We start from the raw sequence: 144,179 nt of genomic DNA, 5'->3' as shown, positions 1-144,179 counted from the left end.
TACAGCTGGTTTCTATTCATATGCGGAGTAACTGGTCTGGGGCTAAGCTCTGTGGAGTGTCCAGACATAGAATTTGCCACTGTCTTAGGTAAAACAAGTTAATTTTCAACTAGTTAACTGGCATTGACAGAACTATACATCATATATTACATGTGCAGCAAGAAATGAGAAAACACCTCAGCAGTACGCTAAAAGCTCTGATGGCTGTGGTGCCATGTGCAACCTCAGATGCTGTGGAATCAGCCTTACCCTATCAGAGGACAACTTTGCCTTCTCTGCCACCTCTGGCCACTGAGCCTGAGGGGTGAGGGCAAAGAATGTGGTCCAAAACACGCAGAATGTGGCTAGACCTCAGAGGCTTCCTTATTGCCCCACACACTTGCTATGCTAGACTGGGCTGGCCAGGGAACACGGCAGCAGCCTTTCCTGTGGCACATGGTGGGAACAGAGCAAAGATGGAGTCTAGGTGCCAAGGCTCAATGCAAGCAGTCACACATTCATACCCCTGAGCCACAACTGCTTCCTATGCTAAATATCAAATAATTAGGTGAAACAAAAATACAGGCAGCAGGAGAGACATTTCCAGCAGAAGATTTTAAAGAACCTGCAGTATGGTATCTCATAGGAACCTAATGCATTTACCTCATTTCTTTAAATAAAAACATTCCCACCTGGTGTATTTATATTTACAATCTCTTTGGGATTACCTAGTTAAGGACATGTTTCATAAAATACTAAGAGCTGTCATCAGAACCAATGAAATGTATTTTTAAGAAAGTTTTTTAATATGTTTGAAAAGACAAAAACAACTATGAAGAGATGTACAGAAACTGAATGATAATAGAACTTTTGAATCCAGGCAAGATTGAATAAACATTTTTATCTGTATTTTCTGAATTTTAAAGTCTTTTCCAGGCACAGGAAACAAAAATAAATCATTATAAGAGAATAATTAATTTTGCAGTTTATGCAAAATGGATAACAGATTCAGCAACATGATCTCATCTTGAATAGAAATAGGTCTCTATAAATTTAATCTCATTCTCCTCCTTTCTCTGTCCTGGTCATATTATTCTTCCCATTAATTTTAATCACTACATCTGAACTGACATTAGCCAAATCATCTTCTTTACTGATACTTCCTAATAACCACGCTCAACTTAATCATCACAACTTGCTTACCTCACTGGCACAGTTCTTCCAGTTCCAGATTACTGCAGAGAGCTTCTGCTTTTCTTCTGACATGTTGCTTTCTGAATCAAAAAGTAAAGCTCTTAATTCCCATGATACACCTTTCCTTTTCCTAGCCTGGTGGAATCCCTTTTCACACACTCCTCTCTTACTAATAGGGAATCCTTCTGTCTATGACAGCCTTCCTGGCTCAGGTTCCTTCACTGGCTCCATCCCATTTTGAAGCTTCAGATTAATATTATTTAACCCTTACCCATAGACTGTTGATTGTTAAATTAGAAAAGCAGATTAGGACTTACAAATTGTTCCTTCAGTAGACATCTAAGAGATGTCATTATTTAATCAAGCTGTAAGCATTTGGAGTAGCCAACAAGTTGCTTAAGCGGGAGTCAATTGATGTTCTCAAAAGAACATCCTTCCTCCAAAATCCAAATTAAAAATTATTTCTATTCAAAAACATTCTTTAAGTGCTTTTGGATAAAGGTGAGGTTACTAAAACACACAGCTCTTTTGAAAGCTGATTTGCATTTTACTTCCAGACCAGCTGGAAGAGGAAATCAGGGGAAGTCTGTATGACCAGCCTTCAGAAGCATTTAAATCCTAGAAGTGTAAGCTTATTTTATTAAATGGGACCAGCCATCAGGATTCACATTTATTTTTAACAACTATTTATCTATAGCTATGCTTTAATTGTGTCCAGGTATGAATAAAGGGCCATTTCCTAATGAATAAAGGGCCATTTCCTCCTATATCATGGTTTCAGAATACCGATATGGCTTGGTCCATTTGGCTACTGTGCAGGATGATGAGAGATTTCCTTCTCACTTGGCTTCCCAAGAAGCCAAGACCCACCATTTCATAACCCAGACCATTGTACTGTAGACTGTCCTTTGGCCTTGGCTTCAGGTATAAAATTTGCTAGTGAAACATTTCAGGGTGGCCCTTGCACACCCAGTTGCAAAGATCCTGCCTGCTAACACGTGCCCTCTCTCAGCACACAGCACAGCACCAGCTCCTTTCTGAGGATGCTATAAAAATGCTCAAAACCAAATTCCTGAACCTTCCCACTGTGGTAGCCATGATAGCCCATCTTCATCTAGCCTAATAGAGGGTCGGAAAGGCACTACCGCTAGTCTAGTGCCAGAAATATAGTGGATTAATGGCCATGAAAGACCAGATGGTCCCTCCCCACTGCCCTGCTACACATCTGCTCCTGCCTGGAGTGTGGGCTTAGAGATGAGGGCATGGGAAATCAGCCAGCATTAAATCCTTTCACCATGTCTTTTCCCTGCACCAGCCTTCTCCCTCCTTTGCTGTTGTTTTTCATAACAACCAGTATTTTCCATATATATTCCATTCCAGACACCTCTAACAGTTCTAGATAACTAACACCCCACCTCCCAAAGGATCAGCTTTCCACCTGACAGGTACTTACTTAACCTCAACGCCCACAATCAATCTTCTGTTTCTCACTCAGACACTTCATTAAAAAGTGCACTCAATAACCTGACATACAGCATTTGCTCTATCTTTAAAGATATTCTCAGGCAGTAAGAGTGCTGCATCCTATTCTCCAAGTTAACACTAAGTATGGTTTGCTAGCAGAGGTAACTCAACATTTTTGATGATCTAGTCAAAAGTAAAACATTTTCAAAGCCGCTAAAACCAGACTAGACATATAAAAGGATTCAGGATGTCTGAAGGACATTGCATTGTTTAAATCTCATACTCAGGTGACAGATAATGGAGTTTCCATTGCTGAAAAGGTGTCATGTCACTTGTCTTTGAAACAAATAGTATTTGATTGACAGTTTGCTAACAGACCTATTACTACAAAGGAAGAAGCAAATTCTGAGTATGCTATATTCACGTTCTGTCCATAACTCAAGCTATTCTGGTTACAATACTGGAGATCAGGAGGGTTGGGGTGAAGAGGTTTATTTCCCCTCCAGGAAGATAGCTTAAAGCACAGACAGGCTTTGAATTACAAACAGCTGATAATTGTTCAGACTGGCTACAGCACAGTCTGATAATTCAGCATGAGTTTTAAATCGGCAGTTATGACTAAGAAGAGACTGGGCTTATGGGTGGAAATAGTTCAACCGTCATCACACTGCGAACTGTCCAATTTTTGGAGCTAGCACAGCATGAACCACAGAGCACTCCTGCTGATCCCACATACTGGTTAGCCCCAGTCCAGCCTGCCCATCCCTTCAGTCCAGTTGGATCATCATTCCAATAATATACCTCTAGGCAATCCAGTCTGAATTTTCTGATGGTCTCTGTGTCCCCTGATGGCCTGGCTCAAAGAGTTTTTCAGAGATAAACACAATTATTTTTTCAGCTAGCAGGAGCAAGAAATACCTCTGTCTTCTGTTTATGCATCTCCTTCCTATCTGTGGGGCACATGGGGAAAATGCCCTCTTCTTCTCAGAGGAACAGGACTGAAATCTCTTTTTTATCGCTTTTCCAATGTAGAGGTCTAATGGGTAACCAGAAGAAAGGCAGAGTCCTGAAGGAGAAGCAAAGTTTATAGCTTTGCAATAGCTGGAGAACCTTTCCCATTAGAAGCAATCAGAAATAGTCATACACGTGTGTCACTGAAATGTCAGGCTGAAAAAACAGAAGTAAGCCTTTTGTCTCCTAAGAGTCATATGAGAGAGATGGCAGTGGTGGTGGCTGACATGGTGCTGCCCAACAGAAAGGAATGAGAATTGCAGAATACCTTGGCAGTTGTGATAAGGATTACGGAGGAAGGCAAGAAGGCTTCCCCATTTCAAAGTTTTTATGTCAACAACCTGGAACAAAACAACTTAGACCCATCTCTGTTTTATCTTGATTCATCTGCAAAACTTCCTCAGTCACAAATCACAGGCAAGTATGATTTCAGGGTACTTAGGCACACAAGCTGCCAAAAGATTACTTAGGCACACAAGCTGCCAAAAGATTATCAGTACTGTACCATGGGGGCCTCCAGACTTAAACACTCTGTTGCTCATCAGGACAAATGAGGCCAGGCAACAGAATCATGAATGCTACTATCTTTTATGCTCATATGTAAGTTAGTTCTTTTGGCAATCCATGAAAGTCACAACAGTGCATCACATAGACATACCCTCAGGGTATCATTGCCTCTCCCTTGCTCTGTGGAAGGGAGCCTTCTCTATTAGCGCTGCAGTAACAGGAACTGTGTCTCTCCATGTGAGGAGGAGACAAAAAGATGATGGGTAAGAAATAATTTCCTAGGGCCTTTGGAGCCACTTTATAGGCTTGCTTAGTAAGCACATATCGTCCTTGACAGATAGTCACCAGTACATGGAGCAACACGTGCAAGTTGACTTCCTCATTCAGCATTTGCTGAATATACTTTTACATGTTTTACAGTCCTTCCCACGAGCACACCCTCTGGCCAGCAGCCTACAGCAGGACCCTCCCTTTTCTGTAGTCAAATAAATAAGTAGCTTCGCTTAGAATTATTACATTTGAAGCATTTTTGCCACCAGTGACTAGAAAAGTGTTCCATGTGCCAATCGCTTCTCCATTGGGGGGTAGTGTTTCGATATTGTCTCTTCCCAGGGAGTGATAAGTCCAAGTGCCTTTTAACAGATAAATACAGATGCTTCAAAAAAATTCAAGTTTGCAAAGGCTTAAGCAATAAAGTTCCTGATGCTGTCGCATCTTTCATAGTCCTCCAAATCTGAAACACATCCACTGAACTGCCTGATAATCCATGTGTATGCTTTACTAATCCCAGTTTTCATCTTATCTCGCCAGCAAAATAACAGCGCTCTCAGAATGACAAATGATATCCCACTTCTAGAAGTTGGCATTCAAGGTGACTAAGTGAGGCACTAGGAGATTTTAATTTTCTCTAGTATTGTTACAGCTGATTTCTAACTCAGCAGTGACACACAGATACCCAAGACACATACATAAATGTTCAATAAATAAAATAAAATCCTCTTCTGAAAGAATATTTCTGAAGGTGGCAACAAGAGGCTGAGTGGAAGACATTCCTAGAAACATCTGAGCAAATTAAATAATTCACAGACAAAACAGCAAACTGGCTGATTGTCTTTACAGTAAGAATATGTGCACCATGCATCCTTTATATCTTTAGTTATTCTTAAATAGCATAACAATGGAATTGCTCTGGGTAACTTTGAAAATACCAGTTTATACACAAAATGTGCAATATTCTACAAATTAGATTGGCTTTTCTCTGGAATGCGCTCTGAGACTCCCATGTATTCAAGGATGCTCTAATGTTCATTTTCTAACATGGCTTGATGCTATAGTGTGACAGCCTTGAGTTTTATAAAAGATCAATATGGCAGTAATAAGTAAACAAACGTTTAAAAACAAACCTAAAATCTACAGCCAGCTCCTGTTCATGAAGTCAAATCAGCCTTTCTTGTAAACACACCTGCAGTTTCTGGGGCTACTAATCAATGTTTTCCCCTTATAGTTGTGAGTTGCTGACAGCTTAATGAACCAAAATTTCAAGTCAATCTGAACTGAAAGTATTCCTGGTAACATGGGCACACCTGACACTGTATTTTCACACAGCAAGTACTCTGTGGCATGTTATTAATTACCATACAATGAACACTTCATTACAGTCACAAAGCATGTTTCACCAATAGTTAACTGAATGTTTTTCAAAGCACCATTTCTAAATGGCACAGGGTGACACTGAAAAACATAGGTCAGACGCCAAGATGTTAAGCATCACTGCAACTAGTGTTTTACTAGCGTCAGCATGATTTCCAGTATGAAGATTGTTTGATTTGCTATTAGAGTTACAGCTCATTGGGCAAACCACATGGTGTCTTCTTCTGTAAGGGATCAGCATCTTCCAATAAAGACAGAAGGCACCAGCCTGAGTTTCAGACAAAAAAAAAGTCTGTGGAATGATCTGGGTAGCAATTAGCTATGTGTGGCTCTAAGCATTCCACCTCTGATACTGTGATCTAACAGCAAGCTAGCTGGGTCTTCCAGAGTTGCTTCAGCCCTATCTCCCCACTTGTGTTTTCTCCAGCTCTTTTCTCTAAGATAAGTTTAAAATAAAAGCCCAAACCTGATCGTAAGGGGTGAAAAGAAGATATCTCTGGCATTCATAAGTAATGCAAACTAGCGTATGATTGATACCATTAACTTGATAAATTCCTTTGTGCTGAGCTGTACTCCTTGTGTGACTGATACAGAGATGCTGGAGCGCCTAGAAGGAAGACAAGCGTTTGTGACAGATGGGTGGATGTTTGCAGTGTTGAAAAAGAAATGACATCTTTCTGAAAATGTCATTTTCCGTCTTGTGCTGGCATCCCCAGGCGTCGCGTAGCTGCCGGCAGAGCAGTCTCGACAATGAGTGACACCCTGACTGAAGGAAATTGCAGAATGTAAATAGGTGCTGCCAAATGTATGGCCAGTTAGGTCAGAGCTGATTGGGATGATGACAATTGCTGCCAATTACAGACGTGATTTTTTACTCCACTGCTGCTTCGTGATTCGGAAGGCACTTATAAACTTTCCTGTTTCTCAACAGAAGGTGACTTTGCCTCCCTGCAACTAGCACTGACCTGAGAAAATTTGCTGGGGTTCAAGTCACCACCTCTCTCTGCTCTGCTTTGCTGAAACTTGGGGCTGCACATAGAATCGTAGATTAGTTGGGGTTGGTAGGGACCTTCAGATGTCTTCTAGTCCAATCCCCTGCAGTGAGCAGGGCCGCCTTAGACCACATCAGGTTTCCCAGAACCATCCAGCCTGGTGTTGAATGTCTCCAGGGATGGGGTACCCACCACCTCTCTGAGCAACCTGTCCCAGTATTTTACTGCCTTCACTGTAAAGAATTTCTTCCTCACATCCAGCCTGTATCTCCCCTCTTTTAGTTTAAAACCATCACCCCTCATCCTATCGCAAGAGGCTGTGCTGGAAAGTCTCTCCCCTTCTTTCTTATGGGCCACTTTTAAGAACTTAAAGGCTGCAGCAAGGTTTCCCTGGAGTCTTCTCCAGGCTGAACAACCTCAGCTCTCTCGGTCTTTCCTCCTAGGAGACATGCTTCATCCCTCTGATCACTTCTGTGGTTCTCCTTATAAGGAGCTCAGCTGGCTACTCCCTCTGAAAGGCCAACTCCCCACCTCTGCAAAACTGTGCTGTTTTAGCCTTTTGACAAAGGAATGACATAAATCCCTCCTTGGTCTGGTGCTTGGTTTCACTTGAAAAAAGCAATTCAGGAAGCATCCAGGCCTGCAGGAAGGATCTGCAAGGCTTGCTAGCTAGCCAGTGGTGTCCCACCCCAGTGCAGCTGCCTTTTGTTGCAATATCCTATTTGTTTCCCTACATTTAGCACTTTAGATTAGTTATTTCAGGGAAAGATTGCCTAGCATAAGAAGACTGTGCACCCAGTTATCCACTGCTAATGAATAAATATGTAAATAATAAATAAAAGTAATAAAGCAGAACAGTCACTGACAACCCAGTCAACCCAACACTTCAGGACTGCAGAACACAAGCCTTCCCTGCTCAGGTTAAGGGATGCTGCCTTGCTCTCACACCCTAAGCCTCCGCCGCTGGCCAGTGTGTGGCTTTTACAACACAGTCCTGTTACCCAAGGCTGAAGGAAGCTGCATCTTCGTGGGCACCAGTGCGGCTGGCAGAGCAAGCGGAGCTGGTTCCCAGCAGAGGCAGCTGGCTGGCCTTCGATTGAATTATCCTGGAAACAGTTTGAACTAGGCGCGTCTTACGAGCCAAACCTCGGCTCTCCGAGCTCTGTTCGCCGCGGTACTGGAGCCGCCCGCGGCAGCGGCTGAGCACGGAACGCGACTCCCGGTGCCGCTGCCGTCTGAACGCAGCCGCGCCACCGGCAGTCCGACCGGCACCGCGCCGAGAGCCCGAGCAGCGCCGCAAGGGGGCGTCGCGGATCCCGTTCCCGTGGCAACGACGCAGTGTTCCCGTGGCAACGCGGCGCGCCGTTGCCGGCTAGCGGCGGGAGGTACCAGGATAGGCAGGTACCCCTTTCGGTGCCATCGACGGGCCCAAACCCTGAAACTCCTGGAGAAACAAATTGCACTGCAGGAGAACTCACTGCCTTGTGCCCGTTGAAGCCTACGAGATGCTTCATTACGGGTGCAAACACGCAGCATACTCCCCTCCCTCTCACACAGGCTCTGCTCACCGGCATCCTTATGGGGCCTCACTGAAGTGCAAACACCTGAGCAGCAAGTGCCCAAAGCAATCAGCAAAGAGGAGAAAAAGGTAATAACAAATGAGTCACAAAACAAGTTACATCTTCCAAGTAACATCTGCGGATTCTGTCAGTTATGGAAAGGGTTTTCCAGTTGCTTTCTGTTGCCCCTCTGACTAGATGAGAAGGAAATGGACAAAGCCATTACAAGAGCAAGCACTGGCCTTTACTGGGATAAAACAGTTAATTCTAGCCTTAAGTGACTGTCTTATCACAACTTTTCCTAAGAGCAGCTTTGCTGTACATCTTTAAGTACCTCATAAATTATATTTAGCATCTTCTCCCCTCCCAGTTAAGAACCTGAAGTAGTAATGCAGTATAGTTTAACAAAGCATCTAGGTTATTCTCTCTTCTGTGGGGAGTCAATAATGCTGAAAATAATTATGAGAGTATTTAATAAACCAAACTGACCTGTCTAAATTACACATGCATTCATTTCTACCACGGTTTGTTTTTTGTTAACCATTGAAAAGCCCATGCTGATCCAAAGAAGCAAACCACTGCCATGATGATATTCCACACAATGAGCCAGTGACAGCTTTTGGTGCAAGACACTTACTTCAGACAGTCTACCTCCTGCTCACATGAGATAACATTCAAAAGCAAAGCGGCCCCACCACATACTCTGGGAACAGAAATCCAAGGTAATTACTAACCCATGAAAAGACTTGGGAGCTGTTTGCCTCGCTGCTTAATACCACATTAGCGCAGCTAAGTGGCTTCCCTTAGAAAGCACAGTAAAAAAAAGCCACCACAGGTATCTAAGCTTTACCTCAGTCAGACACGTTAGCCCTGGAGAGACATTCTGATCTCCTGCCCCAAGAGACACAGTGTCACCCAGTAACTGCTGCACCAAACCCAATCATTTCTTGTTAAAATCAAATCTCTCTTTCAGAAAGACAGCCAAGTCTTGATCCTGGGCATGTAGTAACATGTGGGCCATTACACAATAGAAAATAATGTGCTGCTTCTTACAGCTAGGATGCTTCACTTTGATAGTGACATTAAAATTGCAACAATTAATGAAATTGACAATTATGTCTTAATGCAATAACGGGCTGTAACATAATTAAGTAGAAGTTATCTGAGTGCTTTCTCCTAACATGCGCATTCAGGCCTGTCTTTGATCTATAATTTGGCAAGAAAAAAACAAAAAATGCAAACGCAGTGACTTGGAACGAGTATCAGTAGCGCTACACACTCTTGTCCCTTCCTCCCTTCCTACCTTTGTTCACAGCCAATGCTCTCATGAGGCCAGTCTTTCTCTTTTGTACACAAGCTGTATTTCCATCTCTTTCATCAGGAGGAAAACACCCCCATACTAGGAATGTTTTCAGATACAAAGGCAGAGAGCTTAGCGCTACCTGGTTTACCAGGAGTCAGCAATAGGAATCTCAGACCAAGGTACAAGCAGCTGAGGCACAAAAGCACCTTCTGCTACCATGGTATGCAAAAACTTCATTGCCCATTAATGAAGCTTTGCTCAGGGCACCATTAGTGCATCGTCATTGTCCCCCAGTGAGACCAGCCCTAAGTGTTTAAAAGACTTCACCAAAGTGCCAGGGAAGTCTGAAACAGACAACAGGCTTAAGCCAAACCTCTGATCCTCAGTGCAGTCCCTTAAGATCCCACAGCCTTCGTGTTGATCTGGGGGACCAAGAACATGGAAAACCATCTAAGAGCAGAGTCAGCTTTAACTAGAGCAGAGTTGGTCTGATAGGTGAGGAGTATGTGTGGTTTCCTTTAAAAGGTAAAGAAAAAACTCATAGAAGTCACAAGCACGGACAACAACATTTTTATCCAGATTCTCAGAACACTTAACCTTTTTTCTTAAAGAACAGCTTCTGGTTAGAAAGATCCACTTTCCTATAAAGGCATTCTGCTGCCAGGTTTATGGAGGAAAGCTTGAAAACCATGACCTCTGAAACATTTAAAATTCTTGGAATAATATATTTAAACTCAGTTTTTTGAAAGATCCTTACTGTCAGTGTGTAAATTCTCAGACCCACCAACACTGCAGTTTAGCACTAAATCAAAGTATTTGCCATCTGGAGGGCACAGTCCAAGAACAGTTATGGGCTCACAATTCCACCTGTCACAAAAGAAAGCAAGATCATGGGAGTAACTAAAGGGCTATATCCATTTAGTTTATTTTCTTACAAATGATAAGAGGTTTCAGTTATTTCATTCCCACAAGCTAGTTCCGCTTCACTCTAATTTCTAGGACCAAAAGGAGGACTAGAAGGGAAAACCAAGTCCAGCCTGCACATGCATTGCTCTGCTCTTAGATGTGTATCTCCTAAGACAAATACTCATAGAGTCTTCCTTACAGCTAGGGTGACAAGCTCAAACAACGTAGTTCTCACTCAAAAGCAGCTCCATTCTGTTTTCAGGCATTCATATCATATACTTAGAAAAAATTAGAGCTCTGCTGTGGACCATAGCGTCCTGGTTTCAGCTGGGATAAAGTTAATTTTCTTCACAGTAACAGGTACAGTCCTGTGTTTTGGATTTAGGATGAGAACAATGCTGCTAATACACCCATGCTTTTGCTGTTCCTTAGCAGCACTTACCCTGATGAAAGACTTTTCAGCTTCTCATCTGCCCTGCCAGCAAGGAGGCTGGGGGCCACAAGAAGCTGGGAGAGGACATAGTCAGGGCAGGTGACCTGAACTAGCCAAAAGGGTATTGCATAACATATGGCATCATGCTGAACCATAAAACTGTGAGGAATCATCTGGGGAGTGGTGCCCACTGTTTGGGGTCTGGCTGGACATCGGTCAGCGGGAGGTGAGAAATTGCACTCTGCAACACTGGTTTTGTAAGTTCTTTTATCATTATTAGTATTTTCCCTTCCTTTTCTGCCCTATTTAGCTGTCTTTATTTTCACCCAGAGGTGAAAATTTTCACCCTGAGGGGGGAGCGAGCAGACGGCTGTGTGGTGTTCAGCTGCCTGCTGGAATAAACCACAGCATGCGGGCAATCCCCACTGCACCCAGAGCCACTTGGTGCCACAGTCCAGCCTGCACTGCTCTTTTTGTAGGATGGATGTTCACATTTAGGGTCACCTGCCATTCAGCACCTTTCTGGGGCCAGGGCTAGCGTATGAGCAATAATGGCAAAAGAAAGATATGCAAATGGTTTGCCTCTTTCTTGTGTTGGGCTTCATCTCATTTTAAAAGGTTACCACCTCCTTTCCTTGGCTTGTAATGGTTCCAGTAATGAGAATGCATATTTTGTACCTTCACTAGCATATCTGATAGTAGATTTTTGTGCTAATGCCTCCATCTAGTAACATTTGGTTTTCTTTGAATTACGTGCCAGAAGTAATTGTCTGGCATGTCTGAGTTATTTTTTTAACCCAACAAAAAAGTCTTGTGTAGGTGAATATAGATAAATACATTAATATGTCTGTGCTGCTCTTTAAAGTTAGACTTGATAATCTGAGTGGAAAAATGGGTGGTGAAATATCCTTGGCTGCTTCTCACACTGTTCCCTTTGCATCTTCTACTAGCTGCTGTCAGAAAAATTAGTGGATGAGTCAGGCCTCTACCCTGACCTATGAGTCAGGCCTCTACCCTGACCTAAAACAACCCTAAATCTTTAGAAATCCGGACCCCTGAAGCTTCTATTTTGAGCACTGTCTTTGCCCTCTTTCTGAAAGAAAAAATAACCAAACCAAAAAAAAAAAAAAAACCACCAAAAAACAAGCAAGCAAACAAAATAAATAGGATATTGAAAAAGTCCATGCCCCAATAAAAAATAAAATCACTATGGTTAACATGTACAAGACTGAGGGATGCAGAACAGAGGGAAGAAGAAAGCTGTTCCATTGTAAAATCTGCTATATTTTCTGTATTTCCACAAATTCTTTCCCACAGACTGTCTCAAAGCCAAGATACTATTTTTGTAGTTTAGCCCATAAAAACAGAAAACTGTAAACACAGAACAGTATGCACACAGCTGTAACTACAGAAATACAAAATAACTTCTAAAGTGAGATGATCCCATGATATAACTTAAGCAGTACTCAGTAGCACCACAGAGGTGGTTTTGAGAGGTGTGCAGCCGGCACTTACCCACATTGAGACCCGCAGTGAAGCCTCTCAGAGGACCAGCACTGAGCAATGCTAACACACCCTGCCTTCCCCAACAGTTCTGAGTGTCCTGCCAGTTACTGTTACTAGTATCTGCGCAGCAGAGCCATTTTCTGAGCTTATTCAGCATTAACTGTGAATCTCATTTATGCATTTCAGATATCAAATCATCTCTCTTATAGGCAAAACAGGTAGAACACAGGCACTCAGCAACAGGTTCTAAGTTAATGAGAAAGCCAGTGGCCAGGTCAAGAATGTAAGAGTTATAAAATTGCTCCCGGATGATCTTTTAGTTGTGTCTGGAAGCAAGCGCTAAAAGCTTACCTTTGAAGTATTGTGAAATTCTGTTGGACTTCAACCCTGCATACATTGTGCTAAAATTGTAAGCATTTTAAGGGCTAAAATTCAACATTTGTTTTCAACTCATCCACCTAGATCTTGGGTCATTTAATTTAATAACGTTAAGAATTAGGAATAGATTTTTATTTCAGATTCCATTCCTCTGTCCCCTCAGTTTAGGCCTTCAGAAAACAACCCCTATCTATATAACAGATCAGCATCAAGGTGATAAAAGTAGAACCTTAACAAGTTTTTTGTGTGTTTGGCTCTTGGCATAGTAGAATTTACACACAGTTACAATTCTCACAAAAGGATCAACTTGTGCAGTCAAAACACACAAAATGACATTGTAACAATTACTAAGAATCTGAATCTACTGTAGTGTTACACCTGTAAAAATGAATGCAGAATTTTTATATGAAGGCACAGGTGATAGTTTTGCTGTTTTAAAATTAAGAAATATGCTTCAAATATCACTTAGACCTTTTTTCCTTTTTTAACAAAAGAACAATTACAATTTCAATGGGATTCTGACAGCCTGACAAATGCTATTAATCAGTGCCTTTTTTCTTTAGAAGAAAAAGTTACAGCTAAAGAAAAATCAAGTTCTATCTATTGCAGTAACTTTATTTTTGTGTTCCATCAGAGCCTTCCGAGTAGATATTATGTTTTTTATTAGTTGTAGCTTAATACCTCTCTCATTTCCTTATCTTAGTCAACACGCAGAATGGTAGCCTCAAGATGGCGATATTTCTCCCCTTTTAGAAGCTGCTGTTACTAAAGCCTAGTCCTTCATTCTGAAGGCAATAAAGTAGAATTTCTTTATCTTTCAGCACATGAAAGTGTAGCTGCCCCGCAGGAATTCCTGCATATCCTCCGGTAAAGCTTCTTAACTGCCATTATAAAGTGTTTCACCTTACAGTAAAAGCGAACTTCAACTAAAGTCACACCATTTCCAGTTATTGAAAGCTTCCCAAAGTGTTTGTTTTCACAATCTGAAGTCCAAAACCCAATCTATATTTTTTTTCCTCAGTGTCATCCATAGGTCTTTATGATACTGAAAATGATTCACAGAACAAAACTAAGACCCAACTCAGATACTTTTCCTTACTTAGAAATATATTTAAAGTAAAATCACAAGAAACTGCAAATAGACCTTCTGTTCAAATTAAAAACAAACAAAAGCACACAAAAAACCAAACAGAAACCAGAGAAACAAACAACAAAAATTCCCCAAACTTAATGTATATCTGAATATTAAGTGACCATTTCAACCCACAGGACAACAACTATTCATCTCAGATTTGCTTTTTAATGCACACTGACTTCCGTGTCTTGGATTTTATAATTACACCTGGCATCAGGCTTCAAGTCTACCAAAATGCGCTTCTCTAAATTATTCTGCCAAAGCTAGAGATGAAAGCTGGAAAGTCTTTGCCTTTTACCATGCTTTCAGAGCACAACAAAGAAGCACACCTGTCAAACAAATACTATCTGTTTCTGAATTTGCATTAAATAATAGCACAGGGAAACAAATTCATGTATGCTCTAAAATATGATATGTCTCCAGCTTTTGCACAGCTTTTTCTGTCACCTTTGGCCCTTTGTACTGCCATGAAGGGTGGGAGCCCACAGTGACCTTTGGCTACATTACTAGTGAGCAACAAAGCACTTTATTTCAGCTTGTCTAGAAAAGAAGTGTTGATGGGAGTTTAGCATTTCTGTAACACACAGGGCTGAAAAAAGTATTGGATTCTCATGGAAACAGATGATTGTTAGATCTGGGGGAGGAGATAACTGTCCCTGTGAACCCCTCCAAGCCGCAGGGAAACCTGGCCTGAAAGACTTTACACCAAGGTTTTTCTTGTGCTGAAAAGTTTTGCACTGACAAAGGGTGACAACAGTGACACACTGTGGTCTGTAGTATCGTCGCGGTTTAAACCCAGATGGCAACTGCTACAAACCATAAGATTAGGCGTCAAATCTGTACAAAAGAGATGGAAAAAGTAGTTTTACTTCAGAGCCATAGTTTCAGGTACTTCCTCTTGTGATCAGTGAACACTACACAGCTAGGTTTGGGCATGTGAGACAGGATCTCATTTTCTCCAGGAGCCAATTCAGCTACAACTCAAGTGATGGAAACTTAATAGGTTTGAAGTTTCCAAGGTCTGTTTATGAACCTGGTGTCTGTCTGCAGGTTGTTCCTGTTCCCTGTACACAGGCTTACCCTCTCAAATATCCTCTAAAGGAATTGTGCCCCCTGCCCCTCTGGATATTCTTCTTGTTCTTCTGTTATCAGTTGTCTTGTTCATTCACTCTGAACTGCCTGTGTTAACCTTTATAACCATGAGAAGGCCATCTTTTGCATTACAAGCAAACAAAATTTACTCAAGCTGCCATCGAACCGTATGGCTTCATAGCAGTCATTTCCAGTTGCTCTTATGAGGCACACATTCAAGAAAGTCTATTGCCTGATTGTGACAGTTTCACAGCTTTTCTTAGCTCAAGTCTAGCATTGCCACAAGCCATCTTCCTTGTTTTAGAACAGTCTGTTATACTACACAGGCTTTCAGATGCTTTCATGTATGTGGTGTTATTCAAATCCTTTCTGGTATAAGGTGTTAGGCTCTCTGCCTTCACTTGAGTGCTCCTACCATGAATTAGTAAAATTGCGTTCAAGTCATGAAGAGACTTAAGAGCTTGCTTTAGCTGAAGAGGTTTTTGCTTAAGGTTTCAACACATTATTGCTCTTAATAACACGACTGTGACTTTTTGAAGAAAGCAAGGGGCTGAAATGTGCTTGTAATGTAGCAAACCCCTGTTGGAAAAGAACACTTGGCACTAGCACCATGTCAGGAACACTTAGATTGTTTAAGGACCTGATAAAATACTTGGGAGGATCAAGACAAAGACACTAAAAGACAGGAGCTTCAGTAATTCAGCTGTAACCCACTTGTGTCTTCAGAGCCACTGACAACCTCACTCAGGCAAGCTTCACTTAGGTCATGTTGCCATTGAGTTGGGCTATGGGCAAAACAAAGGGATAGCAGTAATCCCTACTTCACATAGTCGATGTTTTTATCATAGCAGTAGGAAAATAAAAAAAAGTATGTATGTCAATAAACACAACAGGTTGATTCAGAAAACTAAGTACAGTAAGGATCAAGGGCTGCTTTGTGATTATTAGCTACAACCTAGATTCATCCCACCTATGTTTATATGGCTTGAGGAATCTGAGTTGGCGAATAGTTCTTAGGTGAACTGAATTGGTCCTTGAGCTATACATCTGTCATAACTACACATGAAGCTGAAAGCAGCTGCATTTCTTACTGGCTGAGGACAGATCTGGGCCTGAGCATATGTATTTCTTAGTCTCCAAAGATTCTTAAGCCAAACTGCACTTGAAGTTACTGACTGCTCCAAAACTACTGTACAGAGTAGTCATGTTCTGGTGTATAAAGACACTGTATCACAGTTGGAGACCAGTGCAACAGCTGCTAAGCACCCCACACTCCTGGTGAAGTAGGATGCTTATCACCTCACCAGCATAAGCCCATTGAAAGTAAGAGACAAATGTCTTCGTGAGAAGGTAGACATCCCAGTGCTGAGCAGTCATTTAGTTTACAGGCACTCAGTACTACTATTTAGGTGTCCCACTACGGAACTGGTCATGGTACTGAAGGTAATTATATTACACTACAGTTAGACCTGAACTTTACCAAAAGAAAAGTAACTCCCTGGTTTCATTAGCTTTATACTCTTAGTGTAATTCTTGCTTCTGCCAGTTGAGACTCACAGGAAGTTTAAACCCAGTTTAATCAGCTTTAGATATTATATAAGCTGAAAATAACAACAACAAAACACCCACAACAAAATAAACAAACAAAAATAACAAAAAACCCCACCAAATCCCCAAAAACCAAGACGACAAAAACCAAAACAGAGCAACAAGAAAAGCATTGTGTACTGTGTTTCCATATTCAATAGAACGCACATCTAGAATAATGGGGAATGATGAAAAGGGGTGATGGTGTTCAGATATGGGTAGCAGATATTTATCATAGGTAGAGGATGTCTGGTTAGTAATGCTCAGCTCCCTGCGTCACCCAATGCTTCTCCCGCTCTCCTTTCTTGAGACCTTTCATTTAGGAACCTGTATCTCTCTTCCCTCCCATTTGCTGCTTCCCAAATATTTCTCCCTGTCCAGTGGCCCTATAAATTCCAGACACCTTAAGGTGGACTTGGTAATAGATGTCCTTCTGCGAGAACATGATAAAAACCTATTTCTAATTTAACATCTGCCAGCCACAAAATAACAATTCTTGAAAAACACAGGCAGAAAGAAGTCCTCTATTTGAGGAAATGCTGTGGAGAAAATATAACAAGAGTCAGTTACCTGAGAGTGCAATTTAGAGACATCACTGGAAGACTTGCTTTAATTAGCGTGTTTGTTGTATCTGTTGCCATGCTTACACTGCGGATGTGCCTCCTGCCACACGCTAACAGCAAGGGCTCCATACAGAGACTAGACCCAGGGAGTCCTTTTCGTTTTTAACAGGTGCAACAGTTTGCACCATCTGAGCTTGCACTTGAGCTCTGAGGTCTGACTGAAAGTCTTTGTGGAACACTTGGAAGGGAGACAGGTGAGGAATGAAGATCAGAAAACTACAGCTAGCGAGAAAACAGAGCCCTTTACGTAACCCGCAAAACAATCTCATGCTTCTCCAGCCCAGTGCAAGCAACAATAACCACTGCAAAGCATGTAAATACAGAAAGCCCGCAGTCACAGCTACAGCTAGCGAGGAGTCACCTGCCTTAGAGCTGGATCCAGCAGTCAGGGTGCTGTCTCACCAGAGGCAAGTAGGTTGGGATAAGCACCTCTCTGGTCTGCTTGGGTACATTCCTTGTAATGTAGCTCAGAACACAGTTTGCCTTACCTGCAGTGAGAGCAAACTGTTATCACAGCTTCTTTTCATCAGAGCTGATATCCAGCTTATGGAGACTGAGACAGCCCAGCCTTTCCTGAAAAACAGCCAAGGAGTAGGAGGGCATGGGATACAGCCTACTGTAAATGGTGCATGATTTGAATCCATTCCCCATTTAGCCAACCGCTAGCACCAGCTGGTGTCTGGCCCAGGAGCTGTACTGAGAATATTTAAAATGTCATATTCTTATGTAATTATAGTGCTATCTCATAGCTACTTTGTATGCTGAGGAAAAGCAGGCACTCAGCTGCCCAGAAAGCAAGACCAGACTTTAAGTTGCCCAGCTCCTATATGCCCTTGAAATACTGCCCTATGGTTAGTAGGCTTGTGCCAATAGGATCAAATCCTCTTTGATCTTTACTGTGGGGCATTTCCCACACTTCCTGGCTAAATACTCACTCTTCCACCTCCTTTGCTTCAGGCTCCAGCCAACTGTCACCCCTTGGGAGCCAAACATATACTGCATAAAAAGCACAACACATAACAACTAACCTCTCTCAGTGCTTCTGTCAAGGCAACTGCTGCCTTTCAAGCTGATTTCACTGACTAATTAAGCATGGAGATACACCAGACTGCCAACACTGAATGACAGCTGCAGTACCCATCACACCAGGAAGATTCAATCTAACGGGCTAAAAGCTACAGCTTGAGAGCCCAGAACAGCTTGTTCATCAGAATGGAAAAGTTGCTGTTTATTGTGCTCTAAAATTCCCTGAGTTATAAATAGAGAAAAAACAAAACCAAGCAAACCCAAATAAAACCAACCCTTACCTTCTTCAGCCTTGAAAACATTAATTATGAATTACCAAGAGAGAAAAAACACCTGCTCCTCTTTTATCATTAACATTTGATGTATTACACCTTTCAGTTTCCTGCCAGACATTAAAGCTCCCAAGGTCCTTCAGACGTGGTTAAAAAGTACACAGCCACCTTAAGTCCCATTTGTCTACAAAAACATTTCATTTGTTGTTTCCACCAGGGATAAAGTTTGTTTTTCTCCCAGATGTATGCTTCGCTTCCTTTGTGCACATGTTTGGTAGAGCATTCTCCTTCTGGTTGACTGAGTAGCTCACATGGAAACTTTATGCAGAAAATGACTGTGAACTGTAAGATGTTGTTTGTGTGGTTTCTTACCTTCAGCACTCTGAAGATACTGAGAAATAGGTCAGAATCTAAATGTCATTTAGTTATACAAAGTGTAAGGCAACTAGACCAAAAAGAAAAGGGAAGTAAGTCGGGACAAGGATGTTACATATCAAAACAACCTGTAGTGCCCCACATAGCTCTGTGCTCACATTCTCGCTCCAGCTGTACCTGAATTTGAAAAATATTTTCTCCATTTACAGGGGGAAAATAAAGCCTCCTAAACAGCCACACAGATAACATTACTTACATTTATTAAGGACACTAGGTTGTAAGATTAAGATTGTAATTGGTGATGCTTATCCTGGTCGAATCAATACCTCTGAACATTTGTGATAACAAAGATCTCAACAGAGCAGACATTTGTTTTAATGAAAATATGTTGACGCGGGAGTCACGGACAACGCAGAGACGATCAATGTGATCAAGCGATTGCCAAAATTATTACAAAGCCTTAACTCCTTATATACTATTTCTTACATGCAGTTACAGTGATTTGGCATATTATGATTGGATACATGTCTTGAAGACCCTTAGTGACTAATATATAATTGGTTAAGCACAGGTGTGAGAACTTGACCTCCAAAGCTTGCCAACACTCCACAGTTCTCATTAACTCAGTGAATTCCAGCTTCTTCTTATCTTGCTTGCTTAAGCTTCTTTGGGCCTCTCATGGCCTCGCTGTATCTTTCAGGATTATTCAGAGTTTATGTACCAATTATGCATTCTCCCGTGAGAACACTGTCTCCACAAAAATATTTTCAGACTGAAGAAGGAAGGAAAGATTTCAATTACCTTGTTTGGCATAAAGAACTAAAAGACAACTTCCTGTAAGTACATTTAAGTTGCAGCTCTCTCTAAGGAAAAGCACCTCTGATATTTATGAAATATCAAATGGAAGTTTCACTGAGTACTCAAATCTGACCTCAGTGTATAATTCCACATCCTTTCAGACAGGTACAATGTTATAAAAGCATGTTTTTGATTCACCAAAGCCAAAGATTTTACAATCTAAAAAAACCCCATACAACCTATTTTACATTTATATCCCAACAAAACAGCAAAGATAAAAAGAATAACTTCTTTCTTGAGCTAGTGATATTGGGTTAAGCTCCAACAGAGTCAGCCTCTAATGCTGTAATTTGGCTCTGATAGCTGAGGACACTGGTCAATTTGGAATTTTAAGAGAAGAAATCCAACAACGTCAGCAAAAATATGATGCTTAAATGGGTGTTCTAAAACAATAGCTAAAGGACGGTTTTAACTTTAAACTATTAAAAAAGTCTACCTAGAGAAGATGCACAGAGCTGAAGGCTGTTTTGAACATCTGCAATGGCTTACTTTGTTATGAGAATTTTAAGCAACCTTTAAATGTGTTAAGATGACAGACTCATATACCTTCCTTTTAGGTTTTGGTTGTTTTTTTTTTTTAAACTGCGGGGGACCCTAATCCCCAGTTAGAATTTTGCAGCCAGAAAACGTAACCAGTGATGTCACCACAATAGGCAGTTAAACAAGCGCTGCTACACTGAAGAAGGGGCACGACAGGGTCTGCACCTGGGGGTACATAGGAGAATGGACACCCTTGATCAGACAGGGAGCAAAGCTAACTCAGCTGCTGCAGAAAATAACATAAGCAGGAAGATATCAGAGAACACCTCTAAGAAAGTAGTTCTAACTGAACCTCTGCTGTTTTTTTCCAGCCTCTCTGTTTCATTCTCCCTTAGGTCATCCTTCTTGCCTGTCTGTATCTATTTATCATCGTCCTCTTCTTGTTCTCTTTACTGTCATTCTTACCGCATCCTTCTGCGTAGCCTGCTGTAATTCAAATACCAGAAAAATTCAAATAGATACAAAATACCCATTCTTATTTTCTCATCTGGTGGCTATACATTATCCTTCACCTTCTTGCCCTGCATTTATTCATCATCTATCATTTCTATTCTCCAGAAACCCATACAAGGCAGCAGCCACTTCCAGTCTTTCTTTCTGCACCACCAGATTCAGTGGGGTCAAATCTGTCTTAATTCCCCTGCAGTCACACTGTTGGGCAGGTAGCAGAAGGCTGAAACCTTCAAGAGGCTGACTGGAACAGCTTCCAAGCAAACTTCCAGAGTCGCTATCAGACCCCATAAAGTGCCACTTAATCACATCCACAGCTAGAAAATGACAATTCATTAAAAGACAGATATTTCTCTGATGAGAAGTTACAAAATCACATTGAAGTGTTGTATATATTCATAATTGGAGTTTTCTAAGTCATAAAATTTAATAAAGTATATTAAAAAAAAAAAAAGCCAAAACATGCCAACTTTTTCTGAAAATTTTTTCCTGCCTCAGGAATGCAAAGCACCACACTATAGGATGTATTCCCATTCTTCCACCCTGGTAAGGGATGTTTTCCCGGTCAATGTTAGACAAGAAAATGCTGATTGTTATGCTGACTTCTAACATCAGACCTCCACACTAAAGCATCTGCATGCAGCACTACTACACTTTTGTAATTTCATCTGCATTCCTGTTCAAGTTGCAAGAATCATTAAGAACAAATTCAGCTCTTGCAGACCTCACTTCAGGCAGGCTTTTTGCCCCATGACTTCAGAGCACAAAAATATACTGCTGATTTATAAGCATCAACATTGGAATAATCGACAGCTAGAGCATTTGTCTATACTTTGCACAGCTTCAAGAAATAGAAAGTACTGAAACACACACAGCAGGAATGACCAGATCTCTGATATAAGCTCCAAACACTTTTACAGCTGTGCCAACACCACATGTTATAAAGGTGTACATATTCACTGTCCGAAATAGGTCCCTCTTAGCAGTTTTTTTCCACCTCAGTTCATAAATTCTTCTTAGATAACCAGAAATAGAAAATAATTGGATGCTGTCTGTATTTGTTTACCAACTTCAGTCTTTGATAAAAATATAGAACTGAACCGAGTAAACTTATTTCACAGTGAAACAAGGATAGCTTCTCTAAGTTTATAGCATATAATCAAGTCAAGATAGAGGGAGGAAAGCTTTTTTAGATAAATCGGTTCCTAGAAGGCATAAGCAGTAAGTCTATGAAAACCTAAAACACTGAAGTGCAGAAATACCTGGTCTGGCAAAATCATCTGTTCTCTCCAACTTCTGCTGCTAAAATATTTTTCTAAAGAATGGTATGGTATAGGACATTATTTCTTGTGTTTGTATCCCCTAAGAGACTACACAAATTTTCTTAAGTAGGATACAGCCATTCTGAAAGCCTGAGCTTTTATATACAAGCCATTTATCCCTACAGCAAACCCCCTCATATTAGCCTAACAGTATGCAGAATGAAAAGATTACTTAGGTCCATTTTCTTGTAAAATTTTCCCATAATTTCCCATAAACATTTCTTACCTACTGAAATTGTACTTGTTAAGTACCCATGCCTATCTGATCAGTAATACAAAGTGTCTGTGTTCATGCCGTAAAACCAAACAGGAGAGTTATATCGCAAAACTCAAGCTCAAATAAATGCTTTCTTGCAGAGCAGATTTGTATTTTCTTCCTGCTTACCCTCTAAGAAACACTCAATCAGCCAGCTGCTTCCCAAGAAATAGTATAGGCTTTTACCAGTTCAGCTGTGACCAACTTAAGGAGCATGATAAAGCATGGGCAGCTCTAAAAACATTTGATTGCACAATACCCCTCCATAAACATTTGTGGTACTGCAAAATGATAGGAAGAGACAGATACTCAGCCACATATTGCCTTTTGTCTAGAAAACATTGAAATAAGGGCTGCAACATACTGAAAATCTAATTGTTGTTTGCTTAATCAAGATCAGCAACATTTGGGCATTCTGTGTCTTTCAATCCTAATTTAGGAACACCCCAAATTACATGCTTCAAGGTCTACCAGGTCAGAAACACGTTCAATTGCTGCGTTGAATGAGGCCCACATCTTTACTTGCTACAACATCAAATCCTATTTCAATCACCTGCCTGGTGACACCAGCTGTGTTTCAGAAACTGTTGTCTCTGTTTTGATGCCCTGGTTGAGCATGAACAGATATGCTTCAGCTCCTCATGCTTCTCTCTACTAGCAAATGCCTAAATGCATCTGTTTTATAACCAAGGTAAAAAAGCAGTGGGATCATTTTACCACTGAATTTGTAAAACTCTCATTACTATCAAATCAGAGCAGATGCTTTTTCTAGCTTAGGTTTATTGAACTTGACTAGCATGTCGTCCTTTTTCAATTAAAAAAGGTCATTCCCATGGTCGTCTCCCTTGCCTAATGCAAATGAAGTAGCTCACACAAGTTGCTATATAGAGAAAATGAGTTAAATTACACTGATGACACACAGTAATCAACAATCCACTGGTAAACAAAATCACTCCTCTGTCACTAACAGAACACAGCAGGGTATTGCTATAAACCTGAACACGTTAAGAGTGTTTATTTAAGTTTGCAGAGCTCATAAGGGAGTGCAGCCATACGAATCCTCATGCTTACAGGGGTAGTTATCGTAGCTAAACACTGAGAGATACAAAGGCACCCTATCATCAAACAGGAGCAGGGAAGGCTGTTCAGGAACCAGTCCTCTTTGCTCGCAACTGTGTCCATGCCCACAGGCATTCTTGGGACACACTGGTCCCAAGTACATCCCCTCTTTGCCATTATGGAAACACTGCATTTTATTACATCTTTTTTTGTCAGGATCCACATATTTCTCTGGTTCCCCATCATATGGAAAAGCCTTTCCAGTCTCCCCTGCCTGATCACTGCCAGGCCTAAGCAGGATTTAAAAACACATGAGAATAGGAGCTTTGCTCTAAGGTGACTGAGAACTGAGCCTAAATTTTACATTAAGATTCATTGCATGGCATCGAGACAGTGGAAAATTATTTCTGTAAGAGCAGACATACACACACATCTACATCACTTAGTTAAAAATGCAGAATTTTCGGTGTACCCTTTAAAATAACTCTCCGCTCTCCCTGCTGATGTAAGGAGGCCTGTCCAACATTTTATTTCAAAAGCAGTTTTGCATAACAAATACCCCTCCCCCAATCTTAATTAAAAGCCAATCAAGTCTCCAAGGACAGAATCAATAACAGCATTAACGGAGGACTGCCTGGTGAAATATGTAAAGAGAGTTTGGAAATTTTTTTTTTTTTTTTTTGATGTTGGGAGACTAGGCTATAACATAGGAGGTATTTGGTATCTTCCCAGCCATTATGAATGCACCAAATCGCAACACTAATATATCATGAATCTAACAAATGTTATGGTATTTTTCAAGTAAGTTACTCAAATCACTGATTCATTTGAAATATAGGTAGCTTTTGAAAACAGAAAATAAACCCTCACTAAAGAAAATTGTGTTGAAATATAAAAGCAAAACCAGGTGACTTTACATGACTCAGTGGCCTTTGCATTTAGTGAGCCTAACAGCAAGTAGGAAAATGCTCTCAGGTTCTTAAAAAGACAGGATTTCCTGATCCACAGTCTTGCTAGCTCCACAGCTTTCCATTTCTTATTATTCCTGAGAGAGGCATATGAACTAATTGCTGGCAGAGATTCTGCAACAACACAATACACTACTGTCCACATGTAGGAAGTCACCTCTCCTGCAACACCTTATGCAAGCACCAAAGACAATATTCACATCGTTGGATCAGGCTTTCTGTCTCCTTGCACTATAGACAAGATATGAAAGATGTATGGTCCAAGATGCAATAGTTCATTAGTTTGCTGGTCTCTGATTAAAGGGCTGTGCCATGCGCCTGACAAAAGAACTGAATGCAAATGTTTTTCTTGTATCCCCATAAAGCCATCAGAACATGCAAATAGGCAGTCTGTGCTCCTATGAGATTGCAATTCTAATTTTCTGTCCCTCTCTCCAGAGCATGGATCTGTTACAGAAATCTTTTTGCATGGCTGTTCTTACAGTGTGGAGGGCAACAGAATCCAATCCCATAGCTCAGATTTCTTGCACCTACAAGGATTAAGGTGTTAAATAACAAAAGCATAGATAAGAGCACTATTAAAACTAATGCATGTAAATCTAGTCTAGAAACAGTTTGGTATAGCAAACTTGTTAATCTTAGATGTTACCTGGCATTTTCCTGTCCATTAAACAAGAGAAGCATTTTGAAGAACTCCAATCCCAGCAGAACTGATGGGAAAATATTTTACTAACTTCCTCTTGGCATTTAAACACAAGACAACTCACCCTTTTGCTGTTTTGGGGCTTGGTTCCCACCCCTCCATCTGTTGTTAGAGCTCTCCTGTGATGGATTAAGGGAGGTGTTCCCCATGCATGAGTCTCCAGAAGTATTATTTCCTTTTTGAGCTTCTTCTAGCACTCAGTGCACTGTTTTAAATGTATCTCTATACTGCTTTCTTTTTTAATGCAGTATTCAGACTTCTAGCTGGTGATCAACATTGGAGAACCCAGTATTTCCTTAGGTTGCATCCTTCCATGATAGGGAAGCAACAGTGACAGGCCATAAATCCCATCTGCTCCTTTGAAGAGAGCAGTATTTGGTCCTGCTCCATGACCTTTCAGAGATAACATCTGATAAAAAGAAGTAACCCTCCTGCCTACCCAATCACACCACGATGTGTTCCTCTTTTTTTTTCTGTTATGCTCTGTGTGGCTTCCACTGGCAAGGGCAACATGGGCAACATAGCAGATATACTGCCTAATGGAAAAGCCATTTATGCAGAAAGTTTGCTAGTTCTTTGACAGGCAAACACACTCACTGATTAAATATCACTAAAAACTCAAGAGCAGATGGTGGCTAAAGGGGAGCCCAGGTACTTTCATATTTTTTGGCCACAAAGTACCCTTCAGATGATGGAACAACTGTTTCTTGTCTGTTTGCATTCATCCCTGTTTATATGCAAGCGACAGGCTACATGTAATCATTAACTCATTTTATCTATATATGGCACATGCAGTTAATCAAAGAGGTTTAAGACAAAGATACTTCTTCAACACCTACATGGATGAGTGGACTAATATAATAATTGTATTACATGTATGATAAAATGACCTTGGGTGGGAGCATAGTCTTGCAGACTTGGTCCTACAAGTTGGGCTATGCTGGTCCCACTGCTGGGCTACAAACAGTGCTATAATTCCTTTTCCCTCCAAATACAGGGCTATCAAGTTCCTCTGGAATTGCTCTGATCAACAGAGCAAGTACCTTCCTGGTCTGAAGCCAGGCTGCAAGTCAAAGGGGCAGAGAAGGAAATGCATCTTTCTTTTGCTGGGACACCAAGTTCTGCCTCCACCTTGTGACCATTATTTGCTGACACTGGAAGAATCATCTGGGAGTGAAGGAACACATGGAGGGGCTTAAAAAATTTGCAAGGAGCTAGAAAGGAGATGTTATTCAGCACCACAGGATCTCTCTCTGTCCATACCATTTGTGTTTCTTCCCCAAATCTGAGAGGTTCAGTGGCTCTTCGTTTATGTCTGGAGAACAGGCACATTTTATTGTCTATACAGAGATATCCAGGTAAAAGTCTTATCAGTTTCAACTGCAGTGTCATTGGGAATTTTATGAGCTATAGAGAGCAATGCTCGATTGCTTGAAGTGTGGATAGCTGCAAGAAGACTGCTAGCTGAGAGTTATTCACATTTATTGGTCACTAAATCATTCCACTCTCTCATCAAAAGTACTAGGTTAGAACATGATTTTGTATTTACTTATAGAGCTCCTTTCATCGCAAAGGGATTACATCAGCAAATGCTGACATGCAGCTACCTCTGGGCTGTTACTCTGCTTCCATAAAAGCCATGAAAACACTAAAAGTGCATAGTGTGAAATCCAGTGAGAACAGCAGAAGAGCTGTGCAGCTTCAGACCAAGGGGCTGCCTAGCTCAGAATCCTGTCTGCAGCAGAAGCAGTAATCTTGAATAAGGCAAGTACATGCTTTAAAAACAAAACCTTCTTTTTTAGGCCTTCAAGTATTTTCATTGAATCAACCTGAGCAAAATCTTCTCCTGAATACATATAAAAACTTTTGCATCCACAGCTTTCTTTGGCAAGCAGCTACATGTCTGTTGCCTGCTGTGCAAAAAAAACTACTTCCTTTTCCCTCTTTTGGTGGTGTCTCCCACTATCTTAATTTGCTGACTCCTAGTTCTTGTGCTAAAAAATAGTTTGAGGTTTAAAGACACACTAAAACTGTGAGGAAAGGGGAAAACTCATCACATGTGGAGTTCTTTTCTTTTCTTTTTTTTTTTTTTGTATTGGTTTAGTTTTGATTTTTTTTTTCACCAAATAAAAGAGGAAAACAGACCTTGGCAACCCCCCAGATCCTTTGACAGCAAGTACTTATATACATATATTACGCTTTCTTATGATACCAAGGGAAAAGAATGAGGGGGGAAATTCCCCTTCAATTACCTGAGCTGAAATTGGGACAAAATGTTGCTTTTAACAGCTGCAGACACAGAGGGGGTTTTTTAGCATTCAGAGTAATTACCCAGAATCCCAAACAAAAACAAGTAGCCCCTTACACACCCTTCCAGTGCCAGGATATGGATTCACTGTCACTAACAAGAATGCCACTTCTTGACCCTACAGCAGCTCTTCTGCTCTTCCTTCCTTCCTCCTCCCTCCCCGTCAGAAGTGTGGGCTCCAGTTCAATGGGCTTTACAGGTGGGTCTGACATAAGCATTGAGCTGCATGACTGTTTCTGTACTGGCTCCTTCAACTCCCTCTTGACTGTGCCATGAAACCAAAACTTGCTAGAAAGAGTGGCAAATACTCCAGTTAAAACCTTTCTGGCAGCACATTCTGTGTATAAGGACAAGTGCTTTTTATTTAAATTATAAAAATAAATGAGGTTTTCTGCTTTAAGCTGCAGCAGTACAGGAGGACTCAGACATCAGGAGATTCAAAAATATGGGTATTAGTTATTTGATGTATTTTAATATGGCACTTCGAGTCCTCAATCAGAAAACTGGCACCACATTTTCTCCCATATTAATAGAGTTGTTAACATGCTAATTTTGCAGGGAATGCAGATTACTTTCCACGTAGTTGCTAAAACACTGTCATTGAATTACATATGTGCAGATAACACAAATAGTAGTTGCCTAGAAGTGTAGACTAGCTTTTAAATAATTCCTCCTTCCATTCTACATACAGCAAATTCATTACATTTGTACCTTGTAACTTGACTTAGTTGATAGGCTACTACATCCAACAAATTATGTTTCTATACACAACTTCACATACAAAGTTTTCTGCTAGAGTAATTTAAGCTGACACTAACCAGAAAAACCATGATGCCCATTACTTCTGTAGAAAGAAACACAGAAAAGTAGAAAGTAAATAAAGCTGTAAAGCAATGAAGTGAAACAGGGAAAACTAATTACTGACTGTAAATAATAATGGCTTGGATTATTACAACAACTAGCTTTAGTAATCCTTAGTACAATGTGCAGTTTCAGTGTTAGTGGTCAAAAATAGCTCCCTCATCCATTTAATATCAGCAGGAAAGTGAGTTTGGATGCATTTGCCTATAATACTAAGTATTAGGAAACATGTCTGTAACATAACTATCCGGTCATGCTTGCAGATCTCCTGTATGAGCCACAGCAATATTTTGAATATATTTGAGCAGCCATTACCTTGGCTTCTTCAGCTGCCCTTATGAGAAGTCCTGAAGCACTATGTGACCCTCACAGTTCACAGAAACAGATTAAGATATTTACAGATGCAAAGATACCATAGAACCATAGAATCACAGATTGGTTTGGGTTGAAAAGGACCATCTAGTTCCACCCCGCTTCACACTAGACCATGTCACCCGAGACTCGATCCAACCTGGCCTTGAATGCTGCCAGGGACTGAGCATTTACCACTTCTTTGGGCAACCTGTTCCAGCACCTCACACCCTCACAGTAAAGAGCTGATTCCTTATGTCTAACCTGAACTTCCAAGTCTAAAAAAGGCAAATGGCTGTAAAGCTGCTGAATAAATCTTGTTTATAGTTACTATTAAATGCTGCCATAAATAATTTTTTTTCTCATGAAGATTAAAAATGAAATAAAACAAGCAAAAAAACCCTGAACATCCCAACCCCCCCCACAATAATAACCAAGCATTTCTGCAGTTTCTTTCATAAGCCTAATTCTGTTCATCACAAAATGCCTCATCTTCAACGCTGGGAAATAAACAACTTTATTCTATGGATTTTGGTTCAAATGAATGAGCCAAACCATTTGATTTTCATTTTATCTTTTTTAAAAGTTCAGTATTTGTTCGCATCTGCATAGCACATGCATTGTTGCAAAATGCAAAATATCTTTTATTGTTAAACGCAGGATATTCTGACAGATCCCTATATTACACTTCAGATCTTTACTGAAATCTGGCACTGAACGTGGCCACCCAAGCCAAGGGAATATTTGTCACACAGGTCCAACAGGAGAGGAAATTCCTAAAACAACAAAGAGAGACTGAACCAACATTCACCATCATTTCACTTTGGCCAAGCTTCTAAGAGCCAGAACTGCAAGCTAGTGCTGCCCAGACACTCCTACGCATCTTACTGCCAGTATTAGCCTGCAAAGTCCTGCACACAGCATGACTGTGGATAGAGGTCCTGAGCTACTTAGTTACACACACATTCCCACCCATTACTAGATTTTCTCTCTTCCTCTCCCAATATTAGTTGCACCACTCCTCTGCGTCTATTATGAAATAAACACGACACAGTGCAAAAGAGGAGACCCCATTTGTTTTGCTTTCAGATACCATAAATCCTCTTGCAATACAACAGGGAGCTACAGCTGTGCTGGGATCCTGTGCCACAACAGGTTACATTTTCCTGATAAAGTAGTGAGCAACATATCTGAGCAGGCCTTTAGCACCTTTTCCTAGAGAGAAATGGTGGGGTTAGAATTTGGTGTATCTGGTAAGCAGAATGAAAGTCTCCCTCAGCATCTCAGGCATAGCACATCCCTAGGTAGTGTCTCCAAAAGTACCAGTAGATGCAACCAAGAAAAGGATGAAGCTTTTTGTTCCCCCAAATCTAATAAATATATTGATCTTCAGCATCAATTAAAACACCCAATATATTTTAAGGCTTTAAATCTGGAGCCAATAGAGCATTCATATAGAGATTTTATAAACATCAATAATCATCATTTTAAGAATAAGTTTTCTTTTATACGTCTTGGATATACTTGGTTAAAATATAAGCTAAAGATGAAAGCAAACTATGAGCTGGAATCAACTGGGAACAGATTTCCATGTCAGAAATACCAAGTTTTTGCTAAGACCTCATTTTAATGAAGAATTGAGTACATTAAACTTAAAACTCTAGAGTATGTCGTTTCAAGCTCCAGTGATTCATTCTGACTTGTGTTCAATATTCCATATAAATCAAAACAAGATATTTAGACGCCATTCTGTCAAGATTATTAGCAGTAATTAATCTATTCCCATGAAATATTTCAATTTCAGCAGGAAACTAAAACTGTCAAGATTGTTGATGGCTCTGGTAGAAGCACTGCAACAAAAAGCTGTTCTGTTTCAGAGGTCCCAGGTGACCATTTCTACATGTTTATACAAAATATTGCTTCATCTGTCTGCTTTGACATATGTAATTTGTTACTGTGGTTAGCTGTCCATAGATGTTATATTATATACACCAGCCTGTAAAATTCACCACTGTAAGGGAAGATGCTTCAGATAATTTTCGTAGTAAGGTTAACAAACATTTGCAGCCCTCATATATCCAGGCCTCACAGACTTCCAAGGAAAACTAAACACAAGCAATGGTCTTCTCTCTACCAGAAAATAAAATCAAATCCATTTTGATTACATTCTAGTCCCAGAGACTGTCCTTTTCTAAATTTTTATTATTCTCTTTTCAGGCTTATGCTACAGTGTCAGGCTGGTCACATAGATTTTCAACATAAATGTAGAAGACAGACATTTGGCAGCTCTCAAATACAGACAGATGCTTCATACTTAGTGGGACAAAACGTAATGGAAGCTTTTAAATTCCATTCAATAGCCAGCTCACCTTCTTAACAAATGACATTTCCTTTATTTCCAGCCATGCTTACAAGGGGCAGAAGCGAATAGCTGAGTCCCTGGAGATGGACTGTTCACAGAGCTACCCCAGGGACAAAGCTGTTTTAAACCATTACCAGAGGATGCTGGATACAGGCTTTTTAGCGCTCACCTATCTTCCTGTATTTCAGTCTCTAGCCTACTGGCTTCATTTGTCTTTGTCTCATCACCTCTGTTTTACACCATCATCCCCTAAATCCCCCTGTACAGACCAGCTGCATCCCCCACAGTTGCATTCATGCAGTAAAGTGCAGGTCTAGAAACAGACACACCACAGCCATAGATACAGGAGAGGGAAGTTCTTCATCACTTACATGAAGTCCTGAAATGATTACTTTGTCAGTTCAGCACATTGGTATATAACTTAGAGACAACCAGGATTATCAAAGATCAGTACATACACATACGCACTCCCTGTAAACTTTCCAGATACGCTATTTAGCAGCTGCCCAGCTGTGCACTGAAAAGTGAGCATGATGAGGCTCTCGCATCAGACATGATTTCAGGCAATTCTGAATGAGCAATTTTGCCATCACTGTGTTAGAAGCAGCTAGGCTATTTGAAATGTTTGCAAATTGTGTATATCAAAGATAAATAAGGAAATCTGTTTGTGCCCTCTGTCATCTTCTCTTACACCAGGATAGCCCCAAGACTGGGACTGGAACCTGCCTTAAAGCACTGTATGTAAGTAGGGTGCTGCCTGCATCTACATTGAAGAGCCAGAAACAGCATTTTCTCTGTTTTCTTTTTGAGAAACACGCTGTCAGTCTTCAAGAGTAGGTGGCAGTACCACCAGCAGTCACCTCCATTAAGTTACTAAACACTCTCCATGCTGGACCTTACAAAAGGCTGCTCTGCTCAGCACAGAAAATTTAACAGTAGGGAAAGAGCTTGACATTTTGCATCATTCAATGAAATGCCAGGCACCTGTAGGGCATGAGAGGGCACTCAGTGTTCTCACTCCACCTCCTGCATCCTCCTGTGGGGATTTGGAGTCTGTGCCCAGGCATCAGATCCGCCCCTCCATCCCTGCTCTGTGGAGGAGGCAGCAGCTCCCCACTGCAGCAAATCATCTGTCATTTCTTGTTGATGTCATATCCCTCCTTTATGTCCTCGGACTGTGACTTTACAGCACATGCCTATAAAGATTAAGGTTTAGAAGATCTTTAATTGTGATGAGACCACCCTTGGAGGACTGGCAGTTTTAAGACTCTGGTCTTAACTCATTATTTTCCAGTTTTCCAGTTAGAGCTGAAGATAGTTGCCTAGACAACAAGTCTGATTCGTCAGCAGTGAATTGTCAGGGCAACCGTCTCTGGCCATACCTGGGATGTGCTGAACAGCCCTGTAATATAGCAGAATCAGCTGTCAGACATGGAAGGTCACCCCCAAAAAACCTGCAAGTTAAAAAGGTAAACGCTTCCACTGTGATATCTGTTTGTTAAGTAGAAAACATACTTTGCACTTGTTCACACTAAAAAGTAAGTACGGTTACTCCACGTTGCTGGGGCTGTCTGGCTCTTGCCAGCTCTGTGGGAAGGATATACTTCAGAGATGCTCCCTTGTTAGCAGGGACAGAGAGCAGATGTGACATTTCAAGCATGGCAGTGAAGCAGTGTTCCCTGCCTGTACATAATCCATTTTGCAATTTCTACAAGGCAGGCTTCTCTGGATTTCCAACGGTCCAGACCATTCAATGCAAACCAAATGCAGGTATCTGGCAAGCCCAGCTCTGAAAATGCTAGTCGCACTGCTGGCCACTCAATGGTCCCCCTTCTCTGCCAGCCTTTGCCAGTACTGCAAAACAGCTGCATAACAGGTAAATGTTTCATAATAAAAACATACCCCTCCAAGCCCCTTCGCACCTCTGAACCTCAGGCCAGCTCGGTGTGGCCACAGCTTTGCTTCTGGCAGTGGGACTGGCCTCCTTCCTGAGTGCTTCACACACTCCTGGCACCTGAGGACAACCTGAGAGTTTGGGATGTCCTGTTTCAAAAGCAGCAATTTGTCCCCCCTGCCAGAGCAGGAACACCTCGTTACACAGGAATGTGTCCAGGACAACCTGAGAGTTTGGGATGTCCTGTTTCAAAAGCAGCAATTTGTCCTCTAAAGCAAGAGTTCTGCCCGATATCATCTAACTTGAGTGTCTCAGAAAACCGCATGCTTACTTACAATGAATTGGAGGGTACCTATACAGTCATTTTCTAGTTGATGTCTTGTTGCCCAGTGGAGTACAAGAACCAGCTGTAGTAAGATACTTTACCAGCCAGCCTCAGGAGCCACAGACAACCAAGCACAGCATCAGCCACATCACTCTTCCTGCATGCCACATGTTACAGGAACCATTACACTTTCTCCATGAGGGCCTGTGGTTATTTTTATATTTCTCCTTCCTAGCATGTGTGCGCAAATATCAGGTTTATGTTTTCCTGATTAGAGGACCTGCAATGACACAGGAATGAAAAGCTGCATGCAGCATTTTAAGGAAGCCAAGGAATTGCAGCACTTTTCTAAACATATTGGGAATTTTTCTGCATTCAGACAGAATGTTTCTAATTCCCTACACTTCTAAAATGCTAGACTTACTATTCACCTTTTTTTTTAGTTCTCTTTTGTATCAAGGGTTCTGAAGACTGGTCAACTAAGCTCACTCCCAGTATGACAGGGATATCTTATGAAAAGTATACCTGGATTTGTTTAGCAGGCTGATGCTCTGCTTAAATCGCAGCTCAATCAGATCAAGACTGGAAATTTGTTATATGAAAAGGGGCTGATACTTGCAGACTTGTTGACTCAACCATGGCTAAAGAAAGTAAATTCAAGCTATCTGAGTTAAACTCAATTCATCTGAAAAATCAAGACAGAGAATATAAGCAACTTAATTAGTGACAGTAAAGTAACAAGCATCTAGTCTAGTTTGCTGTTTAAACAGCAAACATGGCATTATGGCGTATATCTGGCAAACAGGTCTCAGTGAGTTGAGAGATATATTTATGACAAAAAGTAACTGCTAATAACAGGAGCCATTACACATTCTACATGAGAGAATAAAAGCTGAAAAAAATATTTCAGAATCATCTCAATTATTTTGTGACAGCTAAACCGAGCCTTTTTTTTAATGTCATTGAGCTGTGAAGACAAAGGTATGCTTCTTCTGTCTGCTCCAAGATTTCTGCCTTCTGCATTTACAAAATTGCAAGGTATTTAGTGATAAACGTATGTGAGTTATCTCCAGTTTCTTCCTGATGACTTAGTAACAAATGACTCTTACACAGCCAGTGCACAACTGGAGTGAGAAGAGGGCTTCTTTGAAATCTAAAATACAATGAAACCTTGACCAAGGGAATGGGACTTTGTAAAATCTGCAGCTGGGGGCTTACAAAAAAAAACTGCTGGGCCATAAATACCAGAGTGGTAATAAAACCACAAAAAAACCTGCTGGTTCAACTATTTTATCTATCCTGTTCTTTTGTACAAGGTACAGAAAATGCATGGCACTTTATCATCATCAAAGTCAGCCAAATCAGATTCAGTTACCTAAAGCAACAAGCATATTAAACTGCTTATCAAAATCCCACATCCAGCTCATTGGATGCAAACCCACACTATGCAACAACATTTCTAAAATCACAGAGTTTGTGCTGGGGCCACTGTGCCACATGAAGATGGAGCATCAGCCACCTATCATGTGGCTGGTCTGGCATGCTTCAAAAAGGGCAAAACTCCGTCACCACAATGGACAACAGATGTGGCCCAAACTGAAGGAAGCAGCCCAGTCTCCACCATGCTTCCTCTGCCTTGTGGTTTAAGTGATGGAGATTTGCCTTGTTTTCATAGCAAAACATTGCTGACTGGAAAGGACTGGATAAGGTCACTAAAAATGTTGTCTGTTTCAGCAAAAGGGATGAGCAGTCTCAAAATTAGTTAAACTGAGAACACTTGTACGCTATTCTCATGTTTCAATGTGATGCTCTCAATTACAGCTGACAGTTTGCATTAACAGCAAAAATGCAGAGTGAAAGAATTTATTTCTGTATCTGGCAGGTCTGAGGAAGAAATCCCTGTTAGAGCCTCCTTGCTCTTGCTAGTGGAAAGCTGAACCTGCAGGGAGGGGGGAAAGCCTGCTATGTCATTAATCACTATCATTTTCAGATATCTTGTTCTCAGAGAAAAGCCATCTAGAAGTCTCTGAAAAACAGGAGTAGCACACCATCATGCTGTGGCATGACTGCATGAGTATGACACAGTTGGATAAAAAGGCCTCTTTTTTCCCCCTCCTACAAGAGCCTCAGGGAATTCAGCTTCCTCTCAGTACCTCATGCAATCTACATAAAGCTATTTTTGCCACAGGCACTCTTTGCTGTGTGACTGAGCACTTTGGAGTAACACTTCTCAACAACACTTACTCTTGGCAACCAAACAGCTGCTCAGGGGCTTGCTCACAAAACAGGCCCAAAACGGCAGGAAATGTGCAGGAAAACTGCCCAGGACTGGCTTCCCCAAAGCTTCACAATAGCTGGAGAGTAACGGATAGACATATTTATAGACATACTTCCTAACTTCCCAGGCAACTCTGCTATACAGAGTGCTGAGCAGTTTCAGTGATGGCTGTGATGTGTGTAGGAGAGCTGGGCCGCCTGTCTTCTAGTCCATGGGGACACTAAAGACACAGACTGTATTTTTCATGGCGCAAACTCCAGGGGATGAGGTTTAACTAATGGGAGTAATGTTTCTGATGAGTGTCTTCAGTCAGCGTGTGGGAATAAATGTACTTATTCAATTAAATAGAGCTTTGGAATTTACTTAATTAAAAAAATGTGAAGGAAAGGAAAAATGTGAAATGCCTTGGCATACCTAGCCAGGCAGGTAAATATGATCTATATATACAGGTAGAGGGAAAAAAGAGAATGCACATGCTGGACTTGAGGCAGGGGACCTATCTAAGCTTGTCACAACTGAATACACAAGTAGGATTTGGTGGCATGTTTGGAAGGAGAGTCCTCCATTTGATAACAGTCTACCCTTTGATAACAGACATTTTGAAAATGGGGGAAAGATAGGTGAATGCCATCACCACCTCTCCCCATCTGATTTCCTAAATGAGGAAGTGTTTTTTGCCTTGTATTTCCTTTGAAAGAAGCACTCAGAATGCAGCCAGCACTCCATCCAAACAGATTTCACAGCCAAGGACAATGCTCAAGAGCAGAGAGCAGTTTGCAGCTCTGCACATAATGGCAAGAGGCAATTTGGAAGGAGCTGAGCCTGTTTCAGCTTCTGGAACCAGGTCCTTAGGAGATGGCTTTGCTGGCAGCATCTACACTGCCTTCACATTTTCCTTCTCATGCTCTAGTTTAGATGGTGTGGTTTAAAGAAACAAAACAAACCAAAACAACAATAACAAAAGGAGACAAACTTGTCTTCTGCACATCTTACATCTCATACTTCTTCGATTAAACCCTTCAAACTGACAGAGTCCTGGGAACAGAGGAACTGTTCAAAGATTCATATGCAGAGAAAGAGTCCCAGTATGCACAGTGTCCTCCCAACCATTTGTGCATAAGAGTTCATTTTAAAACAAGCTTCTCCTGGGGCAACAGTTCATGCAGTGTAAGAAGGCAGCAAACAATGGGGCCAATACCTAAGAAGCATTTCCACCAGAAGCAGGCCTTCTTGGGAGATTCTGCAACATCAACACCACCATGTGCCATTAGCATCACATTGTCAGCTACTCACCACCAATTGTATTGTCTCAGATTGAAGTTAAAAAATTAGGCATGCCAGTCTGCCATTCCCATCAATGCCCAGTCCTGGGTATTTCAGAGACATCAAGGGATCCTCCCTCCCAGGCACAGCGCTACACAGTCTCTTATGCTGGGTAATGCTTTGTGGTGCTCACCTGGAGCAGCTCCTGGCACTCTGAGACCTTGGGCATTTCCAGTTACTGCTGCCTATGGAGCTGGGCTGCTGGCTCAGGGAGAACTCCTTCTCCTTGTTTTACCCAGGCTAAAGCATGTGAGGAAGTGTGGCTCTGCAAGCTGGGACACAAAGACATCTCTAGTCTTATGAACTAGGGTTTGTTTCTGAAATGAAATTAATTTGGTTTGCCCTTTGAAGAAAATAATCTTACTTGATACTTTAAATATGTTTAATTAAAGGGATCAAATGATTACTTTTTGTTACTAACTAATCAAGAAGTATTTCTAATTTAAAAACAAACCAAAACCAAACCTTAAAGATCAGTCATGATGTAAACCCCCTGCTACAGATGTACCTGGCTGCAACTCTACCATTGTATATGCAAGGATTTCAGCACTGCAAAGCAGTGCTCACTGCACAACCACCACAAGGTAATACTGTTTCAGAACACAATTAGTATCTTAAAACAAGAGCTCGTATGGCTCTGGCCAACTGTCAGATAATACACTAGTAAGACAGCAAGATGTAATTCAGAAAGCAATTGAATCCTCTGTGCGACAGCTCAGGCAAGAGCTAAACCAAGTGAACAAATGTGAATATCCACCCTTGCTTTCTTTAGCCTTGTCCACTGCTAAGGTGTAACAAAAATATTACCTGGCTTTTTTTGTGATGATCCATCACCAGGGATGTAACTGCAGTGAAACTGGAAAGAAACCACAAGGCAGTGAAGCAGCAGGAAAAAGGAATAAAAAAGAGAGGACTTACAAAAAGAAATGGGGGAAAACAAGCCATCTTCCTAATCTTCATGTATTTTTAAAAGGATATTTCCTGCACCAACACCTTTCCAGAATGAGGGATGAGAATATTGTTTTGTCTGAAAAAAGGTTCACCTAAAGGTCTCCTACAATACCCGGGGGTGTCTGAGAAGCATTGAAGGAAAGGTAAAGTTCATAGTTACAGGACAGACAAGACGACAGAGAGCACAGAAGATGCTGGCAACTCTAAGGGAGCATCACAGAGTGAATTTCACTGTAAACATCTAATTCTGGAGACTTTTCATCCTCTGACATCCGATAAGAATCATCCATTCTACACCTGGATGGGCAAAAGACAGTGACTGCTTGACTTCAGTAACCAAATTTCCTAGAACACACTGGATAACACTTTCTGCTTCCTCAGTAATGTTCTGTGACTTATGAGATAATTATTTTTTTTAAATCCATAGATCAGAGTACACATAAGCCCACCTGGAGCCAGGATGGAAAGCACAAATCTGCAGTTAAATGTCAGCCCACAAGGCTGTAACTAAAACAAACCTGAACTCAAATTTAAACAAATCAGTACTGCTACAGCAAGATGTTACCCTGGTAACTTTGCTCTTCTCACTTCTGGCAAAGCCAGGCAGTGAAAAGTCAATTTTAAGTCAGTCTAACAAGCATTTAAGAACAGTTCCACCTTATCACAGTCAGTAGGATCTGAGTACATATTTGAATAGCTCGTTGCATAGCGATGTTTTTTTTCAGTTGTCCCAAACAAAAATATAAGTTATAACTTGTGGACATGCAGTAATGTATGCACAGAAAATGCTGTAATATATGCACAGAAAACTTTGACAGTGCATAATTTGTAATATAACTTACAGTCCTTGTAACTTATGTATGGAACTTATGCAAGTTCCTCCTGTAACTCATGGATGCAAAATATTGACGGTACATGTGTCCCTCAGGGATCAGTGTTGGGACCGGTCTTGTTCAATATCTTTGTCGCTGACATGTACAGTGGGATCAAGTACACCCTCAGCAAGTTTGCCAATGACACCAACCTGTGTGGTTCGGTTGATAAGCTGGAGGGAAGGAATGCCATCCAGAGGGACCTTGACATGCCTGTGAGGTGGGCTGATGCCAACCCCATGAAGTTTAACCATGACAAGTGCAAGGTCCTACACCTGGGTCGGAGAAATCCCAGGCACAGCTGCAGGCTGGGCAGAGAAGAGATTCAGAGCAGCCCTGTAGAGAAGGACCTGGGGGTGTTGGTTGATGAGAAAATGAACATGAGCCAGCTGCAGTGTGCGCTCACAGCCCAGAAAGCCAACCGTATCCTGGGCTGCATCAAAAGGAGCGTGACCAGCAGGTCAAAGGAGGTGATCCTGCCCCTTTACTCTGCTCTTGTGAGACCTCACCTGGAGTATTGTGTGCAGTTCTGGTGTCCTCAACATAAAAAGGACATGGAACTGTTGGAACAAGTCCAGAGGAGGGCCACGAGGATGATCAGGGGACTGGAGCACCTCCCATATGAAGACAGGCTGAGAAAGTTGGGGCTGTTCAGCCTGGAGAAGAGAAGGCTGCGTGGAGACCTCATAGCAGCCTTCCAGTATCTGAAGGGGGCCTATAGGGATGCTGGGGAGGGACTCTTCGTTAGGGACTGTAGTGACAGGACAAGGGGTAACAGGTTCAAACTTAAACAGGGGAAGTTTAGATTGGATATAAGGAGGAAATTCTTTACTGTGAGGGCAGTGAGGCACTGGAATAGGTTGCCCAGGGAGGTTGTGAATGCTCCATCCCTGGCAGTGTTCAAGACCAGGTTGGATGAAGCCTTGGGCGAGATGGTTTAGTGTGAGGTGTCCCTGCCCATGGCAGGGGGGTTGGAACTAGATGATCTTAAGGTCCTTTCCAACCCTAACCATTCTATGATTTTATGTGGACACAATCCAAGTAACATTAAGAAACTTTCTGTATAACTTCTGCAGCATGTTAAAAGCTTGAATTTTAAATACTTCAGAAAAAGCTCATTAGAGGGCTCTTAGTATTGTTCTCTGCTAAACAATCTATTACTCTCTTTCTCCTTGCCTATTCTTATCAAATTCTTATCACCTATCTTGAGTTTTTAACTACCCACACTAGAGTGGTGAAGAGAAACTTAGAAAAAAAATTGATTCTCTGAATTTTCAACATTGACATACATTATTTCATTTACTGCTCACAGAACTCAGAATTTGTCTTCAGATGCACCATGCTAAGGTGACATCAAAAAGGTAAACTCAGATGTTACAGCCGTAGAACAAGAGCAATTATATGGTAAAGAAGCCAGAGACCTGCAAATGCACTCAGAGCCTCGTGCAACTACTGGAGCATCTTACCAGTTCGGAAGGCACAAGCACTTTAATGATGCTCAGTATGCAGGAATAATAAATACATAAAAATACTAGCAGCTGCTGTTTGTGACAGAGTCAGGACCAAACAACCGGTGAGGAAGGTAGCTGATAAGTTGCAAACTAATATTCTGTGCAATATTGTTCTCAGAAAGATTTATAAGCTCCACAGATAAGGGACTTAGGCATGTGTTTCGAATCACACAAACAATCCCACAGTTTAATGGGGACAAAAGGAAAGCAGAGATTTTTAGCATAAAGGTAATTGTCAATGCCAAAAAATGAAGCTGAGTCAAAGATAAATGCTTCCTCTAAGAAACAGGTTTATCACAGCAAGAGCAGCACTCAGCATCACCCTGCACCCATGATCCAAGTCTGTTCCCACAGCACAGCTCCCCCAGGCTGCGCAGGAATGGTTCACACAGGATGAACAGAGAAAACGCAGCAGAACACTCATATTTGTTAATCAACCACGAGAGTTTATCTAATCTAAACAACTGCCTTTTTGTACACTGAGACAGGAACAGATACAACTTTTCTCCCACACATACAGCATCCTTACTTTAGACTCTGGATTCAGCTTCTCATTGGATTACGTTAGCAAATCTACAGCACAATCAAGACAACAGAAAAACATCACTGCAGTGAGTAAGAAAAACAAATGCTTCTGCTTTTGCAGACATCTTTCCCTGATTACATTTTAAAACAACCTATGAGTCCATACAGATTTTCCCAGCGAATGAATCAAATGTACATAACATAAAGACACTACAGTGAACAAAACAGAGTCTGGTCACCACATTGGAGGTTCAGTTGCCCACCCAGCCACAGACATGTTCATTTGGGGTGCCGGCCATCCCAGCCTGCCTAGGAGTGTGCCTGCTGGGCAAGCTGCAGTTTCACTTGTTCAGGAGAACAAGAGCGGCTACACACATTCAGGCCACTGTCTGCCTTATTGATGGCCAAGAGCTGATGCTCAGGGGAGACAGTAAGCATCAGGAAAATAGCACTGCTCTCCCTCCCAGCCTCCCAGGCAAAAAGTAGTGTATTTGCACGTAACAATACTGAATTTAAGATGATGTATTTGATAATCCCTGTAGTCAGACTGAAGGTCAACTCTTAGCCTCAGCTCTATTGTAAAGAACACCTGCACCAGAAGCTGATGAGAGGAGTGTTCCTTGCAGAAGGTACAATTCAGACACTGACAAAAGCAGTGCAATACTGTATGGTTGCTTACTATTTCTCATAAGAGAAAACAAATAACATTTACATGATATAATTCCTTCCAAATACAAGTGGACAGTGGGAGCAAAAGCTTTAGATTTTAACAAGTCTGGAACATTAAACCTCAGCTCAGACTGAAGACCATTTCTTTTTTTTTCAATCCAAAGTTCCTTTTCTTTGTATATATACAAAGTATATATACAAACACATATATTCCAAGCACAGTTAAATAGCCTTGGATCTCAGTTCAGCTGTTGCTTCAGGAATCATCTCACATTTGCAGAAGGATGAATGAAAATCGTCCAGAGTGTGATATGCACATCTTTGACTCTAGTATTCAATACCCTGTGCTCTTCAAGCTAATCCTCTTACTGTGATTAGCAGAGGAACAGAAGGGTTGTAAGGAGGGACTTAAATGGGCTTTGGCCTCAACCTGGGTTCATAGGCCAGACTGGCTCCTGCATTTCTTGTGTGAGTGGCCCAAATTGAATTTCAAAATCCCCACTAATTAAATACATGCAAGGCATTGCTAGGAAGGAGAGGAGAAAAATGAACCATGACAGAGAGATAAAAAAGTTTACAGTGTTAACTTAGGGTGAAAGGAGTGAAATTTTAGGTGGTGGTGGTGTGAGTGATGAAATTACTGGAAAAATGGGACAGTGTGTCCATGCACACCAAAGAACACATCTGGGAAGCAAACTACAGCTGCCTTCTGCATCCAGGGCAAAATCACAGCTCCCAGGAGAGGGTGATACCTACCACAGCTGCCTTCTGCATCCAGGGCAAAATCACAGCTCCCAGGAGAGGGTGATACCTACCAGTGGCTAGATTTTAGGCCTGTATGCAGTTCAATGAGACTTATTACAAATACCTTAAAAGCTTCTGTTCACACAGTATGTTGCAGCCCAGCTCCTGTCCCATTGCTTCCCAGTTCCCTCTCAGTATTTCCCTGTTACTCACTCATTGCTAGTAAGACAAAATTAAAAACTATTCATTATTTAGAAGGCTTTGTTTTCAGAATTCCACATCACGCAAGTTAGGTCTTCTGAGATTCGTTTAGACTTATCTATTTAAACCCAACTAAATGCACTGATCACACACATCATTCTTCGTAGCCAACAGTGATTCACATGTACATAAAAATCAACTCCCCTGCCCTATGGTGAGACTCAGCAGCTGTTCAATAATGAATAGCTACTAGCTTCCTTACTGGACACTTTACTTACTCCTTCAAATGTATCTGCACCTTCCCACCAAAATGTCTGTACATGTCTGAATGCACTGTTTCGCAATCCAGGTGATAACTTCCTTCTGAAAACTGGTTCAAAACGATTAGATCCTCTTACGAAGCTTAAGTTTCATTAGTTCTTCCTGTAGCTAGCCAAGTTACACTGAAAAGAGGAACACTTTATTTGTTCCACCTAAAATGTAAAAACGTATGACAGAGTGATAAATTAATTTTAAGCAGCAACTTCATCTTGAGAAAGCCCAGAGAGTTGTACTTCAATAATACTATGTTAAAAAAAAAAAAAAAGGAAAAGACTTGAAGACAGGGATCAAGTACAAATGAAGGCTTTTTTATTACAAACCCGAGCATCCTGCAGACAGGCAAAATGGTCTGTGTGGAGTCAACCTCTCCTGAAATGACTATCTGACTAATATCCCTGCTAAGTCCCTCTGGACAGCTTCCTCACACAACCTCAGACTTGCAGAGAAGCAGAGCTCCCCCAGCTCTCTGGGAGCACCTTTGAGTGGCCAAGCAAATTCTCTTGTGTTTTGGCAAGATTATAGGTTACAGCTTTGCAAATAACCTGCAAGAACGCACATAGAAAAGCCATGTTAAGCATTAAGGAATTGACTTCAGGAGTCCCAGCAGAAGACATTTGAACAGGATTTTCAGGTAGGATTTTGAAGCTGGAAAAGTTTAACTTCAAGAAATAGGTTTTAAAGTATTGCCAGCAAATCCTGTGAAGACAGGAGTGAATCTAGGTAAGTTTGCACAACTAACCAGGAAGAGATCAACAGTTCAACATTAATATCAGTGTTATCAGTGCCTGTACAGACTATAAGGAACTATTCCATCCTGCAAAACGTAGATGTCTTCACAGACACGAAATATACACAACACAAAGGAAGATGCTGCTGGTGGTGCATGAAACCATGATATTTCAAAATAAACTAGACTCCTGAAAAGAGAAGAGCACTGTTTCTGGAATAACAACATCTAAGTATGACTGGAAGATTTTTGCCACACACCTCGTCTCTCTGAGGGTCCACAGATTGGGCAGGAGTTTGAACTGACACATTCACCTGAACAGCAAGTAATTGGATGTTTGACACAGTGTGGCAGTTTGTGTGACATGACCATAAATAACATAGCACCAGTAGGATAAAAGGAACCAAACACACATCACAGCAAGCTTATATAAACAAGGAATTAAATCTTTCTTTTTCAAGCAAAGTAATTTACCTGGCTGATCATCCATGTAGTAGACTCACAGTATTTTAAAAATACTTTTGAAACTGATTTTGAGCTGATTTGTCATCATTTTACGCTTCAAAGATGCGCATTCCTTTGGGACTATCTTTGTTTTCTTACCAACTGTTGAAGCCTTTCCCTGTCCTTGACCTCGGCTTTGAAGCATTTCAGATATATCCATGTGTTGACTAACATCCTTCTGTTCTACAAATACAGATGACTGCTGGCAGAACTCAGACTGCTCATCTTAAAGGTTCATGTTATACTGATTTTTTCACAGCCATAATAATAAACAAAACTTGACAGGTATAAATAGACATTATTTGTTGGGCTGGGGTACTTGGGGCTAGCCAGCGCAGCAGAGACCCTTTCCCATGTGAACAGTGAGCGCCTTCACCTTGCAGGCTCTGCTTGCTGTGATGTCTCCCAGGTGGGCTCCTGCTGGAAGTACTGCACCACTTGGCACTAGCCAGGAGCACAAACCCAAAGCAATGGGCTTTCAGGGTGCTGGAAAGATAAGCCAGCTGCCACCCTTATCTCAACCTCCTCTAGAAAGTGATGGTTATGAATATATTGAAAGAAAGAGGTGCTTGTTGACTTGATGAACATGAGGCTATGATTTTACCCCAGTGGTAAGACATTTGAAGTGGACTGACAGACCCTACCTACCTGGGTATGAGAAAAAAAGATCAGCTCTGACCTCTGCAGAGAACAGAATGAAAGGAGTATTATTTTTTTCTCTTCTTGCAGAAAGACCCCCTAAAATCAGTGATGGCCAAACTTCCCATCAACCTGCCACAGCCACGTGCACTGCTGCTCTCCAGCCAGCTGCACGTGCAGCACCTGACACTGTGTCAACAGCCAGGACTGCTCTTCTGTCCTGATTCATTTCTGAAGGCAGGAAACACTTCTCTGATGGTTTTCAGCCATGGACATTATTTCTTAGACTTCCATTAGCAGCAGCATTTACATGAACTATGCACTGGAGAGAGAAAAGTCTTCCTTTTTATGATAAGGCAGATCATGAGAGACACATGGCTGATTTTTCTTTAAGATACAATCAAATTCTGAAAGTGCAGCAAGAACACAAAGAATGATAGTTCAAAGCTGTGATGTTCAGTCTTCCTTGTATGGTGCATATATTCATGCACAGAAATCGTCAATTTTGTGCTCTAGTACCAAAGATGAGGCACTTGATGTGTGTTTTAGACATGGTAAAAAAGGCATTCACACAGAGCATGCAATAAGACAGAGAAAAGTGCTAATAAGAGACACCAGAGCAGCATTTCTTGTGGTATGTCACATGGCATTCTCTTTATGACCATTTATGCTGGTTTCCTATTGCCCCTGCTAATGCTTGAGTTATCTTTTTGGTTCAAGAGAAACCCTGAATGCAGGAACTTAGCACAAAGCTTTAAGGAGGCCTTGGGACTTCAGAGATGTCTACAGATATACTCACGAAAGAGACGTGTATTTTGTTTCTGTTTTTCTCTCCATCTTCTTCTAATAGAAGTCTTGTCACAAAAGTTGTTAATGGGAATTTGTTAATGAGCTCCGTGGCCATAAAGAAATGCCTATCAACACAATGTTAAGATAATTTGCTATATCGCCCTTCACTCTTTACATTTAGAGACTACACTGATCACCCCACATCTTCACAAAGAAAAATCTACAGCTTTAATAGCATGCCTTTTAAAACTAGTTTAAACTTAAGAATTCCTGCTAGGTTGCCCCCTCCCTCCCCCCCCAAAAAAAAAGTAAATTTCTATTTTGGTACTGATTTATAGATAAACATGTATGAGGTAACAGTAGATGGCAACAGCATCTATTCCTCATTTCACTTCCACAGCCCCTACCCCAGGGCAGGTGTGATGCACAGAAGCAGGTCTATATTATGTATCATTGTCATGGTTTAAGCCCAGACGGTAACTAAGAATCATTGCAGCAGCTCGCTCACTACCCCTCTTCTCCCCATTGCAACTCCCAGAGGGATGGGGGTGAGAACTGAAAGAATGTAACTTCCATGGGTTAAGAACAGTAACTAAGGTATAATAGAAAACTACTACTGCTACCAACAGTAATAATAGTGGTAAGGGGAATAACAAGGGGACAGAATACAATTGCTCACTACTTGACGACTGATACCCAGCCTGACCCAAGCACCGATCTGGCCCTTCTGGGTAACTCCCCCAAGTTTATATACTGAGCATGACATGCTGTGGTATGGAATGTGGTATGGAATACCCCTTTGGCTAGTTTGGGTCAGGTGTCCCATCTCTGCTATCTCCTGGCTTCCCATGCCCCTCCTTACAGGCAGAGCATGAGACTGAAAAGTCCTTGACCAGGGTAAGCACTGCTCAGCAACAACTGAAAACATTGGTGTGTTATCAGCATTGTTCTCAGACTAAAGTTGAAAAAACAGCACTCCACCAGCTACTAAGAAGGAGAAAAATGACTGTTACAGCTGAACCCAGGACAATTGAAAACCTTATACTGAAGTACTCCACTTCCTTTCATTGATATGTGAGAAAAGTAATATCCCTGGTACTGAGTCCAAACCAGAAATACCCAGAGCTAAATTGCACTGAGACATGAAGAAAATCTAAGGCTGATGTAAAGGCAGCCACTAAACAGAGGAATTGGCTTTTGAGGTTTGTTGATGTGGATTTCAGGGGTCACAGTCCAATTCTCAACAGAGAGCATAGTCTCATGCTACCGTCCCAGCGAGTGGGTCCACTGAAATCTTCAGATGGGGTGTCAAGTTTTACACACCAGTGAGGTCCATCTACTGCTATGGCCCAGCTTGTGCACTTTCACATAGTAAGAGAATGAAATGACTGATGGCACACTTGGCAGCTTCCAAGCTGAGTCAAGTCTCTTAAGTCATTGTCTCTTTCTTACTGTAAATTCTTAATCAACATGTGACATACTATGGATAAACTGAAGCTCATCTGTAATACTGTTTTCCCCTTACTCTTTGCTCTCACAGCTGAGCTGCTGGCCATACTTACTGCTCCAAAAACAATTCTTATGTTTGCTAGGATTGCAATGCTGTACCTGAGCCAGGCAGGTTTAACATGTTTTCTCAGCCTTTTCTCTGTTTGAGAAGCTTTAAAATTGTTTCTTCAGTGAAGTGGGAGCTGAAGTTCCCTCTCCCACACACAGTCTCTGGAGAATTCACACACTCCAAGGATGTGCTAGCAACCAATGCAAAACATTCCTCCTGAGCACAGGAGGATGCACATGAACACACCTGCAGATCATTCCTGCTGTCTTGAGTCAAGGAAGAAATCATCACTCACAAACTCTACATTCTCCTGTGTAACTGATACTATGAGACTTTATTAGGAAAGAAAAACAAAGAACAGATTCCCAGCAAACTAAATGCACATAAATACATAAATCCTAATCAGTTTATCTGTTACATGAATGCTTTATTCTGGCTTCACTTGAGAGTTTGCTGATTCTACCCCACCTTTTGTCCCATAGAATGATTTCCACTTATAGTCCCCACAGGTGCTTTGCCCAGTGACTAGTTATAAAGGTATCTACTCATGGAGGAAACACTTAAGGAGACAATTTGGCAGAGGAGAGAAGAGTGGTAGTGACTAAGGGACTCTCCCCTCAATCTGCTTCCTCAGTGTGCTACACTTTCCCTTAAGAGCACACCTAGTAATCACAACTGACAGAGGTTCAGGGCATCACACGCTGTTCATCTCCTGAGGGCAGAGAAGTACACAAGGCTTGGGATGGCTCTGCTGCAAACAGAGAGAGGAGCTGCTCCTCAATATAGTCAAAGTGCACTCACTGCAGCAGGCTTAGGAAGGTAAGAAGTGTACACACTTTGGTATTTTACAGCTGCTACTGTAAAAAAGAGAAGAAATTAGAGTTTCCCTAAGAAAGCCCTTTCGGATGAAGTTTTTATCCCTTTTTATGCATTGAGGATAACACGTCCCAGAAAATATCAAGGTAGAAGAGTTTAAAAGCCTTAAAAAATGAGGTCTAAGATTGAAACCCTACAACACCATGACCCAAATACCCTGTCACAGATTTTCAACACAGGATAAACGAGGCAAAATAGAAATAGCAGCTTCAAAAGGAAGCCACAGGCAACACTGCCATCCAGGACAGACCAAAGACAGAGATCAATAGAAAAGTTTTCAGCTGTCTCCAGCAGTTAGAAACATCCTGAGAGTAAGTTCCCCAAAATGTACTTCCAAATGCTAGCAGATAAAACTTCATCAACCACAACATGCCAGTGCATGAACTGCTGAGCTGAAGCACTCCAGGAGAAAAATTAACTATAAGTATGGAAATTAAGCAAAGAAGCAAGGGAAGAAAATGCTGATATATTGGTCCCAGGAAGAAATGTGAGGAAGGAGGGAAGCAACTGCCTCCACAGTTATCTTTTGTTGTGGTTTGTTTGTTTAATCAAACAAAGAAACACTAACAAACACCTGTGTTCATGCACAGGTATAATCTGCAGATTACCCATTCCTTCTGCTGCAAAACTTCCTACTGCTCCTGCAGAAAATCATTCTGGACTGGCGTTCAGCTATGACCCTCCTCATAACAGCTGTGCATAGTCCACCAACACCTGAAAAACTTCGTAAAGCCATGCAGTCCACTGCTGCCTTGCACTGTTTTCCAGGTGTGCACCACAGATTCCCAGTCTGCTGTGTTTGACTGCGTATTTGATTTCAAACTGGCCTGCTGCATCCATGGACTGACTGTATTGTGCACACTTTCCTAAACTGTACCTTCCCAGATGTTGGATCCAACCACATCCATGGTGTCCGAGCTCTCTCAAGCCTTCATGAACACCACCTTGAACTTCAGTGGTAAAATTAGAGTAGCATTGTTGAATTAATTTTCTGTCCATCTGTTCTCCAGCTGCTGGAAGTGCTATGAAGGACTCAGGTGGCCCAATCCATGAGAATGGCTCTTCAGTCTTATACCAAAAACCTGTTATCCATCAGCCCCGTCCCTCTACAACTGCAGGGCTGATTCATGGAGGCCAACACCAAGAGAAGAAGCCTGGCTCTGCACCTGTAGGACCATTAGTTGGCTTTTGCGCAGCACTTGGCTATCCAGGGTGCCTGCCCCATGTGTCTGCAGTGCAGACAAGTATATTCTAAACCCCTCCTGCCTCCGGGGAAATAGAGGGAGAAGCAAAAAATCAGAGTGACTTCCACCCATCACACAGTAATGAGTAACAAACAGAGCTGAGAACTGTAAATCTTACAGTTTTACTCAACAAGAAAGTGTCAATTATGCTCTTTTTGCTGCCAGCTGATGTTGGAGAAATCCTGGGGTGAAAGACTATGCCACAGAGCATCTACCCCAAGAGCAGGTGTGATGTTTCATGGCCACTGTTGAGGAGGAAAAACCCAAGCATTATCACTTAGTTTGACAGAACTCATGTAAATGAGATGAGTGTCATTAACCCTGCTTTATAAGGAACAGAGTTTCTTGGCTAAGGTTACAAGTGTCCCTTGAGGAAGAAAATTGTGCCATTTAACTTGACTAGCAAAGCTCCTAGAACCCACTACACTGGAATGTAACTTTCATGAAATCTTGCAATATCTTCATGTATCCATCCAAGCCCCTACAGACACATAAGTAGTCACAGGAGGCTCTCAGCCCACATGTGCTTCATATGAGCCTGTGGGTCCAAAAGTGATTTTGTGCCCTGCTGGAGGAGTCCCTCTGCTTTGGCACACACTGCAGATGCTCAAAGATGCTCAAAACAGGTACCTACCATTATCCTTTCCTGCCCAGCAGGAAGTTCCCCCAGACCTTTCTTCTGTCATTGCTCAGTAAAACCAAAGATGGGAGAATGAACTGCTCCAAATGCAAAGGGCAGCCATGGGGGGTTTGGATACAAAAGAGTTAGCTCCTTCTCCTGTCACAGGCCTGGGCACAAGAGGGGTGTGTGAGGACAGGCTCTGGGAGCAAGAACAACTCTGCACCATTTTTTCCAGCAGCTCAGTGCTCAGTCTCCCAGCACTGTAAAATACACGTAGGGCACAGGCATCAGTTCATGGGGCTTGGGTCTAATAGGAAAAAAATCAGAATTTGGAAACTGGCCACCAAAAAACCCAGCTTAGGCACTAAAATACTGCATTTCTGTCCCCAGATACAGTACAAAAGCCAAGCAGGGTAAAGACACAAGTGCAGCATATCTCCAGGGTACACAGTTAATTAACAGCAATCAGTGACTTCTCTGTCATGGTAAGGAAGACTGAAAATGGAGAAGTAGATTGCCAGCCATACATAAGGTTAAATCAAAATCTCCAGTGATACTGGGAGAAAGTATCCAAGAAGAGTTCTGGTGAAATTTCTGGATTGTTCACTGGAGGGTTAGGATCTTCAAACTGCTGCAACCATGGGCTGTGTGGGATAGGCCTGAGCACTACAGGGTCCCAATGCTGCTGTTTCTGAGGACATGGCATCAGACAGAAAGCACCCTTTGTGTGGGAGAATCTATGCATTGAAATGACTTGTTTTATAACTCAGCTTTGCATATACATAAACATATACATATTTTATTTAAAGAAGACACCATTCTCATTGCCACCACTGCATGCATCTGTATATATTTTCTGCTAGGATGAATGTACTGAAAATAAGTGAAACTCTCTAGATCCACATATAAACCATAAAAGCCCACGCAGCCAGGGAGTGTGGGCGACACCAAATACATGTTTAAGCACTGAAAACCACTTCCAAAGGTTATTTCTTCAGAATACTGTGGTGGCTTGTGTCAATGATTCAGTGAGATGCTAATACTGCTTCACATCTGGCTCCATTTCAGGTGTAACAGTAACACAAATGAAAAGTGAAAAAGTTTATACCCTTTTTTTTTAATCCAAGCTCAAAGAACCTGCCAGTCACAACTGTGAATCACATAAAAGCAGGACTAATGCTGCAATAATTTCCCATTCTCCAGAAGAGGAAAAACAACATACATCACTACAAAACGCGGTGTGAATATTTCAGCTGTCTCACTGAGACACCTAATCCAGCCCCCTCAGCTCTGTGGTACCTGGGCTGTATGCAGCATTCCTCACAGCTTTTGCTTGAATGTGTCATTCTTAGTCACATCCTGGCTCTCCGGCCCCTTCCTTTTCTAAGCTGTAGTTTATATTTGTAGAAAACGTCCAGGTGCTGGGTTTGAGCAGTAATTACCTTTCAGCAGATCACCTTTCAGAAGTCTTGGTAACTGCTCAGGCACTCACTGCATCTCAGTTGCCCTGCTTGGAGGAGAGAGCCCAGGAAACCATTGTGCTGACCCCCCAGTTCCACCACAGCTGGGTGAAGCTGCCACCCTGCTTTCCAGACAAACGCCTGCTGAACAACAACAAACTCCAATGCTCTAATCACTTGGGAAACTGGGGGTGCCTCGAGTGTCTTTCAGACAGTAAAAGCAGAACTAGTAAAGGTTTATGCTTCCCTGAAGAGGGCTCTCCATCTCAGTTTATATAAACAGCTTGCCAGTTTACAACAGCAGGGAGGAAGACAAAATAAACCCCCCAAAACCAACAAACCAAGGCAAGATAGACAATACCTGTTGTAACTCCATCTGCTATAAGACATGGTCCTGTTGCTGCTGACACCATCCATCTCCGGTTTGACTACGGCACTTCCAGTATTGCTCGCGTCCCGCAGGCAGCGGCTCCCGAGCTGGAAATAGAACACCTGCCTAAGGGGGGGGCACCGCAGGGATGCGGACAGACACCTCTGGCCTTGCACAAAGAGGCCAAAATCCACTACCGGGCAGCGGCTTCACATCGAGCTCTGGGCGCACGGAGCAAACCACTGCCCGCGCCGGGGAGGGAGGGATGAAGGGAGAGGGAAGCGGAGGCTCCGGGGATCCCCGCAGAGGGGACCGGCAGCAGGATGTTCTCAGCTGCCCGGCAGGCACAAAGGCGCTCAGGTAATAAACTGGAGCAAGGGTGCTAAGCTGCTTAAGAGATATGCAGCGAGGCCGCGCTCAGGAGCAGCGGGCTGCCTGCCTCCTGCTCCAGCACGCGCGCTTCCTTCATTTATTTATTTATTTATTTATTTATTTGTGCTGGTTGCCACAGATACGGGTCCACGGCTCTGACATCACCCGCTCCCACCCCGAGCGGGGCCCTGGGTCTCTCCCGCCAGCACGATATTCCAGACAGACGCTGGTCACATCCCCCCGTGCACAGGGACAGTGCCGGGAGCCGGCCGCGGTCAGGCGGCTCTGCAGGATCACGGCCCTGCCGCTCGTCCCACTGCACCGCGCCTGACAGCTCCTTGAACAGACCACACCGCGGTCACTGTGAGCACAGCGCTTTAAAAGGCTTTGCAGACCCCATCGCAGTCACTGGGCCTGCACAACGTGCAGCCCCAGGTTGCCTCACAGCGTGACATGTAAGCAGTAGAATCGCAATCCCTGGAAGTGTTCTCAAACCATGCAGGTGAGGCCCTCACTTACATGGGTTAGTGGTGGTCTTGAGTGTGAGCATCCAGGTTTCCTTGAAATGGCAATTAAGATGCCCAGGCCTGAGCCTTGTTTCTTTTAGCTGTGCATACCCTGCAAGTTTATTATCCCAACTCCTGTTACAGATGCTGTTGTTGATATGTATAGACAGAGTGTCCTTGTTTATCTCATTTATAACCTGCATTGAGTAACTTGGACAAAATTAGCCCTCTGGAAAGCAGTTAATCACAGACAATCTCCTCCACCTACCTGCATCTGCTCATTGCTGTGCTCATACTAAGAAAGCTGTAAATGGTCAAACTGAAACCTGATGATTTTCTTGGCTGTTGGATTACTGAGGCCAACATTTTCCACACTGGAGCAGCTGGAAATCACCCTGCGGTGATGCTGAGGCAGGTCGGTTGTGAAGATTTTGGGTTGACCCTGCCAAACCTTATGGCAAATACAGCCTCTCCGCATGGGCTACAAGAAAACCAAACCACACATCAAAGCTCCATACACAAACCATTGGTATTGCTTTGGCAGACCAGTCCTTTATGGCCTATGCTTGCTTCAGGAGACCCCTCTATACACATCCTTCAACAAGAGGTGCTCAAGAGTAAAAATAAGTGCCACCTCCACTGCTCTGCTGCAGGGAACAAGTTTGAGACCCCTCGGAAAATTACTCTGGGTGGCAGATTTAGCATCCCAGGACACAAGTGTCTCCCTGCTCTCTGCCGGTGGATGGCAACACCCCTGAACACAGAAACCTCCCAACTCTTTCTCTCAGGAGTTTCTCAACTCCTCTGTCACCAGTTCAAAACAAGCCCTAGTGACTTTGACAGCAAAGCCCTTGCCTGTGATTAACTGTATCTAGAGCCCCTGCTGGGCTGTGGCTTTCTGCAAGGTTTCCAGCTCCACTTCTGCCATCTGAACCCACAACTTGCATTGCTGACAGTATTACTTCAAACTTGAAAGTTGCAAAGAAGCTTTGCTGGGGAAGCCGGGGCACTCACAGCTCATGCAAGGTGAAGAGACACAAATCAGACCCCCACTGGAATTCAGTCAAAAAGAAATAGTTTTGCCGTTTGCTCTGCTACCAGTGCTGCAAGGCATGCGTCACCATGTGTTTGTGCATGGCCACATCTACACACATCCAAAATGAGTCATGTCTGCTCCCTGTTCCAACAGATTCTCTCTGACCACGGCAGACACAGGGCATCTCAAATCAGGCATGTGTAATCTAGGGGAAGCAGGGAGAGTAGTCTTCTAGATTACAATTTATTAACCACAGAATGCTTGGGGTTGGAACTGATCTCTAGGGATTACTTAGTCCACCCCCCCTCTAAAGCATGGGCACCGCGAGCAGGTGGGATCTGAATGTCTCCAAAGAAGGACACTCCACAACCTCTCTGGGCAGCCTGTTCCAGTGCTCTGCCACCCTCAACGCAAAGAAGTTTTTCCTTATATTCAAATGGAACTTCCTGTTTTTGTTGTGCCCATTGCCCCTTATCCTGCCACTGAGCACCACTGAAAAGAGACTGGCTCCATCCTCCTGACACCTGCCCTAAAGGTATTTGTATGCACTGATATCTACTCTCAGTCAGTTCTGCAGGCTGAACAGTCCCAGCTCTCTCAGCCTTTCCTCATACAAGAGGTGCTCCGGTACCCTACTCATCTCCATAGCCCTCTGCCGGACCAGTAGCTCCTGGTCTTATTTGTACTGAGGAGCCCAGAACTGGATACAATGCTTCAGGTGTGGCCTCACCAGGGCTGAGTAGAGGTCTCCTCGACCTGCTGGGAGCGCTTCAACTAATGCTGCCCAGGATACCATTGGCCTCCTTGGCCACAAGGGCACATTGGTGGTTTATGGACAGCTTGCTGTCCACCAGGACCCTCATGGAGCTGCTTTCCAGCAGGTCAGCCCCCAGCCTGTACCGGTGCATGGCATTATTCCTCCCTGGTGAAGGACCCTGCATGTGACTTTGTTGAACTCCATCAGTCTCCTCTCTGCCCAGCTCTGCAGCCTGTGTAGGTCTCACTGAAAGGCAACACAGCACCCTGGGGTTTTGGCCACTTCTCCCAGTTTTGTATCATTGGCAAATATTAATGCTGGACCAGTAACAAGATTTCAGTTCTGTGTTACAAACATTGAGGCACTGCATCACAGGAGAGCAACCATCCCAGTGCCAGCTGGGAGAGAGACTGGGTACTGAGCACCAAGAAAACAGAAAACATTTCTTTTTTCAGGAGTTTAGTATGTGGCACATGACCTTTCCACCCTAACAAATATGATCTGGAATATTGGCTTGAGCTGTTGAAATGCCACAGAAATTAAACTGGCAGCAGTGCTGAAGGAAGCAGGCTGTTCCTGCATTTTCATGTTGCCCATACCTTGCTACAAACAAGTGACAAAATGCCTGCTGAGTCACTGGGTGGTGCCCAACAGGTTTAATAATGGAAGGTCAAAAACCCAACACAGCACAACTCCAGGTGAGGCAATCTGGAAATACATTTTGGGCATCCCCAGACAGTCATTTTTCCAGCAACACATCACGTTCATGACCAATCATCTGTCCCATCATCAGGTGTCTGTGGCTGCAGAATCTGCCCCTTCATTACAGTCCAGCCCAAGTCTGGAGGTGAGCTCTGGAGAGAGACAGAGACAGGTCTCTGACCTGTCCAGCCAGAACGATGCTAGCCAGAGCAGACTACATGTTTGCTTTCCTACTCCAAAACCCTGACAGCAGCACAGGCATGGTCTGTGAATTAATACCCAGGATCTCCCTTCCTATGAGGCAGGGCTTGCAGCTGCACCTGCCAGCACTGCTCAGGTTGTTTTCCTCACCTGGGCAAGCTCCTCAATGAGTCCTTCAGCAGTGCTAATTAGTGCTTATGCAATCAAGGATTTCTCCACGCCCACAGGGCTGCTGCCTGGAGGGGGCGATGCTCCTTGGCTGCACGCAGCGGTGCTGTGCTGGCGATCTGCACCAGGGCACCAACTGCCCCTTCCCTGCTGCTTCAACAAAACAATCCTCCCCACCTCCGGAGGGGCTGCCCGTGTTCAACGCCATGGCCAGGAAGTCCCAGCTGGTGAGGAAGAGTGAGCACGACTCCAAGCTGCAGGCAGAGGAGACCTGGCCTCCTGAGCATCTGCTGCCTCCAGCACATTGCTGGAGGAGAGGACTAGGGAGATGTTTATGAGATACCAGCAGGAGACTATTGTCAACCCAGTATGTGTGTCAGCTCCAGAGTCAGGCTGACTTGAACAAAACATGTATATTCAGCAACAGGAAAACCTCAAGAAAAATCAGTTACAAACTCTGACACCTGGGCAGACATCATCCTTGTATCTGCCTCTAGAATAAACATCTGGGCCTCTCTTAGGGACTTGAGTTTACACCTAACCCCAAACACAATGACCTCCTGGGGCTTAAGCATGCCCCTGAGTCCATAAAGCAAGTCATCAGAGCCTCATAGGGCTTCTCACATGCTCCGGACAGATTTAGGTGTTAAGAACCTCCATCACTAGTCAGCACCACATGCTCTTCCTACAGCTAAAGGTACTTGACCATTAGCAATGTGAGACGCTAAGAGTGTCCACAGATGCAGGAACAGTGCCGCAGAAGCTGCAAGTGAAAGAAACACTACATCATTAAAAGAAAACCAAAACCAAAAAAATCCCCCAAAAGCAGCAAAGATAGGCTGTGAGGTACATCATGTCCTACCACAGCAGCAGAAAACACCATAAAAGCATCTGTGCTGCTGGAGAGCAGCTAGCTGTAATGAGAAGAAACACATACCAATGGGACAAGCAGAGAGGAGTCCAGGCCACGTAACATCTCTGCCAGGGACTAATAGGCCAGTGCCTTGAATAACATAATGTTTTATACTGAGGAACTAGGGAAGGCGGAATGCTGCTGTTTGTTTTTCCACATGCCCTCATATTACCCTGCCAAAGCAAAGCTCATAAGAAGTTGGATTTAACAATTTTGTCTGAAAAGATATTTACATCTTTAAGAGCATCTGACATATTTCTGCATTTCATCTTCCTTTCAAAGGATAATGCAGCTTCTAAAAATTCCCTCAAGGGTCATTATCATTTTACTCTGCTCCCAGTACAATAAACAATCTCATTTGTCAGTCTGCAAGCACTTTGCAAAGAAGCCAGCATCCCTATTTACATCTTACAGAAAGGAAACTGAAGCAGCACAGCTTTCCTAATAGCTACCAAGGAACCACGGCAGGCACCCATACCGCCTGTAGTCTCTGGGTCCCACTCCAGCACCCTGCACGTTGCAATGCCCCCAAGTCTTGCACATGAACAGGACAACACCGACCCTCTGATAATCTCTGCCAGGCAGTGTTTCAAATCCCGTCATCCTTCCTGGCAGCTCTGCAATCCAGGCTTGTTTCACAGTCCCTCTCTTCACAAATACAAGGAACTGGTGCTGCGCTCATGAAAGTTCACCTTCGTTCTTCCTTATGAGTGATTAGAAAATACCATATTTACTACATATACTACATGTGCTACGGTTACTGTATAGAAAATTCTATAATTATTAAACCAGAGAAAATCCATAGTAGCATGGGTGCTGATCTGTATTTTTTAGCAGACACTGCTTTCCTCAAGGACCATATTATCAAAAGGACTGCAGGCTGGTTTCACCCCTTTGTACAGTCTTAATTGCTAAGGCAATTTTTTAGTAGCTTATTAGCTCTTTTCATTCCCTACTCATCTTGGCAATATTTGCTAATTTCCCAAATGTGCATGTGGGAAATTTCCCCATGTTGTACACCAAACCTGAGGTTGTGATGATGGACAGTTATAGTGACCTTCAGTGAAGAATTGCTCTGTTAATCAAAATGAATAATAATAATAAAAAAAAAAGAAATATAAAAATTGTTTTGACCATTCAGAATTTCCCTCAGGTTAAAGAAGGTGCAAAGCAGCTCTGGACACTGATCCAACCACATCCCCCTCTTTTGAAGCACCAGCAGTTCCCTGTTGCTTACCTTGGGCTGCAGCAGCTCGCATCAGCCCTGAGGCCCCCCATGAGCCAGCTCTCAGCTTCACTCCTTGGGAAGCAGCACAGAAAATTTGACGCGGTGCATCTACCCACTCTGCTGCTTGCTGCCTCTTAGTCAAAAGGCCTTCATGGTGTATATGGTACATGGGCAATGCTATTCAAAAAGGCAGTGTTTCACTCGTGTAGATCTTTCTGTTGACATGGACCAGAGATATAAAGACTAGAAAAAAGCAGGGAGGAGAGAGCAAAAAAATGAGACAAGAAAGGCCTCAGAAGAGGCACAGAGGAAAGACATGTAACTGCAGTAACACAGGAAGAAGCCAGGAGAGTAATGCAAGACCCCAAATCACCACTCAGATACAGCAGCCGTATCAGACACTTCAGGCCCAGAGACAGGTTGTGAAGAATTATCTGCAAGGAACAGAAGTTAAGTATCAGAAAAGATGAGAAGCTTCACTGCAGCTAGGTTAAAGTACACAGCCCCAGAGGTGTGCACGCGACAGCTGAATGTATTGGTAACACAGCACAAGCAAAGGGACACGCTGCTTTTGGCTGAGTCCTGACCAACCTGTCCCCTGCTCTGTTCCTCAACCCTTGAACTCCCACAGGTGCTGAGCACTCACCAGCAAGCTCACAGTCAGCTCTTGCCTTGTGCATGTTGTTCTTCACAATACTTAGAGCAGATAATGTCCTCATTGCTGGGAGTGTGCTCCAGATTGGGAGGCAAATGAGCATAGAGGATGTCCCACAGCAACAGCAAGGTTAAGACCAAAGAGCAGTTTCTCTCAAGGGCAGGATGCAGGCTCTCAGCACAGCCTGTCTCCATCCTGTCAGATGCCAACAGTTCAGAGCACCCTTCAAACCCTGTGGGGCCTGCAGGAGTGACAATGGCAGAACCTGGTCTTACAGCCAAAAGGTGTTTTAAATCCCTGCTCTGCACTATACATGTCATTTCCCTTGCTATTCCTCCACAGTTCTGGCCAGCTTTGGCATTAAGAAGCAAACTGCTAATGCCTCCATTGGTTGTGTCCTCAACAGCGGCTACTGACACTCCCACAGATTTCTGTAACTACTACAGACAGTGGGTAAATTAGCCACCCAGGCATCCCTTAAAGCAGTGTGGTAACAGGGACCATCACCAACTGGCTTCTAACATGGGAGTTTTTAAGCAACTGTACCTCTTGCTAGAGAAGAAACGCAGTACCAAGAACATTACAATAGGGATGCTCAGGATTTTCAGATTAGAATCTGCATGTGGGAGGGAGCAAAAGTGAAATTAGCTGATTTACCCTTTAAAATTACTATGTAAAGTTTACAACGTAAGATAATGTTATTGAAATGGCATGGGAAATGGGGATTACTTCAGGACAGCAGAACAAGGAGTTCACAAAAATATGAAAAAGTTAATTTGAGATTTTGCAGTGAAAACCAGACAGACAAATGCCCACAAACCCACACACATACCTCAGGCTTTCCCCTCTGCTGGGAAGCAGAAGCTTTGTTACCTCAGTGCAGCGACACCAAGCAAAAACGAGGTGGCCCCACACCTCAAACAAATGCCATCTTCAGGAGAGCTGGCAAAAAGCACCAATACAGCTCCACACTGCTGTCAGCCCTACTGCATCTCAGGGGGTTTCTGTGAAAGTGGCAGATTTCATGATGGAAAACACGTACACCCCAATTACACTTTCCAGCTTTTAAACATCATTTTGAAATAATATAATTTCCAGATATGGAAGAAAGTCACTTGATCTTGCTCTGGCTGAGAAGAGTGGGAAACAGGAGTGTATTCCCTATTTGCACATCCAGAGGCCTCCAAAGGCATTAGAGCTAATACTAGTGGGAAAAAGTCATCACAGAGCAGCTCCTGGCAGCAATGATGAAGCCCAGGTCTTAGGGCCTGGCAGTGACAGATACCCTCCCAGACACAAAACCAACAAACCATGGTATTAGACCTGGCAGATGTTGATAGCATCATGAAGGTGGCTATTGTAATGAGGATTTTAATGATCTCAAGCTGGTTGTTCAGGAGAAAGATAAACAAGAGAGGTCTCACTGCCTTGTAATTTCGAAAAAGACCAAGAGGTTAAGACAACTAGTTCCAAAAGGCAACTGGAGTAGGGAGGTGAGCAACTTCACTGGGCAACTTGTACATTAGGAGCCCACAAGACAAAAAAAGGTACCAAAATATTCAGAATTCACCAGGTGTTCTCCCTCTCGTTTCCGAGAAATACAAGCGGCTAAATGGGTATTTTAAAAGCAGTGCTAGGTGGGGACAGAAAGATTACAGCAAGCACATGGTACTTTACAAAACCTTAAAAATGTAGCCCTCAGAATGACCAAAAGTCAATCTTTTGCATGAGAGGGACTGACCACTTAAATAGAAGCATCAGTTCACATTGCCAGTGTAGTGCTCTATACTTGCAAATAACAAAAGTCAGATCAAGACACAGAATGAGGAAAGAAATAGGACTGAAAGCCATTGACGGTGAAATGGGAAGCCAGCAATTCAGGAATACGACATTCTTCCAAGAGGCAATGAAGGATAGGCAGCTTTTACAGTTTGCAGGAGAAACACTAGAGCACACGTGAACTTTTTACTGTTTTAAAGACACAGCAGGTGTTGCCTAAAAGTTGCTGTAGGAGGGAGAAAAGCATTAGAACGTTGTTTCAGTTTCAAAGGTTAGCACCATGTTCAAGAGATTTCCCAGCTCCTCAGGGAAATACCAGGCCTGGACGAGAGGGACATTTTTCTCCTGCTAACAGCAACCCTCATTTAGATATATTATTTAGCTGAACACAAAGTGTTTATACATAGCTTTCCAATTGCAAATTGTACATGTTGCTAATGATATATAAACGTTACTCATTTTGACTCCTGTACTCCTGACACAGGTGGTGACAATGAGAGCTTGACAAACTATAAAGCAGTTGAGGATTTGTACAATATTTCAATTACCATGCATCCAATGGTTTAGATTGCAAGCATTCTTCCTGCTTTCCACATGAGTTTCTTCAGAACTACTATTTATAAATCATTGTTTTTTCTCTCACTACTACCTGGATCCTACAGAGTTCACAGAACAAAATACTCTGAAATAGCACTGACACATGGCCCTGTTTAATTATAGATCAGCGGCTTTGTTATGGTTCTTGTCCTTCATTCCTCCCCTGCTTGTAAAAATAAGAACTTGAACTCTGCGCAAGGATCTTGGCAAAAGCGGCCCTGAACAGCCCTGTAACTACTCAGGTATATGCCTACCAACAGTGACATCTCGTGGTTGTCAATAAACCGTTCCCTGTGCAATTCACATTAGTCCCGCAGCCAATGACTGTAGCAGCTGCTACAGCTTCGGTTGAACCTTTCAGGGTGGTAGTCAGCAGTTTTCTTTAGCCATTCTCGCCTCCTTATGCCTTCACCATAACTTTCTTCCACATGGCTTTTATTGCTGTTTTTAATCCCACCTTTCTTCCCTTGCTTAGAGGTGGATCTCCTACACAAGTCCACTGCTTTATAAATCATCACAACAAAAAGATAATACACCATTTACTCCTAGGAGACCTTCCTTCTACAGAAATGCTTGTCTTACCTATTCAGATCACAGCTTTTCACAGAGAGGACAACTTGTGTTATATTCACATGGTGGAATGGACATGAGGTCCCAGACAGGTCTCAAAATACCACTTCACAGACTACTTTTTAAAGCATATAAGCTACTAGTATCACCAGAGTAAGTTTATTAATATTTCTCATAAGAAACATGAAATGCATTCATAGGAGTATTTGTTCTGTGCTATACCTCTTCAGCAGCCCAGTTCAAGTGAAATGCCTGGAGAAGAGAAGGCTCTGGGCAGACCTTATAACAGTCTTCCAGTACCTAAAGGGGGCCTACCAGAAATCTGGAGGACTTTTACAAGAGCATTTACAGACAGGACAATGGGGAATGGCTTTAAACTGACAGAGGGCAGATTTAGATTAGATATTGGGAATAAATTCTTTACTGTGGGGGTGGTGAGACATTGGAACAGGCTCCCAGAGAAGCTGTGGATGCCCCATCCCTGGAAGTGTTCAAGGCCAGGTTGCACGGGGCTTAGAGCAACCTGATCTTAGTGGAAGATGCCCCTGCCCATGGCAGGGGGCTGGAACTGGATGAAAACTGTCTCTAGTACATGTTAACTCATGACTAGGACTAAGAGACAAAGAAGTAAGAGGTTTTGTCATTGCCCCTACTTGCATTTTTGGTGCCTGTACTCTGCTATGGTAACTTCTCCCTCTCTACAATACTTCCATGTCAGAAACCTTTTTCAAAAATGTAGTAATTTAGAAAGTGCAAGTGTCACTACAAGTTACTGAGTACCAAATACTGTGGGTCTTAATACAGCTCACAGCATCCAGTTTAAAAAGCAGCTGAACAGACTATGACTTGTTCAAGGATTAAGATGTTGAACATACTTCTACTTAACCCCTATTAAAACCCAGAATCTGCTTCAAGCCTGCAATTTTAACTTAGCTTTCCAATAGAACCAGGTAACCATGGCAAGAAAAGCTGTATTTACAAAGGGGCAAGCACTGCGTTTACAATTTGGGATGCTCTGAGCAAGTGCCCATCTAAACAACTTCAAGCCTTGAGGTTTTGACAGATTGCTGCTCTGCAGTGGGTCAGCTGAACAACACAGGAAACACCCCAGTGCCCCCACATTTCCAGCTTGAGTGTTTTTCTAAATTCAGTTTGAGTGCTTAGCACAGTTTTGGTACATGAGAGTAATCAACTTCCAAAATCTGCCTAAATTAAGCGAACGAATGCATTCCCTGTTCAGCAGATTCCTGAGCTTTCCTAGGCAACACACTTCTAAATAAGCGCAGATAACTTTTGGCAGTACTTGGCTTGTGGTGACTGACTTCAAAAATCTTCTATTTGGAATAAGCTCATTAAATCTTAATAACAAAATTATATGGTACGGCCAGTCAATGACTGCTACAGATATGCCATGGGTGAAATCTTGTCACATAAACTTATGTCAGAAGAGCGTTAGCTAGAATTTTTGTATGAATCCAGACTTGAACTTTATCAGCAATGACTAACCACAACGCCATGCATAAAGTCAGAGTTTTCCTTGGCATCAGTGGGTGTTAACTCATTTCAAATATATTTTGCTTTGTTAACCCTTTCACAACAGCTCATCTCATTACATGCTTCTATAACAGGCTAGCCACTTAGAGCTAGAGCATTTATCTGATCGCCTCTTGCCCAATAGCCTGAGCGCCCAGCACTTCTCCAGGGCCAACACCATTAGCCAGGGCAATGAGAAAGGGGTGGAGGAGCTTTTCTTCTTTTGCAGGAAGAGGGCAGGCACTGTCAGGGTCCACTGCACCACGTGTCCTGTGTGCTGAGAGACACCACAAACTTGCATCATTAGAAAATTGAAAGGAAAACAACTGTGATAGGAAGATCACCCACCTCATATGCCTACACAGCTCTGCAGTTTTATCAGACTAGGTTAGTTTTAACATGCAGCAGAAGGACTGACCAGTTGTAGATGCACAGTCCAGTCAGATGCCCAGTGCAACAGGCTGGAAACAGACTAAGCAACTAGTCCTACTTACGATTTATCTCTTTTCTGCACAGTCAAGGTCAATTTATAACTATCATCAGTATCAGTGACTCTACTGCCCCTGAACAGGCCATGTTACAAAAGAGCAGTTTTAGAGGAAGTAATGTAATACTTCTGGAAATTCCCCTCTTCACCTGTGTATGTTAGTTAGCCTGAGTACTGATGCAGAAGAGTTACTAGGTCAGAGAAAGCAAATACATCAATCAGAGCAGGCATAAGGAACTACAGTGTACTTACGTGGAAGTAATTCTTCCCCAATTATGGTCCATCTATAAAACATCACCAATTACAGAAAAAGACTTTTGCCTATGAGCAAGTCAATCCTCCTCATCCAGCAGAGTAGCAGGCTCAGCAGTGTGCAATTCCAGAAAGAAGAGAGTTATTCTGTGCTTTGAAACAAAGGCCCAGACCCTCCTTGTCCGCTCTAGGAGGAGCAGGAGGTCATTTCTGGGACACAACTGGAGCCCTCCAAATTCCTCAAGTGTGAATCTAAATGATTCATGAATGTGGCCCTGAACTGAAGTAATTACAAACATAAGTTACAGATCTTTCAGCATTTCTTCTGGCAGGTAAAGTCGTAAGAAACTCTCAAGCTGACAGCTAAATTGATGTCCTACAGCAAGGCAGCAATATTGCAATTCACAAATAATCCAAGGCAGACAGATCGGGGCTACTACTGTTAGAAGACTGACAAGGTCCCCCTTGCACTTTGCAAGCTCCACGCCAAGGAGAGAAATTCCATCTTTCACCACTACCTTCAGGTACAGCAATTGGAAAAGCAAATCATCAAAACACCTCAAGATGTTTGGAACTGAGGACCCCCTAGATCACTATTACTGTGTGACTTTTCTAAATACCAACTTCAAGTCTGAAGAGTAGGATCAAAATAGCTGCATCTAACAGTGTCTTAGAGTGTCATAAATGAACCACTCTCAAAAAGAGACCATAACACTACATAAAGATTTCCCTGTACATTCTCTACAGTAGAAGCCTTAAAACACATGCACAGGAATATATTGTCTTAGTTAATGAATATAGAGCTGACTTCCACAGCAGCAGCTGATGGTCCCACTTCTATTTAACTTGCTTATACAGTTTACCATGTGGCTTAGCAGATAGGAGTAGGCTGCTTAGCATCAACCACCTCGAAGCTATTCAGCTTTCCCTATGAGGAAAAGCAAGGGTGTGGTGCTCTCCGCCTTCTTTATGAATTACAGAGTTACATATTAAAAGACCTATCTATATCACAGTCTACTATTTTAAAACCAAGCTGCCATGAGTGAAAGGTTAAAAAAAGGGAAAAGAAAAAAATAAAAAAGATGAAACTTGAAGGTATTTGCACCTCAGAAATTCAACCTCAACACACATGCTGCAATTTGTTGTCTTAACTCATTCTAATGCCACACATTCAATGACTTAACTCCAGAGAGCTTTGCATATTTAAGAAAACATGTGGGGTTTGCTACAGGCTGTAACTTCTTACATTTGACTGGAAAAATGTAATCCATCTCCCAAATGTACTTGCACTGTAACTCCTTGCCTGAATTTTCTACACATTATTCATAAGTAGCCCTTCAACAACCAGTAACTATTTAAAGGGGATGAGGGGGGGAGCTACCCACGCTTTCAAAACAGTATTACACAACCTAATTGAAATAACACAAACAATAATTAAATTTCTCTGCTATGCACAACACTAGCATTACTTCTAGGTTTAACACTTTGCTGCTCTACAGGTAACTGAACTTGTTTAAGCACTGTTTTCTCAGCAGACGTTTATGGATTTATGGCAGAGCACCTGACTGTGAGCATAGCAACAGAACAGTTGTTGACTGGACCATTGACTACATACTCCAAGTCAAACATCAGCTTCTATCATCTATTATGATTTAAATGGAAGTAGGCTTTACTTCCAAGCTTGAAAAAAGGTTGTGCATGTGTGCATATCTATCTCCTAAGCAGGTCTCATCATGCCCTTCTTCCCCCCACCCCAAAAAAATTCAAGTTTTGGAGGAGAGTCAGAAAGAGGCAATGTGCTTACCCCCTTATAATGGTTAGATCATCTTTAATTCTAGCACCTGAAGTTATACAAGGGTTTGCTTAATAATCAAGTTTCAAAGAATTGTTGGACACATTCAGTAAGGTGACAACTGTGCAATACCACTCAGTATTTCAATATCAGGGACCATACTCTTGAATTGTTTAAACACAATCCACAGAACTCAAAATTAAACAACCATCCACAGTTTAACTAAACAATCAGTTAAAAGTCTTACAATTTAATAATTCATGTAATAGTCTTTAGTAGGGGATACTGAAATTCATTAAAACACAACATTAGATTTTACTCTATGGGTGTGTTGGGCAGGCACATAATTTGGCCATTCTTGGGTATAACAGAAGAGTAAGGAGAAGTTTACCACAGTTTGGCAAATCCCACATTTTGTCAGTTAAAAGTGAACTGTGAGAATTAAATACTCATCTTTACATATACACAAGTTATGCTGTGAAAGCATATTTGCTTACAAACATATAAAAATACTTGTTAACTAGTTTGATAAGAAAATAATGTATAAAAGTATATAGCAAAAACATTTAATCATCTCTGACAATGGAAAGATCAAATTCATTTTTATATCACATGAAACAAAAACAGCTACAATTTTAGTTTTCCTTAATCCCTTACCCAAAAATACAAAGGAAGACACAATTTGTTTCCAAACAAATGATGTGAAATTTCTTACTAAGCTGAAATGCCTCAAATCCAGAATGAGCTCAGGTATTTGGCCATATCCTAATAGTAGTAGTAGTAGTAGCTGTCCTGTAGCTGTTCTGGATTCATAAAATAAATACAGTAGACTGTTTTGGCCACTGAAATAAAACTGCAGCATAAGTGAGAGATGAAAATTTTTGCTGACAATGAAATTCAGTGTAGGTTTCTTAAGGCTAGCTGAATACTCAAGTCTAATTTAACTGAGGGCAAAAAAAGCCAATCCACCCCTTTTTTAAAAAGTATTCTCTATACTTCAATATAGGTCTTTGTAATAGCTACAGAAATTTCAGAAGTAAAAATAAATTAATTCACAAGAGACAACTTATGCATGACTTCAACACCTTGTCCTACACGGTTTTGTTTCATCTCCTTTGCGAATAAAACTCCACAAGGTGCAAGCTCTTAAGGGAGAGGAGGAAGGAACTGTGGTATTAAAGAAGCAGCCTTAGTGTTTTGTTTTGAAGTCTGCCCCAGGATGACAGAGTCTTCTTCAAGAACTATTTTGCCAGCTCCTTGGACTAAGGCTATTCTGGTGACCACTTTTAGGACATGCACATGTAAGGCTAGACCAGTACCAGAAGTGATGTAAAATGGTGGAAAATAAAAAATAATCTGGCAGTTGATAGCTTGGTTCTTGGGATTCTCAGAAAATAACACAATGGCAGCCTTTCTTGTCTTTTTCTTTCCGTGTTGGCTCTGGTGAAGGAGGGCACTCCTGTTCTTGAAACTTCCTGAAACAGATATTTCAAATTAAATTCAGAGAATCATTTTCAGTTAAATAAAAATAAATACTGTATTTTAAGTTATGGGGTTTATACCCTTATGGAGGATGGACTTACTTTTGACATTCAAACTACTGCTTAAATCACAGCTTTTTGAGATCTGCCTTTTCTTTTTTTTTTATATATAAGAAACACCATTTTTTACAGAAGGCCAATCCCAAATTTAGTTTATCAGGCTTATTTACTGGGTGATAAATAAATTCCGAGATATTAAGGTGAAGAAAATACCTTTCAAATACATATTATATATTCATGCAAACATTATCCCTTATACATAGGAACACTTTATAATAGAGAGCATTGGTCAAAGCTCACAGGAAACAGCAGGCAGAATTTTCTCAGCAATTTCCCACTACATTTCAAAACATGTGCTGTAGCTATCCATTAATGTATGGGCATCAATTACCTGGTCAAGTTATCATACCTTATAACTCTGACAAGTTCATGAAAAGCTTGGTCTACATTCAGTCTGATTTTTGCTGAGGCTTCCATGTATGTTACTTTGAGCTGCCGTGCTAGCTGCTGACCTTCCTCTTGCGTCACCTGTAACAGACACCAATCATTAAGTTCAAGGCTTTTACATATACCTGCCAAGGATTTATTTCCCTCAAGCAATAATGTTCATTTGGCCACAGAATAGCTTCCACACTGCCCACATAATACAACTGGGAAGCAAATCCACCTGATACCGCTTTTCAAATGCAAGTGAAGATTTTTTTCTAAGTTTCTGCAACAAGCAAAGACCAACCCTCCAGGGAATTTCCCTCACTGCAGCTGCCTCATCTTCACTCTAGTTCTGCATAAAAAGACCAAGTTTTTCTTCACAGGCAAGAGTCCTCCACTCCTCAAAGCAAGTGCTTCAGTTAACATCTGCTGGATTACTAACAGAACTGTGAACACTACTACTACACTCACTGTCCCCCTGTCCTAGCTAAATCTAGACACCAAAAAAACCCCACCAAAACACAGATGAGTATTCTAGAAACAAGTGCTGATGTTTAGCTTCTGAATCTTTGTATTTAAAAATCTGCTTATGGAACAGCAAAATATTAATACAGACAGTCTTAAATGTAGCTTAAATTACAAAAGATCTGAAAAATCCATTAAGCCTTCAGGCTATCCAGAGATATTGAAGAAAACCTGTCTACTTTTGACTCCTTATGACAGAGAAAAGGGAAATGAAGAAGAAACAATGAGCATCATAGAGCCGGTATAAAATTTAGAGCGATGAAGCAGAAGGCAGGAAGCTAGCGGACCATTACAGCAAGGAGAAATAAGTCAGCCACAGCGCCAAACCAAAAGTGATCACTGTGAATTTTTGGATGAAGTAAGTAGAAAGCAGTGAGGTCAGAAAGCGGAAGGCTACCCCGAGCAGTGCAAGGCATGTGAAGCTTTAACGGGAAGGTCACCCACAGGGCCAGAGAGGAAAGGGCAGCTTTCAGTGATAAAAGGAAACACAACAGATCTTGCCAAGACAATGTCTAGTGGAAGAAATGTCAAAGATTACACTGCTTTCATAGAACAATGTTAAAGCAGCACGTAGAACACTGATATGATGAGAACCAAAAAGAAAAAAAAAACAACAAAAAGGTTTATTTTTAATTTAGCTTTGAAAAGGCACTCACATATTCCTTTAGATTAAGTAGCTACACAGAAAGAGATGGGAATAAGCAAGCACAGAAGTACTTATTAACTTGTAAAATACTTTCCTAACAGCTACACACATGGTTTGAGAGCCTTCATGCACAGTATCTCCACATCTTTGATTCTTCTGTTCTTAGTACCCCCACTGGCATTATATTCATTAATTTACTGCTGAATTGAGGGCTGCTCCCACTACACCCTCATGAAGCTCTACAAAGAGATCCCAACTGGAGTAACTCAGGATGCATCTGCTGATCTCAAACACTCTCAGAAAATTCTACATTTATTTCAGTGTTATCGCCATCAGCTGAAGCCAAAAAATACCCTCAAAACCGATCCAACACCAAGATCAACTACTGGAGCGCCATTTTTAACTGCAGGGCACAAACGGAGAATGACTGGGATCCTTCAATCCTCCATAGGTGTCTGAATATAGAATTATACTCAGGATTTCTGCTCCACTAACTAGAACAAACCCACTTCCACCTTCCTCTCTAGCCCCAGATGCTGAAGTATCCTTATTCCAAAGCTTACAAAGGCTGCACTTTGAGAAATATTCATAGGTACTTTCTGGCACATCAATGACATTGCAGAATTTCCCAAAGTTTGCATTAGGGTTTCCAGAACCTTCTGCACTTTTCTGCCTCACCAGACAAACGTAAGTTAAAGTACAGATATGGCAGTTTTTGCAAAATTAACCATTTTTACTTTTCTTCATCCCTGCATAGCATTTTCTAGTCCCAGAAAGTGAGAGGCTAAAGTGTAATAAAAATAAATAATTGGGAAAGAATGCATAGGCCTGAGGAGAAACTGAACCCAGCCTTTAAACGTACATGGTTACTACTTTCTCCATTACTGCATCTTAAGAACATTAGAAATACAAGTCAAACTAACACTGTAATAACATCAAGCTACACTTCCACAATATTCTGCATTTAAAATACTACAGGTGCAAATTAAAGTCCTTATTGCATTTACTAGACTATCTGTAGTTGCTTATATTCTTTCTAGTCTGTCTTACAAGTATATTGTCAAGTAGCTTGTGATCAATTTTAGTGACCTTAACAAGGTCAGTTTAGAAAAAATATTTGATTTTGGGTACAATACAGAAACATTTGCAGTGCCCAAGCTGTAAATCAGAGGTCAGAACATACCAGTTCCATTTTTCAAGTCTGAGGGAAATGCAGTATGTGCAAACATACAAAAACATGAATTTACGTCTTTTTACTCTCCCTTCTTGAGTACAACAACTCTGTATCATGACAGGCTTTTCAGTAAGTGTGATGCCAGAGCTTATTAAATATCACCAGAAAAAAACAAAAACTAAACCCTTTTTCTTCAAAGAACACAGTATTTTATTTTGACAGGAGTAGAGAACTACAGATTTCCTGGTAGTAACTGTGTGTGTATTGGCTCTGCAGGGAATCTCTCTTTAGTTTTGCTAATCTTAAGGCTGAATATGAATGGGAATCATGATATTTATCCTTTTGTTGCAGGATATTTTACTGGGGTTTTGGGATATCGTTAATTCATGCTGTTCAGACATTTGGTAAAAGTTTCTTAACCTAAACACCATTATAGAAGATTTAAGTGAGCAAGTCAAACATGGAAAAGCTTATTTCCCAACTCCCTAAGCTCACAGTCTTCTTACTAAAAGAGTTAACATCTGAGTATCTGTGCAAGAATCCTGTGAATGTATCTCAAGTGGCCCTCCCTTTTAATTATTGTAGCTGAGAAGCACCAGAAATATATTCATTTCTGAAGTTTCTATTCTTTCCTCCACCTAAAGCAACTCTACAAGGCTACCTAATCTAACACTGCATCTGTATTTTGCCTGGACACTTACAAAGGGCCACACTGTACTCATGTCAGCAGGTAACAGTTAAGTGTTTCCTCAAGTTTGAGAGGAATCCATTTCTAACTCCTTGTGGTCATCCTGCAGTGCTTTCTGCTCAGAAACATTGCTTGTTCCTGCCAAGAGCTCCATCACTCCTGAAGAGTGCATCTGTCATCCCACCCACAAGTGCTGCTTCTTCATGCTTACTGTGGTCTACCATAATGCTTTCCTAGGGGTAGTCCACTGTTGACCAACTCTATTGTCTGCATTCTCATATAAAAGGTCACTTTGGTACACATAAACTGTGGTTATGAAGCACTGACACATATTCAGACTGACTTGCTGCATTCACATACTGCATCAGATACCCAATTTTTGGTTACCTATAAAGCTCAGAATCAGGGGAAGCTCAAGCCAGGAGAAGACCTGAAGGTACAACCCATCTGTAAGAACAGAATCATCACGGTATATGGCCATAAAACCCTACCACCTCAAGAAGTTAATGTCACACTGCCATACAAGTTCACAATCATTAAGAGAAGGCCAAACAAAATGTTAGTGAATTTGGGTAGGCAACCACCCAGGTCCTCGAACCCATTCACCTCCTGGAATAAGGCAGCTCAGGCCAACCTATTTATGAAGCTGGGAGTCTGCAAAGCCAACATTAACTGTTTGTTTGCCAGCATCTAGGCTGATGCTGATCAAAGTCAAAGCACAAGGCTGCTTGCCTGGGATCATTAGCTTTGCTCATCATCTGTCTGCATAAACTGAAGTCACGTGTACCTCTCTTTAAAACCTTGCTTTAAAGGTATCTAGCAGCACAGACGATATTAGCACTAGGTCATTGCTTTAGTTTAGTCATGATGCAAAACCAAAACCAGCAACATGCAGCACTTTCCTGTTACAACTTGGATTTTCCTTGAAACCCTGCCATCTGGGGAATGATCAGACCTGACCCAGTTTAAACTAGCAGTTATCTACTAAAAGTCATACGTATCCTGCACTGACAAGCCTACTCCATCAGTAATGTTTATTACTAAAACATCTGGTGCTCTCCTGAATTGTCTTAGTGTAGAAATATCCAGTGTTGCTTGAGTTGTACAGAACTGACCCATTTAAGAGAAAGACTACTGTGCAGCATTTACTTTAAGAGCCATGAGAGATGTGACTGATCAGAGAATCTGGAAACACTGGTAACTTTATTCCTTATCATACAAGGACATCCTTAAGATTAAAGCTCACTTATCCTCCAATAACTCATTTTTCTTTGCCAACCTAACCTGTGGATATTGAGGACTTTGCCTCCCATACCACAAAGGAAACAAAATTACAAGTCTGCTTAACTCCATTTATCTATACAGGTATCACTGTAGCAAATCACTATTTCAAACTTTCACCTCTCCCCAAAACACTTGTGAGTTGACCTACAGTCTGTTACAGTCACCACTCTTTTAAACTACACCTTTGGTATGCCCCAGCACTTCACCAAGATCATACTGTTGGCTGTGCACTTGCACTGCACAACCCAGTTCATACATTTCCTGAGGAACAGTTGCCACCACACAAGAATTAGTAGTCACACATCATTTGCTCCCAAATGTATGGTATCACAACAATAGTAATCTGCACTGCCTTCAACTACAGAACAGTTACTTGCATAAAGGTGTGGTCAGACCCTTGAGACATCCAAAACTTTTATACATGTTTAACTCTGGCTCCAGGAAGACTTGTGTGTTAATTCTGTTGAGAATTATTTGCTGATCAAAACACACACCAAATAACTTTATCTCAGCCTCAGTCTCTCAGAGGTAGCATGTGCTCTCTATTATTTCACTGGTTTGCCCATCTTTCAGGAGAAAAAGGCAGGTGCCTAGTACAAGTAGTTTTGCTCTAAAAAATCATACCCACCTTCCTCAATTTCTCAAAATGCTACTTAAGTTCTGAAACTGAAAAACGTGTATTTGTGACTAAACAAGACAGTAAGACGTCTTCTTGTAGAACTGCCAGGTAAGTAGAAGGACAGCAGGGTGACACTAGCCTGGCTGACCATGTTTTGCATGTAACCTGAGTGAGGTCTTGCATATCACCAGACTGAAGATGCAAAATGCACTTCTCACAGTGAAACTGGGACCCACACTTCCCACTTGCCCCAGCACTCCTAGGCAAGGTGAGGGAGTACTCTTGTCTTTGCCCCCAGGCCTCTCATCACAGCTGCATGTGCAGCAAGCCTTGCAGCCAGAGCAGGATGACCTTGCTTGTCAGGAGGAAGTTTTCCCATACTTGGTGGCAGGACTAGTTTTCAGCCAAGATCAGTAAGCTGGTCCAACTCGCTAACTGGATGTCTGCATTGAGAGTTCACATGATGGAGCAGAAACAACCCCACCAGTGAAGCAGAAATTCTGGCTGCATTTAACACCCTGCTGATAACATCTAACTGCTTGCTGCTGCTGCTGCCAAAAGGCAAGATCTCACTTTCTACCCCCCACCCCAACTCCTCCCTGCTCTGCTCCAAGCCACAGTTCCACCCCTTCCCATGTTTCCAGCACTGGCACTCAAATCTTTGCAGGCAGATTTAACTCACACAGATCCCAGAACACCGTTCCAGCTTGCCTGTTTTTCTCCCCATCCAGAGAAGATTCAGCTCACAAAGTGCTTCAAGTGAGAACTAGGGCCAGAAAAGGAAAGAGCAAAACATGCAGTCAAGAGGGAGGGGAGCCTCTCCCTTCTGGGGACCAATTAGGTCAGCCCAGCATCCTTAAACCATTCCTTCAAGCTGACTTAAGGCCAACTGAAACACATCACATGGTGGGGAAGGGGCAGGGAAGAGTTAAGAAGACGTAAGTAGCTGTTTAAGCAAACCTAGAACTGCATTTTCAGCTACAACTGCCTAAGCCTTAACTTCTGATGGAAGTCACAAATCCACCAATTTGAATGTACAGTGTGAATGACAGCACTAAAAGTTATGCTTGTCAACATCTATTCAATTAAGGCAATTAACAACCATAAAAAGCAAAAGGAGCATTTGAGGACGTATGCTTTTATTTGTGTTCAGATATGAGCAAGCAAAACTGCAAATTTAAGCAATTTGAAAACAGCTGCTTTGAGCTTGAATGCGTGCCAGCCCACCATCACCTGAAAAAGCAGCTAGGAATAAGGTGTAGAAGGACTAGCAGGGGTACAGGTGACAGGCCCCTCTTTCCTCTTTTAAGGGAGAAACAGATGTGGTACAATAACATTAGGAAGGTGAAGGACAGATAACAAAGTTCATAACAATTTCTAGAAATGGATCTACAGGATTGCCAACTACATTTGCAGGCATCCTCCAAAAACTGGAGCTGACATCGATGATGTTATTTCCCTCCCAAAGCACCTGCATGTTTATCCTTCAGCAATTACTGTTTGCAGAGCAGTTCAGTTTCACCTACATGGTTTCCACACCAATATTTGTGCATAAAATAAAGTACAGTAAGTTCCAGGACCTGCAAGGTTAAATTCAGGAATTTTGATTGGGGCATGATGGCAACTGAAGAGTGAAAGTTTCACTTCTGTATCAGGGATAGGCTGAGAGTTCTGTGCATGTGTGAGTACATGAAGTTACTCCTGATGAGTCTGTGAGCTACTTCTGTAAAAACTTCTTTCAATACAGTATCTTTCAGCACTGGTGTTGATTTTGTCATGATCTTTCCACACAGGTTCTGGGGTAAAAAGGCTGTGACAATCAAGAAAGCATACTCAACAGGAACATTTTTGTACTGAAGGTTTTATGTAGTATTCAAGAAATTCATTAAACAACAATGTAGTAACTCACTAAACTCTTCAATGTTATTTGTTTTGAGCCTAAATTTTTTCTTGTCCCAGACACTGTCTTCTGACAGAGAAAAGAACAAGACCTACGTAAGCACTTGTGGACAGAAATAAAGTCATGCCTTGGTACACAAAACTGGGAATGTCTTATTGTTAAAAGTTGTGTTCTCCTTGTGAAACTCTTAAAATAATTACAGCAATTTTAGTAATATTTAGTTTACTCTCAGATAAAAATCAATCACATGTTCTTTTAAGTTCTCTTCCCAACTAGAGGTGAAGTTGAAAATCTACTTGTTTCAAAACTTAAATCTTAAGGTACTCAAATAGAACAGTAATTATGTGGCTGTACTTCAAACTTCAAAAGCATTAAGTCAGTTAATACAGAAGATGAGCAGCCAAACAAAGCCAGCAAATGGCTACTCACTTATACATAACAAGAGTGAAGAGTAAAAGCAACAGCACTGAGGTCCCAGGATCATTAGAGCTAGTGTTGGAATGCACTCTGCTTGGCACAGTGCACTATGGTGAGTAACAGAGAAGAGGAATTAGACACGTTCATGCCTGAGTAATCAAGTCATGACAGAAAGCTCTCAACCCTGTATGTGAATACATTTGGTCTCAAGATAACTCCACTGAGTCAGGCAGAAGATGTGCTATATGTGGAATGTCACCACACTTCTAAGTTCTTCAAGTACAGAAACTGAATGTAATTGTGTTTCTTGCATTGGAACTATGATATGATTTTTCATTTGTTTCTTCCTCCCCAAAACAGAGTGGGAAGAAAACTAAAATTCCTAAAAGAAAGTGAGCAGTAACTAATAGCAAGTGAATTACCTGTCTTTGGTGGTCCAGATCTGCTTTATTACCGACTAGAATCATAGGAAACTCATCACGATCTTTCACTCTAAGAATCTGTCGCTGAAATTTATAGATTTCTTCAAAGCTGTAAAAAAATAGAAGTAGGCCATCAGTGTACTTATCCATAGATTCCCAGGTTCTGTAGAAGCTCAGAAATTATGAGTCACCTATTTGGACTTGCCCTGCCATGCTCATGACTTGCTGCACAAGCTCAGACAGCTGCAGGCACTCCACCAGAGTTCACTGTCACAGCATGACCAGTTAGAGAATCATCCAATGCTCAAGCTAAAACCAAAATCCTGAAGTTAGCAGTGTGCTATGCACCGGGCTTAGGTGGGGTGGGCTAGAAGAACTTGGATGCCAATGTGCTACGGAGAATCAAGAGACCACAGTCCATTCTATGGATACTGACTCAAGCTAGAATATCCCAGTTACAGTCTACAGACCCTGGTGATCAGCATTTCAGCTGGCAACCTCCACAGCTACTTCTGGGAAAGTTGAGGAAACCTATCAAAGCTGGACAATTTTATTTCTTGAAAAACAGAAAAATGGCAGGGCTAAGTGACCAGAGTGCTTTCCAGTTATTGAGTTATACCAGGTACTGATGCTGTCCAAGCAGTAAGGAATAATCCAGAAGTACTTAAGTGAGCAAAGCAGAAAGCTACAAAAACTGTACATAAAACAAGTTAATTCTGGCCTAAACAAGGATTTCTGCAGGCAGAGGGAGGGCTGGATAAATAAATAATTGCTTTCAAGTAAACACTATCAAAGCTACGTCACTGCATAATGAGCTTCATCACAGATACTTGCAGACAATCACATATCCTTTGGAGCACAGACCTCCCAAGCACTGTATTTAGTTCCAGGCATACAGTCTGAAGCCATTTACACTTAGATTGCAAGCTAAAAATTTAAAAGCAAGATGATTTATCAGTAAGAAAATTGCATTACAAAAAAAATAATAATTATGCAGTCAGCCATGACAATGCCAGTCCACACAATCCATATACTGCAATCATGAAAAGAAAGGTGAATTAGAAGGAAGGTATGCCACTAAGCATGGTTGCAACTCCATTTAGATATGCTGTTTTAATACTCTGCTCAGAAGTCTGTAGCAACGAGAGAGTTGAAAGTTACCAACTAAGTCCTCTAGGTTTCTTCTTGCTTCAGAATTATTTTCCATCACACAAGCAGAACAGACACTGCTAGCAGATACTTCATTGACAGGCAAGGAAAGTCTCGAATCAAATGGATATCAAAACAAAAATGAAAACTCTGCTTTTCAGAAGTCTTTGCAGGATTTCAGAGAAGAGAACGATATGCAAGTTTAATGTGTCAAGACCTGCTTAAAATCAAGGCAGACCTTTAGCCAGAAGAGCAAACAAAAACTTAAGATTTTTTACACAAACCAGGAGTTTACATGATGACTTAAAAAAACCCTACAGTCCTCTGTAACAAAAATATTTATGCTAACACAAGTGCTCAGTATGTCCTAAATCCACAGACCCAGTCTCTTCTGGATGGTACATCAAGATAAATTTATACATTTAGCAGCATTAAGTGTAAGATACACATTCAATGGAAACATGCTCATGCTCCATAGAATATTTATCTTAATTCTCATTGATAGAGCTGTTAGTAAGATCAGAAGTAACATATCAGAGCCTAGACTGAATCTGTAAGTGGGGGAAGAGGGAGGAAAACACAGACATTTTTTTTATCATTTTATTGCTCTCCTGTTGCAACTTGAAACAAGTAGAAGGACAGATCCCTGAGCACTTCTTTATTACTACGTATCTGATAAGCTCAATGGAGGAAGATCACAACCAAAACATTAAGTGATTGTCTGTATATACATGGAACTTTCCTACTCTTACAATGATCAGGAGCTTCCTGACCAATCTCTGTGAGCTTCTAAAAAGATGTTTCATCTCAACTCCACAGTCAAACAGCTATGCAGCTTCTGGTCAATTCAGGGGAATAAGAGTGAGCACTGCCTGCAAAAGAGTGCAGAGACACACTCTGAACTGGATAACCTGTTCAGAAATCCAGAGCCAGGCACCTGACATTGATAAGCACACAGCAAGGGAATATTTCTAAGAACTGATCAGACATCTAATTTAAATTTCTGTCGCTCCCAGGAAGCTGGAATTCTGGACTGCAATAGAGTGCTTGAATAGAATTGCCTTTTTTTTTGTGCACGTGTGCATGCTTTCAAGTCCTCTATTCCAACAGACTGATACTTTCAATAAGTGACTGGTTTAAAATGGGTTTTCATCAGTGCCGAGTGTCACACTGTGGAATCTAAAAGTGAACGCATACTCAATGTTTCTGTTTGAGATTATCAATAAAAGATAACCACTAGGATTATAAAGGACAATAATTTAAGATTAACTACAATTTGTTTAATAACTTGACGTCAGGCTTACCTTCCTCTGTCAGTGACTGAGAAAACAAGCAGGAAACCTTCCCCTGTCCTCATGTACTGTTCACGCATAGCTCCAAATTCTTCTTGTCCTGCTGTATCCAGAACTGAACATACGCAAAACACTGATTACTATAGTTCATGCCCTTAAGAGTATAGACTAAGAAAAAAAATCCTTTCTAATAGAATTATAGCCTCTCCTGTCCATCATAACTCAGCAGAAATCACCTCTAACAGAGAAAAATCTATCAGATTTTTGCTAAGATTCCCAACAAGTTCTTGGACTGACTGAACAATTCAAGACCTACCAAACAAACTGAATAACAAAGCTTGGTGGACTTTGGCTAATTCACAACCAGCTGAAACGGATGGAAAATGCTTATAGAGACTTGGTTGAGGTGCTGATTTGTCCTTAAAGAAATCACTGGCAAGGGAGAACTGAAACTTTTAAAGCAAAGCATTTATATTGCATTTGGAAGAGACTGCACACAACAGTCAAGTGATGGGCTTTTCACTCCACCATGTCACCCAGGTAGCTGCCAAGAGTCACATAAATTCTCCTAATTTTGTAGACGCTACGGATTTGGGAATAATTCTTCACAAAAAATGTCCAATTTGCTTTAAAGATAGACACACATACTGAAGACATAAGCACTTCAGATCCAGGGTATCTTACTAATAAAACAGAGGTAGGTAGCTTTTATAAGCCATACACTTACATAAACCCCACATGCTGCACAGTTGTTTACCTGCATTACAGTTTATGCATATAGATGTAAACACAGGCACCAACAGCTACAGGTTGTCAGTACCACGCTTTAGCAAGGCTACTTACTGTCCAAGCGCGCAGCTCTCTCATCTATCACACATTGCTTGGTGTAGGAGTCTTCAATTGTTGGATCATAATCCGTAACAAAATAGGACTGCAGAAAATAAAACAAGTTTGTGTGTAAGAGAAGCACATATAGAACACTTATCGAGTAAGATGCTAAAACCGTACGCTTGGCAGCTTTGGGAAGATGAGCAGGTTTTACCCATGTACAACTGTTTGCCACTTTACCCCAAGAGTTACAGTTAATGGCTCCCGTATTCCTAGCAAACACCCATAAACTGCAGATATTACTAGCAGAGCCACTGAACTTACTGGATTCCCACAGAATTTCTAGCATTTTCTCGAGACTTCTGGTAACTCCTAGAATTTTCAGTTTCTAGTGGCTCTTTAGGTCTCTAGTAACTGCTAAGTTTCTCTGAACTTCTGATAAGGTTTTGAATTTCTGGGAATTCTCAAAAGTTTCCAGGATTTCCTCTCCTGCTCCCAGAGCCAGTAATTTGTAAGTGCCAGGATTTTCCCAGCTGTTTTTAGGATTCCCTAGCAGTTTTATAACAATTTCTAGCAACAGCTCCCTGCAGCACAAACAGCACTTGTTTTGTAAGGTGAATAAAGTTTAGTGGATTATTCCTGTTCCCAGGATTTCTCTCCTGGTTTAAATGACTAAGCACACACCCCCTTCTAAAAGACAACTACTGAAAGCAGAAAAATCCATGGAACGCCTGTGTCACTCATTCCCTCAGCACAAGGCTCTACCAGATACTGCCAGTCTGTTGTTTATCACCCAAACTGCAGAGCAAAGCACATCCTGGTACATCTTTTCTAGAGACTGGGTGAACCAGTATCAAATACTGGAGTAACAATACTATCTGAGGACAACAAGGTTAGATTTCAAAGGAAGACTTTTTAGCTCGCATGCAGCTACAGCAAAGTTATTTTAACCCAAAGCTAAAGCACGTTGGCATAACAAATCTGAATTCTGATCAAGTTCCTCCCCTCTGTGCCCAATGAAGCAGGCATTGGTGACGTGTATACCCTGACAGTTCAGAAATCAAGCACACTGGGCATGTACACACCTAGATGAAAGCCACCGTAACTGAAGGCATACTATCTGAGTACATTACTCAGTCCTGTAAGCCAGTAAGGAAACAGGAATGCTTTAAAACTACATAATGGCTCCTAGGAAGCAAAAATAAGGGCTGTTGTTCTTGTATTAAGAAGACATCACCAAAAATAGGGTGCATCTCCATATTCATGTCAGAATTAAGAGTTCTCTCTGAAGTGTCTTTCCCATCACACAAATTCAGAAATACCAACAAGACACTACTCTGTTCCTCTAAACTTATCAAAGGCAAGTTCACAAGCGTGAACTTGCAGGGGGATAGAGAAAGTGTGCAATACAGCACTAGCCCACTAACCTACTCCAGACACATCACGGCCAGTACAGAACAGAGTGAACTCAGTTCTTGCAGATACAGATTTACTAGTACGGACATATTTGTTCTTCTCCAGTTTCAATTTGGAGTTGCCCATGGGGGCTGGCTGCAGTGCTCTGTCCTGACTGCACCCAGCTGACTCCCACCATTTGGGCACATCTGCACTAGGCTTCTTGTCTAACAGTGTGGACATGGGCTCCCCCGCAAAGCTCATCAATCCAGCTGCAGCTGCCTTACCGGGAGGAACACATCACCAGTTGTAGCACACTTCACCAGCTATGTATACTATACATAACACAAACTCATCATCACGCAGTTGGCTACAGGAGGACTATGTACAGGTTGCTGTTGACCTATTCATTGAGATCTGAGGTGTTGGTCGATGAGAAAATGAACTGGAGCCAGCAGTGTGCCCCTGCAGCCCAGAAAGCCAAACGTACCCTAGGCTGCATCAAAAGGAACATGACCAGCAGGTCAAAGGAGGTGATCCTGCCCCTCTACTCTGCTCTTGTGAGACCTCACCTGGAGTACTGTGTGCAGTTCTGGTGTCCTCAACATAAAAAGGACATGGAACTGTTGGAACAAGTCCAGAGGAGGGCCATGAGGATGATCAGGGGACTGGAGCACCTCCCATATGAAGACAGGCTGAGGAAGTTGGGGCTGTTCAGCCTGGAGAAGAGAAGGCTGCGTGGAGACCTCATAGCAGCCTTCCAGTATCTGAAGGGGGCCTATAGGGATGCTGGGGAGGGACTCTTCATTAGGGACTGTAGTGATAGGACAAGGGGTAACGGGTTCAAACTTAAACGGGGGAAGTTCAGATTGGATATAAGGAGGAAGTTCTTTATTGTGAGGGTGGTGAGGCACTGGAATGGGTTGCCCAGGGAGCTTGTGAATGCTCCATCCCTGGCGGTGTTCAAGACCAGGTTGGACAAAGCCTTGGGCGAGATGGTTTAGTGTGAGGTGTCCCTGCCCATGGCAGGGGGGTTGGAACTTGATGATCTTAAGGTCCTTTCTAACCCTAACTATGATTCTATGATTCTATCTGGCCCCATACTGAAAAACTGCTGACCCCTAGAGCAGAGACACTGAACAACTCTGCACATCTCCTTTGCATTTTATGTAAACACCTCTCAGGATACACCTACACAGTAGTTTCAGTCACCCTGCATCAACAGCACCACTGTGGAACCAGCTACCCTTAACTAGTAATAACACTAAAACACAACCATGTTCCCCTCCAGGAAGTATAAAACCTTAGCAATCTGTCCCACCAGAGATACCTGTGACACACGAGATGTTGCAATTCACTCCTTTAATAACATGTAAGTCAATGTGGTCATTTCTGGATATGAAATACTCCTTGTTTAAAACATTCACCAGGATAAGCAATCTCTCCCCTCCAACCCTTCCCAAAACCCCACCCTCAGAAAACAAACAAAAAACCCAACAAACCACAGCCCCAGAACTTAATAACAGAGTTTTTGAGGAATTAATTTATTCATAAACTATAAGTTAGGTCTCAAGTCTTCTGCAGCCTTTAACAATCTTTGAAAGATGGAAGAGGAGTTCATTTATGCTAACATGCAAATAAAATAATTTACAAAATCTGAATTTAGAAGGAATGATCACAAGAAAGGGAATTTAAGTCTTATGTTTCATTAAGGAAAGAGAAAGGGATATTTATAAAAAAAAAGAAAACAAAAATCCAAACCATGAGGTAACATGGTATATCTAGAAATTCAGGGTTGTGATCTGGAAGATAAAAGCACACACTCCGAAGTTACTCCCTGTCCCTCTCCTGCTTTAACTTTCAGTTCCATATCCTGCAAAATTCAGAGTTACTGTCCGACCTTTCACATGCATAAAGTGGTAAAGTATGCCAAGTTTTAAATAAAAGGAAGAATTTGGAATCAATTTACTTCACTCTCATGAATTAATATTAGTAGACGACCTAAAGAAGCAAGTTTCTATCCAAGAAGGTCAATACTTTTCACTGAGAGAGGTCAGAAGAAAACCGTAATAATCTCAGAGGAATTCTTCATATTTTCCTTATTATTTGTCCAAGGGCCAAGAACTGCAGCATGTTCTGTAATCTCCAAGGCATTTCTGTGATTCCCTCCACCCTTTTTGGTTTAGTTTTTTGTTTGTTTAACAAAAGGAAGCTACACACAAAGTGAGAATGCCAGACTAGCTACAGAGACATGGAACAGGGTTCCTCCCTCAAAAAATGGAACAAGAGTAAGATGTCCTGATCCAGCATCAGCCACATCTCAAATTCAGGATGAGCAGATGCCAGAGCTCCCCCATTTAACAGGCCACTTATGTGCAATTTCTTCCCTCCCATGGAGCTGCACTTCCAAATCTGCTGTCACAGCCACTCCAGGAGAGGTTTACAAGGCAATTAGTGCTGTGGTTTTACCTCCAGGCACTGGACAAAACTAACGTGCCTGAAACAGCTGCTGGTTTTGAAGGAGTCTTTCCAAATTGCACTGGGACTATTTGCCACAGGGAGTACGTCAACCATAGCTTGCAGGCCTCATTCAGTCAGGGTTGATTTACAAAAATTAGATGCAGCAGACACAGTATTTATCAGTCTGCACAGAAATGGACTTTACTGCTGTAAGACTGTTAAAAGAACTGAAGCACTTCAGAAGGCTGTACCTTTACTTCTGAATGCAACAGCAGGAAGGTGCCTGCACACCCAACAAGCCCAAGATTATATACCTGCATACGTAACTTTGTAAAGGTCAAGCAGTTTGCAGCAAAGCTGCTTAGAAGACCAACAGGAATGCAATTCCAGCAGATGCAAACCATTGCCAACCTACTGGTTTTAAACTGATGCTGAGTCCAGATAAATTGGAAGAGCATGCATGCACCATAGTGTGTGAATACTCAGGCCTGCCTGCTGTTGTCTCCTTCATGAAAGCGGTATGTGCAAGTCCCAACACTTCAAGTCAGTCGCCCTGCTAAAATACTAAACTACCAGAAAGCTAAAGCAGGTGTCTCAGATGGATGCCGCAACACTCTAGGGTGATCCCTTACAGACCAGTTTGTCAGATCTGCTCTTCCTGGAGCAGTTAAGTTTCTATGATGAATCATAGGAGCCAAGTCACAATTCGTTGGCTCCACTGCAGCTGGATATTGCCTGCGGGAAATAATTAGAAGAAACTAAATTTCTTCTATGAAGATAGTAATTTGAACACGCTCTTCTGTTACACCACTCCCTTAATCACTAATGGAATCAAGGCTCTTTTCCACCCACCTCCAAGAAGGGAAACAAGAAGCTGAGCCCAGTAGTCTCATCAACCATTCAATTTACCCAAAATATTATGCAACACGTTTTCTAGGTTTCCTCTTTCTAAGACTGCTGAGACAATCAAGTCCAGTGATGGGAAAGCCTGCCAAGGATGCAAGCCGTTTTGCAGAAGGGGAAAATTGAAACAAAATCTCAACAGCAACAAAAAAAGCTCATCTCCACACCATACACCACTTGCAACTGGGCAACCCACCACCAAAATCCCTTCCTATATACATACTTGTCATCTTAAAACACATTTCAAACACAGTCTCCTGACCTTAGCAGGAGTTTCTACTTTCGGAAGATGACACTACTACACTGAACACTGCTCTAGCAGTCTTTCTCCATTTAAGGTAATGGCAATCCTTAAATCATTGTTTCAATCACTCAAGTCTTTTGGCAAAGAGAACATGTGGAAACCTGCTTTCAGTTTATCATATTCCCCCCTTTGTTATGCTGCCTTCAATATACATAAGGGAATTCTTCCATTAGCTGGACTCATTTACAAGCTCAGGAGTCCCACTCCATAAATTAATAAAAACAACTACCTAACTAAAGACATCTTACATTGAAAGATGGAGAGCCCCAATCCAGTTTCACAAGTTTTATGCAGCTTTTCTCATTTAGCCTTTTAAGGTCATCAACAGTCCACAAACTGAAAAAACACTGGATTAATTTCTTTTGCGCCAAAATTGAAGTTTTAAGGCAAGAAAGAAGTCAGATACTATCAACAGGGAACTGCAATAAGCTGCAGTCCAGAGGTTGCATAACGTGCTTCCTTTTATCTTTATACAAAGCTTTAAGACCATGCAACAAAAGGCAGCCCTGCACAATGAAAGCACACCACTATGAGTAAGTTAAAGGAGTGGTACATGCCAAAATACATATTCATCCTTGCTGTGTCTATAATCTTCATTTGTATTTACTAAATATATACTTAATATTTCAAAGAGCCACTAGTTGCTTAAATTTTTTCCATGTTTAAATTTTTGGTTTCAACCGAGTGAGGGTAAGGAAATACAAGGGTTTCCTCCAAGCTGAAGTTACAGACCAGCTCTGGATTTAAATAGCATCCACAATTTCAGCATTGTAAATAGCCCAAAATACTTCCTAGCTATAATTTGTAAGTTAGAACTTAAACCAAACATGCTGGTAAATGTTACACGCCAAAGCTTTGGCTTTAGACTTGAGTACATTCCCAAATACCCAAAATACATGATCTCAAGACATTTCCAAGGCTGTAAGTGCTACTTGACAGAGTATTTCTTTTGGCAGTTTCTCTTTAGGCTATCTCTAACACTATCATTTTTTCTCTACGTTTTTCCTTGTTTCATCTGTGCTTCACCAAGAACATTTGTCTGCTCCTGTCCCACTCAACAGACAAAGTTCAATTCACGATCTGTAGTGGCATGTCCTCACCATAGGTACAGAACAAATAACCATACCAGCTGCAGCTCTATCACACACCACAATGACCAGATTAGAAATATTTCACCCAGAAAAAGACAGAAACCAGACCAAGTTCTCTTCTAAACAGCTTTCTTCATTCAAATGAGTATTTCTGGAATTTGTTCCAAGTCACAAAGTCAGTGCCTTAGTGTAAGACTCCAGTGTCCTGGCCAGTTAGTAGGACCGTAAATGGACACCTTTTCTGTCTGAGGTACTTGGCTACACCACAGAAGTTTTCTCAGAATATGAATTAAGATGTAAATGACTGACTGCATATATCAGTTTGAAAGCTTCACTGCTTTGCCACCCATGGAAATCTTATAGCCTCCATCTTCAGCTCTTCTACCTAGAAAGAATGTCACGAGAGACAAGTCCATACTAACGTGACCACAGTGTCACACTGCACCCTTCTCCAGGCTTCAGAGAGATAAGAGACCATTCCAAGGAGTTTTAGTCTATGTGTCCATCCCTGTTACTAGAGATTCAAACAAATGCAATTATCATCACAGACATTTTCTTAGAGAATGGGTGGCAGTAACCTGCCATCTTGCTCAAGCATCACCCTGGCCCAGGTCCAGAACCAACCCACCCAGAAGAACTGGTAATTAAGCAAAGCAACATTAGAGCATCAGCACCTTAAGAGATTAACCAAAGAACCTCCTTTTACATCACAAATGAGGTCCCTCAAGTCATTCCTTTTGAAATATTTGAATTGCCTCACTGGAAAACATGCAGGAAAAAAAACTGTACTTACTTCTGGAAGCAAAATTAAACCCAGAATGCATTCCAGAATAAAGGAACAGAAACAACAAAACATACAAATTTAGTATTTTGCAGAGCCCCATGTACTTGGGTCACAGGAAAAGAAATACAACCCCCCACACCACTGATTAGATAGCCTTTGACCAGCTTGTTAAATACCTAATACATACCTTCCCAAAGCAGGTGGTTCACTAGGACCTCATGTTTTCAGGCATGCCTAATTGGTTGGTGTTGGGGGAGCAGGAGATTAATGCTCCTGGAGTTGACAACAGGCAGTGCCACCTCTGCAAAGGGCTTGGACACTGCACAAAACCACACCACAAAGGCTGCAGGAGGTACCCACAGCAACACAGCACTGTTTTAAACAGAAGTGCCTGAGATGGCGATGAACAGGCTTTGCTGGCGTAAACAGTCACACTTTGTAGAACAAGGTGAAGTACTTCGGTGTTGAACATTGGGGATAGTGGGGACCAAAGGCCTAGAATTATGCTGATAAAAGACCAGACTGCAGAGATACTGAATAAAACATTGGATCATGCTAGAGAAGGCCAGGTATATCCCACTCCAATTATCCCATATTCATACAAAAGTTACTTTCTTTTAATTACACAAACAGTTAAGAGTACCTGTTCCTTTCTTCCAAAAAAACATAAATTAAAAGACAGCAGTGTGTGTAAATAATTGATGCTTCCCTCCATTTACACTATTTCCCACTGTTCTAATGTATATTGCCAGCATTGTTATGGCTATCCAGGGAAATAGTAACTTGTAACTACAGTTACTGCAATTATCCAGTGATGTGAAACACTTGACAATTTCATGAACAGCAAAAACTGAGACACAAAGAGAGGAGACGATTAAACTAGAGAAAGTTATAGCAAAAGACAGATGACATGAGCCCTATACAAACTAAACCCTTTGGAAATTCATATACAAGTTGAAAAGTTCTTTTATTTGGTCCTGAAGAACTAGCATTACACATACATATAACACTGATATTTATTATTAAGTACCTACTTCATCACATCTTAGTAGTTCTGTTAAAGAAGAAAAACACAACAGAAAACGTAATATTTTTTAATAACCCTTTGTGGCCTCAGAGTGCATCCATTAGATTACCCCCCAACACATAGCTCGAGGACAGGAGGGATACAGATCTTAAATACTGAATAAGATATGGTAAGATGCAAAAATCAACATCCGACTTAAGTTTAGGAAAGTCTTCCCCTTAACCTTTTTATGCAATGCATGGATTGTAAAGAACTTGCGCCTGGCCTGGAAACGCTAAACAAAACCTAAGTTAGCCCTATTATATGACCACATACTCTTCCTCTTTCCACTCCCTGCCCTTTCATATATACAGTGATCATTGAACGAGCACATCAGATGAAGAAAACTGTTAAAAAATCTGTGCTCAGCGCACAGGTATATTTACCGCATATATCCAAATATAACACAGCTTTTTTCTTTATGTCCTTTGTTGTGGTCACTACCCCAAGTGCCTAAAAGCAAAACTAACTTTGCTTCCCTCACAAGTGTTGGGAAACATGAGTTAGGATAGAGAGAGCAAGGGGAGAAAGGGCACAGAGGATAAACCATCTTCAATCTTAAAACAAATACACATACCTGAGTCCTGTCTACACACCTTTAATTTTCATATTTCCTAATTGAACACTTGAACTTTGTAACCATAAAAACACTCACTTCCATGATGCTTCTCTAGATATCCATACACTAATAAATTCCACAGATATTATCTGCAATTCAGCAGGATTAACTCACTTTAGGGATTTAAGAGTTGGTTCTGAGGCATCAACTTACTGTGCAGGTCACACAGTGGACTGAGACTCAGGAAGATGAGACTAAAATGAAACTGACTTTTGTGCTCTGAAAGGGAACATCCATCTGCTCTTTACACCTTTCAACACTCCTGAAAAACTACCTGACACTTTTTGGCCTTCCCCTAAATGCTACTTAGAATAAAGCAGCTTACCTTTTTCAACCCTGCATGGGTTGCAGCAGAACAGGAAAGAACCTCCCTTCTTTTTGCTTGCAAAATGGCTCAGGCTTGCATGTAGAAATCTGGAGAGTTTAAGTGCTTGGGCAGATAATTACAAGATTCCGTGAAAAAAACTAAGAATCCCCCCAGTGACAGCACATTTCCCTGGGGAAGAGAGTGTCCTTGAAACATAACTATGTCAGGCTCTCAGTTCACAGACAGTTTAAGGAGTAACTGTTACAGCAACTTTGTTGAAAAGTTAAATGCCTTTCTGCTAACACCCTGCCAAGCTTAAACATAGTGTTGGGTAACTTGTAAAGCATTAGTGCAGGCCTCAACACTTAAACTTGATAATGCTAAAGGTCTTTTCCAAACTAAATGATTCTATGATTTTATGACTCTAATTATAGATAGAGTGGGTACTAGTTACATACACGTAACATGCGAACACCTTTTAAAACACTATCTTCTTTAAAAACCAGCAGACTGATAGTGGTTTTAAAACAGCTTTCATCTTTTAAGTTCAAGCTGAATCTGCACTATGCTTACCTCTTCTTTCAGTTACGCCCTTAAAGCTCTCCACACTGTACATCAACTCCGTATTAGCAGCTCACCAGCCTGTGAATATTTGCTTCCAATTTCTAATTCTCAAATTTCTCAAAACCAAACCACACCAAACACCAAGTACACTCACAGAGACCTGTTTTAGGCAATACACCAATTAAAATTTGGCCTTTTGAATACTTACTTCCTGGTGATGTAGATCAGAGAACATACCCTTTCACTGTCTGTTAAGAATTCTTTGTAATGCCTTGAATTAATGCCTTTTAATGCCAGTAAGCACCTACAAAATTCTTTGAAGGCAGCTATGTAATTTCTCAAGTCGAAACATGTCTGACTGTAAAATGTACTCTATACTGCAAGCATAGATGAGTCTTGACTTCATTTAATTTCATTTTTGCTTCACAGTAAGTACATGAAGCAAAAAATGTGCAAGATGCTATGTGCAAGAACTATGAACACACCAAGTGCTTAATCTTCCTGATCTTGGCTACTTGCAATTAAAGGAATGTTTAAAATATTCACTACATACTGTCTTTTCATCACAAAATTTTATCAGGTTCAGACAGTTTTCAGCACAGCAGTTCCCACAAGCTCTTCAGGATGAACGCAGGTTTTTATCTCAAGAAGCCCATGATGTGTTTTAAAAAGTACATATCTGATTTTAGGATATGTGTATAACCAGATAACAGAGACTATAGCTATTAGTGAAAAGAAAGTAAGAAAGATTACTCAAAAAATCCCCTGGTGGGGCAGAAGTAAAGTCAGTGGAATATCTTTTCACATACAAATGAAATCATTAGAATACCTCGAGGTACATGATGTAACGTAAGAGCTTTTGATTTAAAAATGTTAGTAACAGGGTAAGACTTACAATCAATCAAAACAGCTCTTTACTTCAGTAACTTAAACCTAACTAAAACACAGTAACAGACTTCAGGGTAGAGACTATGAAGAAGCCCATGTTTAGGGCATTTACAGCCTATAAAGAACCCATTTCACAACTCCTTGAGGAACATACCGGAAGAATTGAAATGCAAATTGGGAAAGTTAATTCCATGGCAAAAAAAACACAACCTCCTGAGGAGAGTGCAGGTGTTCACATCAAATCAGAACCTTTAAAATAGGTTCAAGTTGCAAACAAATTGCTTGTTAATTTGACTGTTTGGATTGTCCAGCCAAGGTTATGGACATTTGGACCCATACTATTAATCAGTAAGAAGTTTTTCTAGCCCAAACAAGCCAGTAAAACAAAGCCTCTCTTCAGATACACTAGTGCATTTTAGTAGTGGTAACTCCTACTTCACTTTTTAAAGTACCTGAAAATGGTTGAGCCCTGGGACTCCACAGCAAGCTAAGGTCAAAAATTTATGAAGTTAATACCCTTAATTCTAAAAGTAGGAAGTAAAGATCTGTTTTAAGTAGTAAAAGCCTTTTCCTGCATTTGCCATTACATTTCAGTTCTCTATATAGACAGGCACTATTGTCAGTTGTGTAGGTTTGCAACAGCTGGGAAGCAGATGTGGGCTTGGACCACAGTTCATCAGAAACACCCAGGTAAAAAGCCTGAGGAAGTTCTTCATGTTCTTGCTCTTAAAACATTTGTTTAACATGGAGATACAGCCAGGTTAACTAGTCCATTAAGCCCAGAGCCTATAGTTCTCTAGAATGATTCAAGTTCAGATTAAGTTTTTGCAGTAGTATTTCAAAATACAATTAAACTACATTAGCAACCTCCTACTACTGGAAGGATGAGGTTTTGTCATCCCCATTTCTGATCTTCCACCATGGTTCCCTGCTGCCTGCAACACAATCAGGAGACCAGCAAGTTCATATTTCCTGCTAAAAACTGCCAACTGCAAACCACCTTTATATGTCCAACCACTTCAGGAAAGCTCACAGTATATCACTAAAAGACACCTTTTCCCCCCAACTCTAATATATATAAACAAAAAATAAAAAAAATAAAAAAAAAATATTTGCTTACATATAGGCTTATATATGCATGTATGTAAAGTGCCAAACGGGGACTGAAGCAAAAGACTGAAGCTTCCAGCAGATTTCATCATACCATTCATTATGTCAGAAAAGAAGACGACACAGAATCACTAGCACCCAGGTAATTAAAAGTTCAGATAACACTTTCAGAGCTGCTAATACATCTCATTTATACTGAAAGTTCATTGTAGTCATAGATAGCAATACACTAGTTCCTGTCCTATAATTATGCTGTTGTTTGGGTTTTTTTTTCCTATTGCCACAGCTGATTCCATGGAACTTTTGAACACCAGCTTGGACAACATCCAACATAAAAACATTCAGCTTCATTAGCAAAGTCTGAAGTACTTTATTTTTCAAAAATTTATTGACTGATCATTAGAAGCTAATTATTTAGTAAAAGCTACAAAACAGCACTTATATCTAATAAGAACTATTGTGTCAGCAGATAAGCACAGTTCTAATAGCTTTATTTGCCTAAATTACATATTTATTCAACTCCAACCTTTTAGCCTGAGACTAGACTGTCTAGACTCATTTTGCAGACTACAGACAATTATTATATTTAATTTTTCAAAGTGCCATAACCAGAAGTGCCAACAACTGCAATGGCAGCTGTGTTTAGCCACCTATTTTCATTAGAAAGGCTAATTATTACTAGTCTTCCCCCAAAATCCTCACTCAACTAAGTGAAATACGCAAAGCAGTAATCTTCTGAGACATGAAAATTTTAAATGATAATAGAAGAATTGGTTGCCTACCTATGAAATAATGGACTTCAAGCCATTCAAGAGTGCCAGCATCTGAAGCTGCATGATGCACGTATCATGTTAAAATGCGCAGCAAAATCAATTAAAGTTACAAGATACTAGGCAACTTCTCCTTAGAAAAAACGTACCCAAACAGCTTGCAGGTGGCAAGCTATCAACAAAAAGTTCATGCTAAATAGTAATAACATGCTAAATACAAACTTTTAACAAGGCATTTCTTAAGTTGTCCTTATACCACAACAGACATGGCGTGAAGGCTGCACCAACCCATGCTGATCGACCCAACACATATGAGCTCCACGCTGCAGTTCCATCAGCCATGGCAGCTCAGCAATTAGGAGCACTTACACCAACACCAGGCATTTTTGCACATCTGTATCAGTCATCACACTGTATTCTAAATGAAAATGTGTTTTCTGCCTCCCAGAACCATTTCTCAGAAGTCTGTGGCTAAACAGTAAAACCTCAGATAGGGTGAGAATTTGTACTGGCCAACAAGTGTTTTTTCCATGTAATATGACTTTTAGATTTGGCAGTTCCAGACAGAACCTGCACATGGGCTCCCACGGGGACCAGGGAGAAGAGAACACCTACATGCCAGTCACTCCCGAGTCCAGCAACAAGCTCCATAACCTTAATGTGCCCTCTGCAAAGAAGCTTTTCAAGAGATTGACATTTCAGCATCAGGTTTTTAACGCACACATCAAGTACTCATAACCTCACTTTGGAATTTAGAACCAAGCAACAAAAAGCTTTAAAAGAGTATTTTTTTGCCTTATATCTAACCTAAGGTATCACATTAAACCACTTATTTGTGAGAGCAGAAAGGAGGGAAGGGGATCTCTTCCAAGGTACGGCAGGCTATGTAAGCCTTTTCACGCTAGGGATTGTGTTCAGATCTTCCTTGCACACAAGCAGTCCCTTTGTTTCGTTTCACTGCTTGGGCATGGCATTCAACAGATCCCATTCTGACAAAGGGGAAGGAAAAAAAGAGCAGACTTGGTCATTGTCAACAAAACGTAGCAGAACAATGCGGTAAGTTATTCCACCCTCAAGCAAGACGGAGAAATCCTACCCCATATCTAAGCAGAAATACCTGACACAGATTTCAGTGACGCAGGCTGGCCTGAAATCATGAGGCATGATGCCTGTCAAAAAGCACAAGTATTTTAAACAGAGGCTAGTCTTACTTAAGTAGACACTCCTGCTTCCTAAGTAGTGGTTCAAATTAGTATCACTATTTTCAAAAACTCCAGGTTTCTATAAGAACAAAATATAAGAAATCCAATATTTGGAACTCAAGGAACCTTCAGTATGGACTTGTGTAACTGAAACACAGCTTCAGCTGGGCAAACCACTTTGAAAAACGTAATACTGAGTATTTTCCATTACAGATACCAGTAGAGTACAATGCTTTTCTTTCCAGCCTAATCAGTATTTGCAGAGAAGTTAAATCTTAATGTCCTTGGAAAATGTGTTCATAAGTCTCTCCTACTACCAGCAGCAGTAGATTTCAAGATCAAAGGTTATGGCTCCTTCACATCTGACAACAGTGTAATTCAGACTGGCTTTCTCATCAAGTAGTAAGCTCCAGTACAGTGCATAGTGAACAGGGATTGTTTACAATAGGAAATGTATTTCATTTCTGACCTTTCAGAAGCAAAGCCATGTGTATTGGAACTTTGACATCAGAGACAGTTAGCTTAAGTTCCTAGAAGAAATGCAGAAAACTTTAGAGAAAACTTTATCCAAAATAGAAGCTAAAAAAAAAAACCAAACAACCACCAAACAAAAAAACGAACCAACCAAACAAAAAAAAACAACAAAAATCCCCTCACCCCCCAAAAAAAACAACATCAACAACCACCAGCCACGTGGTTGGGAAGGCTTAGAAGTTACTACTTTGTCTGGCATCAGTGTGTTCCACAAGCCAACCCAAGCAGACTGTTCTGCAGTAGCTCCAGCCCCCATGCTTTATTTCTCTGTTTTGAGGTCTGTGCCCATACCTGTGCTACACTTACATCCATGCCTCAGTGGCACAGAGTTGCTCAGAATCAGTGATTTCACTTTTAAACCAGCAAATCTGCAGACTAGCACCTGAAGTTTCTGCACAACCTAACAATTTCTGTGCAACTCACCCCCAAACCATAGTTGTTTACTCTTAGCTGAAGGGTAATCAAACTGGGCAGTACCTATTTTACCCAAATTATTTTTTGTAGTGTGCATGAAGTTGTATCAACATCAGAATCACACAACAAACAAGAGTGAGATGTTTTCCAGTCAGAGGATGCATGCATGGCCCCCTTTCACTCACCGAGGAAGCGGCTGCACACAGGCACACCCCAGTAGCAGGGCGGTCATGAAGACAAATCATTCACAACAGGAATGTTTACTAGGGAGGTTGACAGAAGCACGTTCTTGAATGGCATTATCATCCCAATTAAGGGAGACTTCAAAAGCACAACACGACCAACATTGTCACAACTTACACACAGGGAAATGTGTACAGACTCAAACTCCAGGAACCAGAAACTTAATGACTTGTTTTACAGTTGCTAATCCTGACATGTGAGCAAGATTTCATAGCGCAGAACTGGTTACAAGCACTGTCTTGCTAAAATTAGCTTGGTAGCTGATCTAAAGGGAAAAGGAAGCCCCAGTAAGCACAATTCAAATGCTCTTAATCAATTCTAGAATTTCAGCCTCGGTGATTTTAAAATCTAAAGTGAAGAGAGTGTCAATGAAAACATGCTTATGTTCAAGTTTCATTAAAAATGCTTTTCCCTTCATTATTCAGTCTACACTTATAAGCAAGCAGTAATTTCCATCTAAATATATATATATATATATTTACCAGCAAAATATTTGGTTATACTAAAACTAACCGTAGTGTTTCTTCCCCTTTGTCTCTGCACCTGCAGGAGTAGCACCACTCTTTGAGTCAGCATCACCCCAAACCACAGGGCAGGGAAACATACAGGAAACTCAGAGCTTACTTTTTGCTTGGAATAGAGAGATAGATATAACCAACACTATTTAACACCTACATCATTAATAATGTTAGATTAATATTTCGCATGATCTTTGAACTAGAGGACCTGAGCAGTTAAGTGTTAATCCTGTTTTTTATACTTTTAGAGAATATATTACCTCAATCACAAGGACCATTTCATCTCAGTGAGATTATAATTACTCCCAAACCCAGTTCTGTTATAACTAAGGCAAAAAATAAAAGCATGTCCTGAAAGGCACCACCCTCATTCAATTATCAAAATCCAGAAACAAGGCATGCTAAAGACAAGCGTTAGCAGACTTGCTCTCACGTTAAGATCTGCTTCACTAACAGCGCCACAAACTACAGTTTTATGTGCAAATACCTACTCTGACATTACAAAAAGCCACATCTGTTATGAACCACATCAAGAAACTGCAAGCAGACTTTCAGCTGAGGTGCTACATAATCAAACCCCACATGCAGTCAACAAATGTTTTTACAGTACGGCCATTTATGGTAGCAGTAAAGAAGGCAAATGAAAGACTGCAGCAGTTTTACACCAAGCAGCACCACTTCCCATGGTGGAGCTGATTCTAAGTAACAAATAAAAACCATGATTTGCATTAAACACTACATCCACAGGCAATCCCTTGTTCAGGGAATTCACAGTTCGAGCCAGAAGCATTTGCTAGAGTCACATAGACATTAAAATCCCATTTGTTGATGATACCTTATTCTTTCACATGCTTTACTTCAGGGAAATACCCCATCCCAACTACAAGAGGACAGAACACTATCAGTTCACATACAACAGAACTCAGCTCAATTCACTTAAGCAAAATATTAACCTTATCCTTCTGCAACATTGCATCTTTCTATGTTTATCTGAACACATTTAAGCCCCATTTTCTGTTGGCATCTGTTACTAAGAGGAGCACAGCTAAACCTTCAAAGCCGTCCATGTATATCCATGCAAAGCCTAAAGGACAGCTCTTTTATCAAATTTCATTTGAATAGACTGTTAGTCTCTCTCTCTCTCTCCTGCAACTCCCAATTTCAGTAAAGCACAATCTTGTATTTTAGGAGGCTTTCAAGTTTTAAGGGAAAATAAGGGGAACACACACCACTAAAAATTTCAAGCATGTTATTCTCCTACACCATACTCATGTTGACTAGTTCATCATCCCATCCTCAAGACTGGCAGGCTTTTGGATTTTTAGGTTCATTACAGGTGTGATCTTCAAAACCTCAAGGTTTTAAGTTTAGTAACAGCATGTAGTCAAGATTTGCTGCGGGGGTTTCCAGCAAGGTGATTTCCCTTCTGTCCCCTGTGTGCTCTCATTCTTACAAAGAATTTACATAAATTCTCAAATAAACTTGTTTTCTAAACTTACTCCTGCCAGCCTGCACGGAGCAGACAGATCACATGATTGACTTCACCTGCATTAGAGGATACATGCTGACTTCTCTATATAATATTCCTTTACAGACATCAGTTCAAAAAAAGTACCACTGTCTGGAAAACACAGGTGCGTGAAATTAATATAGGTCATGAAGTGCATTGGTAAACAGATTATCTAAACCATGTACAAGTACGATCAAAATGAGGACAAAGGCTGATGAAAAAAAATCACTCAATCATGCTAGTCATATTTCTCCATTTTAGACAAGTTGGTTCTACCGGGCCACTCTCTCTCTGATTTTACGAACACTAACTTGTAACACATCTTCAGCAAAGTAAGCTACCTTCTTCAGGACAGATTCTGTGAACAGACACTGCCACAAAAGCAACTCAGTAATTTGTTCACTACTAACATATTTTGCCTTTAAAAAACAAAAAAATTACTTATACCAATATTCTTAGAGCAAATAAGATGCTCAGAAAGGAGGATACTGGTATGAATCCAGCAAAAAGCAGAGAAAGTATTAGATTTCTACAGAGGCTGTTAGCAACTTACAAGGAAGATCCTTTTTGCTTAATTATCTTAAGTGAGAAGTTGTACTTCCACTATCAAATGCCATAATCATTTGCACTATGCTAGTTTACAATCTTTCAACTTGTAAGATTTTCTAGGAGGGAAGCCATTACTGAAATGTAACCTTGGTGCTCGCAGCTGCCTTTTGGACTTCTCCAAAGCAATCCATCCATTCCTCACCTCATTTCTGGAGACCATAATCCAAGAGGAGGCTGGTACTACAGTGCAGAAGGCACAGCATCAGAAGAATTAGCTATCCCACGCAAAGTGCAAGAAAACAACCCAGTAGTTTTGACAGAATGACATAGGGCAATTATAAAATCCCCAAACAAAACCAACAGAAACAAAACAAATTCAAGTTCTCCTCTCTGCAAGCAAGTACACATTGATAGAAACTGAGCAACTGATAAATTACCTGAGCTCAATTAATAAACATGTACAGACATGAAGAAGTCATACCAAACTAACCAAACTTACTGCATGCCATAGCCATTTAGTACTTTAACAGGTTAGGAGCACTTGAAAAAGTGGCAGTATCATATATCTAGTAGGGAAGACAGCTGCAGACATCTTGTCCTGAAGGAAAGAACATACTCCATCACCCAAAAGCATTCATTTTCAGTAAAAAAAAAAAAAAAATATATATATACAGCAACTTCTAAATTCAAATTGTAATGAGCAATATTTTTCCCTGGTCCAACAGGCACATGCAATAAAGTATGACTTTAAATAAGTAGAGAAGATCATTATTTGATTGTTTTCTTAAGCAAAGAACTTATGCAAACGTTTTGTTTAAAGGTGTAAGGAGGCAGAAGTGCTGTGAAAGCCATCTTTAAATGTGTGAGTAGTGTACAAAGACCTTCAATTTGTCTACTTTAGAAGAAGGTTTTAGAATGCATGGGGTTTGATCAGAGGGGTTTTTGTTGGGTTTTTTTTTTTGAGAAACCTACTGCTATTTCCGCTCCCATATTCTACCAAGTAGCGATCTTGTGGTAAAGGCATTCAGTGAAGAGAAAACAGAGCATGGAATTCACAGGCAGACAGCCTTCTGCACAGAAACCACAGGAAAGCACATTAGTTTCTCTCATTTTTATAGATTAGAAACAGGTTCTTCAACTTTCATCATACTTAGAATAATGGACTACTCAGTGCTATTCAGAATTCCAGTAATCACAGGTGATGTCTCTGGACAGGCAGTAGATCACTATGACAAGCAGAAACTCTACAGAACACCTTATCTTATTCATTAACTTGCAAGTAGCCAAATGTGAATGCACCTCTGAACACAGCATTACCATCACACAGCTCTGCAAGCTTTTAACATACAGCTAAGCTAATGTTATTTACAAGGACAGGGCGGATGCTGCCAAGAAAAGACAAGTAGTTTCTCTTTTGAGCTTTCTTCCAGCATTATAATGTACTCTAAAGTTTTCTAGACTCATTTCCTGTGCATGTGTTAAAAGCCATCTTTCGTAAAGACCAAAACTCAAAACTGGTAAAATGAGCCATATGCACTACAAACTTGCTGAACAAAATCAAGACTGTATTAACGTGTTGTTGGTTTGGGGGCTTTCTTTAGAAAGCAAGCAGAGTTACAACAAAATTCTTTTCAAATACATTTTGGCACTGACAGCCTACATGCTTCAGGTTTAGGAAATGATTCTCAGATCCTGAAGACAAGACATAAAATGAATCTAAACGTATCTTCCTATGAATTGCTATGGTAGCCCACTGCCACAAGAGCAGGCAGCCACTGGTTTGCAACAACACACACTCAACAGTATTAGCATGGAAGCTGGCAAAAACTCAGTGCTCCAATTCAGAGATGTTCAGTCAGCAATCACAGAACTAGCACAAAATAGGGTTTTGCCCAGGAGAAACACAGTCCCTTTCGTTAACTACACTTCATGTAGTTTCTAGATTCAGGAGAGACCAGAAGGATCATAATCCATTCAGGGAAAAGTTACATAAAGATGCTTAAGATTTAGCTGAGTACTGTTAAACTACCACAGTAGCATCTCATAACGACTAGCACCAGGGAAAAGCTTTTAAATTTTTGGGGCTACTCAACTGGCATGGAAGTCCTCATATGCAGAACAGCTACCTAAAGTACATGCACTGAAGGAAACATTTTAACATAAGCTGTTCAGCTGTTAGAAAACTCAGTCTCAATTATCTAGTCTGAAGCAAGCGGCTGCAACTTAAATTATTCATCTTCTGCAATCATCCTGAACAAATCCTTCCAGATCACGACCTTCCCTCATGCAGGGAGACAGCCAGCATCTTTTTTCAGAAGATCACATCAAGAGATGCAGGGCTTTTGTTTATTTTCTTCAGAATATTTGCAAATTGAAGGAATGCACAGAACACAAAACACCAAGGTGTAATTTTAGCTCTTAAAATAGCAAAGATGCTAAACTCTTAAACCTTGAGCAAAATCCCTAACTCACTGGGATTTTAAAACAGTTCCACTGAGCAGACATCCAGTCAGCACAGATCACATTATTTTCAAATTCTGCTCAAAGTGAACAATTCTATTATCAGTTTCCTTTTTTGGGAGAAGGCTTCTGTGTGTCAGTCAAAATATTCAAGTCCTCCCACAAAACAAGTCAAAGCAGCTATGGAGGAGGGGAAGCCACTATTAAAAATGTGTGGAATGTAACCTACTTGGAAGAAGGCAGATAATACTGGGACAAAGAAGTCAGCTACTTCAGGTCTGAGGCTCTTTGCCCGTACAGTCCCACCAACATAGATACTGGCCAATTTCAAATTTACAAATATTAGTGAATTTCATTAATCTTTGTAGAACATACATGACTAAAAATTAGTTTTGCAGACACACACACAAAACTATCAAGTCCTTTGGTTACCTGATACACACTATATCCATTCTAATGGGTGTAAAACCTTCTAGACAGCAAGAAGTGTCTTTAGCTACTTCAAAAGCTGAGCTTTGAAGTGTCTTTTTTAATTCCAAAGAAGTTGAGATGTATGCAGCAATATATTTGAGTGTACCTTTCCAGCAAGACAGAAAGAAAGCAGAGACTCTGTAGGAGATGAAACATTTTCTATAGTTATTAGATTTAGGCCACAGATACAGAAATTAAGAAATTTTTTAGGTTTTAAACATCCTTGATAAAGTAAAACACTCAGTTTAACAAAGTCTCCTCACACAAAGTATTGCTCTTAGAACTAATACACAAGCGGCAACCCACTGACAGGCAGTAAACTAACTGTCAGCCTTAGCAGCCTCAGAAGCTCACAGGCACCTGCTGTAGATAGACTAGCCAGAAGACAACAATAGCTGGAAGCCTCAGAGCTGCCTTGACGTTTCCAGATGAACCAGAAAGAAATCAAACTTCTTGCTCGATGAGCTGACCTGACACAGTCTAAAGTCAGAGAGGCTTCAGCTGAACACCCTCTGATCAGATAACAGGGCTCACTCATCAATATCATACACAGGAGGCGTTTTGCAACTCTTTTTGTGTTCACTCTACATGATAACAGCAACCACTCTTCAGTCTCATTCTCCACTTGAGCAGAGCTGGAACAGGTTAACTTCCCCCCGCTGCAGAGAGCTTCATGCTGTTGTACACACATCTTCTTCAGTGGTTAACCTACTGCAGAAGCTGCTGCCTGTCCCATCCCTCCCCCAGTCACTCTAAATTAATCTGCTGCAGAAGCTGTTGCCCGTCCCATCCCTCCCTCATTCACTCTGCCTGCACACAGGCCCCAGAGTAACTGTGTTAGTCCACATTACCTGAGTTTGTGTGATCATTTTTATAGCATCATCCCTAACAGCTGAAGCGATGCAACAGAGCGAGTTACGCTCTTCTAGAAGCAGAAGCATCTTAAATTATCTTTCCTGCTGAAGACCTGTAACATTTAATGCTAAAATCGTGCTGAAAAAGTTATAGTGAGCAGCCCAATTCCCTTCTGATGATTACTTCATGATTCTGGAATGCCTCCAGGTGATTAATTTTCCCCATAATCCAGACATGGTATACAGTTTATATGTTTAATTATTGCAGCAAACAAACAAGATGAGAGTTTTAAGGTTCTGTGCTTCAGCAGTTGCTAGTATCATAAAATAAAATAACATTGCACTGAAAGCTAGAGAAGCAGTTAAACCATGCACAAGATTGTACAGTGGTTTAGTATGTTTTTTTCCTTTAGTTTATGGGAAGAGGCTTCTGGACTTTAAAGAGCTGGAAGCACAAGCATCCAAACCAAAGCTAAGCAGTCAAAAGCCCTGTTGGTTGGTGACAACCTGTCAAGAGCCAGCACTAAATGTAGCAAGGCAGGCTATTCAAAGTCCTCTCTCCACAGGATGTCACAAGCAGAACACTTCATTTCTAGAAACAAAACAAACAAACTAATAACCACACCATAAAACAAACAAAACACCACCACACACACACACTTTACCCATACAAAGCCAGAAATGAGATGCATCTCCACATTTTAAAACTTCTCATTTAACTAATCTCAGACAGCAAGGCTTATAGAGTTTCTTTTACCTTGCTTACGCGTTAGGAAGCATTATCCAGACCCTCCAGTTTGAAAGTAAACCTGTGAGGCCAAAATACTTCCTAACACATAAGCAAGGTAAAAGAATTCTATAAGCCTTGCTGTTTGAGATTAGTTAAATGAGAAGTTTTAAAATGTAGACATGCATCTCATTTCTGGCTTTGTATGGGTAAAGTGTGTGTCACAGGTTTACTTTCAAACTGGAAGGTCTGGAAATTATTGGCATATAACCTGCCATCAAAGTTTTCAGCATTCACTGCACCACTACAGGAGTGCTGCTGAGCGTGGGAGGATATTGCCCCCAACCATGATACTTTAAGACCCCAAGCAGGATCCCAAGTTGATAATCCCCAGCAGGGTGAGTGTCCAGTTCACAGGGAGGAACAACATCCGATAAAGTCAAAGTACAGGAACTCAGAATGAAACAGCATGTGTATTTGCATTTTGGAAATCTCAACCAGGACATGTGATTGAGATTCACATAGGACTGTTTGAGGCCTGCGGGGAAGCAGTGGAATAAAGATGCAAGTGCAAGGATAGTATGTTTCCGGAGCACTTCAAAGTCCTAGGGAAAAAAACATCTAAGCAGCGACTGAAGTTGCAAGACAAAGTTAAAATACACTCATTATTGCATTCTTAGTAACACTGGGTCATGCAAAGACAGAATCCATTTAAATACACCACAGCTACCTACTTTTACCAAGTTTTGCCAATGAAGACTTCCACTTTTGAGCTAATAGAGGAAAACATTGTACGTATTTTTAACAGGATCTTGTTCTTAAGTGGTAGAGTTGGCAGCACATAACACAAGTATATTATCAACAACTACTTTTTACGCACGATTATAAAGGACCTTCATAAAAGGAAAGATAAACACAGAAATACTATCAGGAACACTCAATTTAGAAATGGCCTGCCTCATGTTACTGTACATGTTACTGTTATCCCACTTACTTTACTCGCACAGAATAAGTCTAATGACAGAAGACATTTAGCAGATCACTTGTCTACCCAAAGATGCCAGATTTTTCACACAGACTTATCACTGGCATCCTACCATTTCATGGTCTACTTACCACATAAAAAGCAAAATATTCAGATTTGCTTGCAAGTTTGTAGATTTCTATCTGCTTAAATGAGGAATGCTGAAGATGCTCTGTGATATGAGCAGAGCAAGTTAGTTTTGGCAGAAAAACTCAAACAGTAACTGCAGTGATTTTAAAATTTCTACTTTTCCTAGCAAATATAATTCATGACTCAACATGTTATATCACTACAGTTACAAGAAACTGTAGAAGCTGGTGCAGGTCTGGTTAAATGAGCACGACTGCCAGATGAAGTTGTTTGCTGAGCTGCACAGCGAACCAGACAGGGTAACTGATCCCGGGTAAAAACATTCCCTGGTTATTTTTAACTCTGATCCCTTGTGGAGTTTCAGTGAACTAGATGGAATAAACAGCTATAGTGGTGAATTGATGGGGCAATGTAGGGACTTTCTGAGCATTTTTCCTTACAGTACTACTAGCTTATCAAATTAAACCTTCAATTACAGCAAAGACCTGTTTTTTCAGGCTTGAAGTGTAAAAACATTTCCCTAGTCTTGTGTCTTCCCACTGGTGGTCCCTTCTCAAAAGCAAACACAGGATCAACTTGCCCTCACTTCAGTTTCTCCAGCTGCACCAGCACACTGATCTGACAGCTTCAGCATGGCCCTCGCTTTCCAGCCTGGTTTTGGGGAACTCCACACAAGCCTCTTCCAGAGGCACCTTTGCCTTTTCAGTCCTTTGTGAGCTTTTGTGCGAGCACATTTGTACAAACAACAAAATTCACCACAGAACTTAAATCATCCAACAGAATCTCCATCTGTAAGTAGAGCTTATGGCACTTCCTCACCTAACTTGAGACATGCACTGCAGTCCTCCCCAGTAACCCCCACCCAGCTCAGGTTTGAGGCCTTGTGTATCCGTAAGGACAGTTAAAGCCCAGGTTCTCCAGCCTTTCCCTTTCCAGTGGCAGTTAAGAATCCCTGACCTCACTTTAATTACGGGCAGCCATTGCATACAATGCTTGATTAGTCGCAAGATCAAGCACTTCAAATGTGAATACGTGACCTTCTTTAACTTAATCATGAACAGCCCGTGCACTGCATTCCAGCCAGCCCTCTTAGAAGAAACCTAGTGAGAGAAGCAATCTATAAAAGGCAAAAAAAAAAAAAAAAATTCATTTTAAGCTCATTGAAGCTCCACCTAGAAGCAGTGCTGCATATCAGGCAGTTTACACATTGGGATGTGACTAGCTTAAATATAGGCACTGTGTGTTGGAGGAGGAGAATAAGCAAGAAAAAGCAAAGCAAACAGATTAAGTAAACATCCTTTTTGTCTGCTATCTACTCCAAGTAATTAAGTTACAAAAAGTGGAAAGAAATCTTTTCTTTTGTGTTACCTTCTTCCACAAAGTGCCATAAAAGCTACTACCCTGGACCCCAGCTGCACCCAGGCTTAAGCTGCAAGAGAGAACATTAAAATGACAAAGAACAGAAGGGGGGGGGGGAGAAGAAAAAATAAAAAGCCAAGGGGAAAAAAAAAATAATGAAAAGGCTGTTCAAAATTACAGGACCTATCTGAGTAGAGCAATCTACAGTTCAAGGCAAATTGTAAGGAAGGGCCTCACGCACTGCATTCACTCGGGATCCAACTCTGCTCTACATTTGTAGCAAAAGTCTAGCACTACCTTTTGTCAGCATTTCAAAATAAAACTCCAGCAACTTTGTAAGGCAAATCATTTTTCAGACAAACACTGCCTACCAGTATTACTTGCAGTTAAGCTTTTCAACGGGGATCAAGCTCTCTCTACCCCTTTCAGTGTAAGTTTGTTTTGGCTGAACAAAGATACATCCAGAATTCAGTTTTAATGCTGGTTTTACATACTTCTTGAAATAGAACACATTCACAGCAAGTGGTGCATTTACCTGGATGTTACATTTTCTTTTAATGGTGCTTATGGCCATAACTGAAGAAAAGACTACCAAACCAGGGCAGGTAAGCCACCTGAATCGTCAGAACCAACACAGAAGTTATCCACTTGCATCGTATCAGCCTAGACCTGAAGAATGAACAGTTTAGGAAGGTCTGCAAAAAAAAACTATCTTCCTACAAGATAATCAGAAGACTGTTACATTTCACTTCATGAAGCTGTTATTTATCTAGGGGTATATCAAAGGAGCTCAGCCACAACGTTTTCAGTGCTGGTAACTCTTTCAGTAAATGCCGACAGGTTGCATAAGGTATACAAACATGAGCCATTCAGGTTCTTCAGAATTCTCTGAATATATGGGCTCTACCTACATGAGCCACCCTCTATCACCACTACTGAATACTGGAATTTGGAGCTTCAGCCAAAACCAGAAGCCCCTCCCTCCATCACGGGAAGGAGGAACAGGGTTACAGGCCAGCGGCTGCCTATTCATCCCCAAGAGTGCAAAGGGCATACCGGCCAGGAATTCGGGAAGCTGTGCCAGTACTTCTTGTGCAAGTGGCAGTAGAAGACAACCTGATAACCAAAAGGTACGTCAATATTTACCCACTGTATAAGCAATTGCTGCTAGGGGTTAACACATGGAAAGGTACCTCCTGACTGCAGTGTGGTTTAAGTTGTCCCAAAGGAATTTCACTTTGGGAAAGGACTGTAAATTCCTCAAAACCAGAATGATGAGTATCTCAAAATTTAAGCACTACTCCAAATTTATGCCAGCTTTTGAACCCAGCTCAGTTCATTCAGCTACACGCACATTAATATACGGTGTCCCTGCAGGCTAAGTTAAGACGTATTACAATACTGCTAGCTATAGAGAACAGTAACATGCAAACCAATGCTTCCTTCTTGTCTGTAATTTAAGCTTGAAGTCACCTACTACGTTTCTCAGGCTGTAGATGTACAACTAACTGGAGTGAGACAAATCTTTTGTTTGGTTTTTAGTGCTCTAGGAAGCAAGGAACCAAGCAGCTCAAGTTTCACAAGAAGTGCAACAAGCAGCCCTTATTATTCCAGGTGAGTGAATCACAAGCGCTTTGTTTTTATTAGGATTTTTATTTCTCACCTTTAACCTCAACAGATGCCAACAATCAGTTGCTCACTCTCCTAAACTGTATTTTGCTACCTTCAATTACATTGTACTACTTACCATAAGTAGGCCCCATGCTTTATCAAAATGTAAGCATACCAGCCCCAGCATAGCCCTGCATGAATCCGCAGCCTGGAATTCATGGCATTTAATTCCTTTGATTTTCTTATGAGCTTACTTGAAGAACATTTTTTCTGATGGTCAGCAACGGTTAGTCAGAATACCTAGAAACTGCCGAGGGATTTGCACATGCCCCAAGCCTAGCATACAAAAGTGGTACACTAAGACATCAGGGTCTGTCAAACATCCAGCATGCCAGCTCCAACACCAGCTGCATTTTCAGTTGTTGCTTTTCAATCTGCTTTACTACTCTATGTTAGAGCTTTACCACCAAATTCAGAGCAAGCTATTTTCTTGTCTAATAGCTATATCAGAGATAAATGATACTTTGAGATAACCCACCTTTAGCTTTATTGCTAGTTAATGAGAACTAACAGCCCTGAGAAAGTAGCAGCTTGGAAAACGAAAGGAAAAAAAAAGGGTAAAAAAAATGTCTGAACAGCTGCTCACCACCCATCTGCAAGTCATATATGCTTGCTTTCAGACAAGTGTCTGATATTAACTTTAAAGAGTCAAGCAATCTACATCCAACTCATCTTACTCCCTAGTTAGTAGAACAGTAACCTTAGCCCAAATTACAACTTGTTACTGGCAGTTTAAGAGCAGTAGGAAAATATTTTATTTTACAGATTTGACAGTGAGTATTAAGCTTGTAAATCATGAAATCAGTAAACAAACAAAAACAAATACTGAACCCCTACATACATTCTTAACCAACACAGTCTTGTAAGTCACCAAAGTCTACTCAGTATGCAAAAATACACATCACTGTCACAAACCAAAAGCCATAGTTTTATGAAGAGGAAAACCAGTACAACAAATAATATTGACAATTCTGATCAAAGTCATTGACTATTTTGTGGAGCAGATTTGAAAGAATAAAACATTAGTGGCTTTCTTGCTGTACACTGCTAAAACTAGCTACACATTGTTCAGTTTAACAAGAAAGAAAAAAGTATGAAGTAAATGGCAACTGCAGGATAGAAAAATGCAGAGGGTGATGAGGTATTGGCTAGGCTTTACTCCCTTTGAGCAAGGAAACCTGAATATGAAAAAAGGCTGAGTTAGAAGGGAATGCGGGGTATTTTGTGACAGACCTCTGCATGACAGCTGGAGAAAAGCTATTGTGGCAACAGCTGTGTGCTGTGCACAGCTCAGACTCCCAAATACCTCAGCCTGCTAAGAGGCCAGTTAGCTGGCTGCAATGCATTTTTAAAGTCTTCTGCCTCTTGGGATTTGAGCATGATGGATTACTTGTGTATGTTTTAAATAACAGAAGGAATGTTTAGTTCTATCACTTACAGTTTTACAGAATACCATGGCATAACGTTGAGCTATCATCCACTGCTGCTTTCCTGAAGTTTATAGCTGTGACAGATCCCATTAACTCTCCTCTACAATTAAAACATCTTCACTTCCTGTCTTAACAGTGCACTGACTCGACAGCACTAAGTTCATATATCATATCCTGATTTAAAGGAAATGATTTGGTATTTCCAGGATGAAATCCTGGCCCACCAACAGCAATATCGAGCTCTGTTTATCTCCCCAGAGGAAGAATTTTGAGGAACACAGCAGCCATCTAACCACTAAAAGCTTTGATCTGTTAATTTGTACTCTAAAGTTTCTCTGAATTGTTAGATGAAGTTCTGAAAAGTGAAACCACGATCACATTCACTAACATTTGACCAGTTAGATCTCTCAGACCAGTCCTACTGCACTGTGCTAATGAGCACAATGCTGAACCCAGTATGTAAAAGAGCTTTCATTGTATGACATGGGTTTGCTCACACAGCCTCCTTACAAAAACAATGTTGTTTCAGCTCAGATGGAGGCACGATAATCTTCCCAATACTTTCTCACACAGAACAGTGTGCACAGGAGCGCACTATGTCCTGAGCACTAGCATAAGGAGTCCAACCACAGCCAATTACTCTTGTAAGAATGAAAACTCTTCGTTTCCGCACCAACACCTAAACAAGGCCGTAGAGGATTCGTTGTGCACAAAGCCCAGAAAACTGGCAAAAGAAAGAAGATGAACTGGTTCTTCTTTACATCCTCAGCATCTTATGTTTTCATTTATTTCATCTGAAATGAAGGGTTTTCCCATTTTCAAATATAAATCCTGTTTCATCTTTCAAAGATACAATGTAAACCACAGCATATGCTTCCCCCCATGTTATCCTATCACCACAACAGTCCCATTTACTGGAAAATAATCAGTAGCACTGAAGGAAAACCAAGAATAACTGCACTTTAGTACTGATTTGCTGAAAATTAAATAGAGGATTATAGGAAAGCAAGACCAAGTGTGGAAATATTTGCTAGTATCAGTAAGAAGAAACTTGCCTTTTTAAGCTTCAAAACTGAGCTGGTGACACACAAGCAATAAAGATGTAAAAGATAATTTGAATGCTTCACTGACATCAAAATTTGTCGTGTGGCGCAAGCTAGTAAGATCCATGTTTTAGTGAAGGCAACTACAAGTTTGGCACTTAATCCTGAGCAATTTCAAAAATGAAGCATGTGACTCGCTTGCAATCAATTTTAAAACATTTTGGAGCAGTTTCTACGGAGCCTTAAGAGACAAACAGCATACTTGGCAGTGTACTTGCCATACAGAAACTACACAAGTGGCTGCATGGCATTGCAACCCACTTGATAACATCACAGCTTTAAGAGCTCAGGAAAATACTGTGGTACAAAAATAATTTACCAAGCCTCATCTCTTATTGTCCATAACCACCCAGCAAGCACAGAAACAATACAAAACTCTTCAAGGTACCCGAGGTTCTACTCAGAAAATCTTTATTTCCCAGCTATTTCTCATATTTTTCAGAAGATTGAACTTTCTGCTAAACACCCCTTTGTGGTGGCAAGATTTCATCTCAAGATAAAGCAGCTGAGAGGGCAAAAAGATGCAGATAACTTAATACAAACTGATAATAATTTGTTATGAAAAATTTACACTCAACATGTCAGCTTAACACCATAGTGCTGTTCCCTCAACACTCTTTCAAAGTAAACTATTTCTTTTTCTACTATTAATTTGAAGAGATCCTTATATGTGACAAAGCAGATGCAGGTTCCTCTTTTGCAGATATTTGCTGAAAGGCAAGTGTCAGTCACAGCACTTGAGGCAAAACTCTTATTTCCACAGGGCTGTATCTCAAGCTTTTAGTTTAAAGAATCAATTTCCACCAGCACTCAAATAGTGAAGGTACCCAGTGCTCGACAGAACCCTACTGCTATTAAAATAAATGGACATACCAAGGCATCAAGTGTGCACTTCACTTTTTTTCTCCTTATGACTCTAATAGAAATTCCAGCTTTTTTTTTTTTTTTTCTTTTTGTGAAGTTAAAATTATCCAAAAGCCTCTAACACCACCAGGGACTCCAGAAATCCATTCAGCAACATTTTCCAAGACAGCAGCATCTCAGAACTGAAGCCGTGCACAGCTGCACACACTGTTGTCACAGCCAGTTTAGATGTCCACAGAAAGACTTGGGCAATACCACCTAAAGCAGCAGTACCATGTTTGGTTGAATGGCACTCTAAACTGGCTTCAGTCAACCCCAGTAATTATCTCCATATACAAGTAGCGAGGAATTCCATCAACACAGTGAGGGGACTGCAGTTATTGCAGCCCCATTACCTTCAAACAGACTAGGAAGTCAGCATCTTGCCAGTATCTGACCAGCTATGTATGCCTCCAACACACAAGGTACCCGTACAACATGTATTGCTGTTCCACCCCAAAGGCATCATTCGAACTAATTTGCAGATAACTGATTCCCCTAACGCACCAGCTGTTTTCATGTCCTGGATCTTCTCAACATTTAATTATCCAGTACTTATCCAGATTTTGAAAGTGCTGTTTGCTATGTGGTTATTTACATCTATGAAGCAGGTTACATTCCCACCAGACTATTACATCTAAAATCACATGGATGCGTGCATTAGCGAAGAAAATTTGAACTCAATAAATAGTCTATTTGCTATCAGATCACCTGTTCTAACAAAACATTACTTGAGAACATCATTTCTCTGAACATTAAAAACCAAGCTTGCCTTGCTGTCAAACAGCCAATCTTAGGGATAGGTATCATGGCCTTTTCTCAGTGGAATTAAAGAAACGAACAAGTCGTTCTCTCCTGATCTGCAGATCTGTCATCAGCAACACCAGCAAGCGAAACACAAGCAGTCTCCTTCTTCCACCCTAAACACACAGAGATAGATGAGTGACAGCAGTAGAAACGCTAAAAGCAACAGGGCAGAAGATGAAAATGAAGGGGTATGGCTAAAATAAGGGCGGAAAAGGGCTCTTCCTCATGAGGCTGATACACCCACTTTACATGACCTATTCTGACATGTTTTTCACTGAAAACGAACAGAAAGCTACAATTGTCTGGAAGTTGAAGCCTCCGCCGCAGGAGCTCAGGGGGCTTTGGGCGATGCCGCCTCCGATCTGGCACCGCCTCTTCGGCCCCGCTCCTCTCCCAGTGGGGCTGCAAGAGCTTCCTCGCCCCGCGCCGGCACAGGAGGGGCAGACTCGGCCCGGGGCAGCTCCTTCGGAGCAGGACGCCAAGTGTCACCGCTGCCCCGACCCCGGCTCCTTACCGCGGCTGCCGCCTCCCGAGCGGAGCGCGGGGCCGGACCGCGCCCGCGCCACCAGTCCCCACGCCCCGACCACCCCACCCCGGAGGCGCCGCGGAGACTCCCGGCGGGCTCCAGAACCTTCCCGGGGGGCTCACACCGCCCCGGGGCGTCGCACCCCACCCGCGGCCCAGGGCTACTCAAGGTCACGCCGCCACCTCCTTCCCGCCGCTGACTTTCCGCTTCCCCGCCCGGCAGCGCGGCGAGCCCCTCCGCCGCCGGTAACCCACCGCGCCTCCGGGAGCTGCCGCCCGCCGCCACGGCCCCGGCCCCCCCGCGCTGCGCGCCGGGCAGCGCCCAGGCCCCGGCGCCGAGCCGAGACGGGCGGAGCGCAGCACTTCCCCCCCACAGGGCTCCGTGGCCCCTCACCTGGATGAACTGGATGGTGAGCGCCGACTTGCCCACGCCGCCGCCGCCCACCACGACCAGCCGGTACTTCTCCTGCCCCGGGCCGTCCCTGCAGCCCGCGGCCATGGGGGAGTCGAGCGGGGCCGATCGCGGCAGCGCCGCCGGGTCTGGCGAGCTCTTCCTCCCGCTGCCCGCTCCTCTCTTCTTCTCCTCGCCCGGCCGGTGCTGAGCAGCCACAGCCCCGCCGTGCGGAGCGGCAGCGCCGAGCCCAGCGAGCAGCGAGCACCGCCCACCCCGCAGCCCGGGCGCCGTGCTACAAATGGCCGCCGCGAGGCGGGGCCTGGCGCTTGCCGCACCGCCCCTAAGGGCAGCGCGGCCCGGCCCGCCGGCGAAGCGCCTGAGGCCGGCTGCTTGGCGCCGCCGCTCCGCGTTTGGAACGGGCCGGCTGGGGCAGCCCCGCTCTTCCGCACTCTCTCCAAACGGAGCTAGCTGGAATCACCGATTTCCTCCTGGGTTTTCCTGCTACCCCCGTCCCGCCGCCGGGTGCCGCATCGCCATTAGCGAGCCTCTCTGAGTACCCACGAGTGGGGAAGGAGGTCTTATTGCCCCCTGCGTACAGCTTGGTTTAAAGCCAAAACGTTGTTAATAGGGCCAGGAGGGGAAAGGGAGTAAAAAAGTCACAGAGACTTGAACCCTTCCCCACGCTTCAGCAGGAATTCTTGTGACCATGCACGCGATGAGTTTCCCACGCATTTAGGCTGTTCTGATGAAGACCAACCTCTCCTCCATGTGTCACCCACAGCCGGGTGTCAGAGCCCCTACTCATCCGTTTCTGGACAGAGCACACTGGTTGGAGTCGGAGGTAAATGCACCTTTAGTCCTTTAGATCTCTGCCACCTCGGCGGGGGGCAGGCTACTGATGTTAGTGATGACTGGCCCATTTCAGTAATAATTCACTGTCCATTATGTTTCTGAACATCCAAAAGGCCAGGAAGGTGGCCACTGTACATACTACAGTGAAGCACAACTTCTGCTAGTACACCTATTTTCAGGAAATTCCTTCTTCCCTCCTCTCCCTCTCCCCTTTTGAAGAGATATATGGCAATAAAATAGGATACATATGATTTTACATACACATATATACATAACATACAGCCTTTTACCATCACAGAGTGACAGTTAGTTGTTACCATGTACCCGAATGGCGTAGTCACACCAACAAGTTTGTAACATAGACACACTCCTCTTACCCAGAAAATAACAAAAACAAAAGTAGCATCCATGTTATGAAAGCTCTAGTGAAAGGACTTGCCCTGTACAATGCTGGAACTGTCAGGGCGGGGGGGGCAGGAACAGCAATCCAGGCAATCTTCTGATTTGCCCAAGAAACCCAGACCTTCTGCATTCTACACACATTTCAAATCTGGACCAAGTGAAGTGAGGGTCCCACAGGCAAGAGCCTCCTTTCCACTACAGTACTGACTGCTTCACTCAGTGACTAATGGAGACCCACAGAGAAATAACATACTGTGGAGCTAATTAAAAGCTAACATGATACCATATATATACATAGGGGTAAATCAGTGATGTAGCCTTAATCTTAACTCCACCATGTCCTAGTTTGTCATGCTGAACTTTGCAATTCCTTCACTGGATTTCTCTGCTTAAAAAAGCGGAACTGTAAAACCAACACAATGAATAACATCTTTCAACACCCCTGCTGTCTCAGTGGAGGGGAGGACTGTTTTGACACAGGAAACAAACTGATACCTTGTGACTTGATGGGCTAACTGTATGACAGGGAGATACCTTGTCACCAGGATTCACAACTGTATTTTTGAAGTGGAACACCAGGACTCAGGCCCTGTTGGCTTAGTATTCTCCTGTAGTGATAAGCCACTTTTTCACACATTTCCTTATTGCCCTGGCTGATCAGAAATAAAGAACAACTCACAGAGGAGAGAATACATAGCCTAACATTTTCCAGTTTGGAAAAGAGATATATAACAGGTCTGTAAATTCCTAAGCAGCAGAGAAGTTGAACAGGGAAAGTCTCAAAATAGGAGAACTAAAGGATATCCAGTGACAGTATGAAGAAACCACTTTAAGAAGTGGTATATGAAGTATCTTCTTCAAACAGAAGTTACTGCCATAGGGGGCTGTGGAAAACAAAACTGCAGCCGAGCGACAAAAGTTTAGACAAAGTCACAGAGCATAAATCAGCTACTAAGCACAGTGGTCAGGGCCACAGTTTTGATGTGGGAAGTTCCTAAAAGGTTGGCAGCCTGAAGGTTTGCTGTGAGGAACAAGTTACTTTCCGCACGTCCTGCACCATAGGTAGTGCCCCCACCTACGGATCGCTTACTCACTGGCCACTGGCAGATCAGGAACCTGTGTGACTATTAAGCCAGCAGGACAGGCCTTCTCCCAGTTCTTAATTATAATTTCTATCTTAATTAAAAACAAAAGTACAGACCATGATGAAGTGAAACTACTCCTAGTTTAGCAAGTATTGGATGTTTTTTTTTTTAAATACAGTTACGATCTCATAGTTGGCTATTAGTACAATAACTGGCCAACTCCACTGCCAGGAATGGTGCTGACACAAAAAGCAGATCTTAAGTGAGTTTCAAGGACACACTAATCTCTATGCAAATGACTGCAACATCTGTTTTCTTCATTTAAAGACAAATGAAAAAACAAACATTTCTATTTTCCCTTCTCTTTTTTAGGTTTCAGTTTCATTATACATCCTTTCAAATAGCTATTGTTGCTGATGTGGCTATCCAATCTTGTGAATTCTACAAGAAAATCTTGGGTTTTAAACAACACTGACAGATACGTTAAAGGATTAAAAAACAATGTGATCATCCATTACGTTAAAAAAGACTCTGCTGCAAAAACCTGTTACCAATAAACTCTTTACATTTGTTATTTTTGGTAATGAAATCCAGTTTTATAAATAGAGTGATATTATTGCAAAGCACAAGGTAGTGATCACAGAAAAGCAAGACATGGACAGCAATTAATGAACAGCTTTTTTGGTTGGTTCATTGGTTGGGTTTTCTGTGGGGGTTTCTTTGTAGTTTTATAACCGTATCCAAAATCCCATTAAGAACTGTTTTCTCTTTGCTGTATAAACATAGGTAGAGGGAAAAAGTTTCAAGTACCAAAGATTTTATTGTATAAAAGCTTGGGTGTTCCAACCTCTATGCCTAATAGTAATTTTATACATGGAAACAGTCGTCTTGTGCTCCTCTTGCTGTCAATATACTGAAGCTGGACCCTCCAGAGGAGTGTTCAAGGGCAGCTAGGGCAGAACGAGCCCTAGAAGTGCCAGTCTCTACTCCCTGCATCCTAAACTCTGTCAGAGACCCCAGCACTTTGTCTTCCTGCAGGAGTAGCCCTTGCTATGAGCCCTGGTTTCAGGAGACAAGGGACATACATGAATAAAGACCTAGAGATGAGGGTACAACACAGTGGAGGTTTCATTTCTCATTTCAAGATCAGCTAACCTGGGAAAGGCTGAGTGCTGGGGGACCCAGAAGGTGAAGACAAGAAACCTATGACTGACAGAAGGTAGCAGGGGATGATGATTCAAAAGGGGGGGTGTATGATCTATGCAGTCTGGAAAATAAATCTTGCAGCACCAGTTTGCATATCCCTAGAGATGCAGAAAATGCAGTGTTTCATAACAAAGAGGAAGAACTTGAAATACCAAGACTTGAGATGACGAAGACATGACAAAGTTTTGATGAAGCGGCTGGGAAAGAAAGTACAGCTTTTAGAACCATTACATAGAAAGAAGCTGTGTCATTTCAGGTCTAGCCTGAATATGCATATTTAAAAAGAGACAAAATCAAGAATGACATCCAGATGGCAAGCTTAAAAGAAAGAGCACCATAGCGCTTTATATAATGACAGGGGAAAAAAAGATTTCAGGAAGTGCTTGGGGGAAAGATCCATAGCTCTTATTTTACATTGGCAGCCTGGCAAAGATATAGGTTTGGAATGTTAGAGGATGTGTATGCAGTAAGTGACATACTGAAAGCTAAAAAGCACTGTGTGAGAACATAATAGCTTAATTAAAAGAAAACTTGTTCACAGCTTTATCACAGAAAGAAGTTACAAAAATCTTTGGACATGAGTCAGCACAGTAGGTAACTAACACTGAATTATTCTACTAATTTAGGTTTATAAGTGTGCCTCATGGTTGCAGTTGTTTATTTACCTTGCTAGAACAGGCCTTAAACATCACCCCTGTGCTGTGTGGATATTGGCATCTAAGGAGGTCCATGTGCTGCAATTCCCACCAAGGGCTCTACCACTGACCGTAAGAACATGGGAGGAAAACAGCTTTCTCAAAGCCACTAAACAAGAAGCTTGAGAGAAATGTTATAAACAATCAGATTTTCTGTGGGATAGGAATGTAAGACCACATTCAGAATAAAATGGGCAATAATTGGTTCTATGTATTAAAAAAAATGTGAGCTATTCTTACACTTATAATGAGCACCCAGAAACTAGAAAAGATGAGCCATTTCTCTTCAGACACACTTGTCAGTTTCTGTCTGAGTAAGAAGTAAAACTATTTTCAGCCAAATAGCTACAAGTTTTTATAAATGTTCATCTATTTTTGTATCTACCTATTCCAGTAAAACAGCCTACAGTAAACACTTCAACATGCATCATTTTCTCTGAGGCTTGAAATTAATCTATAAAGGAAAAATACTATGTGCCCCTTTTTTGTGCTGTAGTTTGTAAGATGAGCTTGTCAATTTTTATTAATTGTTACCATAGGACAAGGGGTAATGAGTTCAGACTTAAACAGGGAAAGTTCAGGTTAGATATGAAGAAGCTCTTTACTGTGAGGGTGGCCATGGTGCACCATAAAGTGTGTTGCCTTCAATCCCTTACACTACAAATCTCTTTGTCTACTCTGGTCACCAGTGTTCCACCTTCCTCACAGTATAGGATCACAACAGAGCATTCCCAGAGACTGGTGAGTCCTACACATGCCTTCAGTTGCTGTTCATGCTCCCTGGGGGGAGCTACCTGAGACCAGGGGTCTTCATGGCATCTTCTATGACCTATCTCTGGGCCAGAGGGATAGGACAAGGCCAGATGCAGCTGACTCGGGGAGCTCCAGCACCCCAGAGGAGCTTGTGTTATGGTGCTTGTTGCTTGGTGGATAACTACACTCACAATTTCTCAATGCAGGGGGCACATTGAGCACTATCTCTCAGGAGCAGGCAGTTAATGAGAAAGCCCTGCAGCTCCTGACTTGCTGCCATCAGCCTGTCAGTAGTGAGTTTAGGGCTGAGAGCTAACACCTGCAACTTTCTGTCCCTATGCTTGTCTCGGTGTGCATGCCCAATGGCAGCACATGGTGCCTCCAGGAAGGCAGCCTGCGGGAATTTACAATCTGCCAGGCTCTCATTTATGCCCCAGCGAGCTGCCCCTCTCTCATGTCAAGCTGTGTGAGAGACCCCTCCAGCCTGATGGTGATCAGCACTGATCACTGAGCCCACCACCTCCACAATGTGGGGGACCACAGACAGGAATGAAACAGCAGTGCTGTGAAAGGTAATCCCACAAACCACAGCTGGATTTCCTTGGCCAGAAAACGAGTTACCTTAATCAATGCACACAACCACTTCATGGACCACAGTATGACCAGAGCCTCTGCCCCACACAAGACACAGAAACTGAGGTTTTGATTTTTCACTACCAAAAGACTAAACACTATTGGTTTCTTTTCCTCTTGTACAGGATATAAGAAACTTCCAATTTTCTCCTAACACTCACAAAACTATTTGCTTTCTTACATTGATGATGTTTCCACAGAGCAATGAGAGAAAGGCAAGATAACAGATAGCTCTTGTGTAGGAAATACCTGGGTATCCAAAAGAGCCTCTGAATCTCAAGGTTGGGAACAGCCAGATTTTCACCCACCTCTCAGTCATGCATGATCCCGCTGCCTCGAAATGGAAAGAGGTAGTTAGCTTTTGCCACCTGCACAAATAAATTTTTTCCTTGTGAAAAACCTGAGGGTTTGTGGGCACATAATAGTTGGCTTCTATTGCTTTCCTGGTGTTGGGAAGACAGTGCAGCAGAGAGAGCTGCAATGTCAAAGCCTATTTCTAGTACTCTCATAAAGTTCCCACACCAGTACTGCTCTTCTACGTTCACTTAATTGTGATAGCTAGGCTTGAATAGAAAGAAAGGGCAAGAAATTACTTAGGTAGGTTGGACTAAATCAGCTGTACCTGACAACATTTCTTATAATGTACATGGTGAGCAATCTTAGAGGCATTGGTGATTACCCTCAGCATTTTACAGAAGGCAGATGAGAAGTCCAGAAGACTGAAGAGGATAAATAAATTAAAAGGGAGAAAAAGAAGAGTAGTGAATGGATCTATCACTCTAATTTCAGTTTCTGTAAAAGGTACTAAATAATTAAAGTGTTTGTAAAGAGCTGGAAGAAAACAGAGGTAACTGACCACCTAATACGTTCTTCTCCAAGAACAAATTGTATCAAATCAAAATTTTTTTCTCCTATGATCCGTTAAGAGGCACCTGAGTAGGAGGAACAGGTATGCATTCTATATCTTGATTTTAGCACAGATTGTCAAACTGTCTTTCATGATGTGCCTAAAAACAGGCTAGTTCCCTGTGTCATGTCAGATGGCAGCACTGAAGCTGGAGCAGGGCAGGTGGCAACACTGGACTCAGAGGTTCATTGATGAAACCGAGTATAGTACCACAAAACTATCTATGCAGAAGACCCGATCTGATCTAGTATTATTGAATATTTCAGTAATAACCCAGATGATGGAACAAAAAAGCATATGTCCTACATTTTCTGAGGCTGGACGGTGGGGGAGAAAACACGACTTCCAAATGACCACAAGAATTAAAGAAAAGTACTAAAAAGAGAGAATGTAATTCAGCAAAAACAAATGCACTGTTCTGTGTGTAGGCAAAAAATTGTTACTTCTTTGATTGCAGTTAAGTATATTAAAAAAAAAAAAAAAAGAAAAAAATAAACCAAACAAGCCGTTCCTTTCCCTTCCCTGGTGCTTTCCTTGGCTTCTTGGTTATACAACACCTGAACTTGAACTCCCTCTTCTTACTTACATACTTTCAGAAATACCCTTCCTTGCATTTTATTTTATTTGCTAACTTACAGTGTAATTTCCATGATAAAGGCTTGTACCACCACTTTAGTATAACTCCTTAGTATGATGACCTACATTTTATTTTCTGCATGTTTCCTTCTTACACTGAGATCAAATGAGAGCTAATGAATGAGGCACTCTGGTCTTACTAAAACTCCTGCCCTCCTTTTGCACTCAGGTGGTGCGTGCTTGTGCTTCATACCATTTCTTTAGCAAACTGCCAACTCTGTTATTTCCTGTAAACGTGCTTTTTGTAAGGCCACTCACTTGCAGATTCATTTCTCTTTACTTTTACCCTTCATGACCCATTCCCATGGATTAATTTTCATATGCATTTTTTTCTAGAATTCATTCTCCCAGTATTTCTGTACTGCAGCCGGATGCAGAGTGCCGTCTAGTTAATTCTGAGAACTGTAAATCCACACAGGAGCAAAATGCACTAGGAATCATTTACTGAAATGCATGACCTTGAAATAGCATAGTTCCATAAGCACAGATGGAATTTACCAGATGTCTGAGGCTATGAAACGATGAGATTTGAAAGATTCAGTACTTCAGTGTGGTTTAATCAACTGAGATTGCAGTATAGGATAGAGACACTGGAAGTCTATTTCAACAAGCACACTTATACATAGAACCACACTTTTTGTGCCTAGACTAGTTTACCCACCCTTCCTCTACAGTGTGCACTTACCTGTGCAATACAGGTACACCCTCAGGATAGTGAAAGGTTTACTCTTCATTGATATGGAGTGTCAGACATTCCTCCTTGAACCATCAGAACTGTCTGGTGGTATGAAAAATTCTCTCTGTCAGCTGTCCAATGTTTGGTTCTTCATGTCACATTCTGATCTCTTGCTGGTGACTAAAATGACTGAAAATCCATCTAATGCAAGATCAGCATCCAGCTGGAAGAGCTGTCCTTCAAAAACACTCACATCATCTTTTAAATTTCCAGTGCTAAAAATAGGGCAGTAAGGATTCTTCACCAATGTGGTGTCTTAAAACAATACTGTTGTTAGCAAAGAAGTTTGTACAGCAAGGTCCTGCCTCTATAGAGTTTCAGAGATACATAAATGTTATTCTTTTTCTGGCTAAAAGCTGCCTGGGGACATGATTTTCTTTTAAGGAGATATTTTTCCTGTCCCACTCTCTTTTTCATGCATCTTATCACCAAAGTGCCACATTTCTTCATTCTTCCAAGATGCTCCAACAGCTGAAGCTTCCCTTACTATTTTTGTTGACTCTTAGGTACTGACCACAGTTGCCTATTAAACGTAACAGGGCATCTCTACTGCTTGTAAATAACAGGCTAGTCTGTTTTCAAATGTCACAGCTTGCTGAAATCACTGCTGTTACTTAGTAGAACTCTCATTTCTCAGCCTGCAACAATTTGCCTCAGCACTGTCATTTCATCACTTAAGGGTTAGCTGTGGGTGAACAGGAGAAGGTTCAGCAGTTCATTTGCTTTGGTCATGAGAATTAAGATGCCAGTGTAAAAATCCTGTAAGATGCAGGTTTTTTCTCCTGTCTACCATTCTTCCCATTTTTTCTTCTGAGGGCAACTCCGAGGGCAACTCCTTGTTGGCAAACTCTCTCTCTACCAATCTCCTCTGCTGGTCTTGTCCTCAGGTTCCTCTAAGGCCTGCAGCCTAGCAGTCTCAACACACGAACAATGAAGTCAGCTCCCTTTCCACCCTCTTGCTATCATCGACAGGCCAAGGAGCCCCTTCTCAGGGCAGGGGTATTCTGAGGTACTGCTAAATGCCAGCTTAAAGTCCTAGAAAAGTGTTTTCTCCAAAACTCAACCAACATACATTGCCCAGGTGAAATTGTTGTCTTCTGCTTGCCATGGTTTAGGTATAGGGAAATCGGAGTGGAAGAATTGCTGCAGGTGAGAGAATGGGCTGTTTCAGAGTTTCAGTAATTTCTCCTCCTCTCATTTTCCTCCTGCCTCAACCCACATACCTCCAGGAAGCCACCTCACACATATAGCAGAATATCCTGTTATTCAGAATACCTTCTATTTAGCACCAAAGGCACTTGAACTTTAGGTTCAAAAGTGATATCAGCAGCCTTTGCCAAATCCATCATATTTTGACCAGTGGGGCCTATTCCCAAGAAGAAATACACATTCTCAAGTATGTGAAATTAGTTTGCATCAAGATTTCAGCTGAGGAATTAACAAGTATTTTTTCCTATTTGTACAAGTTGGTTTTTACTACCAATTTAAAGAAACGGTATTAGTAGATCACACCAGTGGATTCTGTACCAACATGTCATGACTCAGTTTCTGTCCCATGCAAATTACTGTCTAAATAGACAGAAGAAATATTATTATCCCATTTGCAGACAGGGCATTCAAGCATGAACATGATAAGGAATATGCCTGAGGATATGCAAAAAGCCTACACCAGTCAAATGAGCCATACTGGGTAACAAACAAGATATGTAAGCCCTTTACTTACTCCTTCTCCAGACACTCTGTATCTCCCCTGAAATCAGCCTACTAATTCATCACCAGTAACAACACAGGTGAGGAAGCTGTCGAAATAGATCATCATTTTCCCATACACATGAAAACAAGGAACTGAATCAATAAGAATCAAGGAGATCAATATATCTGCTGCAGAAATTAATTAAATGTTATATATTTATATATCTGTAATTTGTTTTAAAAAGAAGAAATTATATTCTTTTCTCTGTGCTCTCAAATCACTGAATATATGAACCTGTCTGAAAAGTGAAAATTTACCTACCAACTGAAGAATGGGGAAATGAAGGTAAAAACAAACAGCTCCCCTTGCTAACAAGTGCATGATAAACAGAGATTTTACTGAAAAGGAGGCTTTTCAGATATTTCCATGACATGTTGTTGCCACTTGAATTGTGGTGCCTTCTGGTGCTGTCTCAGAATATCTGGCAGAACATGTTGTATGTAATCAGACGCTATTTTTTCAAGGTACAATTTTTTCAAATTCTGTCTCCTCTGATGAGCATCGTGCAAGACGAATGTTCTACCTGCTAAATGATTTCCTTCAGAAAAACAGCACAAACACATCTCTAGTATTTTCTGCTACTACCAACTCCGACTCCCATTTCATAAGTCTGTAACACAATAAAGCAAAATTTTCAAGATGCTTTGGCTCACTATCAAATCCTCGATTAAAGCAAAAGTTGTACAATATAAAATATATAATAATATAAAAATAATAATGGAATAAATTATAATAATAATTTAACCTGCCATTAAATCTAAATATATCCTTCTATTAGTTACATAGAATAAACAGTCATGTTGAGGAGCTTACACTGCAGGCCCACTGAAATGTTGGCATTCACCACTCACTGAGTTCACTCTTGTGCTTAAAATGGCACTTTCCTATATGACCTTGTAGTAAATGATTGCTAATCACTAATATTCCAGCAGACTCTTACCCATCATTACTTGATTCCCCATGTAGAATTTGTGCACAAATTTTTTGCAAAAGCATTGGCAAGGCGAGGGCCTGATTTTAACCAGATTGTTTCGAAAAGTAGAAGAACTGAAAGGAAAATGGTGAAAACGAAGATCAGCAGAGACAAATGCTACATAACATTAACGTTCGCAAGATACCTGACCCTGAGCTCAGCTCATCTTCTCTGGCCATGGCACAGCTTGTGCAGGAAACCAGGAAGCTTTTTCTCACATTATCACATCGGCGGAGAGCTATGCAGAAAGTGACCTGCAGTTTCCTTGCATCAAGTCCAGGGCATTAGAATCATAGAATCATACAATCATAGAATGGTTAGAGTTGGAAAGGACCTTAAGATCATCTAGTTCCAACCCCCCTGCCATGGGCAGGGACACCTCACACTAAACCATATCACCCAAGGCTTCATCCAACCTCGTCTTGAACACCACCAGGGATGGAGCATTCACAACCTCCCTTGGCAAAATATTCCAGTGCCTCACTGGCCTCACAGTAAAGAACTTCCTCCTTATATCCAGTTTAAACTTCCCCTGTTTAAGTTTGAACCTGTTACCCCTTGTCCTATCACTACAGTCCCTAATGAAGAGTCCCTCTCCAGCATCCTTATAGGCCCCCTTCAGATACTGGAAGGCTGCTATGAGGTCTCCACGCAGCCTTCTCTTCTCCAGGCTGAACAGCCCCAACTTCCTCAGCCCGTCTTCATACGGGAGGTGCTCCAGTCCCCTGATCATCCTCGTGGCCCTTCTCTGGACTTGTTCCAACAGTTCCATGTCCTTTTTATGTTGAGGACACCAGAACTGCACACAATACTCCAAGTGAGGTCTCACAAGAGCAGAGTAGAGGGGCAGGATCACCTCCTTTGACCTGCTGGTCACACTCCTTTTGATGCAGCCCAGGATACGGTTGGCTTTTTGGGCTGTGAGCGCACACTGCCGCTTCATGTTCATTTTCTTAGCGACCAACACCCCCAAGTCCTTCTCTACAGGGCTGCTCTGAATCTCTTCTCCTCCCAACCTGTAGCTGTGCCTGGGATTGCTCCGACCCAGGTGTAGGACCTTGCACTTGGCATGGTTAAACTTCATGAGGTTGGCATCAGCCCACCTCACAAGCGTCTCAAGGTCCCTCTGGATGGCATTCCTTCCCTCCAGCGTATCAACCAAACCACACAGCTTGGTGTCATCAGCAAACTTGCTGAGGGTGCACTCAATCCCACTGTCCATGTCACCAGCAAAGATGCTAAACAAGACCAGTCCCAACACCAATCCCTGAGGGACACCACTCGTTACTGGTCTCCAGCCAGACATTGAGCCATTGACAACAACTCTTTGTGTGCAGCCGTCCAGCCAGTTCTTTATCCACAGAGTGGTCCATCCATCAAATTGATGTCTCTTCAATTTAGAGACAAGGATGTCGTGTGGGACAGTGTCAAATGCTTTGCACAAGTCCAGGTAGATGACATCAACTGCTCTACCCCTGTCCATCAGTTCTGTAGCCCCATCATAGAAGGCCACCAAATTGGTCAGGCAGGATTTCCCCTTAGTGAAGCCATGCTGGCTGTCACCAAGCACCTTGTTGATTTTCATGTGCCTTAGCATGCCATCCAGGAGAATCTGCTCCAAGGCACAGAGGTGAGACTGGTCTGTAATTCCCTGGGTCATCCATTTTCCCCTTCTTGAACATGGGGGTTATATTTCCCTTTTTCCAGTCGTCGGGAACTTCACCTGACTGCCAGATCATTCACAGCTTAAAGAGGCTGAAACCCCTCTGTGCTGTTGGGTGCTGAAGCCATACCCACACAACAGCGGGGAGCAGGGCTAGTTTAACCACATGCTGTGAAATGCTGAGTAAGTGCAATGTGCTTTTTTTCTTTGACCACAATATGTCAAGTCCTGATTGACAGACTAGACACAAATGTGCAAACTGCACAAGCTGCATAAATCAGTGTAGTCCTGATGACTGCTGTGTCCTACACAGCTTCTGTAAGGAATTGGCTGAGGCTTTCCATCTGGACCAAGAGAACAAGAACTAGTTTCCTCAGCAGCTTTATGCCTATTTTCTGCAGTCTGTGAGTAGCTGAGGAAGCCAGATGACCCCCTATGTCTGACCATGTCTTCATTAAGGGGGTGAACTGAGCAGGTCTGGGTTGAGTCCAATTAACTATACACTAATTTTCTATCTCATACTTTTTCCTAGAGGAGGGGTTTGGGCTTGCTGCGTTACCCCACTTACTCCCCAGGGAACCTCAACCCATACTCCTGACCAAGCATGGTTACTCTGACTATGCCTGTCCTGGCCCTCTGCCTTTTTTGATCTTTAGAGCATTCTGGCATGTGGCTGTGACTGCTGCCTGCCTCCACAGTCCTCAGGAAACATCACAGGCTGAGAACTATGTGTTTTGCTGAAGAAAAATGCGTCTGACAAGTGCCTGTGCCATGCAGTTCAGGAAAGGGGGAGGGTGAGGAGAGATTTGCTTGCTGTCATCTTCTTGGAGGCAGGGGAGAGAGTGGCAGGGGGGGTTAGGTTGTGTAAGCAACTCAGATGGGGGAGTAAGACTTGATAAGGGCTAGAAAGGCAGAGGGTGAACCCAGCTGCATTTGTCCTGATCCTGCAGGACATAACAAGTAGCCTTTCACCAAGGAAACCTTTTTTATCTCTAAAGAAACTGGCTATTTCACCATTTACCTGGGCTTTTGGCCAGCTGCTCTGCTCACAGAGAGGACGTGCCTTTTGAACATCACAATACGCCACTTGCACACTGGTTGTTATTAAGAATTTCTGTTTTGTGGAAAGGAGATGTCCCAGTGGTCACCATGTGGTGTTGAGCCTGCTGCCATTTTTTGTCCTTTCAGCCTACACCGAAAGAGGTCTCTGAAGAGACGGGGACACAGCAGACGTTCCTCTTCTTCATACTCCATTGACTGGTCTACCTAGCACTTCTTGGGAGCATCTCAATGGCTGTAGAGGGAGCCAGAAACTATCCTGGCAGAACCTGCAACTTGTACCCCCCAAAGGAGTGCTCAAAAACAGAAATCTGTAGAAAAGCAGTTCACTTACTCAGGCTGGAATGAGAAGTACTGGCACAGAGGATAGCTGATGCAGGCTGGGGCTAGGAGTGGGCTGAAGAGATTTCATAGATTTGCCTTTTCTAGGCGAATCTGTGGTGTCTGTAAACAGGATCTAAAGGATACCTTCTCCTTGTGACTCTTCTGCATGGTCTGTCCAGAGCATGGATATCCAAAGGAGTCTGATTTATTGGTGTATTCTCACTGGAAGATGGGTTCAAGGTGTCTATACCATATCGTAATATGGAGAATAGCTACCAAGTCACCACTCCGCATGGTTCTTTCCTCAGGTCTTTAAGGACACCTTTAACTTGCTCTCATTACCAGCTGGCAACTGCCTGATAGTCCTGCAGTGCTGTTTCCTCTAAGCTTGGTTAGGTTGCTCTGCACTGGCTTTCCTGGAAGAAGAGAAGGATTGATGTTACCAAACAAAAGAAAAAGTCCAACAGCGGTAAAAAAGAGGGAGAGGGAGACAGGAAAGGGATAGGTGTTTCAGTAAGGGAGAACAGCAACAGAAGGTACAGCAAGCAAAGCAGGGAAAAGCTTAGGCGTGAGAAGTCTCAGGGAAGATGAAGAAGTGAGCTGCAAAAGTTAGAGGGCTAACAGCAGGGCCAGACATGTTTTGGGCATTTGTACCTACTGAAAAGCAACTCAGAGTATCACAGGATCTCCCAAAGAACTTCAGCCCACACTGTAAGGCTTTGTGATGGTGTAGCCCACTTGCTGCCTTGAACACCTTAGGAGTGGGCACACAGTAAGTACCCACCTGAAAGTGGTTTGGTTTCCTCTAGGAAGGGTACAGTCTGCATGCACCAAAGCTGTTCTGTGGTTCAAAACACCAGGCAGCACATGAAGGCAACTGAGGACATTAGCTCCAGAGCCACAGCAGCACCCCAAGCCAAACTGCATATATATTTGCAGCTGATGGCCAGCATTGCACAAACCACAAACGTAACTGCTGCTGCAAGGAAATTGCAAACCAAAGACAAGACAGTAATACAGCCCTGAGATAAGACAGAACAAGCACGTTCCTGATTACAGCTTGGCAACAGATCAGATCACAAGCACAGTCAAACCAGGTATTGCAGGAGGATTAACCATCCCCAAGGGGAATGGGAACAGGCAAGTCTGTGGCTTCAGCCACAGCATTAAGGATCATTGGCTGGCTGTGGCTGAGGAGCCTCCTCCAAAAGAGCACTGTGACCAAGGCAGGAGGAAGCAAGCCCAGCTTGCTCTTCAAACGGGACAAAAGAATCACACCACCAGAAGATATTAGATGACGCAGCCAGAAGGTTGGGTCTGTTCATTTTGTTTGGATTTACCTGATATTACTGAAATGCTAGAGCTTGATGTTAGCACTAGCATTAAGCTTTTTACACTTATACCCAAATTGATAAAAAGGCTTTGGTTTCCAAATACTTTCATCATGCCATGCCTCCATATTTGCCAAAAATGCTCCACAGTTTGTTGAAAGCAAGATTTCACACTACATGTTTGACCAAAGTTTTTGTAATTCCTGATCTCAGAAAAGTTTTTTCATATTTCATTGTAGGAAGTCATAAAACCAAACATGTCATTCATCTGTGCCCTACAGGCTTTTTGGCACTTGTCTTACTATTGGAGAACCATTCTAGATAATCAAGCAGTGAATTGTTAAGGCTTTCCGGGGTGGGGAGTGAGGAATAAGCTTTTTTTTTCCAAAAAGAAACAGAATAAACCAATGTCTAATGTAGACAAAACTTCAGTTTGCTCTTTGATGACCTTTTAATGCAGTGTATATCTGAACAGTGTATATCCTTACCACTTTTCTTTCACGTCAGTCTGGATTGAATAGGAAGAGGCACAGCACAAAGGCCATCTTTCTCACCATTTGGGAATGGATTTGATATAGTTATAGTTATTACATCCACAAGAAACATGATTGTGTTATTTTTGTGTTTCAATACATAAAAAAATCTGCCCTAGGGGTAACAGGCAGGTCTAAGTAATGTACACATAACATATGGGCTCCTGCTGTGTATTTTTGACACTCCTTAGCAGTGAGAATTATGATCTGTGGCTCTCATCTTTCAGCTGATAACATCATGACAGGCTGCAGTGACTACACAGAGCCCTCCTGAAATCAAATTGGTTTCTGAGCAAACAAAGCAATTCATGTGTTCATGTAGGTCAGAAGAATTCGGAACAGCAGCTTAAACTGCAGCATCTATAGAAACAAGCCCTAGTTACTGCAGCAGATGAAGCTGAAGTTGATAGCTGGCTCTGACTTGGTTCTGTGATAAAGGGTCATGCTTTTATTTGGGAAATGGACAGGAACTACCAACAGCAGCTCATAGCTGTGCAAAGAGGTAATCTCCGGTGAAAAAAAAAAACAACCATCACCAAATAATTAATCTTGCATTCCACTTGAGATCTCTCCCACACAAATGGGGGAAGGTGTGTCATGATTCAGATCACTGCCAAAATAACATGGCATTGCTTAGTTTAATTGTTTCAACAGATCCTTTATTTTTTTCTGTAAGAATGAGTTTGATTTGAGCTCTCATCCTTGAAATACCAGGGTGGACTTAATTAAATGCAGTTTACCCTCACTGAATGACTAACAAGACCCCCCAGTGCTGGGAGAAATACAGCAGACTGCACACTCTCCAGGCAGCTAAGCCAACACTGCACACTGCCAGTCACAGCCATGCTCTCCCATGTCCTTCAGCACATGTTCAACATAGAACAACAATGGCCTGTGGCAAATGGTAAGAACACTGCTAGAAAGTTCTCTTCCTGAGAAGGCTGGATTTTGAGGAGGAAAGTCCGGGGGAGATAGTGACCACACTACAGGGAATCTGAATCAGACAGATTTCTACTTTCTCCCTTTTTAATCATAAGCTATAAGAACATCAATAAGGATGTTCTTATGTCCCAGAACTCTCATGAGAACATCTACAGACAGCACTGAGAAGTCCTTGTGTGCCTACTACACGCCTTACTCACATGTATAACTTACTCATTTCTTCAATGCTATTTTTTCCCTTAGAAATGTCTGAAGTAAATTCTTATATTAGTACTTTCAACTCAGCACTTACTTATTAGAGACACAGTATTTTAAAATAGGTTCATAATAAGTTCATAAAGCCTTTGTAAAACCCAATGCATTCAGCATGCGCTTGTCTTTCATACATCAGTTGTCTGGTTTCTCAACAGTGAAAATGAAGACAATGAATCCCTAGTTAGACAACTGCTTCCTTAAAACACTGGATACACATCCAGGGCACTGAAATGCTTTTTAGAGAAATACTCAAGTGCACGTGTGTGACTACTAACAGGCTATTGGATTTCCTATCCATGCAATTGCCATGTTAAAAGAAAAATACACAGAACTACAAAGCCAGTTGTAGAAAACAAATCAGAGTAATGGGCTACAGTTTCCCAGATTTTTCCCTGCTGAAAGATAAACATGTATTTGTACCACTTAGTAATACACTATGTTGAGATAAAGATTAGTTTGATTTGACCTCAATACTGGGCTCCTGAGCTCAGAGTATCCATGGCAAGTACAAGGAATGAGGAAGCTGGAAAACACAGTGAGGTAAGCAAAGTACTTCAGCAATTCACCCTGAGAGTATATCCCCTGTTACAGATCAATGCAATACTGACTGAAACTGGTAAGGATTTTACTGAAGAGTTAGTAAGAATTGTGAGTTACAAGTTATGACAAAAAAGGGCTCCTGCAGTCACTGTGGAGGGGATAGTGATACAGAGGGGAAGAAATAGTAAATAAATCTATTTAAGTGTCTTAGTGTTTACCTGAAAGTAATCTGTAAGTTCACACAAAGTGTATTAGTTCTCCATAACCAATAAACTTGATAAATTCCCTTTTACCTTTGCACTGAGATAGCCTTCCACTGCACTTCAGTAGGGCAAGCCACAGGTCACATACAAAAGATTTCTTTGAAGCAAGATGGTGTCACTCGTGTTAGTCATGAAAATGGAACCTGCACTGCTAGAAAGTTCCCAGGACCTTCCTTTTTTCATTGACATAGAGGTTGGGTTCCAGCTTTTAGAAGCGATATTCACACTGCAACGAAACGTTTGGACTTATTTCACTAATAATTATAAAATAATACCAATAAGTATAGGTACCCAAGACAGGAGCTATTCTGTGAGCCAGCAACCAATATCTGTACATAATTAACATTTTTAAAGGCCAAACCTAGCAGTAATGAAGCACACATACTGAGATTCTATCCATACATCCTTAAAGGGCAAAGCCTCCTGAGTCTTTCAGCTCTAGACAGCACCTGCCCAGAAGGTAGCTTGCACTAGGTACTAGTGAACTTGGACTTTGCCCTTACTTAAATAACACGTGTAACTAACATCAACAACACAAATAATACCCCTCCTCACCCCTAGCAGCAGCTGAAACAGAGACCAGTAGAATGAGAAAAGGAAAGGATAAGCCCACAGTACATATGACAACACTGAACAAATGTGAAAGCAGAGCTGCAGTCTGGTTTGCAGTAGCCCTTCACTTCCACTTAAAATCCTGGAACAGACACCCATGACTTAGCTAATATACACATTAGGGATAAAGAATGGATTCACTTACACAGTATTTGCAGTGACAGTAATTTATTCAATAAAAAGCAGCTTATGCCCACCCTGTCACAAATCTCTAGTAAATAGATTCTATTTATCTTTCCACCTACTTCTCATTCCTGTCTTCCTTGCCACTCATTATTCTCTGCACAGTCAAGAGTCACAGCATCCGGTGCACTGTTTCACTAGCGCTCATTTCTTCAGTTAAAATCTCACCAGAGACATCCCCCACTGTGAAAGCTCAATCATCACCCAAATGGATTATTGCTAACCTCCCTCCATGGCCTCCTAAACCCCTCTCAGCTCTTCCCTACTTTGCCCTAGGCTGGCCACAGTAGAGCTCTAATAGCAAGTCATCTTCCCCTTCACAGTCTTGAAGTCCACTTCTTTCAAGGAATTCCTTTGCTAGCCTCCTGCCTTTGTGTTCATGTTCCCCAGCTCCAGTGACTGACAATGCCTCACTTCCATTTCTTCCTTTCTTTCCTGAGAGCCTTCCTAAGCACCTGTTCTTGCTGAAACCCTGCATCTTTGCCATCATGTCATTTCTTCAGCTGCAACATCCTAAAACCAAAATTTTGTTTAAGCACTTTGGAGACAGAATTAAAGTTCATGTAAGGTTTTTGAGATCATAAGTGTGTCTAAGATGAGAAATTATATATCAGCCTAATACAGTGTCTATTAAACAGGGTCCTCAAGCTATGTTTGATGCATCTGTAAAAACAGAAATAGCAATAACACTACGGAAAGGGGCAATTGCTGAGAATTTCCAAGAGTTGTAGCACAGGCCAGGGATAAAGATGGAGATGACAGTAACCAAGTTTAGACTTATCTGCCTGCCCCTCATAGTGAGATTTTGCACTGAGCTCTCCTGATGCTCATCACCACCAAGAGGGCAAAATGGGAACCCACTATCCCATAAGTTAAGGTGAGTAGCTGTAGGTGTGATGGGAACTTCATCTGAGGCTTGGGAGGAGAACAATGGAGGAAGGGACTGGAAGGTGGGAAATAGTGTCATAGGTTAAAGTAATTTTAAGTTAAAACAACAACAAACAAACAAGCAAATAAAAAAAAAAATCAGAGTGGGAAGTCAGTGAATGTGAATGAAAACAGAGATGAAATGCAAAAAATTAACTCTAAACATCAAAATATTCCTATATGTAATATATGATAATTGCTGTAATATACATAGTGGAAATAAGCAAAGGCATCAGAACAAACAAAAGAGTGTAAGGAGACAAGAACGTCTAAGTGAAGCGTCTGTTTCAATATTGAAACATTTCACAGTTTTCCCAGTTTCACTAAAATAGATCACCATAAGCAAGTAGGATTTGCCAGAGGGAAGCTGGTTAGTTAAGAAAAAAATAATAAAATATTATCAGGTCTTGCTATAAAAGATACTTGTATCTGTGCCCAGATATTTTGCCTTTGGGAGCAAAGCAGGATTTCTCCCTCCATCTGCTGTTCTTGGAGAGATTTTACAGTATTCCCTCATGCTGTCTCCCCATGGTTCCAGTGAAGAACTTGGTGTAGTCTGGGGATAAAGATATACCATAATGAATTTTATAGCGAAGAAAAGAGATGACAAATCTGGCTCTAGAAAGTTAGCTTTCAGGTCATCTGCTGCAAGATTACCGTTTTAATTAAGGTACTGCCTAGGAATATCAGGCAGAAATTAGGAATCTATTTCTGAACACAACATAGTGATAAATAACAAAAATTTCACCACTTCTAATAAAAGAACAAGAAAATGCTAGCCAAATCCTGTGCCCAGTTCAGATAGTCTGATCACAGAAGCTCACAGTCCAGGAGCTGGTCTTGACACAGGTGAGATACTACACAGAAAAGAGCAACAGTGGTAGCAAGAAAACAGGCAACAAAAAAAGGGAATTAAATCTAATGTGAAACCAGGACTTTGAGGACACAGATTCTTATTTGCTCACCTTCTATCTTCTACTATAATGGTACCTGCAGTACAGTTTGCCATAGGACCTTTTCATTATTTCTGTTCACTGGAGAAGAAAGGTGGAAATTCATACTGTACACCACTGATAAATACTCACCAGGTTTAGTAAGACCTGCACTAAGTAAACTCTGAAGTCAAACACATTTTAGAAGTTCACTGGAATTTTCTGCTTTTGTATTGTAGGTTTTCTGATCAACTTTTGCAGTTCATTCAGTATGATATCCTATAGCTCTACAGATATTATATAATCTTCTTAATTACTACCAACCATTACTTCGTCACTATTCATCAGTTTTTCATACTCTGGTAGATTGCTTGTCCTCATTTTAATCAGTCAACTCATCCCACGAGTCAGAATCTGCGTAAACGTCAAGTCAATACTTAGTTCTGTTAAGGTTGAAATTTAATACCTTATCTCATAAACCAAACTACATTTTGCAGTCTGGGCTCTGAGTCAAAGTCAGGTGACATGAGGGAAAGCTCAGAGAATCAGAAGAAATTCCTGGAATATTTTATAAGTGAGTGACAACAAATTGCGTGTCCCACCAAATTCCACTCCAGGTAGATCCCTGCCACCCTATGCTAGAACATATTGTCAAAGGCTTACCATTTCCAGTAAAGATTATTGTATTTTAGTAAGGATTTAAAGGGATATTCTGCATCCATTAGTGGCCTGCTCGGTGCTGTAAGGCTTAATGAATTGCTAGTGATATCTAGAATAGTGTATTATCACTCACTTTTTGGAAAAGTACCAGGCAGATTATAAAATTATACCCTTTTATATTTTCTAATTAATAACTAAGCAGAAGCTGCTTTTAACTGCAAGAAAATTCAGTAATCATTACATACATAGAGATTTTGCATCATAGACAAATTAAAAGGAAATATAGAAAGATCCTTTGGACAACAGTAGGTCCTGAATCTTCAAAGACTTTCTAATTCCAAAGCTTCAAGACACCATTTTCATGATTTGACAGGAAGATAGAAGCAGAGACATGCTCCTGCTTAGATATTTGCTGGGAGCTCAGATTCCCAGCACAGTGACTTTTTTTCTTGATGGTTTAGATAGATGTAAGATTGAATTTTCAGCTAAATGAGCTTCATGATATTAGTAACTGAGATGGCACTGCTCTATATTTATAGTCTTCTTGGAAACACAAGATTCATCTGCCCTTTCTGAGACAGACATCAATGAACAGACTAAGAACTCAAAGCCAAACATTTTCCAGAAAACGGTAATTTTATAATTTTTTTAGGCTCATATTGTTTTACTTATTTTAGATATAATCAAGTAGAGGCACTAAAAGCATGGGGCGGTTGAGCCTCTGAGTACCCTGAGATTTCTGTGAAAGATATGCTTAAACAAGCCAGGTAGGATGCATCCCTGGATGGGACCTACTTAGCCTCTGAGAAGTAAGGAACATTTTCTGGTTTCTCACAAGCCTCTAAGACCGCTTTACAGGCATTAGAAAGGAAAATGCAAACAAATCAAAACAAACTGAGCTGGGAAACACAATTTCTCTTTTGAACAGAACCTACAGCAGAGCAAGTGCAGCCTTTAGAAGTGTCAGCACTAGACCTGGGCACTCTCCCCTCCTAGGAAAGTGCCCTCTCTTGCAGTGACTTTTGGGCCCCATTACCACTAACTCAAGTCATCAAATACCTGGGGAAAGATTGTATTTTTTTTTAATTGCTTGTTTTAAAGCAAAACCTAAAATGTTCAGACAGATTCATAGACTTATAAAAAACATTTCTCAGATACAGGTCTTTGGTTTTAGTATGGACTTTAATAACTGAATTCCCAACTAGTCTTGAGGCATGACCAGAATAACTTTGGCAAGATCTCCCATCCTGAGCAAGTGAGCAAGAATTTTTACTCCCTCAAACATAAAATCCCCTCCACTATCGACTGAAACCGAAACCAACCTCTCCTTTTTTTTTTTTACATATCACTTAGACAAATAGGGTGGGATTAAAGTGTCCTCACAGTAAGGGAAAGGGAATGCAGAGCTACAACAGAAAGGAGACAAAAGTCATTGTTTTGTTATCCTTCATGCTGGCAACCACACCCCTGTTGCCCACCATCTTATTTTTCAAACCCACATCCTGCTAGGGTGCTGCAGAGATGGCTTCCAGCACAGACCAGCTTGTGCTAGGGGAACTACAGGTATTCCTCTGCATCAGAGCATCATTCGGCTATTTTGAGGCCTGGGACAGGGCAAAGACTGCTTGAAATCACAGTTGCCTCTTCTAACAAGCTAGATTCAGAAGGGATCTTTGTCCTCTAATTAGGACACCTTAATAAGACCTGTTTAGGAAAATGGTGAAGGGTCCTCACTGTTCACCTTTTTGTCTTGCTATCCAGCAAATAAAAGAATTAACTCTTATCTGTAGGTTCCAATTTACACCTGCTTCTTGGAAGTGCTTCTCAATGAGAAAGTCCAGGCTGCCACCACGCTATGGCCAGTGAAAGGGTCAGATGGGGAGCTCTTGCAAACCTGTGCTACTGTTCTGCTTGCTGCAAACCAGCTGGCAAACTTGGAGTCACTGAGGGTTAAAACATGCTCTGGGACACAGGCTTGGCTAACTGCTGTTATCCAAACAAGTTGGCAGCAACTCATTTTCCACTGGAAATAAAGGCTCCTCTGTTATATTTGGTAACTTCACCTTTCATTTAGTAAGTCTCCTCATCATGAAATGAATTGAAAAGAGAAGCCAGCATTACGGACTTAGAACTATCAGCTTTTTCACTGATTTCAATGTTTTTTGAATTATACAACAGAGTACCTGGGAAGTATTGGAGTAGAAAACATTAGGCCTTAGGCAGCACCTGAGAAAGATAGTTTCTAAGTCAGGCTCTCGGCTTGATTTGCTTCCTGCTTCTGAGCTGCTACATTCACCATCTCTGTTTTGTTTAGCCTTTCCTGTAGTGTCTCCTCCAATGTTGAATTCCTCCACACAGGGGTTGCCTCCCACTGTGTATGTACAGAGCCCAGCAAGAGAAAAATCCATCCAGACCTTGCTGAAATACAAATAATCATCTAGCTTGACTGTGGCTGGGGATATACCTCACTAAAACAATGAGATAAAACAGTGACCTTTGTTTAAAATGACTTCGAGAAAATGCTAAATTCCTCTTTGAGAGCTGATACTTGAGATAATAGTCTCCAAAATACAGCACACAAACCCAAGCAGAAATGCAAGCCTAGCTAGAAACCTGAGTGTGGCAGGAGGTATTTGTCCAAGTCCTGCCTTGGGAGCTCATGCACACATAACGTGATGCAGAAGAAAGGCACAGACCAAAGAGAGAAGGAAGCTCACCCTGAACAAGTCTGGCAGTGTAATCAAGAAAAACACTTTGGTGAGTGAAGGAGGGTGTTGGCACTAAAAGCATGGAGTGACAGTCTGTGTTCCAGCATTTCTCCCACTGCTCAAGGACCAAAGAGCCACAGGTTCATGCAGTAATCCAAACCTGCAGAGACACTATATAACTCTGCTTCCTTTTTTTCTCCTAGCAGAACAAAAACTAGACTTACATCCTGACAAAATCACCAAAAGGCATGCTAATTGACCTAACAGACCTTTTGCATCTCTAATGTCTGATTCAGTGCAGAATGCAGACCTGTGAATCACAACAGAGAGCTGAAGAAGCAGTGACATGGATGGAGCCAAAAGACCTCCAAGCATTTCCACTATACCCTATGCCTTACCATAAGCATATAGTGAGCAGAAAAAGGTGATGCGTTTAAGACAGGGACACAAACCTGAAGGCGGTAGTGCCAGCCTAATCCTTCCAGTGGCATGTTTCCCTGCAGAGGTAGCAGTCTCTGGGCTAATGACTGTGTGGGCAGGGGCTGGAAAAGAATCCCAAACTCGGTACCTCGCAGGTAGGTGGAGGATCTGATTCATGTTTTAATCATTTGTAATAGCCTGCAGCTATAAGGCCAAATACTTTCATCTCCTCAGATCTCATAAGCTAAGCAGTGTTAACTCGATCAATATTTGCAGTGGAAGGTCTCCAAGTGGCACCAACATGAGCAGGAAGTGATGCTGACGAGAGCTGGGCTCAACCCCGTGCTGAGCCAGAACTGCAGGATGAGGTTTGGAAGGAGTTACTCTGGCTCTATTGCCACTTCTTACACAGGACTATAAAGGGCAGCCCTGGTGATCTGTGGTCAATAAAAGCACCAGGCCACTTTGTCTCTGAATAGGGTTTTCCTGATACCCTGGACAAAGTCCAGCCTATGCAATTGCATCCTAACTTCTTGCCAGAGCTGGACACAACACAGATTCTCCCTGCTAGAAACCCCACACAGGTCCCTGGGCTCTCTGTCTCTGTATGTGCTGATCTAATGCAGTCCAGAACCACAGTGATCCACAGTTCCAAATAACTTTACAAATTTAACAGGCTGAGGCTGCTAAACCTGGCCCGAAATCTCAGACTAATTTCAATAAAACCTAAGGATATGCTTAAGGAATGCACTGTTTTGTCTGAGCTGTTGTCTCTGGTTAAAAATAATGTGCCAGTAGATAATGCTAAGTTTGAAATAAGGATCTTTGCATATGCTTCAGCTGATTTTGTCTATTTTGGGAATAGCCAAAGGATTCAAGACCGAAAAAATAAGTACAAGCAAAATACAGTTGTCTCCTTGTTACTGAAACAAACACCAAGTCATATATTATCATTGTCATAAAAAAGATTCATTGGGACAAAGGGACTCAGTGCTGCAGCCTGCAGCAAAGATACCATTAATAAAATAAATCACATCATTCACAAGTGCTTCACTTTAAAGGCAAAAAAAAATAGGGAGAATAGGACTGTGTGTACTTCGATGAACCAGTACAATCCGTATCAGTGTACTGCACACGTCAATACCGCTTGTACAACGAATGAAGAGGAAATGCAACACAGTCAAATAACTTCATTAATCTTCTGCACAATGACCTTCTACTAAACTCATATAACCAATGGTCTGCATGCTGTATAAGCTATCAGATTGCTCCCCTGTGAATAAATAAAATTCCACAGGAAAAAAAAAATATAATAAAAGCTCTATTATTGGTATCTTTTAAGGCTAATGGGCAAGTATTTCAATAAAATATAAGATGACCTTAGGAGCACACGGGAGTTTTTCAGCACAAGAAGCAAACTAATACTCCTGTTAATACCAATTTCAGCCAAATTTGACATCCTACCTGAGATTATTTCTTTTGTTTATGCAAATCAGCTGGCTGATGACAGAAACCAAAAAAAGTAGTCACATAGAAAGGAACATGGACACAACAAAGGAGCAGCCAGCTTACTATCAAGCTCATCAATACTTGGTTTTGGCAGAAAGCCTTCCGGGACTGTTAAGAGCCCCCAACCGAGACTAAAGGAGCAGTTAGGGGCATATTTATGGAGCAGTAACAATCCCCCTAACCTCGTATCCTCTGCAAAATAGGATAAATGTGGTTTACCTAATTTGGCTCAAGATGACTTAGAAAAATAAGGAATAATTAAAACTAACTTTAAATCAGTAAAGCAAAGAAGTATGATCACATAAATATAATATGGACAGCAGATCTGCTACAGAAGGGTCTGATTCAAAGTCTGTAAGGAAAACTATTTCAAACAGCATTCTTCACAGCAACATTCCCTTTTACAGCACAGAAGAGATGTGTGACTGTATTTAGGATATCCAAGCAGAAAGCCCATAAGCAGAGTAAGAACCAAAGAGTTTTATGTCAACAGAAAGGTATACTTTCTTTTCCTCTCCTTTCTTCTTTACATAAACATATTATGCAGTGCCAAAAAAAAAAAAAAAAAAGAAAGAAAAAAAAAGAAAAAGAAAAAAAAAGAAGGAAATGAAAAGAAAATGGATCAGTTGAAGCCTCCAGGAAAGATAACCTTCAAAAGAAATTTAGCGGAAAATTGAAGAAAATAGAAGCTGAGATTTCTCTTGTACCTCGTGGCTACAGAAACAGATAAGTAGGAGAAAAGGCTGCAAGCAGCATTGCTCCTTTTTGTGACAAGAGAGAAAGCCCCAGATATATTCAATCAGTTCCAAAGGGAGAAAGATAATGAGAAATTAGAAATACCCATGAATAGGTTTGAAGTCTGCTGCTTCTGGACACACACCATTGACAAGCACATGAAATTTCAACACGGATGAGAGTGGAAATCAAATGATCCATATGTGACACACTTTAAAAACCCACAGAAACACCCAGGCAAGCTTTCAGAAGTTACCAATGTTTTCAAACCACCGTTAGACTTTCAGAAACATTTTCCTGTTATGACAGGTATATCTGTGAATAAATAGAAAATTAGTATTTCATCTACAACCCAACACTCCCGAGGCTGTGGCATCCAAGTATAGCCACACTAATAACCAAAAATTAACTTCCTTCTGTCAACTTGTTGCTGCCTGTGTGGGAAAGAGAGTCTGGAAAAGGAAAAAACAAAATCACAGGAAAAAAAATCTGAGACAAAAACATTTAACATTAATATCTCAATTTGAAATCAACAGCAGTTCCAAGAGACAGGGCGGTTTTGTTTTGGGTGAGTTTGCAATTTTTTAGCAGGATACCTGCTGATCACTGGGCAAGCAGAGGAGCTGAGTAAGAACTTCAGTGTTCCCTTGCTACACTGTCTTGATTTGGTGGCAGGGAAAAAACATCGGCTGGTTTGTGTAGGGGAATATCCTGCCCCCACCCCTGCCTGAGACCAACCAGTCCCACCAATGGGCATCCTCTGGTACCTGAAGAATCAAAGTTGATCCCAACAGCAGGAATCTTCACAAAGGGTAGCCATGGAAACAAGGCATCTTAATAAATAAATAAATAAATGTCTTTTCTGCAACATCAAGGGACTTGTCTGTTACACCTTATTTTCTCTCATGCGTTTCCATTGTAAACAAGAAAAATTAAGCATCTGCAGTTTTAAGATGCCCTTTGCAAGTGACCTGAATCTTTCAAAGCAGTCTCAGAGATAAGGCACCCAGTTGGAGAAGCGGTAGACACTCTTCCAGTTGTCCAGCTCCTTCCATGAATGCTGGCCTGTGATCAGCATTGTCACTAGTCTCACAAAACAAATAAATCTTTAAACAGTAAGGTACAGATTAAAAGCCTGAGAGGGTCCCCTGTGACCCATGCAGAAATAAGAGCATTACACAGAGAGGGCTGGAGACCAGTGGTGCAGAAACTCAAGTCACTGGAGACTTGAGTTCATATTTGATGCATGGGTAAAGGTGAAATGGGTTTAGGGCCCTTTAGACATGTCAGGGATTTGGTCTTACTGCAGCACTCATGCAGTAGCCATTTCCTGATGATCAGAGTCTCAAGACTAGAATAATGGATATTTGTGCTGTAGGCAGAAACAGCCAAGGTTCAATAGCAGCACTGTGTGGAAATCTGTACTCAGTACCTGCTTTGTCTGTTGTCAAAAGTACCTTAAAATACCTGTTATCTTTGGGTTTGAATGCCAAGTGAGATTAGCGTAATACTAAACCTAGAATGAATAATTTCTGCTGCTGACCAGTGAAAGACATTTATTTCTATGCCTTCTTATCTCTCTCAGAATCAGATAAAGTTTCTGCACCTGATGGTAACCACCCCTCTCAAGAGCGCAACTGTATATTCCTAGGGACATCCAGAGGAATATAAAACAACATCAGGACGTGCAGTAATGGACAGTGTGTATGTAAAATAAGGTGTGTTGCCCAAGACTTTGGAAAATTAGAAAGGGAAAACATGGGCAGTCCACTCTTAGCTGAGAGTGATTCATTGATGGGAAACCAATTCCATGCCAGCATTAATAGAAAAGAAGTAGCTGTTCCCAAAAAACAGGGGAGTCAGTTGTCATCTTTTTGAATCTGCTGTTTCTACCAACAGCACACAGCAAAAGAGGGAAGCACAACCCATTCTGGCAGCAACCAGCCCAATCCCATGACCTGGCTCAGCACAAAGCACAGGAGAGGAAAAACTCAGAGCCAGAGGCCTTGAGCAGCAGCACTCAGTTTCTTTCATCCATACAGACAGTACCATCGTGCACAGCGCAGTCCTCAAGGGAACTGACCACCACGTTCACTGACTCCAGAGCTGCTGCTGCTGCTGCACAGGACTTCCGGTGAAATAAGAATAATTTTACTTAAAATGTACATATATCTCAAATCCAACTGGCTATGAAAACAGAACACTGCCACAGGACTCCTATCCTGCATGAGACATTGGGTAAGTAAAACCAAGTCCCTTTCTATTAAAAACAAAGCAAGAAAAAAAAGCCAACAATGCGGGTACATAAGTAGATTTTCCCTTACAATTGACACTGAATCTAAATTAAACTAAATGGTTTTCATAATCTGCATCCTCTGGTTTCTCCATAATTATGATGTTGTGAAAGGAGCAGGAACAGCTAATATATACCCACAGGGAAGAATTACTTTTAGTGACCTTATAATAATCCAGGATGAAGAAGATGCAATAAAGGAACCCAGGGTATTCATTAACAAATAAGATCCGTAAGAAAGGAGGAAGTTAGAGTTAATGAATGTATTTAGGATTTTGATGTAGAAGCTGCAGGCAGAAGTAGCCAACTGTTATATTCCAGCAATGGTCTCAGCCATAAACCACATCATTAGAGATAAACATCTTCTGAAAAAACCCCAAACTCTCCCCATCTACAGAATGTTGGAAAAAAAAACCCTATTTTCAAAATGTTTTGCCTTTAAAATAGGATTTAAAGAGGTGTTATTAGCTATTACAGATGAAACAATCTGCTAAAAACTAATCTGAACCTCATCTGATTTCAGAATTGCTGCTTCCGTTACTCCCTTGCACTGCTGAACAGTCTTTCTGTTGACCATCAAAATTAAAATAATCTCTCAGTGATACTGTGTTCCCCTTTTCTTATCCACTAGTATTCTGGGCCTGTTAAGTGTTTATAAAAAAAAAGTGTAAGCAAAGCACTAACACAGGCAACTATGGAAAAATTACAGAATTATAGAAAGTTAGAAAGAATTTCCCTTCCTACACACAATCTTCCCTTGTTCACAGTCCTTACCTCCTTGGTGAATGAGAATATATGGCATGTTAGATAATAAGAAGGCACACATAATTTGAAGCTTATGTTATGGTATCACTCAGATAACCCAGTCATAATGGTGGCAGAGCATGTCATGGTCCAAATATGTCTAGCACATGTTACATACATCCCTGTCCCCACAAAGCTTATCTGACAATCTAGATAAGTTTCAAAACAGAACTTTATGGTGGGAAGAACTCATCTAGCTAACACAATGTTCTGGCTAAAGCACAATTTGAGGGGTACCTTTTGCGAAAAGCAAGTTCCCCTTTGCCGACATAGTTTGCACTAATTAAACTGTGGCTTTACATTTGCACCTGTGACTGATCTGTACCAACAAAGATTTGGTTTGTGTTCACGCTTTGACATGCAGATACAGAAGCAGAGAATAAGCTTTACCCTGCTTCAGCATCATTAAATAACGCAATATTCCATACATGCGAACTCTGTCCTGCCTACTTAACACTCCTACTTTACAGGATTAAATATACACTTGCTTCTAGTGAATAATTACATCTGGTATCAAAACTTGATGGTGTACTCTAACTGCTTGACAAAACTTAAGAAGGATGAGTGTCATAGCTGCCATTTTCTTCCAAGTCCATCGCTGAGAAACCCTTCTCCTTATCCTCAAGGACTAGGCATCCACCAGTGTTCTGAGCTGCTAGAAGAGACCAGTTATTCCGAAAATAGTTTTTTGAAGAGTCTTCTAAAAATTCTCATTTTTAGAAAATTATTCTTAGAAAATTTGAATTCTTTATCAAAAACAATCTTCTGACATTGCAAACAGTATTATAAGCAGCAGACAACTGGATGGTTAGGATTTTCATTAAGCATTACAAACTTCACTCATAACTAAAGAGGGTATACAAGACTTCCTTTAGAAAAGTTTCAAGCACATCTGTTACACTCAGAGCTACCAACAGAAGTTAATAAATATCTTAGAGACTCATTTAATCTCTCAGCAGTCTGCTAGATGAAGAATTTTGAAGCCATTTATTTTGCAAAACCCCATTAGTTTTTGATAAACTCTTTCAAGAGGAATGGTGATTTTGAATGATTCACCTGAACAAAATAACGCACCCACACTTTCAAAATGCCATTGGGGTGAGGTCAGGCAGAGAATGAGTCTGCCACCGTAAATGGCTGCATTTGTCTGCTGTCAGAGTCCTCAACTTTAGGCACAAAAAGTACTACCATAAGATTACTGGCCTGACAGAGAGTGAGAAAACAGATTGATTTTTAATTTTCAGGAAGTTTTCAAGGAATTCAGAATAATAGATCCTATTAAAAAGATGCTATGAGATGAGCCCATGCACATATGGGCTTGTGTGCATGGGGAAGCACACCTCCCTGTGAGTTTTACTGATGTAGGAGAACCAAGGACCACCCTTGTCTCAGTTATATATTGCTACATTATATATAGTTGTGAACATTTGTGGAAGTAAACATACCATACCTGGGTTTCAAACTACAACACAGCCCTTGACAGAGACCCCTAATCCCCTTTGGATGAGGGCTGTTATGCTTTTATGTAGAAACAGGCTTTCCAGACCACATCAACCGCTACACCCTCCTGAAAAATATATTCCTAAAACAAATCAAACATATTCATTTAAAATTAAAGCTCTCATTAACCCTCTTTAGCAAATTTACAAGTAGTACTAAAGATTGGTTCTAAGGATATCAGCCAAGGCCCTGGCATCAAAACAGATGTGCTCCAGATTTCAAGATTCCATCTTGCTTATGCTTTTAAAAAGCTCTAAGCTGGCTCCAACTGGGACACCAGTAAGCTGCCTTGCCACTTCAGGATCAGCTTCCAGCAAATGATGGCATTCCTTCTCTGCCTTATCAATGACACGCTAGTCCTAAATATAGCACTGAAGAAACTTGAATTAACACTCAATTACTGCACTGATGACATTGCAGTTAGCTGTGCATGAGGCTGCATTTCCTTGGATACAAACTGTAGGGCAGAGATGATCACCAGTCAGCTATTCTCAAGCTCAGATCCTGTTTTCATTCCATAATGCAAATTCTGCATGGAAAGAACAAAAGATCCAATTCTCTGAGTAGCTGCTTAAGTTAAAAAAACTGAGGTTTAGTGGAACTTCAAAGAGACAAGTATCTTCCACCCAGTCAGAAACACCAGAATTAATTTCAGGCACATAACGTATATAGAACCAGTCAAACAAAAACGCACTGGGTTGCCACTGGGCAATCTACAGGATTCAGCTAGATTTTGAAACGATTACATGGAGCTCATCTATGTCAATGGCACCAATTCAGCATACTTTTCAGATGACTGAACCTTATATGACAATCTATCAGGTTAGGGCTAAATCACATTTAAAACTGTCATCAAAAAACATGAAGAAACAAGTGGTTGTAATACTTACATCACCCAGGGGAACTTTCATTGTATGATATAGACCAACTCTACAACATAATTGTTATCACTGTCATTCACACTCTCTGTGTAGCAGTGTTTTAGTGAAGAAACCTTTGCAAATGAGCACTACCAGGAGTTTAGTATACAGCATCATTTCTTTGTATGTCATTGCATTTCCAAGCTCTCAATTAATTAAAAGCATTTTCAGGTTACTTCAAGGTATACTGCATACTGCAAAACATGAAGTTAAAAAGCTGCACCTGGAATCAAGGTAACTGCAGTGATCAGACACAAAATATCCTAGGCTAGCAAAGTACATAATCCCTTTCTTTGGTAAAATATGGGCACTTCAGCCGCAGAGAACAGTGCCAGTAAAGGATCCTTGCATGGTCCAGGGACACTAATCTTTTCTATGACGAAATTAACTTCCCTCAAAATCTTATAATCTAATTAAGCAGGATCAGCTAAACCTGTAAGGGGCTGTGGTGGGTTGACCCTGCCTGGACGCCAGATGCCCACCAGAACCACCCTATCACTCCTTGTCTTCAGCTGCACAGGGGAGAGAAAATGTAATGAAAATGGATTGAGACAACGACAGGGAGACATCATGCATCAATTATTGTCACCAACTTGACTTGGGGAAATTAATTTATTAGCAATCAAATCAGAGTAGGGTAACAAGAAACAAAACCAAGTCTTAAAAATACCTCCCCCCCACCCCTCTTTCCCAGGCTTAACTTTGCTCCCAGATTCTCTACCTCCTTGCTGCCAGTGGTGCAAGGGGACAGGGAATGGGGCTTGTGGTCAGTTTATCACATGTCTCTGCTGCACCTTTCTCTTTATGGGGAGGACTTCTCACACTCTTCCCCTACTCCAACATGGGTCCCTCCCATGAGCTGCAGTTTGTCATGAACTGCTTCAGCAGGGGTCCCTTCCTGTGTCACCAGTCCTGCCAGCAAACCTGCTCCAGCCTGGGCTCCTCTCTCCAAGGGGCAACAAGTCCTGCCAGGAGCCTGATCCAGCCCCTGGGCTTCCTACAGGCTCACAGCCTCCTCCAGGCATCTGCTTGCTCAGGCATGGGGTCTTCCATGTGCTGCAGGTGGGTATCTGCTCCACCATAGACCTCCATGTGCTGTAGGCGAGCATCTGCTCCACCATGGACCTCCATGTGCTGCAGGCAGGTATCTGCTCCCTCCATCATGGACCTCCAAGTGCTGCAGGGCACAGTCTGCCTCACCATGGTCTGCAGCACCTGGAGCACCTCCTCCCCTCCTTCTGCACTGACCTTGGTGTCTGCAGGGCTGCTGCTCTCACACATTCTCACTCCTCTCTCCAGCTGCAATTGCTCCTGTGCAGGCACCTTTCCCCCTTCTGAACTACATTATCCCAGAGGTGCTACCACTGTTGCTGATGGGGTCAGCCTTGGCCAGTGGTGGGTCCATCTTCGAGCTAGCAGGTATTGACTCTATCAGACATAGGGGAAGCTTCTAGCAGCTTTTCACAGAAGCCACCCCAGTAGCCCCCTGCTACCAAAACCTTAAAATGTAAACCTAACACAGTCCTCCAAAAGTGGCTGTGCCTGAATCTTTTAAAGACATACTGGAAAACAGAGCCAGAAAATAACCTTTCATTGTAACAAACAAGGTGTTATTTTCAAATTTCTTTCCACTAAAGGCACCCAGGCAGCAGCAGGATGAGCCTGCCAAGCCCAGCTTTCAATAATTTATCAATCCCCTTTCCTTGGCTCATGGAAAAGATCATCTGAAATACACCAGGCTGACCCTCCTGCAGACTGGCCCTGCTACTGCTAAACAACACTTCACCTACCCAACTGTTTTTATAGCTTTTGTGTACACCAAAAACTAGTCTTGCTTTCCGAGACCTCACAATCTTCGCATTAAATTATGGCAAAGTGTAAATCACAGGACAAAGCTGGCAAAGTCTTTGTTCATCTGTTAGCTAGCTGCTTACCAGCACTCTTTTGCAACCTGTGCATGGCGATCCAGTTCCCACTTCTGTCTTGTTGCGCTCACCCAAAGCTTTCTCTGAGACCTGACTCAGCTCTCTTACCTGCTCATTTACTGACTAGGAAGAAAAAAAGTGGGGACTGTTGAATAGGTTTTCAGAAGCAAAACAGCATTTGAACTTTCATCTAGAACCTTTCACCACCAGATCTCAGAACACAAAGGTGGCAGCATTATCTCCGCTTCCTAGCTATGAAACTGAGGCCCTAAGGTGATTTCCTGGGCATGTGAGAAAAATGGCAGAAATCTGTGTCATTCTCAAGACCTCTCCCATATACCATCCATTAACTACTGCTATAAAAATCAGCTACAAGCTTTAGAAAATATGGTTGTCCCAATTATATACCCCAGTAATTTTCAGGAAAACTGGTAATGCAAAAATAGGTTGGTAACAAAAAAGCAAAGATTAAACAAGATTTGCAGCTTCATTATTTATGTGCTTCAATACGTATAATTTGGGAAGTTAAGGACTACTTTATGTTTCCAGAAACACAAGTACGTATTTGTTAGGGCTTGTATCTTCATGCTCTCAGTAACACACAGTGAATTAGCTGGAACACACACAATTCCCAATTTTCACTTAATTAACAAATGCATTCCATAGCCTCACATGATCTGTATTTTCCATAAATAATAAGCTTAACTGATTAACTGATAAATGCCTTCATCTGCTTTTAGCATCTGCATGCTGCAAGAACAGGTTTCTCTGTCATTCCATACCTCTCTCAAAGTGATAGCGTTTCTACAGCAACGTTCACATTTATCAAGACTGGATATAGTAACACTGCTGAACTTGTGCACCTGAAGTGTAAGTGAGAACAGGCGTAGGAAAAAAACACCTGCTCTTACTTATGGAATAGGCACACAAACCCTGGAATAAGTCTGTCTCTTGTTAAAGATGGATTAACATAGTGCTACATGCTTTAAAATAAAGCATTAAAGTATTGACAGGTCAAGCACATTAAGGTCTTAATAGCTTATTTTCCTTGCACCTTCATAAAAGAGTTTGATATGGCATTAAACAAAAAAAAAGAAAGAAAAAGCAAACAAAAAAAACCCCAAACAAAACCAATTCAAACCAAAACTACTACTACTACTATCCGAGGCAATTCCTTCTGAGTAAAAGTTTTCCATGATGGAAACTATAAGAAACAAAATTTCAGTTTTGTCAGTCACCTTGTTAGTCTCTGTATGTCAGGAAGTTAGGAGATAGACAGACACCTGTACCATGGGACAGTACAGCATGGCACAGGGAGCCAGTAATCATATCTGAAGTGAAATCACTCTTCTGAGACAACCTCTACCAGTCTGTGTCGGACAAAGCAGAAAAGCAGGAAACTCCTACAGCAGGGTTTTTACTGGCACATCAGTGCTCTCTGGGCAGGTAATCACCTGTCTGAATGCAGCCTAATAAGCTAGGGAAGACTGGATTTATAGCAACAGGGATTTTAGAAGCAGGTACAGTCAGCAGAACTCTCCCTGGGCACACCTGTGGGACCTGCAG

General features: G+C 41.6%; 1 protein-coding gene and 1 long non-coding RNA gene across 4 annotated transcripts; both read right to left on the bottom strand.

Annotated features, from left to right (window-relative positions):
• Positions 1-64,997: 64,997 nt before the first annotated feature.
• RRAS2 (RAS related 2) lies at positions 64,998-109,396 on the bottom strand. Of its 3 annotated transcripts, none has more exons than XM_062630940.1 (6): positions 108,945-109,396; positions 77,911-77,998; positions 77,080-77,182; positions 74,627-74,735; positions 66,932-67,050; positions 64,998-66,456 (listed from the first exon to the last, which is right to left on the bottom strand). In XM_062630940.1, exons 1-6 carry the CDS (start codon positions 109,047-109,049, stop codon positions 66,369-66,371), a joined length of 612 nt encoding a protein of 203 aa, XP_062486924.1. In that variant the 5' UTR covers positions 109,050-109,396; the 3' UTR covers positions 64,998-66,368. The 3 variants fall into 3 exon arrangements, with proteins under 3 accessions (XP_062486924.1, XP_062486923.1, XP_062486922.1); XM_062630939.1 differs by lacking the exon at positions 108,945-109,396 and adding an exon at positions 91,828-91,851; XM_062630938.1 differs by lacking the exon at positions 108,945-109,396 and adding an exon at positions 90,986-91,010.
• On the bottom strand, positions 71,249-74,034 carry LOC134169958 (uncharacterized). Its single transcript, XR_009967083.1, has 2 exons — positions 73,793-74,034; positions 71,249-72,653 (listed from the first exon to the last, which is right to left on the bottom strand). It is a non-coding gene; the product is annotated as an uncharacterized LOC134169958 (long non-coding RNA).
• Positions 109,397-144,179: the final 34,783 nt, after the last annotated feature.

Source organism: Pezoporus occidentalis, unplaced genomic scaffold (genome assembly GCF_034315485.1).
Source record: "Pezoporus occidentalis ecotype Australia unplaced genomic scaffold, CSIRO_AGI_Poc_V1 ctg361, whole genome shotgun sequence".
NCBI classification, from domain to species: domain Eukaryota; kingdom Metazoa; phylum Chordata; class Aves; order Psittaciformes; family Psittacidae; genus Pezoporus; species Pezoporus occidentalis.
The sequence above is the reverse complement of the archived record's forward strand: the minus strand, read 5'-3'. Positions and strand labels throughout refer to the sequence as shown.

Bases quoted from the DNA above. Each gene is read 5' to 3' on its own strand.
- RRAS2 (XM_062630940.1), bottom strand. From the start codon at position 109,049: ATGGCCGCGGGCTGCAGGGACGGCCCGGGGCAGGAGAAGTACCGGCTG. The intron at 77,183-77,910 runs GTAAGTAGCCTT...GCGTATGTTCAG, and splicing joins GAGAGCTGCGCGCTTGGACA to TTCTGGATACAGCAGGACAA. The intron at 67,051-74,626 runs GTAATTCACTTG...TGTCTGTTACAG, and splicing joins ATCTGGACCACCAAAGACAG to GTGACGCAAGAGGAAGGTCA.